The 144,179-nt window shown below is 45.5% G+C and overlaps 1 protein-coding gene across 1 annotated transcript; it reads left to right on the top strand.

Moving 5' to 3' along the window:
- The first annotated feature begins 65,320 nt into the window (after positions 1-65,320).
- On the top strand, positions 65,321-116,255 carry EIF3E (eukaryotic translation initiation factor 3 subunit E). Its single transcript, XM_077271072.1, has 13 exons — positions 65,321-65,531; positions 67,989-68,106; positions 68,787-68,904; positions 77,925-77,967; positions 78,059-78,163; positions 92,821-92,946; positions 93,147-93,271; positions 96,839-96,965; positions 98,984-99,085; positions 101,284-101,393; positions 111,897-111,999; positions 115,325-115,459; positions 116,115-116,255. Exons 1-13 carry the CDS (start codon positions 65,442-65,444, stop codon positions 116,151-116,153), a joined length of 1,341 nt encoding a protein of 446 aa, XP_077127187.1. The 5' UTR covers positions 65,321-65,441; the 3' UTR covers positions 116,154-116,255.
- The last annotated feature ends 27,924 nt before the right edge of the window (positions 116,256-144,179 follow it).

Genomic DNA, 144,179 nt, shown 5'->3' with positions numbered 1-144,179 from the left:
TCCTGTCAGTACTCTCTCTCCCAGGGAAGCTGCCAAACTGGGATCACCGTCCCGGACAATGCCTTGCTCACCAGGCCACCTGACAGTCCAGATCCTCAAATGGGCTGTAGCTCCCTCAAATGCATTGCCATCACGGACTCTGAAAACACGGCCTCTCTGTGCGCTATTCAGGACGTCCGTCCCCACCTGGGACCGTCCAATACACAGGCCTCCAGGTCAAAGGCCTCCCCATGTGCTCTTCAGGGATCCGGTCCTACTCCCAGGACCTCCCAACACAGAGACCTTCCAGGACTTGACCCACAGACCACTCAGGTCAATACATTCTCCAACATTTTACCACCATGGTCACATTATATACTTGTGACCACTCCCATAGGTGGGAGGCGTGTGTGGTTAGTGAGACCCACCCAGCTCTCTAACTAACTCTATAACCCTCCCTTTAAAGTAAACAAACACTTGTAGAACTACAGGTCCCAGAACAACATTACTTCAGGCTTATAGCGCAGACTCCCTCTGCGACACATACCGGTCATATACAATCATGCCTGCAACTGCCATGCATTCCCATGGCCTCAATACGCCTCCGTGCGTATTCTGAGGAGAACATGTAGCCCCTAGCTGTAACGGGTCACTGCATCACATAGTGTAATAATTATAGGGGATAACTCAGGAGACTCTTTGCATGGAACAAGACAACTACAGGACACAGTTTTATAAGTGGTAAAGTCTATATTATCACACGGTGATTCAAACAGGTGCAGAGAGAAACTCAAGTCCACAACACTTGGTGCAAATATCAAATGCAGCTTAGCAGTCTATAGGAAACTTCAGAGGAAAATGCAATCACTCAGAAAGTCTATGAAGCACAATTATTCTTGAGGATACTTGACACGAATAAGTCCTTGCTTAGTCCAAAACACAGATAGATATGTGTTATGACCCCAATGGCGAGGGTCTCAGAGGAACGTGGAAGTCTGCAGAATACAGAAATCCAGCTCATAGGGCAGTGGTAACTGGGTTGACCATATATCTACTCCTAACGCCAACACTAGAAGTAGCCGGGGATCATTCCTACGTTGATTCTAGATGACACGCGCCAGCCGGAGAATCTAGCTACCCCTAGTAGAGGAAAACAAAGACCTTTCTTGCCTCCAGAGAAGGGGACCCCAAAGCTGGATAGAAGCCCCCCACAAATAATGACGGTGAGGTAAGAGGAAATGACAAACACAGAAATGAACCAGGTTTAGCACAGAGAGGCCCGCTTACTGATAGCAGAATAAAGAAAGGTAACTTATATGGTCAACAAAAACCCTATCAAAATCCACACTGGAAATTCAAGAACCCCCGAACCGTCTAACGGTCCGGGGGGAGAACACCAGCCCCCTAGAGCTTCCAGCAAAGGTCAGGATATAGATTTGGAACAAGCTGGACAAAAATACAAAACCAAAACAAATAGCAAAAAGCAAAAGGCAGACTTAGCTGATATAACTGGAACCAGGATCAGTAGACAAGAGCACAGCAGACTAGCTCTGATAACTACGTTGCCAGGCATTGAACTGAAGGTCCAGGGAGCTTATATAGCAACACCCCTAACTAACGACCCAGGTGCGGATAAAAGGAATGACAGAAAAACCAGAGTCAAAAAACTAGTAACCACTAGAGGGAGCAAAAAGCAAATTCACAACAGTACCCCCCCCTTAGTGAGGGGTCACCGAACCCTCACCACGACCACCAGGGCGATCAGGATGAGCGGCATGAAAGGCACGAACTAAATCGGCCGCATGAACATCAGAGGCGACCACCCAGGAATTATCCTCCTGACCATAGCCCTTCCACTTGACCAGGTACTGAAGCCTCCGCCTGGAGAGGCGAGAATCCAAGATCTTCTCCACCACGTACTCCAACTCGCCCTCAACCAACACCGGAGCAGGAGGCTCAGCAGAAGGAACTACAGGCACAATGTACCGCCGCAACAAGGACCTATGAAATACATTGTGAATAGCAAACGACACAGGAAGATCCAGACGAAAAGATACAGGATTAAGGATTTCCAATATCTTGTAAGGCCCAATAAAACGAGGTTTAAATTTGGGAGAGGAGACCTTCATAGGAACAAAGCGGGAAGAAAGCCATACCAAATCCCCAACGCGTAGTCGGGGACCCACACCGCGGCGGCGGTTGGCAAAGCGCTGAGCCTTCTCCTGTGACAACTTCAAGTTGTCCACCACATGATTCCAGATCTGCTGCAACCTATCCACCACAGAATCCACCCCAGGACAGTCAGAAGGCTCCACATGACCCGAAGAAAAGCGAGGATGGAAACCAGAGTTGCAGAAAAAAGGCGAAACCAAGGTGGTGGAACTAGCCCGATTATTAAGGGCAAACTCAGCCAACGGCAAGAATGTCACCCAATCGTCCTGATCAGCAGAGACAAAACACCTCAAATAAGCCTCCAAAGTCTGATTGGTTCGCTCCGTCTGTCCATTAGTCTGAGGATGGAAAGCAGACGAAAACGACAAATCAATGCCCATCCTACTACAAAAGGATCGCCAGAACCTGGAAACGAACTGGGATCCTCTGTCTGACACAATATTCTCAGGGATGCCGTGCAAACGAACCACGTTCTGGAAAAACACAGGAACCAGATCGGAAGAGGAAGGCAGCTTAGGCAAAGGAACCAAATGGACCATCTTGGAGAAGCGATCACATATCACCCAAATAACGGACATGCCCTGAGATAGCGGAAGATCAGAAATGAAATCCATGGAGATATGTGTCCAAGGTCTCTTCGGGACAGGCAAGGGCAAGAGCAAACCGCTGGCACGAGAACAGCAAGGCTTAGCTCGAGCACAAGTCCCACAGGACTGCACAAATGACCGCACATCCCTTGACAAGGAAGGCCACCAAAAGGACCTGGCCACCAGATCTCTGGTGCCAAAAATTCCCGGGTGACCTGCCAACACCGAGGAATGAACCTCGGAAATGACTCTGCTGGTCCACTTATCCGGGACAAACAGTCTGTCAGGTGGACAAGACTCAGGCCTATCAGCCTGAAATCTCTGCAACACACGTCGCAGATCCGGAGAAATAGCTGACAAGATAACTCCATCTTTAAGAATACCAACAGGATCCCCGACTCCAGGAGCATCAGGCACAAAGCTCCTAGAAAGAGCATCGGCCTTCACATTCTTTGAACCTGGTAAATACGAGACAACAAAATCAAAGCGGGAGAAAAACAATGACCAGCGGGCCTGTCTCGGATTAAGGCGTTTAGCAGACTCGAGATACATCAGATTTTTGTGAAAAGTCAAGACCACCACACGATGCTTAGCACCCTCGAGCCAATGACGCCACTCCTCAAATGCCCATTTCATGGCCAACAACTCCCGATTGCCCACATCATAATTTCGCTCGGCAGGCGAAAACTTCCTAGAGAAAAAGGCACAAGGTTTCATAACAGAGCAACCAGGGCCTCTCTGCGACAAAACGGCCCCTGCCCCAATCTCCGAAGCATCCACCTCAACCTGAAAGGGAAGTGAGACGTCAGGCTGGCACAAAACAGGCGCCGAAGTAAACCGGCATTTCAACTCCTGGAAAGCCTCCACGGCAGCAGGAGCCCAGTTAGCTACATCGGAGCCCTTCTTGGTCATATCCGTCAAAGGTTTCACAATGCTAGAAAAATTAGCGATAAAACGACGGTAGAAGTTAGCGAAGCCCAAGAACTTCTGAAGACTCTTAACTGACGAGGGCTGAGTCCAATCAAGAATAGCTCGGACCTTGACTGGGTCCATCTCCACAGCAGAAGGGGAAAAAATGAACCCCAAAAAGGGAACCTTCTGAACACCAAAGAGACACTTAGAGCCCTTGACAAACAAAGAATTTTCACGCAAAATTTTAAAGACCAACCTGACCTGCTCCACATGCGAATCCCAATCATCAGAAAAAACCAAAATATCATCCAGATAAACAATCAAAAATTTATCCAGATACTTCCGGAAAATGTCATGCATAAAGGACTGAAAAACTGAAGGCGCATTGGAGAGCCCAAAAGGCATCACCAAGTACTCAAAATGACCTTCGGGCGTATTGAATGCGGTTTTCCATTCATCACCTTGCTTAATGCGCACAAGGTTGTACGCACCACGAAGGTCTATCTTGGTGAACCACTTGGCACCCTTAATCCGGGCAAACAAGTCAGACAACAGCGGTAAAGGATACTGAAATTTGACAGTGATCTTATTTAAAAGCCGATAATCAATACAAGGTCTCAAAGATCCGTCCTTTTTTGCCACAAAAAAGAATCCCGCACCAAGAGGGGAAGAAGACGGACGAATATGTCCTTTCTCCAGAGACTCCTTGATATATGAACGCATAGCGGTATGTTCAGGTACCGACAGATTAAACAGTCTTCCCTTAGGAAATTTACTGCCTGGGATCAAATCTATAGCACAGTCACAGTCCCTATGAGGAGGCAGTGCACTGGACTCAGACTCACTGAAGACATCCTGATAATCAGACAAATACTCCGGAACTTCCGAAGGCGTAGAAGAAGCAATAGACACAGGCAGGGAATCCCCATGAATACCACGACAGCCCCAACTTGAGACTGACATAGCCTTCCAGTCTAGGACTGGATTATGGGTCTGTAACCATGGCAGCCCTAAAACAACCAAATCATGCATTTTATGTAAAACCAGGAAACGTATCACCTCGCGGTGTTCAGGAGTCATGCACATGGTAACCTGTGTCCAATACTGCGGTTTATCTATCACATTGCACCGAATTAGGTGTCTGTTCAGACAACACCATGAGGGAATTTGCGGTTTTGCGCTCCCGCAACCGCCGGTCAATTTGAATAGCCAGTGCCATAGTATCATTCAGACCTGTGGGAATGGGAAAACCCACCATAACATTCTTAATGGCTTCAGAAAGGCCATTTCTAAAATTAGCGGCCAGTGCACACTCGTTCCAATGTGTCAGCACGGACCATTTCCGAAATTTTTGGCAATACACTTCAGCCTCGTCCTGCCCCTGAGACATAGCCAGCAAGGCCTTTTCTGCCTGAATCTCAAGATTGGGTTCCTCATAAAGTAAACCGAGCGCCAGAAAAAACGCATCAAGATCAGCCAATGCCGGATCTCCTGGCGCCAGCGAAAAAGCCCAATCCTGAGGGTCGCCCCGTAAGAACGAAATAACAATTTTTACTTGCTGAGCAGAATCTCCAGATGAACAGGGTCTCAGGGACAAAAACAATTAACAATTATTCACGAAATTCCTAAACTTAAACCTGTCTCCGGAAAACAGTTCAGGAATCGGTATTTTAGGTTCTGACCTAGGATTTCTGATAACATAGTCTTGTATGCCCTGCACACGAGTAGCCAGCTGGTCCACACTTGTAATCAAGGTCTGGACATTCATGTCTGCAGCAAGCATAGCCACTCTGAGGTAAAGGGGAAGAAGAAAAAAAAAACAAACTCAGAATCTTCTTTCTTATAATCCCTCTTCTGCAATGCATTAAACATTTAATATGGGCCTGGCAAACTGTTATGACCCCAATGGCGAGGGTCTCAGAGGAACGTGGAAGTCTGCAGAATACAGAAATCCAGCTCATAGGGCAGTGGTAACTGGGTTGACCATATATCTACTCCTAACGCCAACACTAGAAGTAGCCGGGGATCATTCCTACGTTGATTCTAGATGACACGCGCCAGCCGGAGAATCTAGCTACCCCTAGTAGAGGAAAACAAAGACCTTTCTTGCCTCCAGAGAAGGGGACCCCAAAGCTGGATAGAAGCCCCCCACAAATAATGACGGTGAGGTAAGAGGAAATGACAAACACAGAAATGAACCAGGTTTAGCACAGAGAGGCCCGCTTACTGATAGCAGAATAAAGAAAGGTAACTTATATGGTCAACAAAAACCCTATCAAAATCCACACTGGAAATTCAAGAACCCCCGAACCGTCTAACGGTCCGGGGGGAGAACACCAGCCCCCTAGAGCTTCCAGCAAAGGTCAGGATATAGATTTGGAACAAGCTGGACAAAAATACAAAACCAAAACAAATAGCAAAAAGCAAAAGGCAGACTTAGCTGATATAACTGGAACCAGGATCAGTAGACAAGAGCACAGCAGACTAGCTCTGATAACTACGTTGCCAGGCATTGAACTGAAGGTCCAGGGAGCTTATATAGCAACACCCCTAACTAACGACCCAGGTGCGGATAAAAGGAATGACAGAAAAACCAGAGTCAAAAAACTAGTAACCACTAGAGGGAGCAAAAAGCAAATTCACAACAGATATGCTTATAAGGCAGTTCAAATAATATCTTAGCTCAACCAGGGAGGCCTGGGTAATAGCCTCAGGTTCTTGCAGAGCAGAAACAGCTTACATGTCCAGCAAATGCAGATGGAAGCAAACACGAGCAGCAGATGAAGGAGGATTACTGGAACTGGTGTATGCAGCAGGAACTCAGAGCAGAGTAGCAGGATAACCACACAGGTTCACAGGAGCAGGTATATAGCCAGGGAGTCACCAGAGGTCAGGAGCTGGATGCAAGGCAGAATACTCTAGCACAGACTGAAGGCTGGGGTGAAGTTTTATAGCAGGAAGACACAGTGCACATGAGACCAAAGACGCCATCTTGGAAAAGGGCAGTAATGCACAAAAGGTAATAAAAAATGTTCAGAGTCCTGATACATAGCTTACATATTACCATCATATTCCGCATTGGTTTACAGACATCATCATCACTGTCTAGGGTTGAGCGACTTTTACTTTTTTAAGATCGAGTCGGGTTTTGCGAGACCCGACTTTCTCAAAAGTCGAGTTGAGTGAAATCGGCCGATTATCGCAAAGAGTCGGGGATCGACCGAAACACGAAACCCAATGCAAGTCAATGGCAAAAATTCCTCCTCCTCCTCCTCCGTCCCTGAACAGCAAAGCTGGTGTTCACATTGCAAATCGCAGCACAAGCGATAAGATGGCGATAGGCGTCCACGCCCCTGACACCTATGTCATCACGCTGCCCACACTCCTTCATTGGCTGAAAAAATGGCGCTAAATGCGTCATACGAAACGCGACTTTGGCGCGAAGATCGCCGACCACATAGCCGATCCCACACTAGGATCGGGTCGGGTTTCATGAAACCCGACTTTGCCAAAAGTCGGCGACTTTTGAATTTGTCCGATCCGTTTCGCTCAACCCTATCACTGTCCCTGTTGGGACTCTCAATCTAAATTCCCAATCATGATGCCTTTGGAGTATCGGAGGAAACCGGAGACCCCGGAGCAAACATGGGGAGAACATACAAGCTTGTTGCAGATATTGTCACCTAGGATCCCAGCACTGCAAGGCAACAGTGCTAACGATTAAGCCCAGGGATTTCTACAAGGTATTTACGGTAACTAATTTTTTTGCATAACTAACAGATCATACTTAAAAAACAAAACACTAATAATAGTGGCGGAATTGCGGGGATTTTTCATCATTTTACCCCAAATAGTTTTTTTCCCATGTTTTTCAGTACATTATATTGTCAACGGAATGGTGTCAATTAAAACTACTGCTTGTCTGGCAAGAACAAACTTCGACAAAATAACATAGAAGAGGGAAAAAAAAGAGAAGAATGTTCACAGTGGAAAAGGGTGAAGTTAAAGAGGGGGTGAAGAAATAGAGTTTTTTTAAGGTTGTTTTTTTGCAAAATGTTTTTAACTCACCTAAACTGATTGAAAAGCTGATGACAGAGCTGTCAACCACTGACCTCAATAATAAAAGAAGATGACGGAGCCTGTGGAGAAAAAAACAAAAACTGAACAGACTGGAAATAATGAAGAATGATGGAGGCTTATGCACTTGTGGTTTGAGATCCATTGATATTAATATCATCCGTCAAATCTGTCTGAGCAAACTAACATTGATAAATCCCCCGGCCCAGATGGCATTCATCCACAGATACTGAGGGAATTGAGCTCAATAATTGACAGACCGATGTATCTCATATTCTTAGACTGTCTTGTAACAGGGTCGGTGCCACAGGATTGGAGGATGGCTGATATGGGTCCGATATTTAAGAAAGGTAAGACGGTGGATCCAGGTAACTATCCTCCGATTAGTCTGACATCAGTAGTGTGCAAGGTTTTTGAGGGCATTATGCGAGATGACCTGCAGAAATATATTGCAGAGAATAATATAATAACTGACTAGCACTATGGATTCATGAAAGAAAGGTCTTTTGTAACCAACATGTTGGGTTTCTATGAGGAGTTGAGTGCAAATCTGGATGTTGGTAATGTGGCTGATATGCTTTATCTGGACTTTGCAAAGGCGTTTGATCCTGTACCAAAATATCAGCCTTATACTGAAGGTCCAGAAACAAGGACTGGCGAAACTATATGCAGATGGGTAAGGAATTGGCTAAAATACAGGAAACAAAGAGTTGTCGTAATGGTACGTTCTCTAAATGGGATATAGTCAGCAGTGGGGACTGCAGGGATCTATACTGAAAGCAGTAGGAACCACAGGAATCTGTGTACTGGGTCAGTGGGGACCGTGGGGATCTACAATGGGAGCAGTCAGGACCACAGGGATCTGTATTGGGGGCAGTAGAGACTGCAGGGATCGGTACTGGGATAAGTGGGGACCACAGGAATCTTTACTGGGAGCAGTGGGATACAGCAGGGATCTGTACTTTGAGCAGTGGAGACTGTGGGGATCTGTACTGAAAGCAGTGGGGACCACCGGGATCTGTACTGGGAGCAGTAAGGACCACAGGGATCTGTACTGGGATAAGTGGGGAGATCAGGAATCTGTACTGGGAGCAGTGTGGACAACAGGGATCTGTACTGGGAGCAGTGGGGACCACAGGGATCTGTGCTGGGAGCAGTGGGGATGCGGTGCTCTGTGGGGCTGCGGTGCTCTGTGGGATGGGGGCAGCGGTGGCAGTGGTCTGTGGGACAGCGGGGCTCTGCGGGCATTTCATGAATGCCCGGAGGCCCGCGCAGATCCATTCCTGTGATGCGGTGGCCTCCGGGAAAATGGCCGCCGGGAGCAGTGCATGCTCAGATTCAGATCTCGGCAAAAATTTTGAGTAAGACATAATTCAGAAGCTTTCTATTTTCTTGTTTGTGGTAAAAAACAAACCAAACCAAAGTTTGGTGTTTTGTGTTTGGTCCGTGTGCCAGTTTTTGACATCATACATTTTTGTATGCAAAAAGAAAAAAAATATTAATTGCAAAGCTTTCCTGCCTATTGCAATGTTAGCCATGAACAGGACACAGGCTGCACACTGATGACTTCGAACTGCTGTCTATAATTTTCCGGGACCCATAGACTTGTATTGGTGAGTGTTGATAAATCACATGTCTCCGTGATATTTTGAAACACATAAACAGCCACATAGACTTTAATGGGTTTGTGTTATAACTGTGAAAAACACGTAAATGAAACATGTGTATCCTTGACTCTGTTTCCTTCCCCTGAGTCTACTGCCCTATGCTGTGCTCCACGTCAGATTTTTCAGGGTGCCTGGAGCAGATCAATGACATTATCTCCCTAGACCTATTTAAGGCCCCTTTAGATACACACTTGCGTCTTGATATTAAGACTCCTAGTCCTATATTTGGTGTGCTCTACCATATGTGCTTTTTGTATTTTCATTCATCCCTGCTGGGTTCCACTTTATCGGTCCTGCTGCTCCTGAGATTCCTGTGTGTGCCAAGTCCTCGCTGCCCACATGCCTTCCTGTTTGCTGCATCAACCACTGGGGTCTGTGTGCCCAACTGGACCTAATGCTTAGAAGATGCCTCTCACCTGGTCAGCCTAAACAGTATAATATAGGAAGGTCTTGACTTAAATGCCCCAAGGCTGAGACCCTTGAGAAAACATTACATTGAGTCTACATTCACATATCCACATAACACATCTGAATTTTTTATTGGACAGCACTCAAAAAGAATTAATCTTTTTTCACATCCGTTAAAATCACCAATTCGACAAAAAGATCCTTGTGACTCACATCAGATCATATTCTGATCAGATTTGCAAACCAGACTCTGCCATTTAAGTCTATGAAGATATGTGAGACACAGAGGCAAATTAGAAGGCTTCCATTTTGCATCCGTGTTTCACGGATCTGTTGATCAGTGATAAACTTGAGTATATTCGTGACCTTCCAAGGAATTTTCTAATCTCATAAAAACACAAAAAGTGAAAAAATTGGAAGCAACTAGGAAGACAAAAGGGAAAAAAAATTGTCCATCTCTCTTGGATGTTCACACTTATCATATGAGCTCTATGTATTTTTCCATAACCATCCATAAAAAGAGAAAACTCTTTGACAACTCCTCACCTGTCAGGTCCTCAGTATGTTGAATTACCATATTTTGAACCAATGTTGGATTTCTACACCTTCGTGCTTCAGCTTAGAAGGAAATTCCTGTATATATTCTGTATGACTTTGCCTCGCTCGTTATCACACACAAGTGTCAGAGTTGGGAACTTTCTCCAGTAGTAATACATTTTTATTTTTCCTCTCTGGACTCATTTGGTCCTGTGCCAGTGAAGCGGGCCAATAAATGGTCGATTCCTAAGCCACTTAAGATACTGTAAACGTGTTACTTCTCCTTTTCGAAAAATAAAGTTATAGCTCTTACAAGTCTTCGTTGTGTATCGTATTTCTGGAACATGCCTCACGTTAGATATTTCCACACTCAACACTAGTTCGGGTTCCCTGGGGCGTTAATTTCCTTTTTAAAACGTATGAAATATGTCATTCTTTTGTTGAACTGCACTGTCAGCAGGGACCGATGTTGCCTTCCCATTCCCCATGTTTCTAATCTCCCAGGCATCCATAAAATGAATGACTCACTCAATTTGAGAAGTCGCAGGGAGGTGCAATTTGCAAAAGTGATAGGTTAATCTCTGCGTCCACACAGATCAGATTAAATCGTTGTAAAGTTCCATCATGTGCGGTGTTCGTGATGGCCGGGAGAGACAATCCCACTAACCAGAACAAGACTCTAATGCTTTCCAAATGTTGCCTTTGCGCTTTAAGTGACAATTTTCATTGTGATCTTGCGAATGTTTAAACATTTTTTTTCAAATTATAAGAAAAATAAAATAAAAAAAATGACTGGCATATTTTCAGGTTTCATTAGATTTTGTGTTGAAATTAATTGTGCTAACCTGCTGAGATCACACCTTTTATTCTTTATATGGGAAGGTGATTAATTCCATGTTTTCTCACACATACAAAATATGACAGCCGGTCTGGAAGCTTGGGAAACTGGAATCCGTGCTGTACAGGAATCCGAATGAAATGTTTTTATGTGTTCTCTTGTGTATTTACAGCATCATAAGGATTGCCTATTTTTAACTTGGTCTGGTAATGGTTATGTGTTTTTTAAGGGGTCATCCGATCTCTCTAGCCATTAGATGGCTCTCAGCCAGCAGCCATCTCAGCCGGCTCTCCCATACACAGGAGCGCTTGTTCTGCTGCTGACAGACATGTCTAACGGCAGCTTATCTCTGGGAGAACAAAGCGATCGTAAGTCTGAAGTCGGACATACCCAACATTCGGTTGTCCTGGGTCCCCATGCACAGTAGACTGTTGGCCAAACCTGTTGATTGTAATAGGTTCGGCCAACATGAGTCTAATATGTATGGGGCCTTTAGGCTATTAGAGAACATGGACACTGTAGGGAAGAGATCCTCAACCAGGATCAATGTGGCTCGTGGACATGTGACATGTGGATCGTGGACCTGTGATATGTGGCTCACAAGTGTCTGACTGGTGCATTATCACCAGATTTAAATGAAATGAAGATACAGTTTCCAAATTGTGATGTTTGTGAGAAGCCTCACATTGAGGAGCAAATGTGGATGAGCCACCCTTGGAGGTGGAGAGATAAATTCAGTATGGTAAGCTGGAGCTAGGCTGATACTACCTGTCAGAGAAGGTGAAACTCATATAGAAAACAAGCACCACCACGAATCAGTAGACAAAGAAATATATCAAAACTTTATTTGAACAATAATATTAAATGGAAGGATGTGACAGAGGTAAAGCCAAAAAATAGGTGGGACCACAATAAGCACCAGACACCAACAGATGTATAGCAATTAAAGGTTGAATGAACTGCTCAATGCTTTGTATATACCCAGGAGTAATAATAGTATAAGATCTAGAATAAAGAGGTATATACCACATCCAGAGGAAACAAAACAGAGGATGAGTAAATCTGATCAAACGATCATGGTAATTACCTGAAGGTGCCTGGAGCCCAGTGATGCCCACCGTCCCCAACGCGCGTTTCGGCGCTACAGCCTTCTTCCGGGGGAGTCGGAGAAGGTGCTTGAAGCTGGATGCAACAGTGTTTTTGAAGCACCTGATGGGAGAATACCAAATGGGGTAATGTGGAAACCCCTGGATGTAAGTATACTGCTTCAGGGTAATTTATGTGTGGTGGAAGCTTTGGCTGTCATTACACTGACAATGACAGCTCTAGGTGTCACCATTGTAGGGGCAGTGGGAGGCTTCAGCTAGATATAACTGCTCTAGGGGCTCTGGATATGGCTCGCGATTCTCTCTTCAAGCTGTATGTGGCTTTCAAGATAAGAAGAAGTTGGACACCACTGTTGTAGGGGGAAGGTACATTGCTTGGGATCCATCTCCGTGAACCCAAGTGGATGACTGGATCTTGCGTTGCTAAACTTGGACCGTCTGTAAATAACATTAATATGGAGTTAGTAATCTTGCAATTTTCACACTGGCCACTTAGGCATTTTTAGCCTCTTAATTCCAGTCCTTGCAGTTACAGTTTTCAGCAGTCTTATTATCTGTAGAGGCAGGATTACAATGACAGGTAACACGTTTATATGAACCTGATAGCATGGGATCCACCAATCGCAATAAGTGATGTCACAGCTGACCTCATCCCCCTCCTACATTCTCAATGAGGAGTTTTCACATGCTTCAATACAAAAGATTCTGTCGGGATCTGACCACTATGGCTAATGTACATGTGTTGTTTCCTGAAACTAATGTATGTTAGAATCTAAAATCGCCTAAGTGACCAGTGTGAAAACTGCAAGATTTCCATTTTTTACTTTTAATATAAATTGTAGTATGTGTAATAATTATAGGGGATATCCCTGCCATCTTATCAGATATTGGAGCTGATTCCTGCGAATCCTGGAATCAATAATTTCCTCTACCACGAATTGTTCTTGCCCATCAATCACCACAGGCTGCAGAGGTGGCACAACACGTCCCTGGAAGGTATTAGGAGATACAGGCTTTAGTAAAGATACATGAAAAACTGGGTGTACCTTCATTGTCCTAGGCAGCTTCAGCCGGCAGGCCACAGAGCTCACAATACCTTTGATCTTGAAAGGGCCAATGAATTTCTGTCCAAGTTTTTGTGAAGGAACATTTAACTTCAGATTCTTAGTTGCTAACCACACGAAATCTCCTACCTTGAACATGGGTGCAGGTTTACGGAATCTATCAGCCGATCTCTTATAACGTTCTTGAGCTGTAGTCAGGGATTCCTTCAGAACCTCCAGATTCTGTCTCATCACAGTCAGCCTTTCCTCTACTGCCGGAACCGGAGAATTAATTGGAGACCTAGGTAAAATACATGGATGATAACCCAGATTGGCAAAGAAAGGTGTAAATTTAGTGGAGGCGCTCTGAGAATTATTATATGAAAATTCGGCTAACGGCAACAACTCCAACCAATAATCCTGGAGATGGCTGACATAACATCTTAGATATTGTTCCAGCGTCTGGTTGGTACGCTCAGTCTGACCATTTGTCTGGGGATGGTAAGCAGAAGAGAGACAGACATTAATATTGAGTGCAGAGCAAAACCCCTTCCAGAATCTTGAAGTGAACTGTACTCCACGGTCAGAGATGATCTCATCCGGAACCCCGTGCAACCGAAAGACATTCTGTATAACCAAGTTCACTGTATCTTTAGCTGAGGGGAGGCCGGTGCATGGAACAAAATGAGCAGCTTTAGTCAGGCGATCAACTACCACCATGATTGTATTCATGCCCCCCGATGTAGGCAGCTCCACAATAAAGTCCATTGATATAGACCCCCAAGGGCGGGACGGAACAGGTAATGGTTGTAGAAGACCCGTAGGTGCCACATGAGGAGTCTTGTAACGGGCACATACCTCGCAAGAGAGAACATAGTCCTTGGTATCCTTCAGGCAAGTTGGCCACCAGAAGAATCGGCTCAGGAACTCTTGTGTCTTCTGTACCCCCCTGTGACCAGCCAACTTGGAGTCATGTACCAACTTGAGGATCTCCAGACGGACCACCTCCGGGACGTAGATACATCGATCTCTGAACCACATGCCACCCTTAAAGACAAGATTAATATCCACAGGTGGGTTGGCCAGAAATACATCACCTTCATAGGCCTCCCTGCACTCCTTCCACAAGTCCTGATCGTGGATAACTCCGACGAAATTGGCATCAGATAGAATGGTCTTGGATGGGGCTCCAGGTACGGAATCCGCAGCATGGATTCAGGATAAAGCATCAGCCTTCCCATTACGAGAACCTGGACGGTACGAGATAACAAAGTTAAATTGATTTAAAAATAAGTTCCAACGAGCCTGACGAGAAGAAAGACATCTATCGGATCTAAGGAACTCTAGATTGCGATGGTCAGTTAGCACTATGATCTGTTGTGCAGCTCCTTGCAGATGATGCCTCCATTTTTGAAAGCCGCAATAATAGCCAGCAATTCCTTGTCTCCCACATCGTAATTCTTCTCTGCTGAGGTTAGTCTAAGGGAAAAGAAAGCACAAGGATTTAGCAGACCCTTCTCTACAGTTCTTTGGGAGAGAATAGCCCCCAAAGCATTCTCAGAAGCGTCCACCTCCACAATGAAAGGAAGTGTTGGATCTGGGTGTATCAACAGCGGTGCTGATGTGAAACAGATCTTAAGCCGGTCAAAAGCTTCTTGAGCCTGTGATGACCACTTAAAGGGCTTTTCCTTCTTTGTCAAGGAAGTAATGGGATGGACAATATCAGAAAAATTTCGAATGAAGCGTCTGTAGAAATTTGCAAAACCAATAAAACGTTGGACCTCCTTAACGTTCTTGGGTACCGGCCAGTCAAGGATAGCCTGAATCTTACCAGATTCCATGTTCAGCCCCTGGGGAGAGATGATATAACCTAAGAACTGTATCTCAGAACGATGGAACTCGCATTTCTCCGGCTTAATATACAGATGGTTCTCTTTCAGATGTCTTAAAACAGTTTTGACATGTTCTTCATGTTCCTGTAGAGAGACAGAAAAGATTAGTATATCTTCCAAATAGATCACTACAAACTGGTCCAACAAATCTCTGAAAATGTCATTAGCAAGGAGTTGAAATGTTGCAGGGGCGTTACAAAGCCCGAAGGGCATCACAAGAGATTCAAAGTGTCCATACCGGCATCTGAATGCTGTCTTCCACTCATCCCCTGGACGAATACGCACCAAATTATAAGCCCCACGAAGATCCAGTTTAGAGAACACCTTAGCATGGCAGACTCTTTCCAGTAATTCGGGAATCAGAGGCAAAGGGTAACGGTTTCGTACGGTTACCTTATTGAGTTAGATAGTCAACACAGGGTCTCAGGGTCCCATCCTTCTTCTTTACAAAAAAGATAGGTGCCCCTGCTGGTGAGGAAGAAGAACGTATGAAGCCTTTGGCCAGATTTTCATCAATATACTCTTTTAAGGCTTAAAGCTCAGGTGCTGCCAAAGGGTATACGTTACCAAAAGGAATGGCTGCCCCGGGAAGCAGCTCAATGGGACAGTCATAATGGCTGTGTGGAGGAAGCTGATCTGTATTCTTCTTGTCACAGATGTCAGAGAACTCTTTATAAGCTGTGTTATGAACTGGTGGCCTAGGAGCAGCATGGACGAGCTCTGGAGTAGGTGGTCTCTATACTGACCGCAAATTATACTGGTAGAGAAGGTGCTCACTGAATATAGATGCTTATACCATATAGGTGCTCAGGAAAAAATATTGATACTATACAAAAACTCCGGCACACTACTTGACAATAGAGAAATTTCTCATTCTTCAATTATTTTATTGCAAAAAGAATATGGTGAATTTCCAAAAAATTAAGAAAAATAATTCATTATTAACACAGCAAAAGGGATCTCCCAAATTGTTATTTTCACAATCCGTATGAGGTAATAAATGCTTAGCGTCTCAATTCCTTGTGTCTCAACGTTTCGGCTATTAAGCCTTTTTCAAGAGAACTAAGGTCCCTCTGCAATACATGTAAAACATATACGTCAAAATAATAATAAAAGTGAACATAACATAGAACATACAGAATAATACAACATGCTCCCCTTGTTTTCCCTTGTTAGTTTCACAAACTTCACCTTTTTTAAATGTCGTAAGACGGCAATCTCATACTGTATACATATTTGGGAGAGGCATCGCACAATAAGTATGTTTTTAAAAGTCAATTTATCTGTGAACTAGTTGAACTAGTCATCTTTAGGAGAAAAAACTAGGTAGAAATCGCTATCCATGTGACTATATATCAAAGTGTGGCTGCATATGATAATATTATAACATCTATTTGTGTCCAATCTCATGGCAAACAGACCAATTAAGTACCCCTTTGTGTGGAGACATAAAGTGGAATAATATCCAAAATCTGAAGAAATAAATAATAAATAATAAAGATAAATAAAAAGGACACAGTCCGCATACTTGCAACTCATAAGAGGCCGGATAAGGAAACCCACTGTGGGAACAGATTACATATTAAGTCCGAATACCTTCAATGCAATATAATATAATAAGCCGCATTTGCAATCATCAGGTCCATTAATTACCTTAATCTTGTGGAGACGCCGTGTACATGCTAAAGCCCGAAGGGGGGAACCGCTAAACTGCAGGCATTGCGTGTCTAATGTGCGGCCGGCATTTTATCCTGTGCCCGTGCGCGTGCTCGTAAGAGTACTTCCGGGTGAGAGTGCAAGTGACGGCCGTGCGACGGAACTACCCGAACAGCCGAAGAAAGCCGAAGGAGTGCGTCTGCGCAGAAGAGTCCGGATCCGGACTCTAATTTCCACCCGAAGGAAAAAAGCGTATCCACAGGTCAAGGAATTTGAGTCCCAACCGATAATGTGCAGCAAACGCTGCTCCAACATTAAGGACCACTTGGTTCGAGCGGATGTTGGCCCTAGTCACAAGGGTCCAGTCCAAACGGTTTTGTCTGCACCTCGCAATGGTACGTTCCCTTGTTTAAGTTGCAATCAGTGCTCTAATGTGTTGGAGGGTGAGTCCTTTACACACCCACGTTCGGGGAAGAGATTTCCTATCAGGGGGCAGTTTACCTGCAATTCATCTTACGTTGTATATTTGATAAAGTGTCCTTGCGGCCTCGGGTATGTTGGGGAAACTACCCAACATATCCGAGACCGAATCTCTAAACATAAATCCACCATCAGGTGTGGTAGGACCCTCTTACCTGTCCCTGCCCACTTTATACAAAATAAACATAGTGTGGCCCAACTCAGGTTTCAGATCATCGACCATGTACCTGCTTCTAGGAGGGGGGGAGATAGGATCAAAAAATTAAAGGAACGGGAATCCTATTGGATTCACACGTTGCAGACTCTATCTCCATATGGTCTAAACAGAGAATACGAGGTCTCATATTAATTGGTGTCTTATAGGATATTCTTTTTTCTTTTTTCTGTTTTTCTTTTATTCCTTTTCTTATTCTTTATGGCACTTTTCCACTTATTGGATAAATTGCGTGGCATGTGAAATGGGCTAATGGATGGACTAACCATCCTTACTCACTTTTATATATTTCACCTCTCTATGGACATTCGACCTCCACCATAGTTTATATTATATATAGTCTATCTTATTGTAGTCCACTACGGTTTAATAGTTAAAGACTTTCCATGATGTAATGAAAGTACATCGTATGTAAGTGTTGGTTGATGTACCTGTATGATATTATTACTGCATTGACTTTGTAACTAATTATCCCCCTTTCCCTGTCTTGTTACAGCCTTCGGGTGGAAATTAGAGTCCGGATCCGGACTCTTCTGCGCAGACGCACTCCTTCGGCTTTCTTCGGCTGTTCGGGTAGTTCCGTCGCACGGCCGTCACTTGCACTCTCACCCGGAAGTACTCTTACGAGCACGCGCACGGGCACAGGATAAAATGCCGGCCGCACATTAGACACGCAATGCCTGCAGTTTAGCGGTTCCCCCCTTCGGGCTTTAGCATGTACACGGCGTCTCCACAAGATTAAGGTAATTAATGGACCTGATGATTGCAAATGCGGCTTATTATATTATATTGCATTGAAGGTATTCGGACTTAATATGTAATCTGTTCCCACAGTGGGTTTCCTTATCCGGCCTCTTATGAGTTGCAAGTATGCGGACTGTGTCCTTTTTATTTATCTTTATTATTTATTATTTATTTCTTCAGATTTTGGATATTATTCCACTTTATGTCTCCACACAAAGGGGTACTTAATTGGTCTGTTTGCCATGAGATTGGACACAAATAGATGTTATAATATTATCATATGCAGCCACACTTTGATATATAGTCACATGGATAGCGATTTCTACCTAGTTTTTTCTCCTAAAGATGACTAGTTCAACTAGTTCACAGATAAATTGACTTTTAAAAACATACTTATTGTGCGATGCCTCTCCCAAATATGTATACAGTATGAGATTGCCGTCTTATGACATTTAAAAAAGGTGAAGTTTGTGAAACTAACAAGGGAAAACAAGGGGAGCATGTTGTATTATTCTGTATGTTCTATGTTATGTTCACTTTTATTATTATTTTGACGTATATGTTTTACATGTATTGCAGAGGGACCTTAGTTCTCTTGAAAAAGGCTTAATAGCCGAAACGTTGAGATACAAGGAATTGAGACGCTAAGCATTTATTACCTCATACGGATTGTGAAAATAACAATTTGGGAGATCCCTTTTGCTGTGTTAATAATGAATTATTTTTCTTATTTTTTTGGAAATTCACCATATTCTTTTTGCAATAAAATAATTGAAGAATGAGAAATTTCTCTATTGTCAAGTAGTGTGCCGGAGTTTTTGTATAGTATCAATATTTTTTCCTGAGCACCTATATGGTATAAGCATCTATATTCAGTGAGCACCTTCTCTACCAGTATAATTAGTTGAATTTTTGGAAGGTGGCTCCTATTTTTTCTTAAATGTCGTTTTCAACATTGTCGTATAATCAGGAGGAAGCATTGTCGATCATATCTCAGATTACCACACCTGGGACTTTTCTGCACACTCCCACTGAGGAGTTAAGGACCAGAGACTTTGAAAGAGATTTAAAACGCCTCACGGCTTTGGATCTTCATAGTATAACCTTGGCAGAGTATCATCGGGTTCAACGTATACCTAGGGGCCTTAGGGTTCCCCTACGACCCACACTTTTTCAAGACAATAGCGAATACTGTGGTAATTTTGAGTCAATCCTTAACAAATGTTCTATGGACTTAATGATATTAACCATTGACTTTTTACAGAAAGAGATTGTTGAATTGAAAAACAGAATCTCATCTACGGAGCAACAACTAAGGAGTACAGCTTCACCGGAGGACTTTAAAGGGCTGAAAGACAAAGTGGACAAAACTATTTCGGACTTGCATGATAATCTGCAAATTAGGAAGCGTAACAAGTTTTTACGTGACACAGAAGACTATAAAAATAACCAAGTGTATAAATGGCAATTTTCCACCTATTCCAGAAATCGGAGACCTACAAGACGGGACTACAGTCCATTTTCCACCAGTTCCGAGAGCGATTTTGGCTCCACACGCCCGTCTTTTTTAGAACAACGTACAGGCCGAGGCCACAGAGGAAAACGAGGAGGAGTCAGCGGATACGGATCAGAGCAGCGCAGAATGGCAACCAGGTCCCAGGTACTGACTTTACCAATAACATTGTCTACAACATCTCGTCGCAGTGCCTCTCCCCCTCTGAATTATCTGTGTTACAGAAAGGACTGAGTTTCTGTCCGGTCCCCAGGTTTAATTCCTTTCAAATGGATCAAGAACTCAATCGCTTTTTTAGGAATATTAGATTAAAAGCACATTTTTCTAATGATAGGACTGATGTTCCAGTTGTACTGGAGTCTTCATGTTGTAAGTTTACTTTGACTTCTTTAAATCTACGAATTCCCAGTTCCTTTCAGCCCCCACACTCTTACCATCCAGTGGAAACTTACATTGAGTTGGTAAGAAATGACGTTAGGCGGGTCTTAGAATCCATGGAGAGGGGTGGTCATCATGTGAGACATAATCTTACCGTTGAGGAGAAGAGAGCTTTATTAACACTGAAGGATAATAAACAGATTATAATTAAACCGGCGGACAAGGGGGGTTCAATAGTAGTCCTAGACCGGGACTATTATATGCAGGAGATCAGAACACAACTTAGGGATCTGGACACATATCAACCTATTGCAAACAATCCGTCCTTCGAAATAAGTAGAGAAATTAAGGATTTAGTGGCCCACTATGTCACAATTGGCACCATAGATACTAAATTAGGGGAGTTCTTAATAAAACAACATCCGGTTATACCAGTATTTTATACACTCCCTAAGATTCATAAACATCCAGTGAGGCCCCCAGGTCGCCCGATAGTTGCTTCCACGGAATCCTTACTATCTCCATTAGCTATTACACTCGAGAGGATTCTATCTCCCCTGGTACCACAAATTAAATCCTATCTCAAGGACACGACTGCCTTTTTGACATCACTTAGAAATATACGGGGTTTACCGACAAATTGTCTGTTAGTGTCCATGGATGTGAATAGTCTGTACACTAGTATAGGACACCAGGATGGAATTGAGTCAGTTATGTCCTTCTTATCCCATCATACATATTTCTCCAATCAACAACAAAAATTCTGCAAAGATCTACTCACATTGGTATTGACCCGCAATTTTTTCATTTTTGAGGACCAATTTTTCATACAAATGAGGGGTACTGCCATGGGGTCCAACATGGCACCCCCTTATGCCAATATTTTTATGGACAATTTTGAGTCATCCTATGTCTATACACATTCAGACTTCATCGCACACGTCATTTATTGGCGACGATATATAGATGATGTTTTTCTAACATGGACGGGTGGCGTAGAGACACTTCTTAACTTCCATAGAGACCTCAATTCGTGTTTACCCGGTCTCACTTTTTCGTTATCCTATGATCCTGTCTCCATGAACTCTTTGGATACTAGGGTTACCATCAATGAACTTAGAGAAATCGAGACGGACCTTTTTGTGAAACCTACAGATAGGAACAGTCTCCTGAAATATGACAGTTGCCATCCCCATCACATAAAAAGAGCTCTCCCTAAATCCCAGCACGATAGGGTAGACAGGATCGTTTCCAACCCAGAAGTCGGACACATTAGACATCGGGAAATGAATGAGAAATTTCGCGTTAGGGGGTACCCAGATCGTGTTCTCACACATAGTAGAGACACTACTACATCGAACAGACTTTCCCAAACACCTAGGATGGCTTTTGTCAGTACCTTTCATCCCTTAAACTATCTTTTTAACAAATGTGTCCTCCAACATTGGGATATTTTGAAAAAAGCGTATCCACAGGTCAAGGAATTTGAGTCCCAACCGATAATGTGCAGCAAACGCTGCTCCAACATTAAGGACCACTTGGTTCGAGCGGATGTTGGCCCTAGTCACAAGGGTCCAGTCCAAACGGTTTTGTCTGCACCTCGCAATGGTACGTTCCCTTGTTTAAGTTGCAATCAGTGCTCTAATGTGTTGGAGGGTGAGTCCTTTACACATCCACGTTCGGGGAAGAGATTTCCTATCAGGGGGCAGTTTACCTGCAATTCATCTTACGTTGTATATTTGATAAAGTGTCCTTGCGGCCTCGGGTATGTTGGGGAAACTACCCAACATATCCGAGACCGAATCTCTAAACATAAATCCACCATCAGGTGTGGTAGGACCCTCTTACCTGTCCCTGCCCACTTTATACAAAATAAACATAGTGTGGCCCAACTCAGGTTTCAGATCATCGACCATGTACCTGCTTCTAGGAGGGGGGGAGATAGGATCAAAAAATTAAAGGAACGGGAATCCTATTGGATTCACACGTTGCAGACTCCATCTCCATATGGTCTAAACAGAGAATACGAGGTCTCATATTAATTGGTGTCTTATAGGATATTCTTTTTTCTTTTTTTCTTTTATTTTCTTTTATTTCTTTATGGCACTTTTCCACTTATTGGATAAATTGCGTGGCATGTGAAATGGGCTAATGGATGGACTAACCATCCTTACTCACTTTTATATATTTCACCTCTCTATGGACATTCGACCTCCACCATAGTTTATATTATATATAGTCTATCTTATTGTAGTCCACTACGGTTTAATAGTTAAAGACTTTCCATGATGTAATGAAAGTACATCGTATGTAAGTGTTGGTTGATGTACCTGTATGATATTATTACTGCATTGACTTTGTAACTAATTATCCCCCTTTCCCTGTCTTGTTACAGCCTTCGGGTGGAAATTAGAGTCCGGATCCGGACTCTTCTGCGCAAACGCACTCCTTCGGCTTTCTTCGGCTGTTCGGGTAGTTCCGTCGCACGGCCGTCACTTGCACTCTCACCCGGAAGTACTCTTACGAGCACGTGCACGGGCACAGGATAAAATGCCGGCCGCACATTAGACACGCAATGCCTGCAGTTTTGCGGTTCCCCCCTTCGGGCTTTAGCATGTACACGGCGTCTCCACAAGATTAAGGTAATTAATGGACCTGATGATTGCAAATGCGGCTTATTATATTATATTGCATTGAAGGTATTCGGACTTAATATGTAATCTGTTCCCACAGTGGGTTTCCTTATCCGGCCTCTTATGAGTTGCAAGTATGCGGACTGTGTCCTTTTTATTTATCTTTATTATTTATTATTTATTTCTTCAGATTTTGGATATTATTCCACTTTATGTCTCCACACAAAGGGGTACTTAATTGGTCTGTTTGCCATGAGATTGGACACAAATAGATGTTATAATATTATCATATGCAGCCACACTTTGATATATAGTCACATGGATAGCGATTTCTACCTAGTTTTTTCTCCTAAAGATGACTAGTTCAACTAGTTCACAGATAAATTGACTTTTAAAAACATACTTATTGTGCGATGCCTCTCCCAAATATGTATACAGTATGAGATTGCCGTCTTATGACATTTAAAAAAGGTGAAGTTTGTGAAACTAACAAGGGAAAACAAGGGGAGCATGTTGTATTATTCTGTATGTTCTATGTTATGTTCACTTTTATTATTATTTTGACGTATATGTTTTACATGTATTGCAGAGGGACCTTAGTTCTCTTGAAAAAGGCTTAATAGCCGAAACGTTGAGACACAAGGAATTGAGACGCTAAGCATTTATTACCTCATACGGATTGTGAAAATAACAATTTGGGAGATCCCTTTTGCTGTGTTAATAATGAATTATTTTTCTTAATTTTTTGGAAATTCACCATATTCTTTTTGCAATAAAATAATTGAAGAATGAGAAATTTCTCTATTGTCAAGTAGTGTGCCGGAGTTTTTGTATAATATACTGACCGCAGACCTGTTATGGTTTCCAATGGCAAGGAAACATCAGAAGCATAGAATAAACGGACAAGCTCTCGGGTGATGGAAACTAGAGCTGACCGCGATGCTAAACCTACACACCACACTAGAAGTAGCCAGGGGGCATTCCTGCGTTGTCTCTAGATGCCGCGCGCCAGCCGGAGAACTAACTACCCCTGGTAGAAGAAAACACAGTCCTGGCTTGCCTCCAGAGAATGTCCCCACAGGAGATAGCAGCCCCCCACATATAATAACGGTGAGAGCAGATGAAAAGACACACGTAGTATGAAAGCAGATTTAGCACAGAGAGGCCCGCTAACTAAATAGCAGAAAGATACAACAGAGGACTTCGCGGTCAGCTGCAAAACCCTTCAAAACACCATCCTGAAATTACCTTAACTCATGTGACAACTCATGCCACTGGAGTGGTAATTTCAGCCCAACAAGAGCTTCCAGCTGCAGAGATTCACATAAGTGCAAACTGGACAAAACATACAAAAATAGACTTAAGGACTAAAGTGTCCAACTTAGCTGAGCAGAAAACTGGGAGCAGGAACATGCAACAGAATCACTCTGGATACATTGATGGCCAGCATTAGAATGACTGAGGAGCAAGGTTAAATAGGATACTCCCACATCCTGATAGGAACAGGTGAACTGAGAAGGCAAAGCTTGCAGGACACCAGTACCACAAGAGACCACCGGGGGAGCCCATGAACCGAATCACAACAGTACCCCCCCTTAAGGAGGGGGCAACGAACCCTCACAAGAACCACCAGGGCGATCTGGATGAGCCCTATGAAAGGCACGGACCAAATCAGAAGCATGAACATCAGAAGCTGTAACCCAAGAATTATCCTCTTGACCGTAGCCCTTCCATTTCACCAGATATTGAAGTCTCCGTCTGGAAACACGGGAGTCCAAGATTTTCTCCACCACGTACTCCAATTCACCCTCAACCAGCACAGGAGCAGGAGGCTCAACAGAAGGCACAAGTGGTACCTCATACCTCCGCAATAATGACCGATGGAAGACATTATGGATAGCAAAGGATGCTGGGAGGTCCAAACGAAAAGACACAGGGTTAAGAATTTCCAAAATCTTATAAGGACCGATGAACCGAGGCTTAAACTTAGGAGAAGAGACCCTCATAGGGACAAAACGGGAGGACAACCACACCAAGTCCGAGGACCAACACGACGATGGCGATTAGCAAAACGTTGAGTCCTCTCCTGGGACAACTCCAAATTGTCCACCACCTGCCCCCAAATACGATGCAACCTATCCACCATGGTATCCACTCCAGGACAATCCGAAGACTCCACCTGACCAGATGAAAAACGAGGATGGAACCCTGAATTGCAAAAGAAAGGGGAGACCAAAGTGGCAGAACTGGCCCGATTATTAAGGGCAAACTCAGCCAACGGCAAAAAGGAGACCCAGTCATCCTGATCAGCAGACACGAAACACCTCAAATAAGTCTCCAAGGTCTGATTAGTACGTTCCGTCTGGCCATTTGTCTGGGGATGAAATGCAGATGAAAAAGACAAATCAATGCCCATCCTGGCACAAAACGCCCGCCAAAATCTGGACACAAACTGGGATCCCCTGTCGGAAACGATATTCTCCGGAATACCATGCAGCCGAACCACATTCTGAAAAAACAGGGGCACCAACTCAGATGAGGAAGGCAGCTTGGGCAAGGGCACCAAATGAACCATTTTAGAAAAGCGGTCACACACCACCCAAATGACGGACATCTTCTGAGAAACAGGGAGATCAGAAATAAAATCCATAGAGATGTGTGTCCAAGGCCTCTTAGGAACAGGCAAGGGCAACAACAACCCACTAGCCCGAGAACAACAAGGCTTGGCCCGAGCACAAACATCGCAAGACTGCACAAAAGTATGCACGTCCCGAGACAGGGAAGGCCACCAGAAGGACCTAGCCACCAAATCTCTGGTACCAAAAATTCCCGGATGACCTGCCAACGCAGAAGAATGAACCTCCGAGATGACTCTATTGGTCCACTCATCCGGCACAAACAATCTACCAGGCGGACAACGATCAGGCCGATCCGCCTGAAACTCTTGTAAAGCACGTCGCAGGTCTGGGAAGACAGCAGACAATATCACCCCATCCTTAAGTATACCCGTAGGTTTAGAATCACCAGGGGAATCAGGTTCAAAACTCCTAGAAAGGGCATCCGCCTTCACATTCTTAGTACCTGGCAGATACGAAACCACAAAATTAAACCGGGAGAAAAACAACGACCAGCGCGCCTGTCTAGGATTCAGACGTCTGGCCGACTCAAGATAAATCAAATTTTTGTGATCAGTCAAGACCACCACCTGATGTTTAGCACCCTCAAGCCAATGACGCCACTCCTCGAATGCCCACTTCATAGCCAAAAGCTCCCGATTACCAACGTCATAATTTCGCTCGGCGGGCGAAAATTTTCGAGAAAAGAACGCACAAGGTCTCATCACTGAACAATCTGAACTTTTCTGCGACAAAACCGCCCCCGCTCCGATCTCGGAAGCATCAACTTCCACCTGAAAAGGAAGAGAAACATCAGGCTGGCACAACACCGGAGCAGAAGAAAAACGGCGCTTAAGCTCCCGAAAGACCTCCACAGCAGCAGGAGACCAATCTGCAACATCAGCACCCTTTTTAGTCAAATCAGTCAAAGGCCTGACAACGCTAGAAAAACCAGTTATGAATCGACGATAAAAGTTAGCAAAGCCCAAAAATTTCTGAAGGCCCTTAAGAGAAGTCGGTTGCGTCCAGTCACAAATAGCCCGAACCTTCACAGGATCCATCTCAATAGAAGAGGGGGAAAAAATGTACCCCAAAAAAGAAATCTTCTGAACCCCAAAAACACACTTTGAACCTTTAACAAACAGAGAATTGGTCCGCAAAACCTGAAAAACCCTCCTAACTTGTTGAACATGAGATTCCCAGTCATCCGAAAAAATCAAGATATCGTCCAAATACACAATCATAAATTTATCCAGATATTCACGGAAAATATTGTGCATAAAAGACTGAAAGACCGAAGGGGCATTTGACAGACCAAAAGGCATCACCAAATACTCAAAATGGCCCTCGGGCGTATTAAATGCGGTTTTCCACTCATCCCCCTGCTTAATTCGCACCAAATTATACGCACCGCGAAGATCAATCTTAGAGAACCACTTCGCCCCCTCAATGCGAGCAAATAAATCTGTCAGCAATGGCAAAGGATACTGATACTTGACTGTGATCTTATTCAAGAGTCTATAATCAATACAAGGTCTCAAAGAACCATCGCTTTTAGCTACGAAAAAGAACCCCGCTCCAAGAGGAGACGAAGAAGGACGAATATGTCCCTTTTCCAAGGACTCCCTAATATACTCTCGCATGGCAGCATGTTCAGGTACAGACAGATTGAATAGACGACCCTTAGGAAATTTACTGCCAGGGATCAAATCTATGGCGCAATCGCAATCTCTGTGAGGAGGAAGAGAATTAAGAGTAGATTCCTCAAAAACCTCACGATAATCAGACAAAAACTCAGGAATTTCAGAGGGAATAGATGAAGCAATGGAGACCAAAGATGTGTCCCCATGATTTCCCTGACATCCCCAGCTTAGTACAGACATTGTTTTCCAGTCAAGGACTGGGTTATGAGTTTGCAACCATGGCAATCCCAGCACCAACACATCATGTAGATTATACAGTACAAGGAAGCGAATCACCTCTTGATGGTCTGGAGTCATACGCATAGTCACTTGTGTCCAGTATTGTGGTTTATTACTAGCCAATGGTGTAGAATCAATACCCTTTAAAGGTATAGGAACTTCCAGAGGCTCTAGATCAAACCCACAGCGCCTGGCAAAGGACCAATCCATAAGACTCAAAGCGGCGCCAGAATCCACATACGCATCCGCAACAATAGAAGATAACGAACAAATTAGAGTTACAGACAAAATAAACTTGGACTGCAAAGTGCCAATAGCAGAGGATTTATCAACTTTCTTTGTTCGTTTAGAGCATGCTGATATAACATGAGTGGAATTTCCACAATAGAAGCACAAATGATTTTTGCGCCTATAAATCTGTCGTTCGCTTCTGGACAGAAAGCTATCACATTGCATACTCTGTGGTGCCTCTTCAGAAGACACCGCCAACTGGTGCACAGGTTTGCGTTCCCGTAAACGCCGATCAATCTGAATTGCCATTGTCATGGACTCATTCAGACCAGTAGGTGCAGGAAACCCCACCATGACGTCTTTTACAGCATCAGAGAGACCTTCTCTGAAAATTGCCGCCAGAGCGCACTCATTCCACTGAGTAAGCACAGACCATTTTCGAAATTTTTGGCAATATATTTCGGCTTCATCTTGCCCCTGAGAGAGGGCTATTAGGGCTTTCTCAGCCTGAATCTCCAAATTTGGTTCCTCATAAAGCAACCCCAAAGCCAGAAAAAACGCATCCACATTGAGCAACGCAGGATCCCCTGGTGCCAATGAAAATGCCCAATTTTGGGGGTCACCCCGCAGTAAAGAAATAACAATTTTTACTTGCTGGGCAGGATCTCCAGCAGAATGAGATCTCAGCGAAAGAAACAATTTACAATTGTATTTAAAATTTAGAAAACAAGATCGATCTCCAGAAAAAAACTCCGGTATAGGAATTTTAGGTTCAGACCGAGGAGCATGTAACAAAAAATCTTGTATATTCTGAACTTTAGAGGCAAGATTATTCAAATTGGTAGCCAGACTCTGGGGATCCATATTTCAACAGATAAAGTCTGAGCCATTCAGGGGTTAAGAGGAGAGGAAAACAGGAGACTGCAATTAGAGCTGGAGTGCAACTTCAGAGGAAGGAAAAAAAAAAAAAAAAAAAAAAAAAGGTTTCACACAGTTCCTTTTCTCTCCTGCTTCAGCCTATAGATTAAACATTTGGGCTGGCCATACTGTTATGGTTTCCAATGGCAAGGAAACATCAGAAGCATAGAATAAACGGACAAGCTCTCGGGTGATGGAAACTAGAGCTGACCGCGATGCTAAACCTACACACCACACTAGAAGTAGCCAGGGGGCATTCCTGCGTTGTCTCTAGATGCCGCGCGCCAGCCGGAGAACTAACTACCCCTGGTAGAAGAAAACACAGTCCTGGCTTGCCTCCAGAGAATGTCCCCACAGGAGATAGCAGCCCCCCACATATAATAACGGTGAGAGCAGATGAAAAGACACACGTAGTATGAAAGCAGATTTAGCACAGAGAGGCCCGCTAACTAAATAGCAGAAAGATACAACAGAGGACTTCGCGGTCAGCTGCAAAACCCTTTAAAACACCATCCTGAAATTACCTTAACTCATGTGACAACTCATGCCACTGGAGTGGTAATTTCAGCCCAACAAGAGCTTCCAGCTGCAGAGATTCACATAAGTGCAAACTGGACAAAACATACAAAAATAGACTTAAGGACTAAAGTGTCCAACTTAGCTGAGCAGAAAACTGGGAGCAGGAACATGCAACAGAATCACTCTGGATACATTGATGGCCAGCATTAGAATGACTGAGGAGCAAGGTTAAATAGGATACTCCCACATCCTGATAGGAACAGGTGAACTGAGAAGGCAAAGCTTGCAGGACACCAGTACCACAAGAGACCACCGGGGGAGCCCATGAACCGAATCACAACACAGACCCTGAACTTAACACATCAACTAGAAGTAGCCGTGGAATGTTCCTGTCACTCCCTAGACACCTCGTCACGGCCGGAGGACTAATTACACCTAAAGAAAGAAACAGGAATACTATCTTGCCTCAGAGAAAATTCCCAAAGGAAAGGCAGCCCCCACAAATATTGACTGTGAGAGGAGAGGGAAATTACAAATGCTGACTGAAAACAGAATTTAGCAAAGGAGGCCATGCTACCTAGAAAGAAAAGACAGGACAGAGTACTGTGCAGTCAGTATAAAAAATACTACAAAATCCACCACAGAGAATACAAAAATCTCCACACCTAACTAAAGGCATGGAGGGTAACTCTGTGACTCCAGAGCTTCCAACTTGGCTGAGTAAATCTTAACACAGACAAAGCTGGACAAGAAAAAACATAGCAATTCACAGAACTATTAAGTCCACCGCATGTGGACTGCAAAAACAGAGCCAGGACTTATCTTTGATGATTTGGACAATCCAGAAGGAGAAACCAAGCAGAGATGTGGATCCCTAGAAAACAATGGACAACTGGCACTCAATAAAGGAAGGAGCCAGACTAAATAGCCCCGTCCAAAGTGGAAGCAGCTGATGACTGTTGTGAAGGACAAACAGCAGCACTACCACTTATAACCACCGGAGGGAGCCTAAGAGCAGAACCCACAACAGAATTCACAACAAAGCTGGAGGTAAAGAAAATACCTGTACATGTGGTTCCGTATAGCCATGGACTCAGGGACAGCTTCTGTTAACGCTGAGTTGCTCCTTGTTGGGAAGATAATCTCCTTGGTCTCCCAGTTGATAATTGGGTTCTGAGAACGCAACCAAGGAATGCCTAAAATCACAGGAAAATGAGGAGAAGAAATTAGCAGGAAAGAAAGTTGCTCCTGATGATTAGGCTCCAACAAAATATCAAGGGGTACGGCCTCCTGATCCACAGGCCCAGAGATTAAAGGTGACCCATCCACTGTTTCCATAGTAATTGGAGAGGCTCTTTGCTGAATTTTAATACCATGTTCCTTGGCAAATGCGATATCCATGAAATTGCCACCTGCACCAGAGTCAATCATAGCTGAACTGGAAATCCACTGTCCTTAACACAGGATCTTAATAGGGAGAGAACAGTGAGAGTTCTTTTCCTTCAGCTCCTTGGGGGGTGAAGTCATAGAAAGTGAATGGAATACAGCGTTTAAAGGCAGGCTACATTCAGAGATGTCAGATTCATCATCACAGTTGTCATACTCCCCTATTGCTGCTAGCACCTTGTTAGGCCGTTTAGGACACTTAGGACAATTGATCAAGAAGTGGTCAGACTGGTAGAAACATTGACTTTCACGCAGGCGATGCTCCCGGTGCTCATTGATCTCGCGCCTCTGAACGGAATCAATTTGCATGGGCACTTCCTCCACCTCCCGAGAGGTTTTACCTGCAGGCTCTTTGGAAGGAAGGGAAAAGTTAGAAACACAGCTATATGCAGCAAATTTCTCCTGCCTACGCTCAGTAAGGCGAATGTCTATGCGCACACAATGCTGTATAAATGTCTCTAGCTCTTGTGGTGACTCAGAGTGGGCTAGTTCATCTTTTATAATACTAGACAGACCCCTTTTAAAAATAGGCAATTGTGCATAAATGTCCCAATTGGTATCTACCGCCAATCTCCTGAATTCAGTGGCATACTCAATAACAGAACGTTTAGCCTGGCGTAAAGACAATAAAGCAGTTTCAGCGGTTGCACGGCGATTCGGGTCATCAAACATTAATGCCATAGCGGCCAAGAAATCATCCAAGTCATTTAACTGTGGGTCACGAGACTCAATCATCGGATTCGCCCAGGCGAGCGCTCGTGAGGTCAGTAGCATTATTACACACAATACTTTGGATCTATCAGTAGGAAAACGGTCAGCATGCACATCAAAATATAGCATACATTGATTCACAAAGCCACGAAACTTGTCGCGATCACCATTAAATCTGAATGGGGGCAACTTAGGTGGGCCAGCTGGTGGCGGTTGCCCAGAGGGTAAAGTCACTTGTGCAGCTATTTGCGTGCGTATGTCCTGAAAAGCCCGTCCATACTGGGACTCTATGCCAGCAAGTTTGTTTTCCTGGGCTGCCATGTGGTTGCTCAAGTCCTGCAAAGCTTGTCCAAACACTTGTTGATTGTGTTCAAAGCTTCCAAACTTCTTTTGCTGACCTTCCACATCTTTCTGCAGTGATCTAATCATGGAAAACACCTGCTCTAATTTGTTTTCTGCAGTCATTGTTCCAGCAGTCTCTTTTTTTTTTTTTTTTTTTAGGCTAGAGTATCCTGTAATAATTATAGGGGATGACTCAGGAGACTCTTTGAGTGGAACAAGACAACTACAGGACACAGTTTTATAAGTGGTAAAGTCTATATTATCACACGGTGATTCAAACAGGTGCAGAGAGAAACTCAAGTCCACAACACTTGGTGCAAATAATAAACGCAGCTTAGCAGTCTATAGGAAACTTCAGAGGAAAATGCAATGAAGCAGAAAGTCTATGAAGCACAGTTATTCTTGAGGATACTTGACACGAATAAATCCTTGTCTTAGTCCAGGCACAGATAGATATGCTTATTAGGCAGTTCAAATAATATCTTAGCTCAACCAGTGAGGCCTGGTTAATAGACTCAGGTTATTGCAAAGCAGCAACAGCTTACATGACCAGCAAATGCAGATGGAAGTAAACACGAACAGCAGATGAAGGAGGATTACTGGAAACTTGTGTAAGCAGCAGGAACTCAGAGCAGAGTAGCAGTATCACCACACAGGTTCACAGGAGCAGGTGTATAGCCAGGGAGTCACCAGAGGTCAGGAGCTGGATGCAAGGCAGAATACTCTAGCACAGACTAAAGGCTGGGGTGGAGTTTTATAGCAGGAAGACACAGTGCACATGAGACCAAAGACGCCATCTTGGAAAAGGGCAGTAATGCACAAAAGGTAATAAAAAGTCCTGATTTATAGCTTACATATTACCATCATATTCCGCATTGGTTTACCGACATCATCATCACTGTTTAGGGTTGAGCGACTTTTACTTTTTTAAGATTGAGTCGGATTTTGCGAAACCCGACTTTCTCAAAAGTCGAGTCGAGTGAAATCGGCCGATTATCGCAAAGAGTCGGGGATCGACCGAAACACGAAACCCAATGCAAGTCAATGGCAAAAATTCCTGGAAACTTGTGTAAGCAGCAGGAACTCAGAGCAGAGTAGCAGGATCACCACACAGGTTCACAGGAGCAGGTGTATAGCCAGGGAGTCACCAGAGGTCAGGAGCTGGATGCAAGGCAGAATACTCTAGCACAGACTGAAGGCTGGGGTGGAGTTTTATAGCAGGAGACACAGTGCACATGAGACCAAATACGCCATCTTGGAAAAGGGCAGTAATGCACAAAAGGTAAAAAATGTTCAGAGTCCTGCCAGTATGAAAAGAAATATATTACCAAAACTTTTGTAAAAATACTCAAAAAACATTAACACAAAAGCCTGATTATAGCTTTCTTTTAACAAGGTGCTATTAGTCAAGTGTTTCACAACATATACTTGTTTTCATGGCAGTTTTTACCTACCTACATGTGAGAATTAAGATTTTCTGTGATTTTTAAATAATTGTCCTACAGCAGGAATTGTTTTAAAATAATAAAAGAATCATAACTTATGTCACGTACACCAGCCATGTGTTCACTGTAGCCAATCAAATGCCTGTGTTAAATTTCACAGCCATACAGTAATCCGTGGTGAGGGGTACATTTATGTGATATCTAACACTTCCAAAAAGCGTTTACATTTTTTTAAACCCAATCGAGCATCTCTGGAGAGACCTAAAAATGGCTGTCCACCAACGTTCACCATCCAACCTGACGGAACTGGAGAAGATCTGCAAGGAAGAATGGCAGAGGATCCCCAAATCCAGGTGTGTAAAATTTGTTGCATCATTCCCAAGAAGACTCATGGCTGTAGTAGCTCAAAAGGTGCTTCAACTCAATACTGAGCAAAGGGTCTGAATACTTATGACCATGTGATATTGCAGTTTTTCTTTTTTTAATAAATGTGCCAAAATTTCTACATTTCAGTTTTTTTCAGTCAAGATGGGGTGCAGAGTGTACATTAATGACAGAAAAAAAATAACTTTTTTGAATTTACCAAATGGCTGCAATGAAACAAAGAGTGAAAAACTTAAAGGGGTCTGAATACTTTCCGTACCCACTGTATGTTTGCATTTGATTTTGGACTCCTACTCTATGTTTCCTGTATGTAATCTAGTAGAGGAGTGTCCTTTTGAAATGGTCCTAGGTCCAAAGTAATTTAGGCATAGGACCTTATTTGCCATGCTGTTTATATCATTATGTATTCTGTTTTGATGATATTGTGTCAAATTCTCTCATCTCTTGGCATCAAAGACTTTTCCCTATTTTGGATCTTCTCATACCTAACAGACCGGATACTCAGCATTAGTGATGAGCAAATATACTCGTTACTCGAGATTTCTCGAGCACGCTCGGGGGTCCTCCGAGTATTTTTTAGTGCTTGGAGATTTAGCTTTCATCGCCTCAGCTGAATGATTTACAGCTTTTAGACAGCATAAGTACATGTGGCGGTTGCCTGGTTGCTAGGGAATCCCCACATGTAATCAAGCAGGCTAGTAGCTGTAAATCTTCCTGCTGCAGCAAAAAAAAACTAAATCTCCGAACACTAAAAAATACTCGAAGGACACCCGAGCGTGCTCAGGAAATCTCGAGTAACGAGTATATTCGCTCATCACTACTCAGCATCTAATACACTACCTCTTCACCTCGCCCCCTATCTGTCGGTGTCCCCCATCATCATCATCATCTCTATGCTGAAGACACACATATCTACTTCCCTGGATCCGATATCACCTACTTACTAACTAGAATTCCACAATGTTTGTCCCCTATTTCATCTTTATTCTTCTGCAAGATTCTAAAACTTAACATGGACAAAACAGAATTCATCATCTTTCCACCTTCTCACTCAACTCCCCCAACAGACCTATCCATCAAAGTCAATGGCTACTCACTCTCCCCAGTCCCACAAGCTCGCTGACTCTGGGTAACGCTTGACTCTGATCTCTCTTTCAAACCATACATCCAAGCCCTTTCCAATTCCTGCCCACTGTAACTCAAAATATTTTCCCATCCGCACATTCTTCAACCAAGAATCTGCAAAAGCACTAGTTCATGCCCTCATCTCCCGCCTTGACTACTGCAACCTCCTGCTTTGTGGCCTCCCCTCTAACACTTTTGCACCCCTCCAATCTATCCTAAACTCTGCTGCCCGACTAATCAATATGTCCCCCGCTATTCCTAGGTTTCTCCTCTCTGTCATTCTCATCACTTGCTCCCCATTGCTTAGAGACTGTAGATCATAACCCTAAACTTGGCATACAAAACCATCCACAACCTATCTCCTAAAATCATTTGTGACCTAGTCTCCTGGTACTTACCTGCACGCAACCTCCGATCCTCACAAGATCTCCTTCTTTACTCCTCTCTTATCTCCTCTTCCAACAATCGCATACAAAATTTTTCCCGTGCATCCCCCCTACTCTGGAACGTTCTACCCCAGTATATCAGACCCTCACCTACCGTGGAAACCGTCAAAAGGAAACTGAAGACCCACCTCTTCTGACAATTATACATGCAGTAACCCTTGTTCCACCAAATTGTTATGTACACCCCTTTTCACATGTAAAGCACCAGTGAATAAATGGTGCTATAATAATAAAAACAGTAATAATAATCAGGCACTTCCAAATCCTTGTCCCAGTACAGCGTCCAGCTGTCCCTACCCCAACCTAAATAGAAAGTTTCCAGCCAACAGGCCCAAAGGCTAAAAAGATACATTTCCTGGCTGCTTGCCTTGGAAATGTTGTAGTTTTGGCTTGTTGACATGGAGAATTTCTGAAGACTCATGGTGGCAGCTGTCCCTCAGTACTCAGTCCCCACCATCCCCTTGTTTGTGGCTTCCCCGCCTTGTACCAGCATGTGTCTAGGAACATCGCCCGTGCCCTTACCAACACACTTACTGGTATTGTCCACTTAACGAACGACACATGGACAAGCGCTTTGGCCAGGGACGCTATATTTCACTGATGGCACACTGGGAGAACATTGTGTAGGCCAGGGATGAGTCCCAACCTGGCACGGCACAACGAGGACTACTGGCCCTCCTTCTATCAGGGTTTCGTCCACCTCATACATCAGTTCCTGCACTTTCTCCTGCTCCTCATCTTCCATCTCCGATGTATTATCTCAGAGCATGTTGTCCACATCAACCGGAAGCTCTGCAGTACTTCCTCAGCAAAGCAGCAATACTGTCTGCTGAGGCTGATTTGTCTAGGAGACAAACCGCACACCGCGGCAGAGTTACTTAAAGATTATTATGTCAATAATCTAATAAGGTCAAAAAACCAAGTGAGCTAACAAATTAATCTTAGGCCATCAGATAAAATTTAACTTTTAATAAATTCAACTAAAGTATATAACCATCAATCACCATACAAGCAACTGTGCTAGCTGTGTTCACCCTGCACCAGTTTGCCTATAGCCAATGCTGTTATGATCTGGTGGCCTAGGAGCAGCATGGACGAGCTCTGGAGTAGGTGGCCTCTATACTGACCGCAGACCCTGAACTTAACACCGCAACTATAAGTAGCCGTAGGATGTTCCTGTCACTCCCTCGACACCTCGTCACAGCCGGAGGACTAATTACCCCCCTAAAGAAAGAAACAGGAAAACTATCTTGCCTCAGAGAAAATCCCCAAAGGAAAGACAGCCCCCCACAAATATTGACTGTGAGAGGAGAGGGAAATTACAAATGCAGACTGAAAACAGAATTTAGCAAAGGAGGCCACGCTACCTAGAAAGAAAAGACAGGACAGAGTACTGTGCGGTCAGTATTAAAATACTACAAAAATCCACCACAGAGAATACAAAAATCTCCACACCTAACTAAAGGCATGGAGGGTAACTCTGCGACTCCAGAGCTTCCAGCTTGGCTGAATAAATCCTTACACAGACAAAGCTGGACAAGAAAAAACATAGCAATGCACTGAACTATAAAGTCCACAGCAGTCTTTGATGATTTGGACAATCCAGAAGGAGAAACCAAGCAGAGATGTAAATCCTCCAGAAAACAATGGACAACTGGCACTCACTAAAGGGTGAAGCCAGACTAAATAGCCCCGTCCAAAGTGAAAGCACCTGATGACTGCTGTGAAGGACAAACAGCAGCACTACCACTTATAACCACCGGAGGGAGCCCAAGAGCAGAACCCACAACAGAATTCACAACACAATGCCTACCTATCAGCGGAGGCTGGCACCCTAAAAGAAATAAACGAGTGATGGCGCCCCCGCTCCTAGGCGTTATCTAGGAGATTTAGGAATAGCCACCGAGGAGCGGGGGTGCCACCATTTGTTTATTTCTTTTAGGGTGCCATCTTTCGCTGATAGGTAGGCATTGGCTATAGGCGAACTGGTGCAGGGTGATCACAGCTAGCACGGTTGCTTGTATGGTGATTGATGGTTATACACTTTTTTATTCGAATTTATTAAAAGTTAAATTTTATCTGATGGCCATAGAGTTACTTCAAGGAATAAAACACCAGGCAGATCTGTGGCTTTTGCAGCTGAACCTCAAACTAGTCATGGTAGTGTGTGATAATGGCCGTAACTTAGTGGCAGCTGTGAAGTTTGGCAAGCTCACACACGTACCATGCTTGGCACATGTGCTCAACTTTTGCTGTTTATGAAATACTACCCAGATTTGCTAGAGCTTCTGTTCAAGGAATGCTGCATCAGCGCCCATTTCCAAAATTCGGCTACAGCTGGCACCGCAGTGCTGCAGTAGCGCATGCAAGTGCCAGCTCACTGGCTGGTGTGCAACCTGCCCTCATGCTAGAACTCCACACTGCACATAATGGCAAGGCTTTGTAAGCAGCACAGGCCAGTTGTTGGTCTTCAAATTGCCCATCGGTATTCTGGTAAGCCTCTGCACATAATATCTGAAGAGTTGGTATGGATGTCTGATATTTGTGCAGTTCTCCAAGACTTTTGAGGGCTCAACAAAGGAGGTGAGTGGCGATGACATGAATCTATGCATGCAAACCAGGTGGTGATGCAGGAAGACATGAGACAGGGAGATACTACCCAGCCCAGCCTCATATCATTTGCTTAGTGTAGATTGGGTAACAATGACCAGTTGGAGGCTGAGGAGGAAGAACAGGAGCTGGTGGCTAGCGCAATAGAGGCTAGTACCCACACAACCTTTGTCCCATCCCTCCTGCGTGGATGGGCTGGGGAAATGAGGAGATGGAAAGTCGTCATCATGGTGGAGACAGGGAAATGTTGGCTGTAGGGAGCTTGGCACATATGACCGACTTTATGTACCAATGTCTTTCAATGTGACCCTTGCGTTATCTTGGCCAAAAATAGCACTGGTTGTTCACCCTGCTAGACCCAACTAAAATGATGGTATACCAGAAGGCGATTGTTGAAAATATGTTAAATAAATTCCTAGCAGACAATGCTAGTGGCAGGGGGGAAGCTTCCATGCCTAACCAAGGAGGAGAGGCCAGGGAGACACACAGCAGAGGCAGGGGTACACTGTCAAAAGCCTGGGCCAATTTCATGACATCATCCCAGCGTCCAGGGCCTGATGACTGGGTATTTTTGACAAGAGGGAAAAGTTTTTAAAGATGGTCAAACAATACCTGGCCAACCAAACCAGCATGCTCCCTAATTCCCCTACGACCTTCAACTATTGGGTCTCAAAGCTGGATATCTGGCATGAGCTGTCCCTCTATGTCTTGGAGGTGTTGTGCTGCCCTGCCTCTAGAGTCTTGTCTGAGCAGATTTTTTGTGCCAGCGGGGGAGGCATAACAGGTCTGAATATAGACTGGCCGTGGGCCTCCTGACCCGAACTTGACAGTCTTATAGAAACTATCAGACTGTGATACACGGACATCAGAATTTGGCCAAAATTGGTATGGGGAGGGTCAATGAATAATATACTGGCACCATGTTACCAAGGGCACAATACACTGAATGCTCCTGCATGCAACTCATTACACTCCGTGGCAGTGGCACAGGGCAATTTTTGGCCATGTCGCGGCCAAAGTTGCTGTGTAGTGATACTGCGATGTTGCATTGCAATGTCACATCTCATTATTTCCTATGGTGTCAAATAATTCATTTCTCTGCCTCCTCTGCAGCTGTGCTCCGAATCTCTCTGTGTGAGAGTCTTGGAGCACAGACGCATGACACTCGGATCCCTCTCGCAGCAGAGCAGGAGCCGAGGATGATTAGCATATCGCATCGGATGCCATACGCTAGTCTGACCCCAGCCTTAGATATAATGTATAGGTGCTTCTCACAAAATTAGAATATCAAAAAGTTAATTTATTTCAGTTCTTCAATACTAAAAGTGAAATTCGTATACTATATAGAGTGTTTATTTATGTTAATGTTTATGATTATGGCTTACAGCCAGTGATACCCTAAAAGTCATTATCTCAGTAAATTAGAATACTTTATAACACCAGCTTGAAAAATGATTTTAAAACCTGAAATGTATGTTCAGTAAATGCACTCAATACTTGGTCGGGGCTCTTTTTGCATCAATTACTGCATCAATGCGGCGTGGCATGGAGGCGATCAGCTTGTGCCCCTGCTGAGGTGTTATGGAAGTCCAGGTTGCTTTGATAGCAGCCTTCAGCTCGTCTGCATTGTTGGGTCTGGTGTCTCTCATCTTCCTCTAGACAATACCCCATAGATTCTCTATGGGGTTAAGATCAGGCGAGTTTGCTGCCAATCAAGCACACTCATAATAATAATAATAATTTTTATTTATATAGCGCCAACATATTCCGCAGCACTTTACAATTAAGCGGGGACATGTACAGACAAATTCAATACAAGTTAAGACAATTTAAACAGTGACATTAGGAGTGAGGTCCCTGCTCGCAAGCTCACAATCTACAAGGAAATGGGGGGAACACAATAGGTGAAAAGTGCTCGTTATTTCAGGTCTGGCAATTATAATAAATAGGGATTTTCATATAAAGCTGCATGATCCGGTCATCAGCCCGTGTGTTTAAGTGCAATAGTCAAGTATCAAGTGCAGTTATCGTGTGCATGGAGGGTGTGGAGACAGATGAATAGTAGGGTGCAGATTAAGAGTAATATTTGGAAGGAGGGAACAGGGCAAAGTTAGTTTACTGAGTAGTTGATGTGGTAGGCTTGTTTGAAGAGATGGGTTTTTAGAGCGCGCTTGAATAGGTCGGGGCTAGGTATCAGTCTGATCGTCTGAGGAAGTGCATTCCAGACAGCTGGCGCAGCACGAGAGAAGTCTTGGAGACGGAGGTGCGAGGTTCGGATTACAGGGGATGTTAGTCTTAGGTCATTTGTAGAACGGAGGGCATGTGTAGGGCGATAGACAGAGATGAGAGAGAGTAGATATAAGGCGGTGCAGAACTGTGGAGAGCTTTGTGGGTAAGAGAGATGAGTTTATACTGGACCCTGTAGTGAATGGGTAGCCAGTGTAATGACTGGCACAAGATGGAGGCATCGGTGAAGCGGCTGGACAGAAATATGACCCTGGCTGCCGTATTCAAGATGGATTGGAGAGGAGAAAGTTTGGTAAGAGGGAGACCGATCAGAAGAGACTTGCAGTAGTCCAGACGAGAATGAATAAGAGCGACAGTAAGAGTCTTAGCAGTTTCAAAGGTGAGAAAAGGTCGGATTCTGGAGATGTTTTTAAGATGCAGGTGACAAGAGCAAGTGAGTGATCGGATATAGGGAGTAAGGGTACCGTCACACAGTGCCATTTTCATCGCTACGACGGCACGATTCGTGTCGTTGCAGCGTCGTATGATTATCGCTCCAGCGTCGTAGACTGCGGTCACACGTTGCAATACACGGCGCTGGAGCGATAATTTCATGACGTATTTGCGATGTAGAAGCCGTTGGTTACTGTGCGCACATCGTATACAACCTGTGTCACACGATGCAATCATGCCGCCACAGCGGGACACTAGACGACGAAAGTAAGTTTCAAACGATCTGCTACGACGTACGATTCTCAGTGGGGATCCGGATCGCAGTAGCGTGTCAGACACAACGATATCGTAACGATATCACTAGAACGTCACGAATCGTGCCGTCGTAGCGATGAAAATGGCACTGTGTGACGGTACCCTTAAGGAAAGATCGGTGTCGAATATGACCCCAAGACAGCGGGCATGCTGCTTGGGAGTTATGGTTGAACCCTCCAGGGTAATTTCGATGTTAGGTAGAGTGAGGTTAGTAGAAGGGAGAAACACAAGAAGTTCCGTTTTGGAGAGATTTAGTTTCAGATAGAGGGAGGACATGATGTTAGAGACAGCAGACAGACAATCCTTGGTATTTTGAATTAGGGTAGGGGTGATGACAGGGGAAGAAGTGTATAATTGGGTGTCATCAGCATAGAGATGATACTGGAACCCAAATCTGCTGATTGTTTGTCCAATAGGGGCCGTGTATAGAGAGAAGAGGAGGGAGCCTAGGAAAGAGCCCTGCGGAACCTCGATAGTAAGGGGACGAGGAGAGGAAGAGGAGCCGGCAAAGGATACAGTGAAGGAGCGGTCAGAGAGGTAGGAGGAGAACCAGGAGAGGGCTATGTCCTTGAGGCCTATGGAGTGGAGCATAGTGAGAAGGAGCTGGTGATCCACAGTGTCAAATGCGGCAGAGAGATCCAGGAGAATAAGCAGAGAGCAATGACCTTTGGATTTAGCTGTTATTAGATCATTAGAGACTTTAGTGAGGGCAGTTTCAGTGGAGTGTAAAGAGCGGAAACCAGATTGTAAGGGGTCGAGAAGAGAGTTATCCGAGAGATAGCGGATTAGACGGGAGAGGACCAAGCGTTCCAGGAGTTTAGAGATGAAGGAAAGGTTAGAGACAGGTCTGTAGTTAGCAGTGCAGTTCTGGTCCAGGGATGGCTTTTTAAGTAAAGGGGTTATGATGGCATGTTTAAATGAGGAGGGAAAGATACCTGTTGTGAAATCGGATTCTGGGCTCCCCCGGTGGCCACTTGTGGAATTTAACTTGTGTGCATCATCCCCTCTGTTCACCTGCTCCTATCAGGATGTGGGAGTCGCTATATAACCTTGCTCCTCTGTCAGTTTCATGCCGGTCAACAATGTAATCAGTAGCCTTTCTGTGCATGTTCCTGCTACTAGACAACTCCCAGCTAAGTTGGACTTTTGTCCTTGTGTGTTTTTGCATTTTGTTCCTGTTCACAGCTGCTGTTTCGTTACTGTGTCTGGAAAGCTCTTGTGAACGGAAATTGCCACTCTGGTGTTATGAGTTAATGCTAGAGTCTTAAAGTAATTTCTGGATGGTGTTTTGATAGGGTTTTCTGCTGACCATGAAAGTGCCCTTTCTGTCTTCATGCTATCTAGTAAGCGGACCTCGATTTTGCTAAACCTATTTTCATACTACGTTTGTCATTTCATCTTAAATCACCGCCAATATATGTGGGGGCCTCTGTCTGCCTTTTGGGAAAATTTCTCTAGAGGTGAGCCAGGACTGTCTTTTCCTCTGCTAGGATTAGGTAGTTCTCCGGCTGGCGCTGGGCATCTAGGGATAAAAAAACATAGGCATGCTACCCGGCCACTTCTAGTTGTGCGGCAGGTTTAGTTCATGGTCAGTATAGTTTCCATCTTCCAAGAGCTAGTTCTCATATATGCTGGGCTATGTTCTCTCGCCATTGAGAATCATGACAGTTTGACCGGCCCAAAAAAGGGTTAATTTACTGGCTGAGAAAGGAGAGAAAAAAGAAGTCTGCTACAATTTTTTTTTTTTTTTTTTTTTTTCCCTCTAGTTCTGAGTGTGCTCTTAATTGAATCACTTGCTAGTCTGCCTATACTGCAGCCTTCCTCTCTTCCTCTCCTTCTAATCCTTGAATGGCTCTGTGTTCACCTGTTTCAAATGGATCTTCAGAGTGTAGCTACAGGTTTGAATAATCTCGCCACAAAGGTACAAAATTTGCAAGATTTTGTTGTTCATGCACCTATGTCTGAGCCTAGAATTCCTTTGCCTGAGTTCTTCTCGGGGAATAGATCTCACTTTCAAAATTTTAAAAATAATTGCAAATTGTTTTTGTCCCTGAAGTCTCGCTCTGCCGGAGACCCTGCACAGCAGGTCAGGATTGTAATTTCCTTGCTCCGGGGCGACCCTCAAGACTGGGCTTTTGCATTGGCACCAGGGGATCCTGCGTTGCTCAATGTGGATGCGTTTTTTCTGGCCTTGGGGTTGCTTTATGAGGAACCTCATTTAGAGCTTCAGGCGGAAAAGGCCTTGATGTCCTTGTCTCAGGGGCAAGATGAAGCTGAAATATACTGCCAAAAATTCCGCAAATGGTCTGTGCTTACTCAGTGGAATGAGTGCGCCCTGGCGGCGATTTTCAGAGAAGGTCTCTCTGATGCCATTAAGGATGTTATGGTGGGGTTCCCTGTGCCTGCGAGTCTGAATGAGTCCATGACGATGGCTATTCAGATCGATAGGCGTCTGCGGGAGCGCAAACCTGTGCACCATTTGGCGGTGTCTACTGAGAAAACGCCAGAAAATATGCAATGTGATAGAATTCTGTCCAGAAGCGAGCGGCAGAATTTTAGACGAAAAAATGGGTTGTGCTTCTATTGTGGTGATTCAACTCATGTTATATCAGCATGCTTTAAGCGTACTAAGAAGCCTGACAAGTCTGTTTCAATTAGCACTTTACAGTCTAAGTTTATTCTATCTGTGACCCTGATTTGTTCTTTGTCATCTATTACCGCGGACGCCTATGTCGACTCTGGCGCTGCTTTGAGTCTTATGGATTGGTCCTTTGCCAAACGCTGTGGGTATGATTTGGAGCCATTGGAGGCTCCGATACCTCTGAAAGGGATTGACTCCACCCCATTGGCTAGTAATAAACCACAATACTGGACACAAGTGACTATGCGTGTTAATCCGGATCACCAGGAGGTTATTCGCTTTCTGGTGCTGTATAATCTACATGATGTTTTGGTGCTGGGATTGCCATGGCTGCAATCTCATAACCCAGTCCTCGACTGGAGAGCTATGTCTGTGTTAAGCTGGGGATGTAAAGGAACTCATGGGGACGTACCTTTGGTTTCCATTTCTTCATCTATTCCCTCTGAGATTCCTGAATTCTTGTCTGACTTTCGTGACGTTTTTGAAGAACCCAAGGTTGGTTCACTACCTCCGCACCGGGAGTGCGATTGTGCCATAGACTTGATCCCGGGTAGTAAATACCCTAAGGGTCGTTTATTTAATCTGTCTGTGCCTGAACACGCTGCTATGCGAGAATATATAAAGGAGTCCTTGGAAAAGGGACATATTCGTCCTTCGTCATCTCCCTTAGGAGCCGGTTTTTTCTTTGTGTCTAAGAAAGACGGCTCTTTGAGGCCGTGTATTGATTATCGACTTTTGAATAAAATCACGGTTAAATATCAATATCCGTTACCACTGCTTACTGATTTGTTTGCTCGTATAAAGGGGGCCAAGTGGTTCTCTAAGATTGATCTCCGTGGGGCGTATAATTTGGTGCGAATCAAGCAGGGGGATGAGTGGAAAACCGCATTTAATACGCCCGAGGGCCATTTTGAGTATTTGGTGATGCCTTTTGGTCTTTCAAATGCCCCTTCAGTCTTCCAGTCCTTTATGCATGACATTTTCCGCGATTATTTGGATAAATTTATGATTGTGTATCTGGATGATATTCTGATTTTTTCGGATGACTGGGACTCTCATGTCCAGCAGGTCAGGAGGGTTTTTCAGGTTTTGCGGTCTAATTCCTTGTGTGTGAAGGGTTCTAAGTGTGTTTTTGGGGTTCAGAAGATTTCCTTCTTGGGATACATTTTTTCCCCCTCTTCCATCGAGATGGATCCTGTCAAGGTTCAGGCTATTGGTGATTGGACGCAACCCTCTTCTCTTAAGAGTCTTCAGAAATTTTTGGGCTTTGCTAACTTTTATCGTCGATTTATTGCTGGTTTTTCTGATGTTGTAAAACCATTGACTGATTTGACTAAGAAGGGTGCTGATGTTGCTGATTGGTCCCCTGATGCTGTGGAGGCCTTTCGGGAGCTCAAGCGCCGCTTTTCTTCCGCCCCAGTGTTGCGTCAGCCTGATGTTGCTCTTCCTTTTCAGGTTGAGGTCGATGCTTCTGAAATCGGAGCTGGGGCGGTGTTGTCGCAGAGAAGTTCCGACTGCTCCGTGATGAGACCTTGTGCTTTTTTTTCCCGTAAATTTTCGCCCGCCGAGCGGAATTATGATATTGGGAATCGGGAGCTTTTGGCCATGAAGTGGGCTTTTGAGGAGTGGCGTCACTGGCTTGAGGGGGTCAGACATCAGGTGGTGGTATTGACTGACCACAAAAATTTAATTTACCTTGAGTCTGCCAGGCGCCTGAATCCTAGACAAGCGCGCTGGTCGTTGTTTTTCTCTCGGTTTAATTTTGTGGTGTCTTACCTACCGGGTTCTAAGAATGTTAAGGCGGATGCCCTTTCTAGGAGTTTTGAGCCTGACTCCCCTGGTAATTCTGAGCCCACAGGTATCCTTAAAGATGGAGTGATATTGTCTGCCGTTTCTCCAGACCTGCGGCGGGCCTTGCAGGAGTTTCAGGCGGATAGACCTGATCGTTGCCCACCTGGTAGACTGTTTGTTCCTGATGATTGGACCAGTAGAGTCATCTCTGAGGTTCATTCTTCTGCGTTGGCAGGTCATCCTGGAATCTTTGGTACCAGGGATTTGGTGGCAAGGTCCTTCTGGTGGCCTTCCCTGTCACGAGATGTGCGAGGCTTTGTGCAGTCTTGTGACGTTTGTGCTCGGGCCAAGCCTTGTTGTTCTCGGGCTAGTGGATTGTTGTTACCCTTGCCTATCCCGAAGAGGCCTTGGATGCACATCTCGATGGATTTTATTTCGGATCTGCCTGTTTCTCAGAAGATGTCTGTCATCTGGGTGGTGTGTGACCGTTTCTCTAAGATGGTCCATCTGGTTCCCTTGCCTAAGTTGCCTTCTTCTTCCGAGTTGGTTCCTCTGTTTTTTCAAAATGTTGTTCGTTTGCATGGTATTCCGGAGAATATCGTTTCTGACAGAGGGACCCAATTCGTGTCTAGATTTTGGCGGGCATTCTGTGCTAGGATGGGCATAGATTTGTCTTTTTCGTCTGCTTTCCATCCTCAGACTAATGGCCAGACCGAGCGGACTAATCAGACCTTGGAGACATATTTGAGGTGTTTTGTGTCTGCGGATCAGGATGATTGGGTTGCTTTTTTGCCTTTGGCGGAGTTCGCCCTCAATAATCGGGCCAGCTCTGCCACTTTGGTGTCCCCGTTTTTCTGTAATTCGGGGTTTCATCCTCGATTTTCCTCCGGTCAAGTGGAATCTTCGGATTGTCCTGGAGTGGATGCTGTGGTGGAGAGGTTGCATCAGATTTGGGGGCAGGTGGTGGACAATTTGAAGTTGTCCCAGGAGAAGACTCAGCTTTTTGCCAACCGCCGTCGTCGTGTTGGTCCTCGGCTTTGTGTTGGGGACTTGGTGTGGTTGTCTTCTCGTTTTGTCCCTATGAGGGTTTCTTCTCCTAAGTTTAAGCCTCGGTTCATCGGCCCGTACAAGATATTGGAGATTCTTAACCCTGTGTCCTTCCGTTTGGACCTCCCTGCATCCTTTTCGATTCATAATGTTTTTCATCGGTCATTGTTGCGCAGGTATGAGGTACCAGCTGTGCCTTCCGTTGAGCCTCCTGCTCCGGTGTTGGTTGAGGGTGAGTTGGAGTACGTTGTGGAAAAGATCTTGGACTCTCGTGTTTCCAGACGGAAACTCCAGTATCTGGTCAAATGGAAGGGATACGGTCAGGAGGATAATTCTTGGGTCACTGCCTCTGATGTTCATGCCTCCGATCTTGTCCGTGCCTTTCATAGGGCTCATCCTGATCGCCCTGGTGGTTCTGGTGAGGGTTCGGTGCCCCCTCCTTGAGGGGGGGGTACTGTTGTGAAATCGGATTCTGGGCTCCCCCGGTGGCCACTTGTGGAATTTAACTTGTGTGCATCATCCCCTCTGTTCACCTGCTCCTATCAGGATGTGGGAGTCGCTATATAACTTTGCTCCTCTGTCAGTTTCATGCCGGTCAACAATGTAATCAGTAGCCTTTCTGTGCATGTTCCTGCTACTAGACAACTCCCAGCTAAGTTGGACTTTTGTCCTTGTGTGTTTTTGCATTTTGTTCCTGTTCACAGCTGCTGTTTCGTTACTGTGTCTGGAAAGCTCTTGTGAGCGGAAATTGCCACTCTGGTGTTATGAGTTAATGCTAGAGTCTTAAAGTAATTTCTGGATGGTGTTTTGATAGGGTTTTCTGCTGACCATGAAAGTGCCCTTTCTGTCTTCATGCTATCTAGTAAGCGGACCTCGATTTTGCTAAACCTATTTTCATACTACGTTTGTCATTTCATCTTAAATCACCGCCAATATATGTGGGGGCCTCTGTCTGCCTTTTGGGAAAATTTCTCTAGAGGTGAGCCAGGACTGTCTTTTCCTCTGCTAGGATTAGGTAGTTCTCCGGCTGGCGCTGGGCATCTAGGGATAAAAAAACGTAGGCATGCTACCCGGCCACTTCTAGTTGTGCGGCAGGTTTAGTTCATGGTCAGTATAGTTTCCATCTTCCAAGAGCTAGTTCTCATATATGCTGGGCTATGTTCTCTCGCCATTGAGAATCATGACAGATACCTGAAGAAAGAGAGAGGTTAAATATTTTAGTCAGGTGAGTGGTGACCACTGGTGAGAGAGACTGCAGGAGATGTGAAGGAATGGGGTCACTGTTGCAGGTTGTAGGCCGAGCAGAAGCAAGGAGCTTGGAAACTTCTTCTTCTGAGACAGGCTCAAAGATGTCTAGTGAGCTTGAGGTGCGGCAGGGAAGGGGATCCAGGCACTGAGGAGATTGGGCAGAGATATCCTGATGGATGTGGTTGATTTTTTCTAGGAAGTGGCCAGATCCTCACCACTGAGATTGGTGATGGGGGCCTGTACTTTAGGTTTCAGGAGGGAGTTTAAGGTTTCAAAAAGTCATTTTGGGTTGTTGGATAGTGAGGTGATGAGGGTGGTGAAGTAGGATTGTTTGGCCAGATAAAGGGCAGAGTTATAGTTTTTGAGCATGAACTTATAGTGGATGAAGTCTTCTGCTAAGAGAGATTTTCTCCACTGCCGCTCTGCACACCTTGAGCAACTCTGCAGAAAGCGTGTTTGCATAGTGTGCCAGGGCTGCCGTTGTCTGTGTCGGGTCTTTCTGCGTGTAGAAGGTGCTGCTTCATCTAGGGCATTCTTCAGTGTATTATTGAAGTGTGACAATGCTAAGTCTGGACAGGAGAGGGAGGAGATGGGGGCTATAGATGTGTGGAGATTGTCCATAAGCTGCTGGGTATTAATGGAATGTGTATTCCGATAAGTGTGGTAAGTGGGGGTGTCCCGAGTGAGGAGACAATTCTTGACAGAGAAGGAAAGAAGGTTGTGGTTCGAAAGCGGGAGAGGGGAGTTAGTAAAGTCGTGCAGCGATCCGGGACGGGAGAAAACCAGGTCCAGAGTATTCCCAACCTCATGCGTAGGAGAATTAGTAAACTGTGAGAGGCCGAATGAAGAAGTTAGAGAAAGAAGATGAGAGGCAGATTGGTAGAGGGGATCATTGATGGGGATGTTAAAGTCTCCCATGATGAGGGTGGGGATGTCACATGATAGAAAGTGGCAAAGTGGTCTAGAAACAGGCGGGAGGAGCCTGGAGGGCGATAAACAACCGCCACCCGCAAGGAGAAGGGCTTAAAGAGTCTGACGGCGTGGACTTCAAAGGAAGGAAATGTAAGTGAGGGAACCGGGGGGATGACCTGGAAAGCACATTGTGATGAAAGAAGCAAACCAACACCCCCACCCTGTCTGTTTTCAGGTCTGGTGGTATGTGAAAATTTCAGCCCACCAAATGAGAGAGCGGCAGCGGCGGTGGTGTCTGAATGCTGGATCCAGGTTTCTGTAATAGCCAGAAGGTTAAGGGAATTAGAGAGGAAAAGATCGTGAATGTAAGTTAGTTTGTTACACACAGACCGAGCATTCCAGAGTGCACATTGGAAAGCAATAGGAGAAGGCATGCACTGAATGTTAATAAGATTAGCAGGGTTTCTATATGCAGCTGGAGGATAGTAATGTATGCTGGTGGAGGGTGGCCCAGGGTTTGGGGAGATGTCACCTGCAACTAGTAGGAGGAAAAACAGAAAGAGCAGGTGGTGGGATGATTGTATGAACATTTTGAGTGCTGCATGGCGGTAGTGGCTGGTTTGGAGTGGGTAAGAAATGTCAGTAGAGCCTCAGAGTTACACATGGGAGAGGGAAGAAGGGAAGGGTGGATATAGAGAGAGTGGCCAGAATGTGTTAAAGGGCGGGCGAGTTGTGAGAAAGCAGAAGTAAAAACAAATAAGAAGCAGATTGATATGATTAATGCATAATGTAGTATGACTGACCAAGAAGCATGATTGTTTGAAAAACTTATGCACCTTACCTGTCTCCTGCCCTGTCCAACTGCCATTGTCTAACTGCCAAGCACTTTATACTGTTGCACTTAATATCTGTTCACTCATAACATTGTTTGTAAACCAGGTATTGGTACTTTTGGCAGTGTGGACAAGAGCTGGAGAATGAAATTTCCATTTCCATAAAGCTTGTCGGCAGAGGGAAGCATGAAGTGCTCTAAATTTTACTGGTAGTCGGCTGCGCTGACGTTGGTCTTGATAAAACACAGTGGACCTAGACCAGCAGATGACATGGCTCCCCATGGAAACTTCACACTAGACCTCATGCAGCTTGGATTGTCTGTCTTTCCACTCTTCCTCCAGACTCTGAGACCTTGATTTCCAAATGAATTGCAAAATTTACTTTAATCTAAAACAACACCTTGGACCACTGAGCAAAAGTCCAGTTCTTTGTCTCCTTTGCCCAGGTAAGACGCTTCTGGAGTTGTCTATTGGTCATGAATGGCTTGACACAAAGAATGTGACACTTTTTGCCCATGTCATGGATATGTCTGTGTGTGGTGGCTCTTGAAGCAATGACTCCAGCAGCAGCCCACTCCTTGTGACTCTCCCCCAAATTTTTGAATGGCTTTTCTTAGCAATCCTTTCAAGGCTGCTGTTATCCCAGTTGCTTGTGCATCTTTTTCTATCACACTTTTTCCTTCCACTCAACTTCCCATTAATATGCTTGGATACAGCACTCTGTGAACAGCCAGCTTCCTTAGCAATGACCTTTTGTGGTTTACCCTCCTTGTGGAGTGTGCAAATGACTGACTTCTGGACATCTGTCAAGTCAGCAGTCTTCCCCATGATTGTGGCGCCTACTAAAATAGACTAAGGGACCTATTTAAATGCTTAGGAAGCTTTTGCAGGTGTTTTTTGTTAATTATTCTAAATTAGTGAAATAATAACTATTGTGTTTTCATTGGCTGTAAACCATAATCATCAACATTAACAGAAATAAACACTTGAAATAGATCACTGTTTGTAGTGACTATCTAATATACGAGTTTCACTTTTTGTTTTGAAGAACTAAAATAAATTAACTTTTTGATGATATTCTAATTTTGTGAAAAGCACCTGTATGTCTATGTATAATATGCTTCTGAGTTCACATACTACAATACAGCTGAAGATCACCTAATTTTCCTATCGACATCCTTGTGGGCTGTGGTTCATTGCCTCTGTTTGATGCAGAAGGAATGTACAGAAAGTATTGTGCCTGCAATCAATTGAGGAATTGCAGTAAAGTAGTTTTCTTTTTAAAATGGATTCTGGTGTCACAGTTTAGTCACGTATTTACCAGGTCCTCGTACCATCAAACCACTTGTGGCCTGAAAAGGGGTAAGCAGCAAACCTCCCAGAGCGCAGACACACTGAGGGGGACCAAAACCATGGTGGATCCCTTACAACTAGTGTTGGGCGATACCGTCCGATACTTGAAAGTATCGGTATCGGAAAGTATCGGCCGATACCGGCAAAGTATCGGATCTAATCCGATACCGATACCCGATACCAATACAAGTCAATGGGACTCAAGTATCGGACGGTATTCCTGATGGTTCCCAGGGTCTGAAGGAGAGGAAACTCTCCTTCAGGCCCTGGGATCCATATTAATGTGTAAAATAAAGAATTAAAATAAAAAATATTGCTATACTCACCTCTCCGACGCAGCCTGGACCTCACCGAGGGAACCGGCAGCGTTCTTTGCTTAAAATGCGCGCTTTTACTTCCTTCCGTGACGTCACGGCTTGTGATTGGTCGCGTGCCGCCCATGTGGCCGCGACGCGACCAATCACAGCAAGCCGTGACGTAATTTTCAGGTCCTCAATGCCTAATTCTAGGCATTCAGGAATTTAAAATTACGTTCCGGCTTGTGATTGGTCGCGTCGCGGTCACATGGGCGACACGACCAATCACAAGCCGTGACGTCACGGGAGGCAGGAGACGCGCGCATTTTTAAAATTACGTCACAGCTTGTGATTGGTTGCGTGCCGCCCATGTGACCGCGACGCGACCAATCACAGCAAGCCGTGACGTAATTTCAGGTCCTCAATGCAGAAATAGGCATCAGGACCTGAAATTACGTCACGGCTTGCTGTGATTGGTCGCGTCGCGGTCACATGGGCGGCACGCAACCAATCACAAGCCGTGACGTAATTTTAAAAATGCGCGCGTCTCCTGCCTCCCGTGACGTCACGGCTTGTGATTGGTCGCGTCGCCCATGTGACCGCGACGCGACCAATCACAAGCCGGAACGTAATTTTAAATTCCAGAATGCCTAGAATTAGGCATTGAGGACCTGAAAATTACGTCACGGCTTGCTGTGATTGGTCGCGTCGCGGCCACATGGGCGGCACGCGACCAATCACAAGCCGTGACGTCACGGAAGGAAGTAAAAGCGCGCATTTTAAGCAAAGAACGCTGCCGGTTCCCTCGGTGAGGTCCAGGCTGCGTCGGAGAGGTGAGTATAGCAATATTTTTTATTTTAATTCTTTATTTTACACATTAATATGGATCCCAGGGCCTGAAGGAGAGTTTCCTCTCCTTCAGACCCTGGGAACCATCAGGAATACCGTCCGATACTTGAGTCCCATTGACTTGTATTGGTATCGGGTATCGGTATCGGATTAGATCCGATACTTTGCCGGTATCGGCCGATACCGATACTTTCAAGTATCGGACGGTATCGCTCAACACTAGTGAGTATAGCAATATTTTTTATTTTAATTCTTAATTTTACACATTAATGTTGTTTCGATACCGATACCCGATACCACAAAAGTATCGGATCTCGGTATCGGAATTCCGATACCCGCAAGTATCGGCCGATACCCGATACTTGCGGTATCGGAATGCTCAACACTACTTACAACTTGTCAGCCTCATAGGCATATGGAGCGCCTGCCAGGGCCGTGGGACACTCGGTACCGGGCCGGTTCTTAAAGGGGACGTGTCACGACAGCAGTGACCCAGTCCGCGGCCCTGGGCGTCCAATAAAAGGGGATGTGGATGGGAATAAAGTTTATAAGAGAAAATGTTCGTGATGCCACCTGTGGTACTCGGCACTAAAGGTGTTAGCTGACGCTGCTTAAAGAGACCGCTGGGGCTGATGGTGATGCAGCAGAGTTGTTACAGCTCTCCACAGGTAGAGCTTGAGTCCCAGGGCACTTAGATGGTAAAAGATGAAGATGCTAATGGTGGATGTAGTGCAGGGTGGACGGAGCAGTAAATAAGTGTGAGGACACAGCGAGGTGCAGTTTCCAATGCTTTACTCACAGTTCCTAGTTGCACCAGCCGGGGATGCTGTGTCCTCCGAGTAGGTGATCCAGCCAGCTCCCAAGCAATTTGAGTGCACTTTCCAGAAGCCTCTTTCTTATGTCCTTTCCTGTCCGTCTCTCTACGCTGGCTTCGCCTCTCCTGCCCTGCGCCTGCCACACAGTGTCCCAAGCCAGCAGCCACGGATCTTGTCGGGCAGTGAGCTCCGAGTCCCACTGGATCCTATATGGCTGCTTTTTCAGCTAATGTGTGCAGAGGTGGCTGTGCTTCTTACAAAAGCCACAGCCTCCGGTTATCTAGCTGAGTCCTTACTGTAGTTTCTCCAATAGAATGGGGCCGACCCCTGACTACGACCTGGTCCCTCCACCTGACTCTGGTCAGCGTGGATACGAGCCCCAGGGATGGACTTCTCACTACCTGTGCCTCTAGGACCCCTTCCCTCTCTTCTTTCTTTAGCTTCACTTTCCTTCAGCTTCCTCTCTCTGGGAACTCCTTTCTGTCTGACAGGAGCTGCAGATCCTCTGGTCTACTCAGCTCCACTTCTCTCACAATCTGCTCTAGCTCCCTCTGACTGGGAGCTCCTTCTCAGTAGTCTGCTCCACTCCTTCTCCTCCCTCCACCTGTCTGACTCCTGCTTCCTATTCTCCTCCCGTACTCTACCTACCCCACCCACTCCTCCAACACCCTTTCCTATCCAGACTGGGATGATGCCTTCCTCCCTAAGGGTACGCCCAGGTGCCCTGAGTGAATTGTCTAGTGTTGGATGCAGGTGTAAGGCTACTTTCACACATCCATCTTTCGCCGTCAGGCATAATCCGGCGGCGGGATGAATTGCCGGATCCGGCAAAATTAGTGAAAAAACTGATGCGACGGATCAGTTTTTCTGCTGGATCCGACTGACTGTTCTGGCCAATCGGATCTTGTAAGTTTCTGGAGGGGGGAGGGGGGGAGAGAAAGATGGTAAAAACAAATTCTGGGCATGTGCAGATTAAAAAATGGAATCCGTCACTGCAGGGCCGGTTTTAGACAAAGTGGGGCCCTAGGCAAAAATTTAAAGTGGGGCCCCAAATGATAACATTGTAAAATCACACAAACATTTAGGCTACACTACATGAGCAGGATGCGGATACAGTTGGTGGAGGGGCCTGGAGCCAGTGCTCACACTGTGGCCCCCATATTTAGGGGCCTTATATCGGCCAACAGGTCTGCCACTATTAGCTGTATGCAGGGGCGTTGCTACGGTCAGAAAAGATTGGGGGCCCAAGCCCCAAGACAAAGAGTTGCCCCCAACCCCCTCTTAATTTTTTTTAACACCACAGATAATACAGTGATAACTCTCTGAGTACAGATAATGTATTAGATGTCACCTGCAGTCCTATGCAACACCAGAGATAGCAGTGATAACTCTCTGAGTACAGATAATTTAGTAGATGTCACCTACAGTCCTATGTAACACCACAGATAGACATAGCGTTTCAGAGTAAGACTATGTTCACATGCAGCATTTTTTTAGTAGCCAAAACCTTTTCTATTAGCAGTAAAAATGTTACGTTCAAAACACCTGTTTTTCAGCTCGTTTTGTGGTGTTCTTCACACTTTTTTTAGCTTTTTTTTTGAGTGAGGATGTTTGCTTTGTCTACAGTATGTTTTAGGCCACATTCATACGATCAGTATTTGGTCAGTATTTCACATCAGTATGTGTAAGCCAAAACCAGGAGGGTGAGAAATACAGAAGTGGTGACGTGTTTCTCAGGCTATGTGCACACATTGCGGATTTTCCGGTGCATCTGCAGCAGTTTTCCATGCGGTGTACAGTACCATGTAAATGTATGGAAAACAAAATCCGCCGTACACATGCTGCGCAAAATACCACGCAGAAACGCTGCGTGGTATTTTCTGCAGCATGTCAATTCTTTGTGCAGATTCCGCAGCGTTTTACACCTGCTCCATAATAGGAATCCGCAGGTGTAAAAACGCAGGCGAAATCCGCACAAAAAACGTGGTAATTCTGCGCTTTACCTGCAGATTTTTAGGAATCTGCTTGGAAATATCCACAGCAGATTCCACAACGTGTGCACATAGCCTCCTTGTTCCACTGCTGTTTCTGCATTACAAAAACTGATGTGAAATACTGAACATGTGAACGAGACCTAATAGTTTAATTCACCAAAACCACTTAAAAAATTGCAGTGAAAAATGCCGTTGCAATATCTGCAGCTTTTTTATTCTTCCATTGCTTTCTACGGGTGAAAACACGCTGAAAGAAGTGACACGCTACAGATTTAAAAAGCGCTACAGTTCTGGAATTCAGTCAGAAAACAAACAAGCGCCTGCAGGAGATTTCGGAAATCTCCTATGTTTTGCTGGCACTTTGAAAAGCAGCTTTTCGCCATGTTCTTGCAGCGCCCCAGAGTCCTGGTCGTTGCAGTACTGTGGCTCCGCCACTAAGGGGAGCTATGGTACGTCTGATGGCACTGAAGGAGTTCATCTGATCAGGTATCACAGACACCAATACATTTCACCGCCGGGCCTCCAGGGGGAGCTAAGGGTTCTATTTACTAGGCCACTCTCCACACACTGGTAAAACTGGGGGTCAGGCAGGAAGTTAGACAGAAAGCTGACTGGGTTGGAACCAGGCAACACCTTGTGGCAGAGGGTGTTGCGGGAGAAGATTCGGTAGGGTCCCTGTCAGGGGTGGGATCCTGACAGAGACTTGGCAACTTGAGCGAACGTAACGGGACCGTGCCTGCTCAGTATAGCGGCGGTGCCCAAGAAGGGATTGGAAGCGAGATAGATTGTGCTGAGTGAGAAACGAGATCAAAGCAACAAGGAGAATACCAGTAGGGGTCGTGCTGTAAGACCGAGGCAACATCCTACTGAGGCGCATAACCGGCGGCCGGAACGCCGAGGGAGTATTACAATATTCAGCTTCAAGCAATACTCTAAACAGCGGCAGGACAGTCAGTCTAAGGCGGGCTGTCTCACCTAAATCACCTATGCAGTCTTGGGGGGCAACTTGTGGAGAGGGGCGACTCTAGGGTCCCGGAAGAGCTCCGAGCCTACCCGTCATACGGGTGCCGTTCCAACCGTAACATCAGGGAGGGACGGAGGATTAGCAGAACATCATCTAATCGAGTTGTGAGGGAACTTAAGAAACGGACACAACAGTTGTGGGGACTTTCCGTAAGCACAGCAGGGAAGGACCGCAACACCTAGCGCTAGGGGGAAGGCACAGATTTCCACCTGTGAAGAGAACTCTGGCGGTGTCATTGGACCGGCCGGACTTGCGCAGCCTGGTTACCCGGATTCCGGACTGAGGACCCAGAGATCTTCAGTAAAGAGACTGCAACTTGGTGTCCTCGTTATTTACTGCACCGCACTACTACAGCCTCACCACCATCATCATCCATCATATCTATCACTGTACGCCCCTCAGCAGGGTCACGGACCGGGCCTAGCCACCGTGACAACCCCGGAGCAGAGACTCAGAGGCCCGGTACCGGGTACCCCTCGGCCCTGCGGCAGTGGGGGCGCTACATTCTTATGCAGAATTTTTGCAGCGTTTTCTTCTGCAAATAAGAAGTTTACAGCATTTTACAGCACAAGCAAAAACTGAGCTTTTCAGAAATCTCCTGCACACCCTTTTATTTTCCCCTGACTGATTTTCACAACTGCAGCCTTTTTTAAATCTGCAGAGTGTCGCTTTCAGCAATTTTTTTTCACCCGTAGAAAGCAATGAAAAAGTTTAAAAAATGCTGCAACGTTGTTTTTCACTGCGTTTTTGGTGAATAAACCTAACTTTATTAAACATGTACTGTAGACAAAATGCATACTGTAAAAAACAAACAGCAAAAGTTCTAAGGGTGTGTCCACAATCAGTAAACGCTGGGGGTCGGATGCTGTGTACTTGTGCAGCGTCCAACCCGCAGCAGCCACATGTTACAGTATAGTGGATGGGATTTCGAGAAATTCCATCTCTACTATGCGTGCTCTGACACCCGCACATCACCTGCGGAGACGGACATGCGGCGCGTCTCTCCAGACCCCAGCATGCCAATTTATATGGCGTAGACGCGAGTCTCCACAAGAGAAATCTCACCCCTGCAATGTATAGGACGCAGGGATTCCGCACAGATCAATGAACACACGCGGAATCACCTGTTTTCAAAACATGGCAGCACATGTCCTCTGCATCCAAAGGGCTGCCATTTCCGGATCCTCTGCACATACCCTAAAAAATGGGTGTTTTGAACGCAGTGTGTTGTGATTTTGCTTTTTGCTCCCTCTAGTGGTCATTAGTGATTTGACTTTGGAGCTTCTGTCTTTTCCTATATCCTCACCTGGGCCGTTAGTTCAGGGGCGTTGCTATATAAGCTCCCTGGACCTTCAGTTCAATGCCTGGCATCGTTGAAATCAGAGCTAATCTGTTGTGCTCTTGTCCTATGATCCGGGTTCCTGTATTTCAAGCTAAGTCTGCTTCCTTGCTTTTTGCTTTTGTTTTGTTTGGTATTTTTGTCCAGCTTGTTCCAATCTGTATCCTGACCTTTGCTGGAAGCTCTAGGGGGCTGGTGTTCTCCCCCCGGACCGTTAGACGGTTCGGGGGTTCTTGAATCTCCAGCATGGATTTTTATAGGGTTTTTGTTGACCAGATAAGTTATCTTGCTATATTCTGCTATTAGTAAGCTGGCCTCTCTTTGCTGAACCTGGTTCATTTCTGTGTTTGTCATTTCCTCTTACCTCACCGTTATTATTTGTGGGGGGCTTGTATCTTGCTTTGGGGTCCCTTTCTCTGGAGGCAAGAGAGGTCTTTGTTTTCTTCTCCTAGGGGTAGTTAGATTCTCCGGCTGGCGCGAGTCATCTAGCGATCACCGTAGGCATGATCCCCGGCTACTTCTAGTGTTGGCGTTAGGAGTAGCTATTTGGTCTACCCAGTTACCACAGCCCTATGAGCTGGATTTTTGAATCTCGCAGACTTACACGTTCCTCTGAGACCCTGTCCACTGGGGTCATAACAGCAGTGTTCTTCCTGCCAAGTGAGCAGGCTTTGGCTGCAAAAAAAATTGACCAAAAACGCTGATTCCTATGCACAGCTGTACTAAATATGTGTATGGTTTACCCTTATTGTTTCACGTAGGAATTCATTTATTTCTTTATAATAAATACCCTGATTCAGCAGACAATATTCCTGTCTTGTGTCATCCACACAGTAGTGACAGCAGGTCGCCCTGTCAGATTACAAGCAGTGATTAGTGACTGTGGTCAGCGCCTATGCTGATCCCTGCTGTATGTGACTGTGAAACCTGATCCTACAGCAAACAGCACAGAGCTCTGGGACCACAGTGAGTAAATCACAGCACTGAGGGGGTCTCAAGGGGGGTTTGAGAGAGACGCTCTGAGACTACAAAGCAATGCACAGCATTATTCACTGCTGAAAACTCTCTGGGCACTTCATACAGGGGTTGCAGATGCAGGGGCTCCCTTGTAGGTGGGGGCCCCAGGCGTCTGCCTGCGCCAAACGCCGGCCCTGCATCACTGACGGAATCAGGCGCTGTCCGTTTTTTTGCCGGATACAAAAAAAATTTCCTCTGTCTGTTTTGTCCGGCTTCCGGATCCGCAATCTATGGGAAAAATATGGATCCGGCGGCATCAATCGATGTGTGAAAGTAGCCTTAGGGTTCTGTGCAGTGCCCCCTCCTTACCTGAGAGCGGAATACCACACTTCTGGGTGAGGTGCAATACTCTGTGGCGACTGGACCCTCGGGCACCACACATACGAGGCTGTCAGATTCGGGTAGAGATCTGCGACTGATCTGTGAATCACTGTCTGTGCTCAGTGACACACGCATGTGTGAATGAGGCCTAACAAGCAACATTTTAAAAGAGTGTGAAACGTTTAAAGGGGTTTTCCAGTCTCAGAAAACCCTTGTCCCCGGATGGAATTAAAAACAAAACAAACAAAAAAATTGCTTCACTCACCCTTCCTGGGTCCAGCACTAAGCCTCTGCTGCTCATGGTGTCTATTATTGTCTGCAGTGCTGATATCAAGTTGACAACACTGCAGCCAATCAGTGACATCAGCCACTCCGTGCTGACAGAACAAGCTGTTGAAATCACTGATTGGCTGCAGCGCTTTCAGCGTGAAGTCAATGCTGCGGGCAATAACAGCACTGATTCGGCACTGGACCTGGGGAGGGTGAGTTTATTTTTAATTAAACTGCCGCTGCGGGACGGGGGTTTTCTGAAACAAGAAGACCCCCTTACCTCTAAAAAAGGTGCAAAACAAGGGGAGAAAAATCTATATATATGAGGCATCGTGATTACTTACTAATCCCGCCCCCTGCACAGTAGCTCCGCCCCACCACACATAATCCCGCCCCCCACCACATTACCACATACAATCCCGCCCCCCACCACACATAATCCCGCCCCCCCCCCACATCACCACAGATAATCCCGCCCCCCAGCACATCATCACACATAATCCCGCCCCCCACCACATTACCACACATAATCCCGCCCTCCACCACATTACCACACACAATCCGCACCACATCACCACACACAATCCCGCCCCCCACCACATTACCACATAATCCCGCCCCCCACCATATTACCACACACAATCCGCACCACATCACCACACACAATCCCGCCCCCCACCACATTACCACATAATCCCGCCCCCACCACATTACCACAGATAATCCCGCCCCCCACCACATTGCCACACACAATCCGCACATCACCACACACAATCCCGCCCCCCACATTACCACACATAATTCCGCCCCCCACATTACCACAGATAATCCCAACCCCCACCACATTACCAGACATAATGCCGCCCCCCCCACACATAATCCCGCCCCCCACATTACCACAGATAATCCCACCCCCACCACATTACCACTGATAATCCCATCCCACTACATTACCACACATAATCCCGCCCCCCACCACATTACCACACATAATCCCTCCCCCCACATCACCACACATAATCCCCCCACATTACCACACGAGGCTCCGTCCCCTCACATTATTATTATTATTATTTATTTATATAGCACCATTAGTTCCATGGTGCTGTACATGAGAAGGGGTTACATACAGAGTTACAGATGTAGTTTACAGTAAACACGTTTACAGTGACGGACTGGTACAGAGGGGAGAGGACCCTGTCCTTGCGGACTTACATTCTATGGGATAGTGGGGAAGAGACAGAAGGTAGGGGGCGAGGCGATGGCGATGCTGTGGCTCTGGCGATGGTGAGGCGGCAGAATGGTTATTGCTAGTGTTGAGCATTCCGATACCGCAAGTATCGGGTATCGGCCGATATTTGCTGTATCGGAATTCCGATACCGAGATCCGATACTTTTGTGATATCGGGAATCGGTATCGGGATCGATATTAATGTGTAAAATAAAGAATAAAAAAAAAAAATATTGATATACTCACCTCTTCGACGCAGCCTGGACCTTACCGATGTAACCGCCAGCCTCCGTTCATAAGAATGAGCGCTTGAAAGTCCTTAGATGACGTCGCGGCCTGCGATTGGTCGCGGAGCGGTCATGTGACCGCTCCGCGACCAATCACAGGCCGCGACGTCATCTAAGGACTTTCAAGCGCTCATTCTTATGAACGGAGGCTGGCGGTTACAACCAGGGCGCGTCAGAGGGTGAGTATATCAATATTTTTTATTTTTATTCTTTATTTTACACATTAATATGGATCCCAGGGCCTGAAGGGGAGTTTCCTCTCCTTCAGACCCTGGGAACCATCAGGATACCTTCCGATACTTGGTGTCCCATTGACTTGTATTGGTATCGGGTATCGGTATCGGCGATATCCGATACTTTTCGGGTATCGGCCGATACTATCCGATACCGATACTTTCAAGTATCGGACGGTATCGCTCAACACTAGTTATTGCAGGCTGTAGGCTTTCTTGAAGAGATGGGTTTTCAGGTTCCGTCTGAAGGATCCGAGGGTGGTGGATAGTCGGACATGTTGAGGCATGGAATTCCAGAGGATGGGGGATATTCGGGAGAAATCTTGGAGGCGGTTGTGTGAGGTACGAATAAGTGTGGAGGAGAGTAGGAGGTCTTGGGAGGATCGGAGATTACGTGAGGGAAGATATTGGGAGATTAGTTCAGAGATATAGGGAGGGGACAGGTTGTGGATGGCTTTGTAGATCAGTGTTAGTAGTTTGAACTGGATTCGTTGGGGAATTGGGGGCCAGTGGAGAAATTTGCAGAGGGGAGAAGCAGGGGAGTAGCGAGGAGAGAGGTGGATTAGCTGGGCAGCAGAGTTGAGAACAGACTGGAGTGGTGCAAGAGAGTTAGCGGGGAGGCCACAGAGGAGGGTGTTGCAGTAGTCGAGGCGGGAGATGATGAGGGCATGCACAAGAGTTTTGGTAGATTGTGGGCTGAGGAAGGGACGGATTCTGGCAATATTTTTGAGTTGGAAGCGACAGGAGGTAGCAAGAGTTTGGACGTGCGGTTTGAAGGACAGGGCAGAGTCGAGAGTTACCCTGAGGCAGCGGATTTCAGATGCGGGAGAGTGTGATGCCATTTACCATAATAGATAGGTCATGTAGGGGGGATACGTGAGATGGGGGAAAGATGATGAGTTCGGTTTTGTCTACACTGAGTTTTAGGAAGCGAGAGGTGAAGAAGGAGGCTATGGCTGACAGACACTTCGGGATTCTGGACAGAAGAGAGGCGACATCTGGGCCAGAGAGGTAGATCTGAGTGTCGTCCACATACAGGTGGTACTGGAAGCCATGGGACTTTATGAGTTGTCCTAGGCCAAGGGTATAGATGGAAAAAAGTAGGGGCCCTAGGACAGAGCCTTGAGGGACTCCAACAGAGAGAGGGCGGGATGAGGAGGTGGTGTGGGAGTGGGAAACACTAAATGTGCGGTCGGAAAGGTATGAGGCAATACAGGACAGGGCAAGGTCTTTGATGCCAAGGGAAGAAAGAATCTGTAGCAGTAGGCAGTGATCGACTGTGTCGAAAGCAGAGGACAGGCCAAAAAGGAGGAGGATGGAGAACTGTCTGTTAGCTTTGGCTGTGACAAAGTAATTAGTAATTTTGGTCAGAGCAGTTTCGGTGGAGTGGTGGGGGCGGAAGCCAGATTGGAGGTTGTCAAGGAGAGAGTTAGATGAGAGGTGGGAGGAAATTTGAGCATGGACATGCTGCTCAAGGAGTTTTGAAGCAAACGGGAGCAGTTACCACACGAGGCTCCGTCCCCCCCATCACCACGAGGCTCCGTCCCCACACATTACCACACGAGGCTCCGTCCTCACACATTATCACACGAGGCTCCATCCCCACACATTACCACACAAGGCTCTGTCCCCACACATTACCATACGAGGCTCCATCCTCACACATTAAAACACGAGGCTCCATCCCCCCCATCACCACGAGGCTCCGTCCCCACACATTACCACACGAGGCTCCGTCCTCACACATTATGACACGAGGCTCCATCCCCACACATTACCACACGAGGCTCTGTCCCCACACATTACCATACGAGGCTCCATCCTCACACATTAAAACACGAGGCTCCGTCCCCATACATTACCATACGAGGCTCCATCCTCACACATCAACGCACGAGGCTCCGTCCCTCCGCATTACCATACGAGGCTCCGTCCTCACACATTACCACACGAGGCTCCATCCCCACACATTACCACACGAGGCTCTGTCCCCACACATTACCATACGAGGCTCCATCCTCACACATTAACACACGAGGCTCCATCCCCACACATTACCACACGAGGCTCTGTCCCCATACATTACCATACGAGGCTCCATCCTCACACATCAACGCACGAGGCTCCGTCCCTCCGCATTACCACACGAGGCTTCGTCCCCACACATTACCACACGAGGCTCCGTCCTCACACATTACCACACGAGGCTCTGTTCCCCCACACATTACTACACGAGGCTCCGTCCTCACACATTACCACACGAGGCTCCATCCTCACACATTACCACACGAGGCTGCGTCCCCACACATTACCACACGAGGCTCCGTCCCCACACCTTACCACATGAGGCTCCGTCCCCACATTACCACACGAGGCTCCGTCCCCACACATTACCACACGAGGCTCTATCCTCACACATTACCATACAAGGCTCCGTCCCTCCACATTACCACACGAGGCTCCGTCCCCCCACATTACCACACGAGGCTCCGTCCCCACACATTACCATACAAGACTCCGTCCCTCCACATTACCACACGAGGCTCCGTCCCCACACATTACCACACGAGGCTCCGTCCCTCCACATTACCACACGAGGCTCCGTCCCCACACATTACCACACGAGGCTCCGTCCCCCCACATTACCACACGAGGCTCCGTCCCCACACATTACCACACGAGGCTCCGTCCCCACACATTACCACACGAGGCTCCGTCCCTCCACATTACCACACGAGGCTCCGTCCCTCCACATTACCACACGAGGCTCCGTCCCCCCACATTACCACACGAGGCTCCGTCCCTCCACATTACCATACGAGGCTCCGTCCCCACACATTACCACACGAGGCTCCGTCCCCCCACATTACCACACGAGGCTCCGTCCCTCCACATTACCACACGAGGCTCCGTCCCTCCACATTACCACACGAGGCTCCGTCCCCCCACATTACCACACGAGGCTCCGTCCCTCCACATTACCATACGAGGCTCCATCCCCACACATTACCACACGAGGCTCCGTCCCCCCACATTACCACACGAGGCTCCGTCCCTCCACATTACCACACGAGGCTCCGTCCCCACACATTACCACACGAGGCTCCGTCCCCACACATTACCACACGAGGCTCCGTCCCTCCACATTACCACACGAGGCTCCGTCCCCACACATTACCACACGAGGCTCCGTCCTCACACATTACCACACGAGGCTCCGTCCCCCCACATTACCACACGAGGCTCCGTCCCCACACATTACCACACGAGGCTTCGTCCCCACACATTACCACACGAGGCTCCGTCCCCACACATTACCACACGAGGCTCCGTCCCCCCACATTACCACACGAGGCTCCGTCCCCCCACATTACCACACGAGGCTCCGTCCCCACACATTACCACACGAGGCTTCGTCCCCACACATTACCACACGAGGCTCCGTCCCCACACATTACCACACGAGGCTTCGTCCCCACACATTACCACACGAGGCTCCGTCCCTCCACATTACCACACGAGGCTCCGTCCCCCCACATTACCACACGAGGCTCCGTCCCTCCACATTACCATACGAGGCTCCGTCCCCACACATTACCACACGAGGCTCCGTCCCCCCACATTACCACACGAGGCTCCGTCCCTCCACATTACCACACGAGGCTCCGTCCCCACACATTACCACACGAGGCTCCGTCCTCACACATTACCACACGAGGCTCCGTCCTCACACATTACCACACGAGGCTCCGTCCTCACACATTACCACACGAGGCTCCGTCCTCACACATTACCACACGAGGCTCCGTCCTCACACATTACCACACGAGGCTCCGTCCCCCCACATTACCACACGAGGCTCCGTCCCCCCACATTACCACACGAGGCTCCGTCCCCACACATTACCATACGAGGCTCCGTCCTCACACATTACCACACGAGGCTCCGTCCTCACACATTACCACACGAGGCTCCATCTCCACACATTACCACACGAGGCTCCGCCCCCCACATTACCACATGAGGCTGCGTCCTCACACATTACCACACGAGGCTCCGTCCTCACACATTACCACACGAGGCTCCGTCCTCACACATTACCACACGAGGCTCCGTCCCCCCACATTACCACACGAGGCTCCGTCCCCACACATTACCACACGAGGCTCCGTCCCCACACATTACCACACGAGGCTCCGTCCCCCCACATTACCACACGAGGCTCCGTCCCTCCACATTACCATACGAGGCTCCGTCCCCACACATTACCACACGAGGCTCCGTCCCCCCACATTACCACACGAGGCTCCGTCCCTCCACATTACCACACGAGGCTCCGTCCCCACACATTACCACACGAGGCTCCGTCCTCACACATTACCACACGAGGCTCCGTCCTCACACATTACCACACGAGGCTCCGTCCTCACACATTACCACACGAGGCTCCGTCCTCACACATTACCACACGAGGCTCCGTCCCCCCACATTACCACACGAGGCTCCGTCCCCCCACATTACCACACGAGGCTCCGTCCCCACACATTACCATACGAGGCTCCGTCCTCACACATTACCACACGAGGCTCCGTCCTCACACATTACCACACGAGGCTCCATCTCCACACATTACCACACGAGGCTCCGCCCCCCACATTACCACATGAGGCTGCGTCCTCACACATTACCACACGAGGCTCCGTCCTCACACATTACCACACGAGGCTCCGTCCTCACACATTACCACACGAGGCTCCGTCCCCCCACATTACCACACGAGGCTCCGTCCCCACACATTACCACACGAGGCTCTGTCCTCACACATTACCACACGAGGCTCCGTCCCCACACATTACCACACGAGGCTTCGTCCCCACACATTACCACACGAGGCTCCGTCCCCACACATTACCACACGCAGCACTTCCTTTCTATGTAATTCAACCACTTCAGCCAAGGTAAATGTACATTTAATTGCATCCGCATTCTCCAAAACAAAATGAGCCAAGAAGAGTCGCCAGGTCCATCTCACAGACCGCAGGAAAATCCGGACAACGATGCAGTAGGGGCGCAGAAAACCCACACACATATATACATATCTGACCCGTAACTGCAGCTCAGGGGTCAATAAAGAGGATTTTATATTTTTGCCGCCAATAGTCAGGCGACAGAGCTAAAAATAACTAGTTGGACTCCAAGAAAATGGCGGCGCCATCAGGGACACTGATCTCTACGAGACTAGAGACTTCTCTCGCCTGTCGCACGTCACCGCGCACGCCACGCCCTTCTGGCAGCCACGCCTCTCAGTGATTCCTGCACACTGTGTGTCTTGTCCTCCGCTGTATGTGTAAAGTTTGGTCGGTTTTGAAGCCTTCCTCTACACGCCGGCAGCCATCATGGCGGACTACGATCTGACCACCAGGATCGCTCACTTTCTGGACCGGCATCTGGTGTTTCCGCTGCTCGAGTTCTTGTCCGTTAAAGAGGTAACCGCTGTGTGTGACCAGGGGGCTGCATGCGGAAGGGGCTGCGGCTGTGGAGGGGCTGCGGCCTGGGCCATGTGAGGGGCTGCGGCCTGGGCTATAGCGGCGCCGGGCGGGGAGCAGTGCACACATGGTACAGTGCCAGTCCTGCTGTTGTCATGGTAATTAAAGGGCAGCTCCACGGTGTGTAGTGGATCCTCAGCCATTACATATGGGGTTTCCCGGGGGCCGGTGCTGTATACTCTGGATTTCCAGTCTCTGACCCCCAATAACCGGCGGTGACCCCTCAGAAGGCCGCTCTGTCCTGGCGCCTGGTCCCCCGGCTCGTATCATTGGCTGCTGCTCACTTACAGGTACAGAATAGTGCGAGATGCCGGAGCTTTCCATAGGGGATGTACGGAGCAGCGGCCGCACCATATGGGAGTGCACAGGACCGGCCAGACCCAGCGGCATCCCCACAGAGGATGGATGGAGGGGAGCTGCACGTGATCGGCCTCTGCTCCGTGCCAACAGGAGAGCCCCCATTCTCTGGATCTGTTGGGGTCCGTTTGCACCGATCCCAAAGACTTCCGCTTTCTATCACAAATCAAACTGTCCTCAGGATGAAGTGACATTTAGCGGGAACTTGTCACATGAAAAAATGCCATTAACCTGGAGATATGGGGTTAAAGGGAACCTGTCACCCCAAAAATCGTATATGAGCTGTGGCCGCCGACATCAGGGGCTTATCTACAGCATTCTGTAATGTATTCTGTAATGTAGATAAGCCCCCGATGTAACCTGAAAGATGAGAAATAAAGGATATATTATACTCACCCAGGGGCGGTCCGGTCCAATGGGCGTCGCGGTCCGGGGCCTCCCATCTTCTCACGATGACGTCCTCTTGTATTCACGCTGCGGCTCCGGTGTACTTCATGTCCTGTTGAGGGCAGAGCAAAGTACTGCAGTGCGCAGGTGCTGGGCCTCTTTGACCTTTCCCGACGCCTGCGCACTGCAGTACTTCGCTCTGCCCTCAACAGGACATAAAGTACGCCGGAGCCGCAGCGTGAATACAAGAGGACGTCATCGTGAGAAGATGGGAGGCCCCGGACCGGACCGCGACGCCCATTGGATGGGACCGCCCATGGGTGAGTATAATCTAACCTTTATTTCTCATCTTTCAGGATACATCGGGGGCTTATCTACAGCAATACAGAATGCATTACAGAATGCTGTAGATAAGCTCCTGATGCCGGTGGGCTTAGCTCATATACGATTTTTGGGGTGACAGGTTCCCTTTAATCTGCAGGTGAATAACGTTCTGAACCTACCCGGCGCTCTGCACTGAGAGTCTGGCATGTTCAGAACGCCAATATCCTGCAGATTAACCCCATATCTGCAGGTTTATTTGCCTCACTTATATAGCGTCATTAATTCCACAGTACTTCACATACATTATCATCGCTGTCCCCGATGGGGCTCACAATCTAAATTCCCTATCAGTATGTTTTTGGAGTGTGGGAGGAAACTGGAGAACTCGGAGGAAACTCGCGCAAACACGAGGAGAACATACAAACTCCTTACAGATGTTGTCCTTGGTGGAATTTTAACCCAGGACTCCAGCGCTGAAAAGCAACAGTGCTAACCACTGAGCCACCGAGTGGTTTTTACGTGACATGTTCCCTTTAAATGATTGGTCCCACCATGATGAACCGAGCGCTTGTACTTGGTTTGAACAGTCATCCTGTGCTGACAGTCCCTGTAAGATGGGGTAAATCTTCCCCATCTTAGTTTCCCTGGATCAGTGCCCATGTGATGCCACGGCCGGCCCCTCTGATAGATGCCCTTACCTGCTGCACTGTGGATGGCAGACCCTGGAGCCACGTCCAGGCTGTATGTTACTCTTCCTGTCCTCGTGTCGCTGATCATGGCCCGTCCTGGTAACGGTCATCTTCTCGGGCATTTCCCTCTCACCCCCGGTCTATTCTAACATCACCATCAGGGAGGCCGTAGATCTGATCGTTGCCTATCCGGGTACATTTTTTCCGTTTCAGCCCTCTGAGTTAGGCATTGTTGGTGATCACACTGATAATGTAAATGTTACAGTAACCTGCCTTCCTCCTGGTCAGCAGAAATTGACTGTTCAGACTAAGGACGGGCGCTGGGTGCACCTCGTCATGGCCAAAAGGGTCTGTGCATCGTCTTACCGTCTATATCTATTTCCACCCTGATTGACATCTGACATTTCAGGAGCCAAAGGAAGGAGGGGATAGATGGACGACCAGTAGGTGTGAGTGTGGACTGATCTGCTCCGCCACGCCAAAGGTGCACAGACTCTGTGCTTGGTTTGAACAGTCGTTTTGTGCTGATGTGCCCCTGTAGTAGTTCTGCACTGGTGGGCTACTGGGTTGTGGGAGCGATGTCGCCACAAGATCCTTTTCATCTAAGATATGATTGTTAATGTGCCGTTTATCTCTCCAGATTTACAATGAGAAGGAGCTGCTGCAGGGGAAGCTGGACCTCCTCAGTGACACCAACATGGTGGACTTTGCCATGGATGTTTATAAAAACCTCTATGCTGACAAAGAGATCCCACACTGTAAGTCATTACACAGCCATAGTAGATGTACTGGTGTATGATCAGACAGGTCTAATGACGCGGGATGTCCGCCCATTGCATTGTGTGGTCCTGTAAAGTCAGACTTAAAGCGCTAATTCAGTGTCATAAATCCTCTGAAAGATCAAAGTGGATTCCTTTGCAGGTACCCACACCAATCGCAGGACAGCGGACTTTAGTCCCTCTTTTCCCTGGTTCTCCATTGATCATGGTCCTATGGCCAGGTATGAATCAGGTGAGGGGAGGAGGAGATGAGTGGAGCATTTGGTCGTATGTGCCAGTCCATAGACCTAAATATGGAGCAGCAGGGCAGACGTGAGGCCGGCTGCTTCATACAACTCTACCCCGCTGCAGTCATGTGGCCATAGGACAATGGGTTCCCCAGGGCTCACTACTCTGCCGGGTGTAATGATAGGACAGGTGAAGGCAGATAGCTGTATTACACAGCCGGCATCTACTAGGTATAGTGTGGGTTTGGCTCCTGAGCCTGCCCGTTACACATGCCTTTGACATGTGCTGCACATGTTGGAAGGGCTCAGTATTTCTCAGGGCTGTGAACAGGCCTTGATCTCAGTCTTCATGGAGCTAAAGATGATCCCGTGTTATGCTCCCGGCCGGTCTGTTACTTGTATAACACGGCTAACATGGCTGTTTCTTTGTAGCCTTAAGGGAAAAAAGGACCACAGTTGTAGCACAACTAAAGCAGCTTCAAGCGGAGACGGAACCGATCGTGAAGATGTTTGAAGATCCTGAAACAACCCGGCAGATGCAGTCGACAAGGTAATTACCTGATGTAATGTGCTTTAATAAAATGAAATTATTGATGTCTTTAGCCATTAAAATAAAACAAAGCGACCAATTCTTCTTAAGTGTTGAATGGGGGTAGTTACTGGTATATAGTTGTTTATTAATTCCCTCATGGCCTTTAACGTACCCAATTGTCGTATAGGGGCTCCTGACATTTGAAGTGTGAGTACGTCATTGTGATTGTGTGGGGCACAGGAGCTGTACCCCCCTTCCCCCCATCGCTTCCAGGATCTGAGCTTAAATGGAAGCCAAGACCGACCGGGCTGTCACTGCCAAGAGCGGTTCCCGCACCGCCTTGGGCAATTTAACCCCTTAAGTGCTGTGATATCGATTGCAGCATCTGGAAGGCTGGGGGAGGGATTGAGCTCCCTCTCCCTTTCAATCGGTGCCCCCGCAACATCATTGCGAGGGCTACTGCCAACAATCAGAGCTATGAAAGGTCCATAGAGAGACACTAAGTAAAAAAAAAAAAAAAAAAATTCTAAAAATATTTGAAGAAAAACATACCAATAACATAACATTTTTTTTATGTAGTTCACCCGTTCAGTAAACACTAAAAAAAAAAATCAATAAACGTGGTAAAAAATATGCTTTTTCATACCGCCAAGCAAAAAGTGGATTAAACAATATCAAAAAGTCAAAATGGAAATAAATATGGTATAGCTGAAAACGTCATCTTGGGGGAAAAAAAGAAGTCACACAGCTCCATATGTGGATAAATTAAAAAAAAAAAGCTATAGTTTTTTTCACAATAGAGATGTAAAAATATTTTTTTTCTATTTGTGTAAAAGTGCCAAAACAGGAAAAAAATATATAAATATGGCATCTCTGTAATTGTACTGACCTAAAGAATAAGGCTGCCTGATCAATTTTACCATGTGCGGAACGGCATAAAAAAAGAATTCCCCCCCCCCCCCCCCCCCCTTCCCCAAAGAAAAAATAAGACAATTCCTGAATTGCTGAATTTTGTTCATTCCGCCTCCAAAAAATTGGAATAGAAAGCGATCAAAAACTATCATGTGTCCGAAAACAGTACCAATAAAACCGCTAACTCATCCCGAAAAAAACCAAGCCATCCCATGACTGTCAGCAGAAATATGGAAAAATTATAGCTCTCAAATTATGGTAATGCAAAATCCGTCTTTTAGTGTACGACAACAGCCAAACATCAAAAACCTGATATAAATCTGTAATCGCACCTACCCGAAGAATAAAGTCACCTAATCACACGAATAACTCTGTAAAACAATATATATATATATATAAATCCAATTCTTTACCTGCTGTTGATTTGTTCATTCTGCCTCCCAAAGATCGCAGTAAGGGTATGTTTCCACGGTCAGGAAACGCTGCTTGTTTGACGCTGCGCAGAGCTGCAGCGTCAAACAAGCAGCGTCCAGATGTTCCAGCATAGTGGAGGGGATTTTATGAAATCCCGTCTCCACTATGCGTGGAAACCCGCACGCGGCGGCCCTGCGACTACGGACATGCTGCGCGTCTTTTCAGATCGCAGCATGTCCGTGTACCTTGCGGGGACGCAGCGTCCCCGCAAGGCATATCACAGGGCGCTATGGGAGAGAGCGATCATCCCGGATGTGAAGAGTTAACACATCCGGCATGATCGCGTCCCAGAAAGGGGGCGGGGCTTAGCGCCGAGCGGCTTAGCCGCTGCGGCGATACCGCCGGCCATCCTGACAGTGGAAACATACCCTAAGGCTCGGGTCACATTTATCCTGTGCAACTACGCTGAGCGCTTACTTTAGGGTTTCTGTATAAATCTGTGAAATACATGATTCAGACGGAGCTCCCGGCGGAACATTCCCTATAATGTGGCAGATGCACTGTGGACGCCGTCTGGCTGTCTTTTTAGGCATGCATAAAAGTGGGGTTGACCACAGTTTTGTGCACCTCTGAAAAAGGCAACACTGAACAGAGGCAAGACTGATTCCAGAGTAACTCTGCTGCCTCATGATAGTGAATGGATCCCTCTGGGGTTTCATCTGAATCATGTCACTCAGAGTTAGATGGAAACTCAGAAATAAGTGCTCAGCCTAGAGCACAGGATAAATGTGATCCCAAACGTTATGTAAAATGTTCCCAACAAAAAAAGCAAGTTTCCATTCGGATCTGTTAACGGAAATATGAGGCTTCTGCGTTACTGTTAGTGCAAAGGTACTGGAAAAGCGAAATGGCTCCTTGTTCTTCATAAACAAATCCAGCGAATTCTCAAATCAAAATGCACCCCTCCCTTCTGAGCCCCAGTGTGCCTAAACCTCATTTAGCGTCCACATATTTGGCATTTCTGAAACGATTAGAGCCTGCATAATTTACAGGTGCGTGTCTCCATAAGCATGAGCTGGTAACTACAACGTACTGGTCACTACAACGGCAATTTTCACTCAGCAACATCCACTGCTGCTTGTTTCTGGAAAACATCCATGGAGTCAAAATCGTCACTACACCTAGAGATAAATTCTCAAAGGGGTATAATTTCCAAAATGGGGTCAATTGAGGGAGAGTTCTGCTCTTCTAAGAATTAGGGGCTCTGTATATGGAGTTCACAGACTGTTCTAGGAAAATCTGCGCTCCAGGAGGAAAATAGCGCTCCGTTCCTGCGGAGTCTCTCCGTATGGCTAAGTAGTAGTTTAAAAAATGATGCTGATGTAAAGTAGAATTGTGGGAAATGTTGTTTATTTTGTGTGGTATAACGGTCTGATATTTAAGGGCACACAAATTTAAAGTTTGAAAACTACAAAATCTTCAAAATTTTGTCAAATTTTAGATTTTTTTCAGAAAACGCAAAAAATATTGACTAAACTTTACCATTAGCATGCAGTACAATATCTCATGGATAAAAAAAAACATTCTCCGAATCAGTGGGATCCATTCCAGAGTTCCTCATAAAGTGACACTGGTCAGAATTGAAAAAATTGTCCTGGTCAGATGGGAGATGAAGGGATTAAATGTCCTTAAAGGGACTCTGTCAGCACAGGATGACTGTTCAGAGCAAGCACAGGCGCTCGGTGCTTCATTACCTCCATGCATTTATGTACACCTACTCACCTGCTTGGTTTCCATCTATCTCCACCCTTCTCTGACTCTATGAAGCCAGAGATGTCCATCAAAGAAGAGATCGGGTAGGTACAGAGGGAACACGAGCAGGGGGAAGGTGTATGTAAATGATCGGACCTGCCGTGAAGCACCGACTTGGTTGAGCAGTCATTCAGTGCTGACAGTCCCTTTAAAACAATGGTGACCTTACTTTACCTTATCTTGGTGCAATTTACCATCTTCCCAATCACTGGGGGTCCTCGCGTATTTAGTACTCCCCTTATATTGCCGTCAGTCTCCGTCAGTTTGTGACCTGCTGGATCGCTCCGGTGTTTCATGGTGTAAATCGGAGGTCACAACTCAATACAAGTCTATGAGCGCCTTGTTCTGGCTTGAGATGAGTGGCGTAACTTCTGACTTCCTTTTCATTCATTGTGTCTACAAGATACATTTTAGGGGGGACTACGCTACTCGAAATCAGCGTGGGCTCCAGAGAAGGCACCCCATGTCTGTTAGATGTTTGTAGGAATCCTGTGGGGTTGAATACATTTAAGATGTCTTGGTTTTCGTGTCCAAACTGTATACAGGGGTTCTCCAGCACCTCTCGCTTCCACATCATGGTGATGACATTGTGAGGACAGGTGCCCCCCAGGATACTTGGCAAGCACCTGTCAAAACCATGTCTTCAGCCTGATGTGGAAGCGAGAGGTGCCAGAGGAACCCTTTACCTGGCCATGTTGGCTGCCCTAGCAGATTGTGTGGTTGGGTACAACGTCCATCTGTCATCTCTGCTGCTGGGCTTACGACATATAAATATTATTCAAGCACACCGAAGTCACTCAGTTATCACCCGAGCATGGATAACACGTTATCTGAGCACGTTCCCTTATCAATAGTGGTGGAGGCCAGTATCGGTGGGTTTGATGTCACCTTGTGGAGGTGAGAGGAGCCGGATTATACCTTTATGAAGCTGTGGTACGTGACGGCAGCTTTGTATGCGCCGCTCCCTGGGCAGCACCATATCTGGTCCCTACCTGGTCAGCGCTTCTGTAGGAAAAATCCTGAGTGTTTCCCTGCATATTGTAGTCCAGGCCCGAGGCTTTAGGAGGCAGGAGCAGCTAGGACATGGAATCCCGGGTTCCCAGCCGCGCTGCCATCCAGTCTACTCCACCTGCAGGGCCGACACTTGCCCGAGTATCGCAGTAATCCTCTCCCAAGTAGTTAGTAGCTTCTGGTTCATCCTCTTTAACGAGGATGAGGAAATTTGTTCTTTCTGTGTAATTATCTCCAAATGTTGGTATTTCTGTAGTTGCCGTTATTAAAGGTTATGGGGGATTGTCTGCCTTTCATGGTTCAGTGCCTGCAGCGTTCAGCAGTTAATAACACGGGGTGTCGTAGACATTGTGCAATGTGCAGACCACTTACACAGATGGCAGAGAGAGGTTCTCTCTTCTCCCAGCGTTTGATATAGTTGTATAATGGCGGAGGACGAGCTGCTGGAAGCGTCCCCTACTAATCGGCCCTATTCCTGTGGCTGGGGGCCTCCCCGCTCTGCTGGTTTGGGAAGGGGTGTGCAATTGCTTTGTAGTCTTCAAGGATTAGTCCATAGATTATAGAACGGGATAGGGATGTATTATTTTTTCTGTTGGATCTTTACAAAAATTGCAATAATAAAACTGCAAATGTACTAATGTAATACCACCATGTACCCAGATGTAAAAATCATCAAACCCAAGCCCCTTAGTTAGCTTTATATTGATTTGCAAACCCCTCTTCCTCTCTAGGGTTTCCCAGGATCGGAGTATTGATGCCCTATCCTCCGGGTACAGCATCAATATCAGATCGGTGGTGATCCTTCTCTCGGCACCTCCGTCATTCATCGTATATGTCCTAGTGCAGCCATTAGAGCCCCTATACACATTAGATGCCGTCAGCTGAACGACCATTTGGCTGATGGCTCTCTAGTCCCAAACACCGGAGCGTTCCTATGTTCTCTATGAGAGAGCGGCTGCCAGAATCCTTTGGCGGTGACTTATGTCTAGTCTCAAATCGGACATGCTGGCTCCTTATCAGATGATGGCAAAGTGCTCAATACATGTTAGACTGTCGGCCAAACCCGTCGTTATCGTCAGATTCGGCCAACGGTGAGAAAAGGGGCCTTAACAGCTTGTCTGGTGAACTTGTGCAGATGTGGAGTTGGTCGAAGTTTTTATTCTTCTTTTTCCTTCATTTGTCCAATGTGATTTCAGATATGAGGATATGCCATAGCTTTATGATTGGTGGGAAGCCACCTTCTGGAAGGAAACGGCTCTGGTTTTCGCACTGCATCCTCTTACATTTTCTTCCCTGCACAGAGCGCTCCCGGCCACTCGTCTCAGCGGGGAGCTCCACCGGCACCGCTCGGCCGCCTCCATTGCTGAGCACGGTGCTCTGTGAAAGGGATGTAATGTTACACCACCGATGCAACCTTTGTCCTCCGTATCAGTGGGATGTTAAAGGACGGACCCCACTGATCAAGAAGTGACCGCATATCGCCGGTTGTGCAGAATGAGCGTTATCTGTCACTGTTCTCCAGCTGCTTCCTAAGATTTTTCTCATTTTGTTGCCAAACGTGTAGACGAGTGGTTACTGGTGACCTGAATTTAGCAGAACCTCAGGTGCCGCTACCTGTGGTCGCATTTAGGCGTTACCTAACATTTGTCCTAATCGTGGCGATTCTTATTTCTTCTACGTTAGCGGCATTATAACAACTGTAAGACGCGATGTTTTATAAAATGCTCTTCATCGCTTTCTGCTCTGAGGCATCTGCAGTCATGGCCAAAAGTATTCACACCCCTGCAATTCTGTCAGATAATACTCAGTTTCTTCCTGAAAATGATTGCAAACACAAATTCTTTGGTATTATTATCTTCATTTAATTTGTCTTAAATGAAAAACCACAAAAGAGAATGAAGCAAAAAGCAAAACATTGATCATTTCACACACAACTCCAAAAATGGGCCAGACAAAAGTATTGACACCCTCAGCCTAATACTTGGTTGCACAACCTTTAGCCAAAATAACTGCGACCAACCGCTCCCGGTAACCATCAATGAGTTTCTTACAATGCTCTGCTGAAATTTTAGACCATTCTTCTTTGGCAAACTGCTCCAGGTCCCTGATATTTGAAGGGTGCCTTCTCCAAACTGCCATTTTTAGATCTCTCCACAGGTGTTCTATGAGATTCAGGTCTGGACTCATTGCTGGCCACCTTAGTAGTCTCCAGTGCTTTCTCTCAAACCGTTTTCTAGTGCTTTTTGAAGTGTGTTTTGGGTCATTGTCCTGCTGGAAGACCCATGACCTCTGAGGGAGACCCAGCTTTCTCACACTGGGCCCTACATTATGCTGCAAAATGTGTTGGTAGTCTTCAGACTTCATAATGCCATGCACACGGTCAAGCAGTCCAGTGCCAGAGGCAGCAAAGCAACCCCAAAACATCAGGGAACCTCTGCCATGTTTGACTGTAGGGACCGTGTTCTTTTCTTTGAATGCCTCTTTTTGTCTCCTGTAAACTCTATGTTGATGCCTTTGCCCAAAAAGCTCTACTTTTGTCTCATCTGACCAGAGAACATTCTTGCAAAACGTTTTAGGCTTTTTCAAGTAAGCTTTGGCAAACTCCAGGATGGCTTTTTTATGTCTCGGGGTAAGAAGTGGGGTCTTCCTGGGTCTCCTACCATACAGTCCCTTTTCATTCAGACACCGACGGATAGTAGGGGTTGACACTGTCGTACCCTCAAACTGCAGGGCAGCTTGAACTTGTGTGGATGTTAGTCGAGGTTCTTTATCCAACATCCGCACAATCTTGCGTTGAAATCTCTTGTCAATTTTTCTTTTCCGTCCACATCTAGGGAGGTTAGCCACAGTGCCATGGGCTTTAAACTGCTTGATGACACTGCGCACGGTAGACACAGGAACATTCAGGTCTTTGGAGATGGACTTGTAGCCTTGAGATTGCTCATGCTTCCTCACAATTTGGTTTCTCAAGTCCTCAGACAGTTCTTTGGTCTTCTTTCTTTTCTCCATGCTCAATGTGGTACACACAAGGACACAGGACAGAGGTTGAGTCAACTTTAATCCATGTCAACTGGCTGCAAGTGTGATTTAGTTATTGCCAACACCTGTTAGGTGCCACAGATAAGTTACAGGTGCTGTTAATTACACAAATTAGAGAAGCATCACATGATTTTTCGAACAGCGCCAATACTTTTGTCCACCCCCTTTTTTATGTTTGGTGTGGAATTATATCCAATTTGGCTTTAGAACAATTATTTTTGTGTTTTTTTTCATTTAAGACAAATTAAATGAAGATAATAACAAAGAATTTGTGTTTGCAATCATTTTCAGGAAGAAACTGAGTATTATCTGACAGAATTGCAGGGGTGTCAATACTTTTGGCCATGGCTGTATGTCTTGGGAACCGCAAGAGCTGCAGGACGTCACCTTGTAAAGTTCGCTAATGAGATTGCAGGCTTTTAATGCGCACTAAAGATAATTAGTGATGGCGGGAAATCCCAGGTGAACAGACCGAAAGGAATTCACAAGCTAGCTGTGGTCTTCAGGATCTTAGATGGCCACCATGTGACCAGATGAGCGCCGTCCGGCTGTCTTGGGGGCATTTATGGCCAATAAAGTCTTGTTATTAGGACTTGGCTGATAACGCTTAGCATAGGGTTAATGCCGTAGATATAAGAATGATAGAAGGATCTATGAGACTTCTTATTTCACGTTTTCTGCCACTGGCAGCTTGGACATGGTTTCTTGCAGTGATCAGTAGCAGCAAACACGTTAGGTTGTGGACTGTCCGTCCAAACACTGGTCTCGCAGCGGACCTTAATGGAGTTGTCCAGTGAAAATAAGTTATCACCCATCTATAGGCTAGGTGATAATTTACTGATCGGTGGCGGTCTGACCTCTGAGACCCTCACCAATTGACAGAATGGGGTACTTTTACTTCATTACAAAATATTGCAGTTTGGACGACCTATCACTAATCCATTTGTTCTTGATGGGGTTGAGCTTGATGGGCTCAACAGCCCCGTAGGGAATCGATGAATCAGCGGTTGAGCATCTGCGCTGCTGCTCCTTTCTTCCCCGGTACTGCCAATTTTACCATGGATGGATGATGACTTCACTGAACAACCCCTTTAAAAGGATATTTAAACAGTTTTAGGATGTTTAACCTGGCCACCTCATGGAATAGTAGATGCTGAGCTGGATAAAATGTATTTTATTTTTTTAATAGTATTACTTTTCCCCTTTGCTGAAATATTATCTTGTAATGATTACATATGAATTATGATTAGCCCAATTGGCTTCTCTTGGACATGTACTTTTTCCCCTGCATGACAATAACCCATCACAACCAGGATGGGATAAAAGAACACACCCTCAGAAGGTTAGAAGAACAGGCTTAATCCTGTGAGACATGTAATGGCAGACAGCCCTGATATGTGTAGAGTAGAGCAGACCTGAGTCCATTACAAACACTTCCAGCTTTGATGTCATGGCAGTAAGTGTGGGAGATGAGTAGTACAGCAGAGCTGACGCCTCTGTGAGAGGAGAGCTGCATCTGTTTGTAATGACACACTGCCGTGAGATGAAAGCTAGGGGTGTTTAATACAGGGCTGTCTATCATCACGTCTCACACAGTAGAGTGCCTGTTCTTCTGACATTCTGGGGGACAAGTCCTCTTTACAGTTTTTCCCTCCATAGCAGCACATGCTATACTGTGAGGCTTTATGCACTGTAAATTGGGCCATGTCGCCCACTTTCTCAGGATCAGTGCGGGTCTCGAATTTCAGACCCTACTGATTATAAAATGGGGATGCATTCCAGCTACAGATGGGAATACCCCTTCAGTTGGTGCTGAACCTGACTGAATTGCCATGTCTTTTTCCTTTCAGGGATGGACGGATGCTTTTTGACCACCTTGCTGATAAACATGGGGTAAGGAATATACCTTTCACAGACCTAGTAGTTCGTCCATGTTGCCTATGTGTATCTTGTGTTCAGTATATGACTAGTGTGTTATTTTCAGTTCAGACAGGAGTACCTGGACACCCTGTACAGATACGCCAAGTTCCAGTACGAGTGCGGGAACTACTCCGGGGCTGCCGAGTACTTGTACTTCTTCCGGGTGCTGGTAAGTCTGCATGTATTTAATTCATGGTTCCCTGTGTGTGCAGAATATGAATGTAGGAATCTCTGTATTATAAGCTTTTTTGACATACAATAATATTCACAGAACATTCCCTAAGGCAGTCATCTCCTGGCCTTTTCCCTCTTAGAGAGGGGGTCAGTGAGCGTCTGTAGTGTCACAGTCCGGCACCATGGCTGAGCCACTGGTCAATACTGCCATCAACCCTTAAAAACCTCTTCATTCTTAACAGTGGAGATGATTTTTATTAACACGTTAATTGCAAAGTTGCTTGGTTTTTATAAGCACTCTGCAATTTTACCCATTTAATTAGATGAAACGCCCTCTTTAAATATTTGGTGGGTGACCAATGGCTGGACGTTCCGCGACCACTAGATCTTTGTTCTCAACCGTGATGCTGATGCTCGTTACATGATATTATATAGAAGACACTGCTGAGCGCACAGTTGGAGGCACCCATAGCACCTTAGGATGTAATGTAGGGGGCTCCTTAGGATGTAACATGGGGCACCCATGGCTCCTTAAGAAGTAATGTAGGGGGCACCCACATATCCTTAGGATGTAATGTAGGGGGCACCCACGGCTCCTTAGGATGTAGCATGGGGGGCACCCACGGCTCCTTAGGATGTAGCATGGGGGGGCACCCACGGCTCTTTAAGATGTAATGTAGGGGGCACCCATATATCCTTAGGATGTAATGTAGGGGGCACCCACATATCCTTAGGATGTAATGTAGGGGGCACCCACATATCCTTAGGATGTAATGTAGGGGGCACCCACGGCTCCATAGGATGTAATGTAGGGGGGCACCCACGGCTCCATAGGATGTAGCGTAGGGGGCACTCACGGCTCCATAGGATGTAATTTAGGGGGCACCCACGGCTCCGTAGGATGTAGCAAAGGGGGCACCCATGGCGCCGTAGGATGTAATGGAGGGGGCACCCACGGCTCCGTAGGATGTAATGGAGGGGGCACCCACGGCTCCGTAGGATGTAATGGAGGGGGCACCCATGCCCAGCTGCATATTTCTCCACTCTGCCCTGATTATCTACGGGGTACAGAGGACCCATGATCTGATCACCAGTCGTTCCCCTGTGGATGTGCGGTCACAGTGGGATGTTTGTGGTTTTTGGCTGCTGCTCATTTTCTGTATTTTGCCGTATTGGACGATTTGGACCAATTGGTCTTGTGGTTTTTATTTAGTTGCTTTTTTTATTATTTGATACCAATTAATCTAGTAATTATTTATTCTGAAAATCGTATATACAGCCCGCTATTGCATTTTCTGGTGGTAGGTCGGCAATGGTTTGCACCTTGATCCATCCATGCAGGTGTGTGTCGGATGTATACACTTTAGGCAATGGCCATGTGGGGTCTTGCAGATGGGAGCGATCATTCGTGCCTGGTATTGAAGCCTTTGGTTTATTTAGGGGTTCACACGGCCATGATTGTAAGTGGGCCAGACAAATGCAGACCGGTCCGCAAACTGGGGAGATGAGGGGCTCATGTGCTAAATATGCTATATTATATACTATTCTAGTATGTAAAATGGACCAGACCGATGCAGGCGCCAGGGAATTGGCACATAGGTTAATATTGGACAATGTGCCGTCCATGGCGCACTGCCCGAGAGTATGGCTGTCAGAACGAGCCCTTAGAGAGGACCCGGTGTCATTACTACGTAAGTATTGTGGGGGTAAATGCATCTATCCATTGAGATTGACTAAGGAAAGAGAGAGGGCATCAATGAGGACCGGATGGAGCTTTACTTTCTCCTATAAAGGTGGCCAGCGTGGTCCTAAAGACCATACAGGCCTGTGATCACAACAAAAGCCTTAAAGAAAACCTTGTATATCTTCAAACACTCTTCACCTGCAGATAATGGGTTAATCTGAAGGTTAGTAGAGTTATAACGCTGTCCAGCCGTCTTATTGAAAGTGCGGCTACCTGGAGAAAATTAACTTTATTCCTCCCACAAGCTGCCGGGTTTTTTTCATACAGGCCCGCACAACGCTGGTAAAGTCACCAGTCGCAGCGCTGTGATCGGCGGCTCTGTACACGCCCTGCCACTGTGATTGACAGCTCGCTCACGCTGTGTACTGAGCACGGACTGTCGCCCCTCGGGAACACCCCTGCGGCTGGCCGAAGCCGATGGCTCCAGGGGGGAAATAATCTACTTTCTCCCAATAGTCAGGATATATATAATATTAAGCCAAATTCTCACTTTTTTTTTTTACAGTTTATGCCAGCATGTAAGCCCCTATGAAGGTATTGTCCCGTGGTGCACAACCCCTTTTAAAGCTGTATCTTATTTTTTTTTTTTATGTTTTTCATTATTACAGTCCTATATTTTGCTGTAATTTTAAAAACAAACCACAAAATGCAGCCGAAGCGTCCCGTGTGCACACCGGCCCACCCTGGGCTGCCGGCTCGGTGGGGCGGGGGGTCGGCTCGGTGCAGACCAGGTGGGGACGAAAGCAGCGATTGTTATCTAAATCTCCAGCAGAAAATTCAAATGCTGAAAAGCAGACTGGCAAATTGTAGGTAATCGTCAGTAATGTCCCGCGGCGGCCCGGCCTCCTCTTATCGGCCACTTCCATCTGCCTCTGCTGGAATATTACTACGGATTTAGGAGAGTAAGAGTCATTTACTGGGGAAATGTAAACAGCTTAAATGAGGTTAATAAAAGCCGAGCCGTGGTTTCATTACAAGCCCCTGAAAAGAGCTGCTTATTCATATCATTTGTTAATGCTGGGAGTGAATTTTGAGAATGAAGATTTAATGTCTTGTTCGAGGCTCCGCACAGTAAATTTATTGTTGCTGGCCAGTGACTGAATGTGCCGTTCCCCCAGCAAATGGAAACTTTAGGTAACCCCTGTAAAAACCCAGATATTGAAACTGTTCTAGCATATCCTCTCCTGAAAGGTTAGTATGCGGAGCCAACTGTAATGACATGGAGCCGGGCCAAAGAGCTCACATGAGCCTTCGACTTAAGGGAAACCAGCGCACCGCGATATACAGAAAAGCCCCCACAACCTGCTAGACCGGGGGTAATCTGATTACCTGGTATAATCTGACACTTGGTAATAAATATGGCCTGACGGTCATTTTAATCAGTTTTTTTTTTTTTGGCCCCCAATACCATGGATTGCTGGATCTACCAGTGTACATCCTGATCTTCCTGGTTGGTGATTCCCACCATTGTAAAAAGGGTTGACCTATCTGGATCTACCGGTGTACATCCTGACCTTCCTGGTTGGTGATTCCCACCATTGAAAAATGTTGACCTATCTGGATCTACCGGTGTACATCTTGACCTTCATCAGTATCTTCATCACCAAAATCAGTATTTTGTTGGTAACTTTGTGATCAGTACCTTTCTTCAGCCAATCTGAAGAGCAGGGTTCTGGAACAACCCTTTGAAGTTGGAGCTGCAAATGTGCAAGAGAAGACGAAGCGCTCTAGTGTTGAGTACACCATCGAAAAAGAATGGAGTGGAGGCTCACATGCATGTCTGCCACTCCTTACTGATCTCTGTTCTCTGGATTGGTGGAGTTCCAGCAGCCGAACACACACTTCACAGAATATTTGAGCACTTTCTGGTGATAGGTGACATCTTGCAATGTTTAGGATACCCCTTTATTTCGGAAATAAGCTTGCGAAATGTAGACATTTTATGGTAGATCCACAGGAATGAATGTCTAATAGATGCGGGTCCCACAACTTGTTTGTCAATTTTCGGAGCTCCCATAAAAGCAAAATGAGAGCCCATCTGAGCACCCATCTCGCCATTCTTTTGATAGTTGCCTAAACCTGCATCCATCATTTAGACCCTTATTCGACATTTACAGTTTTTGTCGCTTTTCTTTTTTTTTTGTGTGCCAAATTTAATGTCACATGTGGCTAATGAATCTGTGCGCTATAAAAGATATTTTTTTTTGTGATCTTTTTGTAAATTAGAGCACTAAAATTTAGCAAAATTTTCACAAAATAAACACTCCTGGGGGACAGGATTACATTTGTGCAAAAATTTTGCAACTTTTTAAAATACATCTGGGAGCTCCATGTCCTGCCCACAATGATAAAAGTATATAGAATAAAAGACAAAAACAGGTGGCAAACCCATGTAAAATACAGTATAAATTTAAAGAATAAAGCACAAGTAAAAACTCGATCAGAAAAGTTACGATAGAAGATTTTTAGTCGTTTACATGGCTGCAGACTGAAAAGAAGCCTTGTGTTATCTGATCCTGCAGGTCCCTTCCATCTTGCTAAAATGGACTATTACACAACACCAATAATGTATCCTAATGTGGTTAACCAACCATAATGAATAAATACCTACAAAGAAGGGCACCACAAACATAATATTAGAAAGTTTAACTTTATTAATAACACATAAACCACAAAGTGGTCATAAAATTGCCAAATCCGGCAAAGGTGAGACAGAACAAACACACGACAATGGTGGACAGAACAAGCCTGGAAATAACATTAAAACATATGTATACACTTAATATGATATTATGCTAAACAGATGGGAACAAGGTGATTTAAACACATGGCATGGCAGCATAATCTAATATAATGGCAAACATGATAACTATAATATTGCACATAAGACCGATAAAGAAAGTGCAAGTCACAAGGCTTAAGTAAACCATACAAATCGGTCCAAAAGCAGCATGAAAGCTGCCATTGCTAAACATATAAGCCGCCAAAAGCTACCTAAGAAGCAAGTGTTTACCCAAATGTAAAGGGATCCAGGAGTCCACCACACCCGACGCGCGTTTCGCATAGAAATGCTTCGTCCGGAGTGCATTTCATTCTGCTTTTGGACCGATTTGTATGGTTTACTTAAGCCTTGTGACTTGCACTTTCTTTATCGGTCTTATGTGCAATATTATAGTTATCATGTTTGCCATTATATTAGATTATGCTGCCATGCCATGTGTTTAAATCACCTTGTTCCCATCTGTTTAGCATAATATCATATTAAGTGTATACATATGTTTTAATGTTATTTCCAGGCTTGTTCTGTCCACCATTGTCATGTGTTTGTTCTGTCTCACCTTTGCCGGATTTGGCAATTTTATGACCACTTTGTGGTTTATGTGTTATTAATAAAGTTAAACTTTCTAATATTATGTTTGTGGTGCCCTTCTTTGTAGGTATTTATTTAAAATGGACTATTACTGCAGGATCAGACTACACAAGGTTTGTAGTCTGTTACCGTGGATACATATTGATCTGTTTTAGTAGCTGTATGCAAAAACAGAAGCAAATGTGAAATAACTGCAGTTTTAGTTAAATACCCGGATGGTGAAGCTAACAGATGGCACTTATAAAGGGATAGTCGAGCTTTGTGGAACTTTTTACAACTCTCTTGTCGATCAACTGCTCTGTTTCTGGGTCCTCCTGCGATTGGCTGTAATCAGTGGGCAAACCTTGCAATAAGTGTTCATTTTCCCTTCAGCGCCTCCACAGGAGTATTTGTTACAGTGCCCGTCGCAGTCATTGGACTGTCTGTAATCTAAAACCGGACCGGTCCTCCGGAGCGAAAGTCTCGAGCATTTGACATGGGGTCAGCATTCTTGTTGCCTCGTTCTGCGGGTGCTATGGACACCTTGTGACACCTGCTGCGAGCTCTGTATTGTCCCACCCGGGCAGGGAGACAATCAATGCCAGGCGGTGAGTGCGGTCTCTCTTACCGTACGTGAATATACACAATGGTGCAGACATTTAAGCCCGTCCTTTGGCTGAGCTGGGACTGGCACGGGTCGGGAGCTGTCAGCCACCTGGAGAGACGGCTTTTGTGCTGCGCAGAATACGGATCTTCTGCAGCAGGAAAGCAAATCCATCAGTCTGGGATGGAGAGGAGTAATGACATCCGAGGCCTGAAGCCATTCCATCGGTTTAATCTGTTTTTAATGATCCCTGTATGGGAGTTTGTCACTGTGATGTGCGGGGCTGTATACTTTGCTGCCAGACGTGTCACACAACTGTCCGGGGAGCCCTGAACTCATTCATTGCCCCATTATCAAAAATTGGATATCAACAGATGGTGTGCATTACATATGGACCATACGTGACATATGGGCAAACGTACAGCAAAGGGTGCAGCACCAGACCTTGCATGGATCTGCTCGACTGAACTTGGCTCATAAATATCTCATCATTGGGGCCCAACACACAGCACCCCCGACCGATCAGTTGATTTAAGTTCTGGCGCAGGATGGATGTAAACAGCAAATAAAGTATAAATCTGATCTTTGCCACCTTCAAAAATTTTCGGATGACTCCGTGGTTGTGGGATGTATTAGGGGAGATCGGGGGGATGAGGAATATAGAAGGGTGGTGTCGAATTTCGTGGATTGGTGCAATGGTAACTATCTACAACTAAATGTTAAGAAAACCAAGGAGTTGGTGGCGAACTATAGCAGGATTAAGTTGGAATGCTTACCGATCACTATTGCTGGTCAGGAGGTAGAGCAGGTGGAGAGTTATAAATATTTGGGGGTCCATTTGGATAGCAAACTGGACTGGAGATGCCACTCAGAGACTGTCTACAAGAAGGGGATGAGCAGATTGTATTTCCTAAGGAAACTGAGGTCTTTTAATGTGTGCAGCAAAATGTTAGAAATGTTCTACCAATCTGTAGTGGCAAGTGCCATCTTTTTTGCAATCATATGCTGGGGTAATAGTGTGCGGGCCTCTGATGCTAATAAGCTGAATAAGATTATCAAGAAGGCAAGTTCTGCTGTGGGCTGCAATCTGGACTCTCTTGAGGAGGTAGTGGAGAGAAGAACTCTGAAAAAGTGTATGGCAATCATGAACAATAATGCACATCCACTATATGAGCTATTCATGAGACAGAAGAGCACCTTCAGTAACCGGCTAATACTTCTGAGGTGTAAGAAGGAAAAATTTAGGAAATCGTTTGTGCCAACTGCTATGGGGATGTACAACAATAACATTAGGGTTAAATCATAAAGGGGATTGTCTACTTTATTCCTTCTACTTTTCAGTTCACCCGCTGTGTTTGTCCTATTCTAATGTATAATGTCCTCTGTCAACAAACTGTCATGTCAATTATGTAATTCATTTTATGATTCTTATGATGTAAGTTGTGCTGCTGTGATACCATAATTTCCCACGGGATCAATAAAGTGTATCGTATCGTATCGTAAATAATGGAGCTGGGAACAGGCGATTTTATTTTTTTATTACGTTCGTCTTAACCCGACATTTAATAATTTAATTCAGCTGCAATGTGGCATCTGTAGGAGCGGTTAGTATGCATGATAGGACATCGCAGCACTCAGGTGACTTGCTGTATCTTCTGCTAGCCAGGCAAGTTTCACACTGCCAACATTTACGATGCCGGTAATGACTGCATTGTCCTCACCGATCGCGGGACTCCTTACCTAAAGTCAACAGCCGCATCTATGTCCATCTCTACTTATGGAGCAGGTCCAACCTACTACTACAACTTCTGAAATAAAAAGTTTAGGCATTACAACTCTGCAGATCCAGGTTTGGAGTTCTAAAGCTTCTATGCAAGTGAGTCGTCATACATTCGACAGTTGCCCAAAATACCAGCCCATATTTCAGATGGTAGAGGTGACGCGCATCATTTAGGGCTCTGCATTATTGATGCAAGACTCAAGCATTTTTTGGTAATCGCTGGATTTACAGGGGTCAGACATGGAAGAATTGCTGGCCTATCTACTACAGCCCCATCATTATTTATTCTCTGCCCAATATTACAACTCGGACACATCAGCAAAATAAGGGGTAAAAGATAGTCTTGGGACGGGCCATCACTTGTAAAAGTGTCCATGGCGAGATCTTATTTCTAATGACATCGCTTTCCATTGAGACAATATAATTTGATAGCTACAGATTCTCCTCATGGCAACAGATTTGTAGATGAGGATGTCGGGCACCATGTCACTTGCTCCCAGGTTCTAGTATTACATAAAGGACATTTCACTGAGTTTATACAGAGTACTTCCTCCAGTTGCCGCTGCTCCACTGATTTTAGATTAGTTTTTCTTTCTTTTTTACGACCCTCTGTTCCAAAGTTATGCCATTTGGTAATAGTGATTTTAAATTTTTCCTTCATCCTACTGGGCGTGTGCCATGCAGCTTCTGTGGGCGTGGCTTTGTTTTGATTGGCTAGTGTCAGAGGAAGAAAAAGCACACACCCACAGAAAAGTTCTTTTGTACACTCCCAGTTAGTAGAAGGGAAAAAGTTGCACCTTTATTACTGGGGAGGGCATAACTTTAAAACAGAGGGGCACAGAAAAAAAATAAACACTGTTCCGGAATCAGTGGAGGAGTTGAAAGGAAATGCAGTCCTTACTAGGTCCCTACAATGGAAACTGCACTTTTTTTTATATTTTGCAGCCATCTTAAAGGGAACCTATCACCCCGTTTTTTAAAAATTAGATAAAAATAGTGTGAAATAGGGGCAGAGCTGGGCTTTACATTACTGCCTTTTTGGGCCTTTACACCCCCGTTAGGCTGCCGAAATACCTTTGTGAAGTGTCCGTTTTCTGCTGTCACTCAAGTTGGTCAGGTCGGATGGGCGTGGTCACAGCGCTGTTTCTCCCCCAGATCAGGCTCATCATTACGTTGGTGGCGTAGTGGTGTGCGCATGTCCAAAGAGAAGATCCACTGCCCAGGAGATTCAAAACAGCGCGGTCTTCGCTATTCGCCGTTTACCGGTGGGCGCGGCCATCTTTCCTGTGGCCGCGCGTGCGCAGATGGAGCGCTCTGCTGCCCGGGGCTTCAGGAAAATGGCCGCGGGATTCCGCGCGTGCGCAGATGGAGATCGCGGCGGCCATTTTCCTGAAGCCCCGGGCAGCAGAGCGCTCCATCTGCGCACGCGCGGCCACAGGAAAGATGGCCGCGTCCACCGGTAAACGGCGAATAGCGAAGACCGCGCTGTTTTGAATCTCCTGGGCAGTGGATCTTCTCTTTGGACATGCGCACACCACTACGCCACCAACGTAATGATGAGCCTGATCTGGGGGAGAAACAGCGCTGTGACCACGCCCATCCGACCTGACCAACTTGAGTGACAGCAGAAAACGGCCACTTCACAAAGGTATTTGGGCAGCCTAACGGGGGTGTAAAGGCCCAAAAAGGCAGTAATGTAAAGCCCAGCTCTGCCCCTATGTCACACTATTTTTATCTAATCTTTAAAAAACGGGGTGATAGGTTCCCTTTAACTACCTTTTTAAATAAAATGGGGCAGAAGGACCCTGAGATCTGGGATTAGCTCAGAAAGGATATTTAGGAATGATCTGTCGTTGGTAGGAATCTGATGGACGGCAGATATGTATAATATTCGCGGTGCGTTGGAAAGTCTACACACTCGCGTTCCCTTGGGAATCGGAGGCTAGCCCGGCTTCAGTGTCTGCTCTGACTTTCTCTGCGCTGGGACCCGTTTGCCGGGTGAAGATTCATTTAAAGTGATGGCTGGAGAAACCGAAGCCATGAAAGGCCCATTGTGCGGCCGCTCTGAGATTAGAATTTGACACTCTCAATGACCTAGTGTAGTTCAGAGTTGTATAAATTACAGCTCTATGACCCCGCCGTTACCCTCCGCTTTCTGAAGACTTGAACTCCACCAGATAAAATAACTAGACCTGTTCTCAAGATCTAGCGAAGTGGGTGGTGGGAGGGGAGCGCCCGCTGATTGGGGGAGGGGGGATACAGGTGTCTGTTTCATAACACATTGTTTGCAATGAGACGTCTATAAAAATAAAAAAAAAATTCCATATTGTAACTTGACAGAATTCCCATAATTTTTTTTTTTCTCCAGTTTTGCTTAGTAAGTTTTTCTAGCGATGGGCAAGTCACAATTGGATGATTCCAGGCGGCTGCTATAAGATTGCATTTTAGGCCTCTTTCACACTAGCGTCGTACGACGCACGTCGCAATGCGTCGTTTTGGAAAAAAAACCGCATCCTGCAAAATTGCTTGCAGGATGCGTTTTTTCTCCATAGACTTGCATTAGCGACGCATTGCGACGTATGGCCCCCCGTGCAACGGATGCGTCGGACTGTCGGCACAAAAAACGTTACATGTAACGTTTTTTGGTGCGTCGTGTCCGCCTTTTCCGACCGCGCATGCGCGGCCGGAACTCCACCCCCTCCTCCCCGGACATCACAATGGGGCAGCGGATGCATTGAAAAACTGCATCCGCTGCCCCCGTTGTGTGTTTTTGGCACAGTATGCGTCGGTACGTCATCACGTCGCATTGCAGGTTTTAGTTTTTATATATTGGCTTTTTATTACATTGCACGCAAAATAAAAATGTAATGTCTACTGCAAATGTGTGTATTAAGGCTATATTCACACTTTGCATTTTTTCTGCGTTTTTTAAGCTGCGTTTTACAGAAACGGATTTCAGAAATCTTAGTTTTGTTTTTTTTTTCTGACTGATTTGGAAAACTGCGTTTTTGCAACCTGAAGCATGTCACTTCTATCAGCGTTTTTTCAGCGTATTTGCATCGTTTTTTTTCACCCATAGGAAACAATGGTATCGTTTTTTTTTGCTGCATTATTGGGGCAAAACCCCCCAAAATTCTCCAATTTTCATCCTGAAAACTCAGACAATTGTGACCTGTAATTTACACCTATGCGGCATCCATAATTATACATCAGCAGTTAAAAATGTACAATGTGAAATACAGTTCTTAGGTTAATAATTGCCATGGATCTGTAAAGAATCGGGTGCTTTATCTGTATAGGATCCAATTGTACTTTTTTATTTATTTATTTATTTATTTTTTTTATGCTCGCCCATGGACTGAAATGCGTGAATTTCATCTGATAGATGGATGCTGCATTTTTTCTTTTTTTTTTTACGGGACTGGACCCATGTGAAAAATATCCCTATTGAATTACATCGGTCATGTCATATGCTCGGCAAAACATTTGTGATACTAATCATTTAATGCTTATTTTAGTGAAGATGGATATGGGATGGAGAGCAAGCAAGAAACATATAAGATGGACAGAGAGACGGAGATGGGTTAGATATCTATATATACAGTGGCATGTAAAAGTTCGGGCACCCCTGGTCAAAACTACTGTTATTGTGAACAGCTAAGCAGATTGAAGATGAAATGATCTCTAAAAGGGATGAAGTTAAAGATGACACATTTCCTTAGTATTTTAGGCAAAATACCACCTATTTTTATCTTTCACATTTTAAAAATTATGAAAAGGAAAATGGGCTGATGCAAACGTTTGGCACACTGTGTGGTTAGTACCTAGTTACATCCACAGGCAAGTATTACAAAAGTATCCAGACAAGAGTCTTTCAGTTCTCGTTTGAGGCATTTACATCCATTCTTCCTTGGAAGATTCTTTCAGCTCTGTGAGATTCCTGGGTCGTATTGCATTCGTTGCTTTCTTGAGGTCTAGCCACAGATTTTCAATGATGTTCAGATCAGGGGACTGTGAGGCCATTGTAAAACCTTCAGCTTGCGCCTTTTGAGGTAATCAATTGTGGATTTTGACGTGATTTTGATCATTGTCCATTTGTAGAAGTCATCCTCTTTCTGTGCCCCCTTTTTTTCCTCATACCTGTCATCACAGTGGCCGAAGAGTTCTAATTTAACTTCATCTGTCTATAGAACTTGTTTCCAAAATGCATCAGGCTTGTCCAGGTGTTCTTTTGCATACTTCTGACTTTTATGGTGAGGACACAGGAGAGGTTTTCTTCTGATGACTCTTCCATGAAGGTCTGTTTTGGGCAGGTGTCTCTGAACAGTAGAACAATGTATCACAACTCCAGAGTCTGCTAAATCTTTCTGAAGGTCTTTTGCAGTCAAGTGGGGGTTCTGATTTGCCTCTCTAGCAATCCTTTTTTCCTTGGTCTTCCGGACCTTATCTTATCCTCCAATTATATTATTATTTTTTGCGTAAAATACAAAGGAAATGGGTCATCTTTAACTTAAGAAGTTGTAGAGATCATTTCATCTTCAACTTGCTTAAGGGTGTGTGCCCACGATCAACGTCAAAACCACAGTGGCAAGATGTTGCCGCATAGTGGATGTGATTTCTAGAAATGCCATGTCCACTATGTGTGCCCGCGGACCACCCACTGAAACTGACATGCGGCACATTTTTCAGGATGCAGCATGTGAGGCTCTCTTGCGGACACTGGTCTTCGCAACAGAAATGTAATCAATAGAAATGTATTGAATGAGGTAAATCCGCACGGTTCGGTGAACACATGCGGTGTTCAATAGAAGGCAGCGAAAATACGCTGCGTCCAAAGCCCTGCTGCTTATGGATCGTGGGCCATGTATATACTTATCTCTATATGAAGATAAGTTATAGAACATATATATATATATATATGTATATATTCAAACAGTCCCTCACTACTTTCAAGACCGCACTCGCCACAGCTAAACAAACCTACTTCTCATCTCTCATATCCTCCCTGTCTCACAACCCTAAACAGTCATTCAACACCTTCAATTCTCTCCTCCGTCCCCCAGCACCTCCTCCCTCCTCACTTATCTCTGCTGAAGACTTTGCCTCATTCTTCAAGCAGAAGATTGATAACATCAGAGACAGTTTTGGTCAACAAGCCCCAGAGCCCTTCCTCCCAACTTCCCTACCCTCCACCTCCAAAACCAACTACTCCACCATTACAGAAGATCAACTCGCCACTCTACTCTCAAGATCGCATCTCACCACCTGTACACTTGACCCGCTCCCATCCCACCTCATCCCAAACCTCACCACAATCTTCATCCCAACCCTAACCCATCTCTTCAACCTATCACTAACAACTGGTGTTTTCCCCTCAAGCTTTAAACATGCCTCCATCACACCTATCCTCAAAATGCCCTCTCTTGACCCATCCTCTGTATCTAGCTATCGCCCTATATCACTTCTCCCCTATGCCTCAAAACTACTGGAACAACACGTCTACCTTGAACTGTCCTCCCATCTCTCTTCTTGCTCCCTCTTTGACCGCTTACAATCTGGCTTCCGGTCACACCATTCCACTGAAACTGCGCTAACTAAGGTCACCAATGACCTCTTAACCGCCAAGAGCAAGCGACACTACTCTGTTCTCCTCCTCGACCTGTCGGCTGCCTTTGACACAGTGGACCATTCCCTATTATTACAGACCCTCTCATCCCTTGGCATCACAGACTTGGCCCTATCCTGGATCTCATCATACCTAACAGACCGGACATTCAGCGTCTCCCACTCACACACCACCTCCTCACCTCGCCCCCTCTCTGTCGGAGTCCCACAAGGTTCAGTCCTTGGGCCCCTGCTCTTCTCCATTTACACCTTTGGCCTGGGACAGCTCATAGAATCTCATGGCTTTCAGTATCACCTCTATGCTGATGACACACAGATCTACATCTCTGGACCAGATATCACCTCCCTACTAACCAGAATCCCTCAATGTCTGTCCACTATTTCATCCTTCTTCGCTAAATTTCTGAAACTTAACATGGACAAAACAGAATTCATCATCTTTCCCCCATCTCACGTGACCCCCCCAACGAACCTATCCATTACAGTAAATGGCTGCCCACTGTCCCCAGTCCCACAAGCTCGCTGCCTCGGGGTTATCCTTGACGCTGATCTCTCCTTCAAACCACATATCCAAGCCCTTTCCACTTCCTGCCGACTTCAACTCAAAAATATTGCACGAATCCGTTCATTCCTCAACCAAGAATCTGCAAAAACCCTAGTCCATGCCCTCATCATCTCTCGCCTTGACTACTGCAACCTCCTGCTCTGTGGCCTCCCCTCATACACTCTCGCACCCCTCCAATCTATTCTAAACTCTGCTGCCCGACTAATCCACCTGTCCCCCCGCTATTCTCCGGCCTCTCCCCTCTGTCAATCCATTCACTGGCTCCCCATTGCCCAGAGACTCCAGTACAAAACCCTAACCATGACATACAAAGCCATCCACAACCTGTCTCCTCCTTACATCTGTGACCTCATCTCCCGGTACTTTCCTACACGCAACCTCCGATCCTCACAAGATCTCCTTCTCTACTCCCCTCTTATCTCCTCTTCCCACAATCGTATACAAGATTTCTCTCGCGTATCACCCCTACTCTGGAACCCTCTACCACAACACATCAGACTCTCGCCCACCATCGAAACCTTCAAAAAGAATCTGAAGACCCACCTCTTCCGACAAGCCTACAACCTGCAGTAACCACCGATCGACCAAACCGCTGCATGACCAGCTCTACCCTCACCTACTGTATCCTCACCCATCCCTTGTAGATTGTGAGCCTTCGCGGGCAGGGTCCTCTCTCCTACTGTACCAGTTATGACTTGTATTGTTCAAGATTATTGTACTTGTTTTTATTATGTATACCCCTCCTCACTTGTAAAGTGCCATGGAATAAATGGCGCTATAACAATAAATAATAATATATATATATATATATATATATATATATATATATATATATTATTATTATTATAGTGTTCACAGCTGTTGTGTGGACGTCTCACGGAATCCAACATCGGACGCTCTGCAAGCCCGCATCGGGAACATGTCTGTCGGGTATGGATGATGTCTCGGGGTCACACTTATGTTTTTGCTCTTCCTCTGCTGGCAGGTGCCCTCCACAGACAGGAATGCCCTCAGCTCCCTCTGGGGAAAGCTGGCTTCAGAGATCTTGATGCAGAACTGGGATGCCGCTATGGAAGACCTGACCAGGCTGAAGGAGACCATCGATAACAATGTACGTGGCTTCATTTCTCCTGGGGGCCTCATATGGTAGAAATGTCTCACCTCCAGGACAACCAAAATATGTTTTATGTTGTGATCTTAGCAGCGTTGAGTCATACAGAGGCAAACCCTGAATTTAGTCCGCGCGCCACGCAGGTCCTGTCCAACAGTGGATGTCATTAATGTTTTGCTCTTGTATTTTTGCACTTCCAGTCCGTCAGTTCTCCACTCCAGTCTCTCCAGCACAGGACCTGGCTCATCCACTGGTCTCTCTTCGTCTTCTTCAACCACCCTAAGGGACGAGACAATATAATTGACCTGTTCCTCTACCAACCTCAGTAAGTGCCTCGTACACCAATGTTATGTCTTCTTGTTATTTTGTAAAAAAAAAAAAAAAATTAAATTTTTTTTAATTTTTTTTGTTATAGTGAAAATGGTTCTCTTTCAGCAGTAGCCACATAGTGACTTGTTTTTACCCAACCACCCTGTGAAAGCGTATAGACCGGTGGGGGTCCGACAGCTGTGACCTGCACTGATCGCTGGCATGTGGAGCACTCTGAGAATGGAGGGCAGTGCACATGCCTGACCTCTGTTCCATTCCCTTCCTATAGGGCAGTCGCCCGCACGACTGCTCCGATCTAATGGGGGTAGAAGTTCTCCGTTGTGCCGATCGGTGCAGGTTCCAGCGGTCGGACCACCGCTGATTAGAAATGTATCCCTATGCTGTGTATCTACCCTATTTGTCAGTGGTCCCAGAGAGGAGGGGGCTCGTTTCGGCTGTTGATCAATTTGCCCGCTGATATTGGCAGATGGGAGCGTGCGCGGTATAAAGCGTGACTGTAGACCTTTGATGCCCCAGATGATGCCTCTTTGGCTCGTCGCATGTGTGGCGCTCACCCTCGATTCTTTAATTAGTCTCTCCCGAGGATGGTGAGGACTCTGAACAAATCTGACAGGTTAGGAAATGAGTCCAGCATCTGTCTCACCCATATCTGTGTGAGAATATCCTGTGTATATGCCTCCATTACTCAGCTCCAGGAGTGCGGCTGTAAATCAGCTGTCTGACGGCCCGAAATGAGGCGCATCTGCTGTTTCACAAGCCGGCTCTGCCCTATAACTACTACCAAATGTGCGGCGTATCCTCCCGCCCGCAGCCACGGGTAATTAACAGCAACCGATTATAAAGGATGCTAAGCGCTGATATGTGGGACGTCCGCGCTTTCATCCAAGCGCACCCACATCTTGTCTGTCTGATCGGCCACATGCATGGCCGTCGGGTTTAATTCGAGCCACTGTCCTGCCATGCAATGCACTAGGAAAGCATTACTCATTCTCCTGGTTAGCAGCGTTTATGCTATAGGTTTTCAGACCCCGTAATTTGAATCTCTCTTCCCGCAGCGCAGGTGCGCCACCTTTGACCCCAGGCTGTTTTTGGTATTGCAGCAGCAGATGGGGTTAATGTAAAACCAGGGCTGTGGAGTCGGTAAGCCAAACCTCCGAATCCGACTCCTCAATTTCCATGACTCCGACCCCTCAACCCTGTGTAACACGCCAGTACTAGAAGTGAATTTACACTACCAATACCACCTTGGTCTTAGAAACATGGCAGAAATGTTGATCAGTGGGGGTCCAGGTTCTCTGTGGGGGGGTGCGACCATAACTTCCTAGCGGCTGTATGTGACCACAATATTATGTGTAAAATCTGTCCCTCCAGGGGATGTGGATTTATTTAAAAAATGTAAAGGGGCCGACCACTTTGATTAAATTGGCATGTACCCGCATATAAAACGCTACGCCCTTCCCAGCTGTGCCCTACATCCGAAACGCAGGCTTTTTCCCATTTTCCTATTTAGTCTGAATATACTTTCATATACGACCAATGGAGTGTACTTTATATGTCAGAACGAGCTCACTGACAGATTCCCAGTGTCCTCATTTGTGCAGGGAAATGAATGTCCGCCACTGATTGGCTGCTTCCTGTATGCACTGTGCATAGGCAGAAATCTGTCACAGTGGTAGGGGCGTGGTTACACAGGGCGGTAGACAAGAGAGCACGAGACACCTATCCCTGTAGTGATCTGCACTAGTTTTAGTGAAACAGTAATGCACAGTGCAGGAATCAGGGTCTCTGTTCCTACATCATGCTACTCTTGTATTACATAACAAAAACCTACTGACAGATTCTTACATCTTTTTGTACAGTGGCTTGCGAAAATATTCACCCCCTGCCCTCCTGGCTTTTTACCTATGTTAATAAATTACAACATGTTTAAATATTCCTAAGTGTCACACTGTGTGTCAGTATCTACATGGTACCACCACAAACCTGCCAAGAGAGGGCCGCCCACCAAAACCCTCAGCCCGGGCAAGGAGGGCATTAATCAGAAGCTAACCATGAAGGAACTGCAGAGTTCCCAAGCAGAGGCTGGAGTACCTGTCCATACGACCACAATAAACCGTACACTCCTTTATGGAAGAATGGGCAGAAAAAAAGCCTTTACTTACACGGAAACATTGTAAGGCTTGTTTTGAGTTTGCCAAAATACATGTGGGAGACTCCTGAAATGTATGGAGGAAGGTGCTACATAGATGAGACCAAAACTGAACTTTTTGGCCACCAAGGTAAACGCCATATCTGGCACAAATCCAATACAGCTCATCACCCCAAGAACACCATTCCCACTGTGAAACGTGGTGGCAGCATCAGGCTGTGGGGATGTTTTTTGGCACCAGGGACAGGGAAAATGGTCTGAATCGAGGGGAAGATGTAATTTGTGAAATAAATGGATATTCTTGAGCAAAATCTGTTTGTCAGTGATTTGATCCTGGGACAGAGATTCACCTTCCAATAAGACAATTACCCAAAGCATACAGCTAAAGCATCACTCGAGTGGTTTAAGGGGAAATGTGTAAATGTTCTGGAGTGGCCTAGTCAAAGCCCAGACTTTAATCCAGTTGAGAATCTGTGGTCAGACTTGCAGATTGCTGTTCAGCAGAGGAAAACATCTAACTTGAAGGAGCTGGAGCAGTTTTGCCTTGAGGAATGGGCAAAAATCCCAGTGGAAATCTCAGAGACTTATCCAAAGTGACTTTCAGCTGTAATTGCCGCAAAAAGAGGCTCTACAAAGTACTGACTTTAGGGGGATGAGCAGTTATGCACACTGAAGTTTTCAGTTATTTTGGCCTTTTTGTTGCTTTTTTTGTTGCTTTTTGGCCTATATTGTTTCACAATAAAAAGAAAACTAAATGTACATACGGTAGTTGTAGGCGTGTACTTTGCATGAACTGATGTGAACCCTCAAAAAATTAACCTGAGAAATTTCAGGCTGTGAGGTAGCAAAACACAGAAACTGCCATGGGGGGTGAATACTTTTGCAAGCCACTGTATATGACCGTCCTGTTGTAGCTTTCTCTGTGCTGTAGCTGCGTCTGTGACACCACAGCTCTATAGTTGGCGTCCTACCTGACCAGGAGTGATATTTGTACGGAGCCGAGGTTCCAGCTGCAGATCAGCCTGCGCCGCGCTCCCAGGCTCCGCTTCTCCACATCTGTTCGCCATCAGGTTTTTTTTTTTTCCTTTTCTTGTTAGAGCGAGAAAAGAAAAACCTTCTCTTACAGATGTCCACGTGCTACCGAAATGCATCGGGTCACATTTGGCTTTTATTTTTAGGATAAATGTTACACTTGGTGTTGTAGCACGTGAAATTATCCTATCCACGTTCTTAAAGGGGACATGTCCGTTTATAGACAAGACGTCATCATTTCGAGGGTTTGTTCTCCACTTCCGCCTGTAAATGGCAGATAGCTTTACAGTAATATTCAGCCAGGTAGATGAAACGTCGCCGTACATTCTGTATCCGGTATTTCATGGCAGACGTCTTATTTGTGTGTTTTATCTCCCTTAGATACCTGAATGCCATCCAGACCATGTGCCCACACATTCTCCGATACTTGACCACAGCCGTCATCACCAACAAAGACGTAAGGAAGAGGCGGCAGGTCCTGAAAGATTTGGTGAAGGTGATCCAGCAGGTAAGAGCCACTACCTCTCGCAGTGCGGCCGTCATGTTTCCAGAGCCGTTTAATGGGAAGGGGACAGAAGATCCATGATGGCTCAACCACGGGGGGCACGGAGCAGACCCCGGCTGTGTTATTGGGGAGCACGGGTCAGACCCCGGCTGTGTTATTGGGGAGTGCGGATCAGACCCCAGGTGCATTATTGGGGAGCACGGGTCAGACCCCGGCTGCGTTATTGGGGAGCACGGAGCAGACCCTTGCTGCATTATTGGGGAGCACGGAGCAGACCCCGGCAGCGTTATTGGGGGGCACGGAGCAGACCCCGGCTGCATTATTAAGGAGCACGGATCGGACCCCGGCTGTGTTATTGGGGAACACGGATCAGACCCCGGCTGTGTTATTGGGGAGCACAGATCAGACCCCGGCTGTGTTATTGGGGAGCGCGGAACAGACCCCAGCTGCGTTATTGGGGAGCGCGGATCAGACCCCGGCTGCGTTATTGGGGAGCGCGGATCAGACCCCGGCTGCGTTATTAGGGAGCACGGGTCAGACCCCGGCTGCATTATTGGGGAGCATGGAGCAGACCCCAGCTGCATTATTAGGGAGCGCGGATTAGACCCCAGCTCCGTTATTGCAGCCATGAAGGTCTTATTCGGAGATATCGCACCATTTCAGAGAAAGTTTACTTTGAAAAATCAGCCGAGGACTATGCTTCTCAGATGACTAGTCCAAGGACGGCACTTGCATTTTTACCATAAACTGACCGTCTCTCCCTATGGGTTTGTCTAGGGTAGACACCTGTCAGTCTACAGGAGCAGGGAGAAGTCACCTCGGACTAATTGTCTGAGATACATCCGGCTTTTCAAAGTATGTTTTATCAGAAACACTCTAGAAAACCTAGATGGCTGCAATAACGTGGTGCCGGCAGCATGAATCTCATTGTCAAGTTCTCTTGAAGAACTGAAATCTGAGTTCTGGTTCCTGTAAGTAACCACTAGTGATGAGCGAACGTGCTTGGATAAGGTGTTATCTGAGCATGCTCTTGTGCTGTTCTGTTAGACAATCACTGCATCTGCTGCAGCTGTCGAACAGCCGCGAGACATGCAGCAGCATTGACGCAATCATATTTATTGAGCACGTCCAAGACACTCGGTTAGCACCGGAGCATGTTCACTCATCACTAGTAACCACGTAAAAGTATCTATAGTATTGGATTTGTTGTGCACAGTCACTTGGGACCCCCGCCAGGTGAGAAAATAAAGGGGCTGCAGATTTTGGGCTGGCGTTCATTTTAAATTGCAGCATGAAATCCCCTATTTGCGCTATACAGGCCACTGAAGGGGAAACACAAGCCTTGACGCTGCTTACCTCTGTGATCACAGCTGATCTCGGGGATGGGGAACTTGTCCGGTTTCTTACTTTGACAGTTCATCTGTTCTCCCCTTTGCCAAATACAACCTAAAAGCAAAGGATAGCAGTGGGCAATTAGGTTTCCAGACGGCCGCACTCTTCTCTGCTAATCTGAATGCTCCCTGCTTATCGGAGTGACCATTATGCCAGTAGTAGATGAAGGCTGAAGATGGCGGATGACCTGTCTAGTGGGAATACATAGTCATTACAGGCGCTGCTGGTAAGATGTCATCAGGCTGATGTGGCAGATCCGGGGCGACCATTGCCGCAGTGAGCCGGGGCCGACCATTGCCGCAGTGAGCCGGGGCGACCATTGCCGCAGTGAGCCGGGGCGACCATTGCCGCAGTGAGCCGGGGCCGACCATTGCCGCAGTGAGCCGGGGCCGACCATTGCCGCAGTGAGCCGGGGCCGACCATTGCCGCAGTGAGCCGGGGCCGACCATTGCCGCAGTGAGCCGGGGCCGACCATTGCCGCAGTGAGCCGGGGCCGACCATTGCCGCAGTGAGCCGGGGCCGACCATTGCCGCAGTGAGCCGGGGCCGACCATTGCCGCAGTGAGTTTGTGCCGCGTCTTGTCTGAGGCTTGTGCTCTTAGTTGTCGTCTCTTTTTTTTACCCTTACAGGAATCTTATACCTACAAGGACCCGATCACTGAATTTGTGGAGTGTTTATATGTTAATTTTGACTTTGATGGGGCTCAGAAGAAGTTAAGAGAGTGTGAATCGGTAAGTGGCGTCAGAAATGATTGTGGGTGGATACTCTGTCACTGACTGGATATTAACCCATAAACTCACTGGACGTGCTATAGTTTAGTTATTGGAGTGAGCTGATAATCCGTTTCTGGGAACGCTGGGTGACCGCCAATATCACACTCGTATATTACTTCCCTCATTTAAGGGGCTGCCTAGTACTTTTATATTGATGGCCAATCCTTAGGATAGGTAATCAATATCCTGTCGGTGGAGCTGTGACACCCGGCACTCCCGATGATCTGCTGTTCCCAGTGCCAGCGGCAGCTGATGTAACCTGTTGCTGATCTGCATAGTGGCCGCTGCTGCACGTCTGTTCCTATTTTAATAAATTGGATGGATCTGCAGTACCCCACTTCAGCCACTATACAGTTGGCGGCGCTGGGCTGTTCGGACATGGAGATTTTCAGCATTTAGTGCACACGTTATTGTACAAAATGAAACCTCCTTGCCACCAGATCTTACTGCAGGTCGTTTGCACCATTATGTTTGCAGCAGGTTATAACAGCCAGAAGTGCTCTACTAAGTTCTAAAGACGCCTGTCATGGAGGGGTGATTTTAGGAGAAAACACTTGTTATATTAGATTTTGAGCTATTTATATTGTTCTTGTTTCCTGGGTTTATTGCAAACAGCAGAAAGTTTGTACATTTTCCTAATAATCCTGATTTGTATTGGGGGTGAGGGTGAGAAATGTTAAAATATGCAAGTCATTGGCGTCGGCCGTGGTGCCTGCATGTAAGCGTCGTGGCCAGCGATCCACACTGCCAGTAGGGTTGGTCCCATGTTCTGCAGGTAGCCGGGCTCTTACAAGCCGTTTCTGAGCATTATTGGCCCTTACACCCCATGACGGGCGGATGCTGTCGGCCTCAGCATGTGTAGGAGGCCATACACACAAATCCAGGGCTGTAATTAGAAACATACGTCCCTAGTTTATAGGCCGGGCGGCCATGTGCAGGATCCGCACTTGTACATAGGTGTCCTGCTCAGCTCTGCCCCGCGGCTTTGATGTCAGCCGGCGAAGCGTTCAGCTCCTGTACGTGTAACGAGGCAATATAACTCCGAAACACGAAGGACACAGCTACTAGTAATTAGCCGGGGAGTTATTGAAGTGGAGAACTTGTAACAATCTCATTAATGGCAGCGACTCGTGAGTCATCGGGGTAGAAACACGGAGCTCTGCGGGGACTTAGTCACAAACGTGGAGGTTGTTTGTATAACCCTTCACATAAGCCCACGCATGGGAGCAGCTCGGCCCCGGGGGGCTTCACGTCACAGCCGTTCTCTGCTCATTTGTACGTTCGGCTCTTGTAACTCATGTCCGACCCCTAATCCCCATAGACAAGCTGACATGCTACAGTTTCTGGAGCTGCAGCTGATCGTGTTTTTCGATGTCATCCTTGTACCCCACCAGCATGGGGAAGACATTCTCCACTTGGAAAATAATGATGGATGATTCTTCTGGCCGCTTCCACTGAGAATAATTAATCATGAAACTATTGCATGTGTGCACGGTGGAAGGAGGGTGGGTGGCAGGGACGACCTGACCTGCCGAGCCCCGGATGGATAAGGTTTCACTCTTTATAGGAATGTTGCAATTCCACAACATGGAATCATGTGGCTGGCCTGTCGCCGGGGCGGCTAATTGTAGCATCACCATCCTGACGTTATTGCATGTGTGCAAGGTGGAAGAGGGTGGGTGGCTGAAACGACCTGCTGTCAAACCCCGGACGGATAAGGCTTCACTCTTAATGGGAATGTTGCAATTCAACAACGTGAAATCTTGTGGCAGGCCTGTTGCCGGTTTTGGCTGGCCTGTTGCCGGTTTTGGCTGGCCTGTTGCCGGTTTTGGCTGACCTGTCGCCGGGATGGCTAATTGTAGCATCACTTTCCTGAAGTTATTGCATGTGTGCAAGGTGGAAGACGGTGGGTCACTGATACGACCTGCCGAACCCCGGACGGATAAGGCTTCACTCTTAATGGGAATGTTACAATTCAATAACATGGAATCTTGTGGCTCGCCTGCCGCAGTTGTGGCTAATTGTAGCATCGCTTTCCTGCCATCTCTCTCCATGTGACACTTGCACTGGATGGAGTCGCCATCTGGCCCCAGCCTACGCCACGGGCAGATTTCTCCATTTGCTTTTTTGCTAACCCTTAGCTACCTCTTTCCTAGGTGCTGGTGAACGACTTCTTCCTTGTGGCATGTCTGGAAGATTTCATCGAAAACGCCCGCCTTTTTATATTCGAGACCTTCTGCCGCATTCATCAGTGTATAAGCATCAGGTAAGATCACGCAGTCTCACCGCTCCGTCCCCGTCTGACAGTTCTGAGAACTGAGGACCATAAAGTGCAGTCAGTTACATAACATAAGGGGAGATGAAACAATTGGTGGTTTAGTGCCCATTTCTAGGATTTGCTGCCACAAAGCTTTCTGGAAAGTTGATATAAACCACAAATAATGGTGATAATAATGTAATTGATCCACTTGCACGGTTACCTCTGCAGATTGAGCACTGGCGCCACTTTTAGTTAGTGTCCCAGCAGTTGGACTCCCACTGATTGTGTAAACAGGCTTATTGGCAATTTACTTGGTAAAAATCCCCTCTGTTCTCAAGAATGGAGGGTTTTTCAATGTTTTATAGTTTATAGATCATTGCCTTGGCTTCCTGCCAACGCCGCAGTCTGTGCTTGGTAGTCTCGTAGGCATGGAGGGCCCTTACAAGCTAATCTCTATACAGCTTGTAAGCTCTGCTCTGAATCTGGTGAGACCTAATGATCTGCCAAGCTTCAGTGTCTCAACGCAGCTCCGATGCCACAGAGGTAAACCTGACCGGGGAAAGCGCAGCTTTTGGGACAGTTGTGCAATTGCTCCGAATTGTAGATTGGGATTTCAGCTTTTTCCTTTGAAAAGCTGTGAGGCTGAGAAGAGCTGCACTCCAGGAAAAAGAAAACACCGGACAACCCCTTTAAGTCCGAATCCTGCCATTGTAGCAACCGATTGTGCATCCACTACTTCCATAATCCTTTCAGACTGAGGACAAGAGGAGGGACACCCGGTGATGGAAAGTTTTCATGGAAGAATCAGGCTACTTTCACACTAGCGTCGTGCACTGCACGTCGCAATGCGTCGTTGTGGATAAAAAAACGCATCCTGCAAAGTTGCCCGCAGGATGCATTTTTTCTCCATAGACTTTTATTAGCAACGCAGTGCCATACATCGCAACCGTCGTGCGACGGTTGCGCCGTGTTTTGGCGCACCGCCGCCACAAAAAAAGGTTACATGTAACATTTTTGTGCGTCGAGTCCGCTATTTTCGACCGCGCATGCGCGGCCGAAACTCCGCCCCCCTCCTCCCCGGACCTTGCAATGGGGCAGCGGAAGCGTCCTAAGACTGCTTCCGCTGCCCACGTCGGGCATTTTTTGCACAGTATGCGTCGGTACGCCGGGCCGACGCAGCGCAACGGCCCCGTACCGACGCTAGTGTGAAAGCAGCCTCAGTCGGTGGTTGGATTTTTGATGTCGCTGGCCATCAGCTGTATATCTAATGCTCACGTGCACCCAGCGTCCAGATGTGAGCGTCCTGGGCATCGCGGAGGTGTCCACCACATCTGGCTACTGGATGTTCTGCCCTTTAATTACACCATCGCGATTAGTCAGATTTGCTGCAGCCTTTTTGAGGTTTCCCGGTGATATACAGCCGTAGTAGAGAAGCAGCAGATCCAGTTTATTAAATCCTCAATCCTTCATCTGTTTCTCATATTTTCCCCCTGACCTAATGTGGTAATGGTGGCCTTATCTTGTTCCCTCCCGTGACAAGGAGCACTGGGCTGTTCTCTGTTATTTTAATTATAGAGCTGCTTGTCATACACTTGTTACTTCATCTTTCCGGGAATCGCTGTGCCTATAAAGGGGCCGAGGATCTATTCTTCTAGGGGTAGCGTGTATGCACTTGTTCCCTAGAACGGCCTCCTGGTGGGCAATGTAATAGCAGAACCATGACACCTGTACATTGCTGCAGTGATTCTGCTAGTTGTCAGGTCTGAAACCTCAGCAGAGGAAAAGGATCAACGGTTTTCCTTAGAAGGTTCGGCATCTTTCCTTAAAACGTTTGGCGGCTCTCCCTAGAAGGTTTGGCGGCTCTCCCAAGAAGGTTTGGCGGCTCTCCTTAGAAGGATTGGCGGCTCTCCTTTAGAATGTTTGGGCGGCTCTCCTTTAGAAGGTTTGTGCGGCTCGCCTTTAGAAGGTTTGTGCGGCTCGCCTTTAGAAGGTTTGGGCGGCTCTCCTTTAGAAGGTTTGGGCGGCTCTCCTTTAGAAGGTTTGGGCGGCTCTCCTTTAGAAGGTTTGGGCGGCTCTCCTTTAGAAGGTTTGGGCGGCTCTCCTTTAGAAGGTTTGGGCGGCTCTCCTTTAGAAGGTTTGGGTGGCTCGCCTTTAGAAGGTTTGGGCGGCTCTCCTTTAGAAGGTTTGGGCGGCTCGCCTTTAGAAGGTTTGGGCGGCTCTCCTTTAGAAGGTTTGGGCGGCTCTCCTTTAGAAGGTTCGGGCGGCTCTCCTTTAGAAGGTTCGGGCGGCTCTCCTTTAGAAGGTTCGGGCGGCTCTCCTTTAGAAGGTTCGGGCGGCTCTCCTTTAGAAGGTTCGGGCGGCTCTCCTTTAGAAGGTTTGGGCGGCTCTCCTTTAGAAGGTTCGGGCGGCTCTCCTTTAGAAGGTTCGGGCGGCTCTCCTTGTGTGTTTAACATGAAATAACTTATGGATAGGATTTTTTATTCTATTAGACCTAGTTTCGTGCAGTCGTCCCTACGTTCTTTCTCCTGGAAGCGTACAACTAAATTGACAAATAGCGGTGAATAGATATCCGGCAGTCCGTGAGTGGATGAATCGTGAACCCTGATTAAGACCACCTGGGCGAAACGCATTAGTTTTGCAGAATGAGCGGTTCGTCTATACTTATGTTCTTAGAATGAATGTGAAGAATTTAGTCCACTCTCGGAGTGCCGGATAACTTTTCATCGTCTGAGAAGCTTGTGTGCCTGTGCACCTGTAGGAGGCTTATACTGCAAGACTGAGGAGCTGGAATCCACATTCTCGGCATAAGTTGACAAATAGGCGGTACTATCCTTGAAGGGGTGCGTCCAGAACAGTCAGTGTCTGTTTGTTTTTTACCATACCAGATTGTGTAAGGGCACAGCATTAACTGGTAACGCCCAGTGTCAATTAGGAGTAAGGGGGGAACAGGATGACCTCCATACATGAGAATATATATGGGAAATGCAATTATCTGTGTCCAGAGAGGTGACTGTTGCTCATAATTAACTTTTAAAGGGAAGCTGTTTTAAAAAAGCTTCTAGCTTCAACTGCACGCTTTTTATAAAAAAACGAAAACACAACTCTACTCGCCCTCTCCTGAGGCGGCACGAAGTCTCTGCCACTGCTCCCAGCATCTGGAGCGCCGATGTCACATGCACAGCGCTGCAGCCAGTTGCTGGGCCGCACAAGCCGCCCAGAACCACGGAGCTCACTGATTGGCTGTCGACGTGATGTCAGCGCAACAGACGCTAAAAGCAGCACAAGAGACTCTGGGACCCGGGGAGGGTGAGTAAAGAAAGTTTTTTTTGTTTGTTTTTTTTTACTACATCTTGGTGAACTGAAGTTTTCCAAATTGTGAGCACCCCTTTAATGTTATATTTAATTTTAAAAAGTTGCTTTTTTATCTTTGCAGTTTGTCCTTTTTTTTTTTTTTTTAATGATTATAAAAAAATATCATAGATAATATTACATAGTTACATAGTTATTAAGGTTGAAGGAAGACTAAGTCCATCTAGTTCAACCCATAGCCTAACCTAACATGCCCTAACATGTTGATCCAGGGGAAGGCAAAAAAACCCCATGTGGCAAAGAGTAACTCCACCATGGGGAAAAAAATTCCTTCCCGACTCCACATACGGCAATCAGACTAGTTCCCTGGATCAACGCCTTATCAAGGAATCTAGTGTATATACCCTGTAACATTATACTTTTCCAGAAAGGTATCCAGTCCCCTCTTAAATTTAATTAATGAATCACTCATTACAACATCATACGGCAGAGAGTTCCATAGTCTCACTGCTCTTACAGTAAAGAATCCGCGTCTGTTATTATGCTTAAACCTTCTTTCCTCCAGACGTAGAGGATGCCCCCTTGTCCCTGTCTCAGGTCTATGATTAAAAAGATCATCAGAAAGGTCTTTGTACTGTCCCCTCATATATTTATACATTAAAATAAGATCACCCCTTAGTCTTCGTTTTTCCAAACTAAATAGCCCCAAGTGTAATAACCTATCTTGGTATTGCAGACTCCCCAGTCCTCTAATAACCTTGGTCGCTCTTCTCTGCACCCGCTCCAGTTCAGCTATGTCTTTCTTATACACCGGAGACCAGAACTGTGCACAGTATTCTAAGTGTGGTCGAACTAGTGACTTGTATAGAGGTAAAATTATGTTCTCCTCATGAGCATCTATGCCTCTTTTAATACATCCCATTATTTTATTTGCCTTTGTAGCAGCTGCCTGACACTGGCCACTGAATATAAGTTTGTCATCCACCCATACACCCAGGTCTTTTTCATTGACGGTTTTGCCCAGAGTTTTAGAATTAAGCACATAGTTATACATCTTATTACTTCTACCCAAGTGCATGACCTTACATTTATCCCCATTAAAGCTCATTTGCCATTTATCAGCCCAAGCTTCTAGTTTACATAAATCATCCTGTAATATAAAATTGTCCTCCCCTGTATTGATTACCCTGCAGAGTTTAGTGTCATCTGCAAATATTGAAATTCTACTCTGAATGCCCCCTACAAGGTCATTAATAAATATGTTAAAAAGAAGAGGGCCCAATACTGACCCCTGTGGTACCCCACTGCTAACCGTGACCCAGTCCGAGTGTGCTCCATTAATAACCACCCTTTGTTTCCTATCCCTGAGCCAGCTCTCAACCCACTTACACATATTTTCCCCTATCCCCATTACTCTCATTTTATGTAACAACCTTTTATGTGGCACCGTATCAAAAGCTTTGGAAAAGTCCATATATACTACGTCCACTGGGTTCCCTTGGTCCAGACCGGAACTTACCTCTTCATAGAAGCTGATCAAATTAGTCTGACATGAACGGTCCCTAGTAAACCCGTGCTGATACTGGGTCATGAGGTTATTTCTCTTCAGATACTCCAGCATAGCATCCCTTAGAATGCCCTCCAGGATTTTACCCACAGTAGAGGTTAAGCTTACTGGCCTATAATTACCGAGTTCAGTTTTTGCCCCTTTTTTGAATATTGGCACCACATTTGCTATACGCCAGTCCTGTGGTACAGACCCTGTTATTATGGACTCTTTAAAGATTAAAAATAATGGTCTATCAATGACTGTACTTAGTTCCTGCAGTACTCGGGGGTGTATCCCATCCGGGCCCGGAGATTTGTCAATTTTAGTTATTTTTAGACGCCGCTGTACTTCCTGCTGGGTTAAGCAGGTGACATTTAATGGGGAATTTTTATCACTAGTCATTTTGTCTGCCATGGGATTTTCTTTTGTAAATACTGATGGAAAAAAAGTCATTTAGCATATTGGCTTTTTCCTCATCCTCATCCACCATTTCACCCAGACTATTTTTAAGGGGGCCAACACTGTCATTTTTTAGTTTCTTACTATTTATATAGTTAAAGAATATTTTGGGATTATTTTTACTCTCTCTGGCAATGAGTCTCTCTGTCTCAATCTTTGCTGCCTTGATTTGCTTTTTACAGAATTTATTTAATTTTCTGTATTTATTTAATGCCTCCTCACTACCTACTTCCTTTAATTCTCTAAATGCTTTCTTTTTGTCCCTTATTGCGCCCCTTACAGCTCTATTTAGCCATATTGGTTTCCTCCTATTTCTAGTATGTTTATTCCCATACGGTATATACTGTGCACAGGTCCTATCCAGGATGCTAATAAATGTCTCCCATTTTCTTTGTGTATTTTTGTGTCTCAGGATATCGTCCCAGTTAATTGCACCAAGATCATCTCTCATCCGTTGGAAATTTGCCCTCCTGAAGTTTAGTGTCCTTGTCACCCCCCTACTACCCATCTTATTAAAGGTTACATGAAAACTTATTATTTTGTGATCACTATTCCCCAAGTGACCCCCAACCCTTATATTTGATATGCGGTCTGGCCTGTTGGTTAATATTAGGTCTAGCAGTGTCCCCCTCCTTGTTGGGTCCTGAACCAGTTGTGAAAGGTAATTGTCTCTCATAGTTGTCAAAAACCGATTACCTTTGCTGGAACTGCAGGTTTCTGTTCCCCAATCTATTTCAGGGTAGTTGAAGTCCCCCATAATAATGACTTCTCCTTGAGTCGCAGCTTCATCTATTTGCTTTACGAGGATATTCTCCATTGCTTCCATTAGTTTTGGAGATTTATAACAAACCCCTATCAGTAATTTATTATTTTTTCCCCCTCCCCTTATCTCCACCCACAGGGACTCTACATTTTCATTAAATTCACCTATATTATCACGCAGGATGGGTTTTAAGGAAGATTTTACATATAGACACACCCCACCCCCTCGCTTATCTGTACGGTCATTTCTGAAAAGGCTATAGCCCTGCAAGTTAACAGCCCAGTCATGGCTCTCATCCAGCCACGTCTCAGATATCCCCACCATGTCATAATTATGCTCCAACAACATTAGTTCTAATTCGTCCATTTTGTTGGCGAGGCTTCTGGCATTAGTATACATGCACTTGTTACTCTCTGTACCTCTATTCTTTCTTAAATTACTAACTGTTCTAACCCCACCCCCCATGCCACCGCCACCCCCAACTTCCTTATTTGTGCCCAGGTCTCTATCTGCACTATCTTCCCCACCTATAAAATGAATACCCTCCCCCCCAATCCCTAGTTTAAACACTCCTCCAACCTTCTAACCATTTTCTCCCCCAGCACAGCTGCACCTTCCCCATTGAGGTGCAGCCCGTCCCTAGCGTAGAGCCTGTAGCCAACTGAGAAGTCGGCCCAGTTCTGCAGGAACCCAAACCCCTCCTTCCTACACCAATTCTTGAGCCACTTATTAACCTCCCTAATCTCCCGTTGCCTCTCTGGCGTGGCACGTGGTACAGGCAGTATTTCGGAAAATACCACGTTGGAGGTCCTTGCTTTCAGCTTGCAGCCTAATTCCCTGAAATCATCTTTAAGGACCTTCCACCTACCTCTAACTTTGTCATTTGTGCCAATGTGCACCATGACCGCTGGGTCCTCACCAGCCCCTCCCAGTAATCTGTCCACCCGATCAGCGATGTGTCGGACTCGAGCGCCAGGTAGGCAGCACACCGTCCGACGATCCCTGTCTTTGTGACAGATTGCCCTATCTGTTCCCCTAATAATTGAGTCCCCCACTACCAGCACCTGTCTGGCCTGCCCTGCTCTCCTTTTTCCCTCCTTACTGGAGCAGTCACTCCTCTGGCTTTCAGAGGACATGCCTGGCTGCAGCAATGCTACCCCTGTACTGGCACCCCCCTCATCTGCCAACTTAGCAAACTTATTGGGGTGTGCCAGATCAGGACTAGCCTCCCTGGCACTCTTCCCTCTACCCCGCCTTCTATCTGTCACCCAGCTAACTGCCACACTGTCCTGCAGCTCCATCCTACCATCCCCCTCCTCATCTATCCCATTGAGCGTCTGCTCTGTGAGCAGAAGACTCCTCTCCATATTGTCTATGGATCTCAGTGTTGCCAGCTGCACATTTAGATCCAGTATCTGGGTTTCCAAATGCACAATGTGCTCACATCTCGCACAGCAGTATGCACCCTCGACCAGCTGGTCAAGGACTGCATACATGTGGCAAGATGTACACTGGATGGCATTAACAATTGTGGAGCACATTTCCTAATGGGGATTGCACCACACAGAAACGTTAATTAAAAATAAATACAAAGTATTAATTAAACAAAAAAAAAAAAACAGAAGCAATTCCTCCCTTGGAAACTCCCTGATTCCAAAGTCACTGAATCACAAGTCACACACTTACCGCCGTTCACACTTACGCTCAGGTCACACTCAGCTCGCTCACACTCGCTGTGCTGAAGATTTATAGATTTTTTTTTTTTCTCTCTATCTCCCCTCAACAGCAATCCACCTTGCTGTTCAGATGCACTTCCAAAAAGTTGTTATTAGTTATTATTATTATTATTATTATTATTATTGTTATTAGTTGTTTGAGCAACCAACATCCCAGCCTGTGTAAATACTAGGCACTTTCCTATCACTACAGTCCAGCGATTCTTCTCCAGACTCTCTACTTTCCCTTTAAGTAGTTTCTACCACCCCCCCGCCCTCCGTCCCGTTAATTAACCCTTGCACCACAGAGCCTTTGCTCCAGTGTTTTCTGTCTGCCGGTCATGAGATCATATTCATTCGAGTGAAACAAGGAAAAGAAAAAAAATTAAAAAAAAAGAGGAGAATTTAGGAAACCCGATCCGAGGCTGAAGCCCCTGAGTCAGGGCCGCTTTATGGTTTATGTACTCACATGTCTGGCGTGAGAGTGCATTGTCTGCTCCGGCCGGGACTTACTCACTGTTTGTGCAGGAAGCAGTGACTGGTCGCTCGCTCCCTCATTTGCATATTCGTGTCCACGGCTAATTAAACAGTTGCACAAGGCCGGGACTTGCCCTTGTATTAGCTGTCAGGAAATGCTTGTGTGTGTAACCCGGGTGTATTTTTAGGTCTTGTGACGCTTCTGTAATTATTAAGGAACGGGACCCCCACTGGTATGGGATGGATGTTGGTTTAGTGAGGAGGGGGAACGGCCTGTGATGTTTTGGGAACAAGTGTCGTGACAAAGAACATCAAAGCCGACATCCAGCTGCCACTACCATTTTACTAATTGACTTAATAAGAAACACTTCTCTAGACCTATTATCTCACAAGTCTGGACAGAATTTGGAGATTCGGGAGCTGAATGCAACATTCGATGGCAATAAACGGTAAAAAAAAGGCCGGTGGTAGCGCTGAGTGAGGGGGTTAACCCTGAGATGCCTGGCCGGTCACAACACAGCCAGAGAAAACTTCTCTTCTAGTTTTTCCCTGAAATCAATAACTTCCTGATTTAGTTGTCCTTTTATGAACCTATAAATAAAGGGGTACTTGTATTTTCTAAAGCAGTGGTCCCCAACTCCGGTCCTCAAGAGCCACCAACAGGTCATGTTTTCAGGATTTCCTTAGTATTGCACAGGTGACGGAATTATTGCCTGTGCAGGTGATGCAATTATCACCTGTGCAATACTAAGGAAATCCTGAAAACATGACCTGTTGGTGGCTCTTGATGACTGGAGTTGGGGAACACTGTTCTAAAGTGACAGCGTATTGCTCGGATTTGCTGCTACTTTGATTGACGGGGGTCCGGTCTTTGGATTTCCCGCCAATCCTGATATTGCCGGTAATGCAATTCGGTTGGCGCTCGTTGAGGGCTCAGCTTCTTTATGTCCCACCCCTCTAACGGGATTGACAGCTCTGACTTTACAGGTGATATTTGATGAAAATAGTAGATGGGAAGGGGCACATGTCATCTTATTACGATGGGAGGACCTCCAGCCTAGACTTTCAGTAAGGTACAACCAAGTGGCAAAATCTCCCGTATAGCAAGTTTCCTTTCATTCAGCATCCAGTAATCCCATCCTTCTGACCATACAGTCTTTGGGCACAGAACTGCTTAATAATAGAGTGGGTGCAAATTGATTTATTGGACCCTGTCCATCAGCTACGTCTGTGTCCTATGGTCACTAACTGGAGCCATGACAATGCATCAAGCCAGCTAATCAAAAGAAGAGCCACAGTGCCGGCAAGTAGGGATTCTCCTGACTCCCGTCCATCAGCTGCATATCATGGACGTGGCCGCATGACCGGGTCACGTGAATAGATTTGCACCAACTGTACTTGATATAGAATATTCCATCTCTGTGAATCATATTTTAGGACTGGTCAGTGACCGGTTCATGACCAGGTTATTACATTGATGACAGTACCAGCAATTGTTACCATCCATCATTCGTGTTGCCCTATTTCCTCCATAGATTGTAAGCTTGAGTGTAGCAGAGTCCTCACTACTCATAGTGTCTGAGTTATGTGTTATTCTGCAATGTCTTTATTGTCTGTACAAAGTGAAAGAAATAACGGCACTCCTAGAGAAAGGTGCACATGTAGGGTCCCAAACCTTATAGTATTAAAGATGAACTTGACACTCAGATTGTAGATGTGAAAAGTAGACTTTAATCCAAGGAAAACAGTACAGATGTGACATCTCGGTCCACAAGATCCTTCATCAGAGTACACACTGCAGTAATTTTGGATGTGATGTGATGAAGTCTCCTGTCAGTCTTCTCTTTTGCAAGCTAAACATTCCCAAATCCTCCAAAGCTGGTGTGCGCGGCATCATGGTCCTCTTGCATGATCCAGTTTTGGGTAGATGACCTCACATATGACTCTATAATGCTTTCTTATACAAAGGAGTCCTGTAGCTGCAAACACAGCCCCAATCATCTCCCCTCCAGGTCCTGGCCTCGTCCTTCTGCTGTGGGATCTTGGGTGGTTGCACTTTAGATGTTTGACTGTAATAAATGTGATGCAAGATCTTCTGAGATCTCAGAGCTGCTCGTACTGGCTGTTGTGACTGCTTTTTACAATCAAGTGGTTCACAGTGTGCAAGACTTGAACGTTAGGCTGTGACCGGAGCACCTTTACCTCCTGTAATGATCTCTTCCATTTCCCATTTGCAGCATGTTGGCCGATAAGCTGAATATGAGCCCAGAAGAGGCGGAGCGGTGGATTGTCAATTTAATTCGAAATGCCAGACTGGATGCCAAGATAGACTCCAAATTGGTAAGATTTTACCTGGATGTTCTGAGGACTTCAGTGTTCCTCCAATGATGGAGATCCAGCTGTAAAAGCATGCAGTCCGCTTCAGGCACTGTGTCCTCTCATATATCCGCCATAGGACCTACTTCAGGCACCATCATTGCCATCATTACCGGCATTATTACCGTCGTAAGTTTTCTATTGTACGCTCCTGTCTTCTGAACAGTGCACTTCTGAGAGGTCTTTTGAGTGATTGGTAGGGGTCTCAGGACCTGGACCCCATCGATCTGCTCTGAATCAAAGGGCCGAAAACATAGAACACAAAATCTCCCCAAACCGTAGCTACTTTTCAACCCTAACTGGGTGGTACAGTGCCTGCTCTACAGCCACCGCAATCTTATGTTTTGCTTTGCTGAGTAACAGTGAATGGCTCCTGTTTGCTAATATTGGTAAAATGGTTTCACCACTTACAGATAATCACTGGCTGGGGTCTGATCTTCTGTACTCCACTGATCCTCAGAGCAAAGTCCCCTTTATGAATGGGCAGAGTGTTTTCATATGTCCTGGTTGCTCCATTCACTTGTATGATGTTGACCAAGGGTGCACAACATTTTTGTGGTCCAAGGGCCACATTATCATACTGAACCAATTCGAGGGGCAGCAAAAAAATTAAGAAGGGATACTTGCATTAATACATGAGCAGAACAAGCGACAGTACATTAAAACATAATCAGAACCACGTTTTGAGTATTTGAGAAGAATTTGGAAAGTTTCTGCTAAAGAAACATCAGTGTGAACACACCCAAGTATACACTAAGTCTTTGGAGCAGAACCTCAAACAAATTCTTCTCATAATCTCAAAACTAAGTTTTTGATTTTTTTTAACATGAAGATGCTTATGGATTGCTACATGATCAGAACCACCATCAGTACATGAATGCATCGCCAGAACCACCATCAGTACAGGAATACATCACCAAGCTTCGTACATCGACCAATTGTAGTTTCAGGTCCGCACCATATACACTTGTATCGTGTGAACCTCCAATTCCCAGTATGTCCTTAACAACGGAGATATTAGTGTTTACTAGCCATTGTCAGACTGCAGACCATACAAGAACCACACTACTGGTTAGACTTGGTATCCCAAATAAACATTAACATCCAGGCAGCTTATAGGTGATTTCTTCTTGAATTGATGTTCCCTCCCCTTTGGTCTCCAACCCTTTTGCCATCGTACAGACACCATGATGAGATTTCATGCCAAGATCTCATCGCTCCAGACTTTCTTCTTCTCCATCCCACTTCTTCTGACATGGTGCCCTTTAAAACAAAAGTATCTCCTATGGTGAGCCCATGAATAAATAATTGCCCCTCACTGTGCTAGCAGTACAAAATATCCCCCCCACATTGCCCCTCAACTTAACGTCCTTCCACACAATGCCACTTTGAATAGTATTCCTTCCCACACTGCCCCACCACAATGTCCCCCCACAATGTCCCCCCATCGCCCTTCTCCATAATATTCCCCTATACTCCCTTTCTCTATAAATGTACCCCACACAACCTGCGCCGCCTCAGTTGCCCTATAAGATGCTATACCAGTAACCTCAGCCTCCTCCTAAAATAGGACGTTTAATCTTCGGCTTCTCCATGGAGCGCTTGCTGATTACGGCTGCGTCCTTGCCACCTGTGCGGCGACAGCAGCAGTGTGATGAGGTCAAAGTGTGATGACCACCACTACGCGTCTGGGCAAGGGCTGACGGGCATTCCTCTGCTCTGTCCCTGTCCTGGCACCAAAGTACTCGCCTGTATTTGCGTCTTGAAGGCACAAATACAGTTGTATATATTGGAAGGTAAGAACCATGGTCTCTAGGTTCTCCGCGAGCCGTTGTGCAGGCCTAGTCTTCACAGAGATGGCCGTTCAGTCCGTCCTGTAGAAGTGAATGAAGCTTAGGTCAAGCCGGGGCACCACCACTCCATTCACATAGAGGGTCTCAGCAGTTTTCCCTCATCGACTATACATTTACCCTCGCTCCTTTTGGATTACAGTAGGACAACCGGTTTAACACTAGAACTACCGAATGGAGTCAGTTTGACTCCTCGCGATTTTTATTTCTGTGACTACATTTTTCAGAATTCCGGCTTGAGACTCGGTGACTTTTACTCATTTTAGAATGCGAAAAAAGAATTTGTGACAATAAATAGTTTTGGGGGAAAAAAAGTATCTTTTTTTCAAAATTTACCTTTACTTACCAAAAGGAGTCATTTTGACTCCCTACTATATTATGCAAGTCTTTGTCGCTGAATGTTATTATTTCTTTTAGTTTTCATTTACTTGTATGTTCAGAATAAATGTTGGCTTAGACTTAGAATAATTAGCATTTTTGCAAATCTACTTGACATACACAGGACATATACAGGACGTCCGTCAGTGAACTCTCGAGTGGACTACATAGTGTCTGTAGAATATGGCCTGCAGTTTTGCTAATTGCTAATATGGCTAGAAGAACTGCGCTAAAGCCTGACGATATTCTTGCTATTTTGCATTCTATAAATTAAAGTTAAAACAATACCAGGAGCAAGAAACTCTAAAAATAAACGAAAACAAGCCAGGAGTCAAAATGACTCCATTCGGTAGTTCTAGGAGGGGTGACCAGTCCGGTAGTCCTAGTGTTAATGTATTTGTGCTTAATACACAACATGTCCGCTCACTATTGGAGCTTAGATGTGAGCCGGGGGCTGCAGACCTGCTGTATACACACACGTCTTTATATAGCCCCTGTATACATGTTATATACAGGGATCTCTATTGTGCACTATGTCTGCATTGCTCCCTGGACATCCGCCATTATCAGGACAACACTAAGTTCTGCTGTCCTTGTACTAATCGTGATGAGACGTGCACGGTGCGAACCTCTCATTGGGGGATCATTGGTGTCTTTCTCACCTCTATAGAGGGAGTACGCTTTTGACATTGATTTTGAGGAAGCATGTCTGCTGATTTACACTTGCCGTTACGTCACAGGACAGCCTGACAATGCCAAATCCTGCCTTGACGCAGGTGGGGAGGGGGATATTATCCTTTTAACTTTCAGCTTTTCCTCTCCTCAGTCATGCAATTCATTATTTTAGACATAGTGGTAGTTCAGATCTTCTATTTTAAACCCATAACGTCATGTCTCCCACTCTTATGCAGCCATATACTACTTCTTGTGAAGCTTCGTACCTTGCATCGCCCCTCTCCGCACACCGTCCTTTGATTTACAATTGGCCCGAACAGCCTGTTCTTAGACGGCTCATAAATACGGCTGGTCGCTGCATAATGTGTTTCTTGCTTTAATTGTAGGGTCATGTTGTGATGGGAAACAATGCCGTATCGCCCTACCAGCAAGTCATCGAGAAGACGAAGAGTCTGGCCTTCCGCAGTCAAATGCTAGCCATGAATATAGAGAAGAAGATGAACCAGAACACCAGAACCGAGGTAAGAAGAATGAGCGTAGCATTAAGGACCCTGTCCGGCACTGCAGCTCTGTGGCACAGTATGAGGGACAGCTATATATATGACTTAAACTGGACCGATTTCTATATTATCAAAATGGTGCTGTTAAACGGTTATTGCAGCCACAGAGAGGCATTACGCCCAGGCTGTCGGTCGGTCAGGGCATTACGCCCAGGCTGTCGGTCGGTCAGGGCATTACGCCTAGGCTGTCGGTCGGTCAGGGCATTACGCCCAGGCTGTCGGTCGGTCAGGGCATTACGCCTAGGCTGTCGGTCGGTCAGGGCATTATGCCCAGGCTGTCGGTCAGTCAGGGCAATACGCCCAGGCTGTCGGTCGGTCAGGTCATTAGGCCCAGGCTGTCGGTCGGTCAGGGCATTACGCCCAGGCAGTCGGTCAGGGCAATACTCCCAGGCTGTCGGTCGGTCAGTGCATTACGCCCAGGCTGTCGGTGGGTCAGGGCATTACGCCAAGGCGGTCGGTCAGGGCAATACTCCCAGGCTGTCGGACGGTCAGGGCAATATGCCCAGGCTGTTGGGTGGTCAGGTGATTACGCCTAGGCTGACGTCAAAGATAGATTGGGGATGTTCTACCAGCAAAGGTTTCATCTTTTTTTTTTTTTTTTTTTTTTCTATTTCAGGCACCAAACTGGGCGGCTCAGGACTCCGGCTTCTACTGACCACAATCCTATAATATATATTATATTGCGTCTTACACTTTCTTGACTCTGTGTAAGGTGGTTACATTATGTTTAGAATAAAATTGGCTACTTTTCCTTTTACCATCGTCTTAGAGAGTATGTTTATTACTTGGGATGAACGAATGGCTTCGCATAACTCCTTATCTGAATAGCTATAGCGCTTACCGAATAGCTGCATCGGGAACCCGGATACCCGGAGCGCTCCTGATAACCAGATGTTCGGCACCTCAGCTGCATGTGTGACCATCACAAAACATGCATGGTGAGCCCAACAAACAGGCTGTCCATGCATGTGTAGTGACTGTCACACGCCGCAACACATGCAGCTGAGGCGCCGAACATCTGATTATTGGGAGCGCTCCGGGTTCCCAATGCAGCTTATTCGGTAAGCTCTATAGTTATTCGGATAAAGAGTTATCCGAAGCTATTCGATCATCCCCATTTATTACGTCAGTCTACATCTCCTATTTTGATTGATATGAAAACATGTATTTTTTTTAATATTCCTTTTGTTGTTACTGACAAACACCATAAATTCTGCCCTCTCTGGTATAAAAGGCACGACCCTCCAACAAAGACGTGAAGTGGCAGTGTTGTAATGTAGGCCTCCTGCCAAATTACCCATGGGTGGTACATGCGCACTCTCCTTTCCTATGGAAGTGTTCCCACAATGGTTCAGCTAGACTCCCACTGCCTGCACGCCCTTCTGCATGTTGGCACGTCACCGCCAATCTAGGGCTACTGTCACACTAGCGTCGTGCACTGCACGTCGCTATGCGTCGTTTTGAAGAAAAAACGCATCCTGCAAAAGTGCTTGCAGGATGCGTTTTTTCTCCATAGACTAGCATTAGCGACGCAGTGCGACACATTGCCACACGTCGCAACCGTCGTGCGACGGTTGCGTCGTGCTGCGTCGGACCATCGCCACCAAAAAAAGTTGCATGTAATGTTTTTTGGTGCGTCGTCTGCAGCATTTCCGACCACGCATGCGCGGCCGGAACTCCGCCCCCGCCTCCCCGCACCTCACAATGGGGCAGCGGATGCGTTGAAAAACAGCATCCGCTGCCCCCGTTGTGCGGCGCTTCCACAGTATGCGTCGGTACGCTGCAACGTCGCATAGCAACGTGCAGTGCACAACGCTAGTGTGAAAGTAGCCTAGGACGTATCTTACAAAGCAGATAGATTAGTGACAATCCTGAGTGGAGACACACCGCGTGGTTCATGTCCCTACCCTCCTGCTTAGTAGCCTCATCTGTTAGCCACAGCACAAAGGGTTGTCGTTCTGGAAGAACCAATACATCCGTTCAGTCACTACTTGGCCAACCTACTGATGTTCCTGTGAACCGTGTAATGCTCTGTATCTCCTGTGGGGATGCTGCAGGATTCCTCCACATATAATGGCTGATCTCTGGGGATCTTCTCAATGGGTCAACCAGGGAGATTGTATAAAGTGCTGAGCCACTGCCACCCAGCTGCCTCTGGAGCTATAAAAAATGCTCAGTTGTCTGTGATTGACTTTGTTTTTAATTGTTTCATTCATTTCACAAACGTATTAAGCGTAATATTTCACTGCAAAATCTGCGGGACCTTTCTGCCTAAGGCAATCGGCCTAATTATGGAGGCCGTTCTCCAATGTGATGATGTAAACGTTGATACAAACTTTCTCTTATTTGCATGCCCTTCAGACGGCAATTCGTTTTGTGTGTCATCCATAACGAGTATATACTGGTTGTATTAGGTATTCCAGTACTTACTGTCACAAGTGAATTAGCTGCAGTCTGACGCGGTCTCATTAGAAGCCTCTCCAGCTACCCGGAGCACCGAACATCTGAAATTCATGGCACCGTCGCTCTATGGACCCGGTAACCGCCCCAATCTTATCTTCCTGATGCATTTATGCATCATCATAAAGCGCTATCTTCCATCTGCTTAACTCAAAGGTTCCAATGTAAATTTCTCCAGGAGCTGATGTGCCTGTATATGAAGAATAGCTCATTTCTGGCCGTTCCATCAGTCGTATCCTGCAGTTTTGCACTTGAAATGTCAGTAGTTTCACCTTTATGCCTTTCTGCTCCTTCTTCTCCCCTCCACAGAGGCAGAAGGTGTGATTTGATCCCTCATTACAGACGGAGCTGTAGACAGATTTGATCAGTTTTTGAGTAAATAATTAGTGGAAGAGTCAAAATGATTATAGAGGGAAAAAGACATTTTTCTCTAATAAGATGTGATAGTTTCTTCTCTGTTTTTCTTAATAATAATAATTTTATTTATATAGCGCCAACATATTCCGCAGCGCTTTACAAATTATTTATGATTAAAAGAAAAACAACGTAGTTACTATCTAAGAATATAATAAGAACGTGCTGAGATAAGGTGTTATCGGACCATGTTCGAGTCCCTGCTACTGCATGTCTCGCAGCAGTGATTGCCTAAAAGCCGTGAGACATGCAGCCGCAGGGACTCAAGCATATGTGTCAAGCAAGCCTACAGTAAGTCACTTGGTTAGCACACGAGCATGCACGGATAACACCTTATCTGAGCACATGCGCTCATCACTAGCTACAACAGCAACTTTTTTCAGTTTGGGACATCACAATGATTATCATTGCACACACCATACCATGACACGAGAGAGACACATTTCCGATTGTAAGCTGTGTTCGTTTTTTTCCGGAATAGACGTTAAAGAGCCATTACCAAGTTAATAATTATCCCCAATCAATTTTGATTTCTGAGGGTCTGACTGTGTAGATCGCCAGTGTTCCCAAGAACTCTGAAATGTAGTGAATGTATAGCATCTGCTCCTCTGCTGCATTCATTCTCCACGGGGCGGCTGGAGAATACAGCTGGGACTGTCTCAACGTGCGCATGCTCAACCTCAACTCCTTTAATTGAGGCTCCTCAGATTCCCGTTCTTGGGATCGCTGGGAGTTCTAGCGGTCAGACTCCTAGGTCGAGACGTTATCCTCTATCCCATTGATGTTAGCAGTAGCTTAATATGAGCCCGGTCCTCTTTCATCAGTCTGACCTCACAAGCACTCTTCTGGATGAATAGGCAAAAATTCCCACAGACCCTTCCAAAATCCTTGTAGAAAGGATTCCCAAAACAGCAGATGTTATAGCTGCAAAGGGGGCCCACCTTTGGTCATACGATGGGGGGGTGGAGAAAAAAAGATACTCATGCACACAATATATACAGTAATAAAACACTTCTCAGGAATTTACACTTCAGCTTGGTGTGATAATCTTGATCTGAGCCAATAGTACATACCAGCCAGGTTATGCATTCTTGGGCAACAGGCGCTACAAAGGTGTGTGACGGTCCAGTCCCTGCCTTGCCCAGCTTCCGTCACCATGTAAGACAAATGTGACGACTGATGTACCGGAATATTGCCAAGATTTCTTAATAAATAACTTGAGCAACTCTCCTTAATAGATAGATGATGGTCAATCTATTAAATCTGTGAATCCGTAAACAGCAGCTTGCTTGTCATGGAGATAATCTAATCCTAAAATGGACAAAACTTACTACATGACGACAATGGTGAATCAGTGTCTGGGGCATCTCCGCAAGGAGAAACCATACTTCTTGGATCCCGGTCAGACACCTCTCAATCAGCCAAACCAGATCTCCACTTTGCACTGACGAGGGACAGTACCCCGAAACACAGTGTCTGCAAATTGAGATTCTGGTTTGGCTTTTATCCTAAGTCATGTGACAAGGCTCGTTAAAGGGTCGACATGTTAGGATTGCTACTTCCAATAGGTGGAACTAGTTATTCCTCTTCCTCTCTGAAGAGATAATTTGGGGCATCATGTCACAGCAATTCAGGACCTTTTATAAATCTACCCAGTATCTATATGGACTATACAGAAGTAGGTTAATAATTTATGCCCTTGCTGTATCTATATCTTGCAGAAATGTATGTGATTGTGATTCCGTCAGTGCCATAGACTTGAAACTTCTTAGTCACTTTCTTGGTCCTGGTGAGTCAAATTCCAAAGATCTAGAAACCAGCGTAGGTCTCGGCAGTTGCACTCTCAGTGGTCTATCCGTATTATTCAGTAGGTTAATGTTGGACACACAGACTAAGTTCGGTTTGGGAGTTCTGCAGTCAGGCCGAGAATTGCCGTCCATATACACACACTGACAACGGATCGGCACCGCTAGAGATGTGAGGACTCAATTCCGTGTTCCCTGCTCTCTGATTACTTTGATTTGTCACTCTGACCGATGTGAAGTGCTGAGATATTGGCATTTTCCCACACATGATCTCCGCCGGCAGCTCGGCGCAGCTGACTGCCGAGCTCCTCCGGTAACAGCCGGGACCACCCCTGGCTCATTAACCCTCCAGATGCCACAATCGATAGCAATCACGGCATATAGAAGGTTGTGAGCGGTAGTGGGCTCCCTTTCTTACCCCCATTGGCACCCCCACAACGAAATCACGTGGAGCCAATGGTTCTTCTGGCACCCAGGATGTCAAACAATGACCTGGTATGCCAAGTATTCTGGCCTGTGAGACCCAGTCATAGGCATGGTCTAACAGGCATTCTGCCTATCTAATATCACAGGTCTCATGCATTGCGGTGCTGGGGCATTGCAAGGCATGTGACCAGAGTAATAAGTTAAAGTCCCATCGAGGGACTAAGTAAAAAGCAAAAAGATAAGATTGAAAAAAATTATTTCAAAAACAAAATGAACAAAAAATACACAAATACACATTTTTGTAAAAAAAAAAAAAAAGTACATATTTGGTATCACCACGTCGGGATCGATCCAATCTATGAAACTGTCAAACTAATTAACCCCTCCGGTGAGCGCCATGAAAAAAATAGCAGAAACTGGTTTTTCATTGAAACGCTTGAAAAAAAAAGAATAAAACACTAAAAAAATATAAATGTGGTATCGCTGTAACTGTACTGACCCAAACAATAAAGCTGCTTTATAAATTCTACCACATGGTGAACAGCATAAAAAAAACAATTCAAGTTCCTGTTTTTTTTTGTTCATTCTGCTTCCTAAAAATTGGAATAGCAAGTGATCAATAAATTTGTGCCCCAAAAAAGTGTGTCTTAGTGTGTGACAGCCGCCAAACAAGAAAACCCGATGTGAATCTGGTATCTCTGTAATCGCACCAACCCGAAGAATAAAGTCGTCTAATGACTTAAACCGCATGAGGAACGGCGTAGAACAATAAAACCAATTCATCTGCTGTTGATTTGTTTATTCTGCTTCCCAAAGATCGCAGTAATGCTTGGCTCGCTTTAACCCTGCGCTATACAATGAGGGCTTACTCCGGGGTTTCCGGATCAATCTCTGAAATACGTGGTTGAGATGGAACCCCCAGGAGAAGATTCCCTATACTGAGGCAGATGGGCGCCATAGGACCTGTGAGCTGGCAGTTTCTGTCTTTTTAGGTGTGCATAAAAGTGCGGTGCTCCACAGTTTTGTGCACCTCTTAAGAGCCGAATAGCACCGAACAGAGGGCAGACAGAGTCCAGAGTAACTCTGCTGTGCCATAGTGAATGGATCTCTCTGAGGTTTAATCCGAATCACGTCGCACGGAGATTTAGATGGAAACCACACTATAAGTGCTCAGTGTAGAGCGCAGGATAAATGTGAGATGATCCAAAATGTTTTGTACCCTTAAATGCTACCAATAAAAGCTTCGACTTAACCCACAAAAAACAATTCCCCACTCATTTCTGTCATCTGTTAACAGAAATATAGGGTGCTGCCACTTTACTACTAGGAAAACGGTACTGGAAAAGTGACATAGCTTACATCCAAAGAAATCCAACAAAATCTGCTTCCAAATCCAAATTCCCCCTCCCTTCTGAGCCCCGTAGTGTGCCTAAACTGTGGTTAGCATCTACATATTGGCATTACTGTAAGGATGAGCCCACATAATTTACAGGGTACTTGTTTCCAGGAGCTCGAGCTGGGCATAATGTACTGGGCACTACAATGGCATATTTGCGTTTTCACTCTCCAATGTCCATTGCTGATTGTTTTTGGAAAACGCCCATATAGTCTATATTATCACTATGCCTGTAGATGAATTCCCAGGGGTGTAATTATCTAATTGGGGTCAATTAAGGGGGAATTCTACTCTTCTGGCACATTGAGGCTTTGTATATGGAGTCCTCAAAACTATTCTTCAAAAATGTGTTCACCAAAAGTCAAGTAGTGCAACTTCCCTCGTGAGCCTCGTCGTGTGGCCAAACTACTGTACAGCCACATATAGGGTATTGCTACATTCACGAGAAAGTGTAACAAATTATGCAGGAAATTTGACCCATTTTCCCTTGAGAAAATATAAAATTTGGGGCTAAAACACTATAGTGGTAAAAATGTAATTTTCTTCACCACTCAATGGTATAACATTTTGTGACATACTTGTGGTGTCAATATGATTGCTGCACCGCTAGATGATTTTATTAAGAGGTGTAATTTGTAAAATGGGGTCACAAATAGGGGTCCTCCTGTCCTGACACCTCAGAGGCTTTGCCAATGCGACATTGCACCAGCAAGCCATTTCAGGCAAATCTGAACTTCGATATGGTGCTCCTTCCCTTCTGAGCTTTGCACTGTGCCTCAAAAGTAGTGTCCAACCACATATGGGGCATTGCTTTACTCGAGACATTGCTTAAAAAATGTTGTGGTCCATTTTCTCCTATTAGCCTTTTGGAAAATTAATAACTTGGGGTTAAAACAACATTTTAGTGGGAAAGAATGTAACGTTTCAATTTCACAGCCCAATGTTTTACAAATCTGGAATACCTGTGGGTTTAAAGGGAACCTGTCACCAGGTTAGGCCGATATGAGATGCGGCCACCACCTTTTGGGGCTGATACACAGCATTCTGTAATGCTGTATATCGGCCCCGAACCCGACCTGTAAGAGAAGAAAAATAACTTTTATTATACTCACCTGTGGTTTGGTCTGGCCTGAATGGTGTCGCTCTTTGTCCAGCGACTTCAATCTTCTTACGATCGCCGTCCTCCTGGGATCATGTGGATGACCCTTCTCTACGTCACCCACACAGTCTGCTCAGCATCGCGCTCCCGCGCAGGCGTACTTCTTTGTCCTGTTGAGAGCAGAGCAAAGTACTGTAGTGCACAGGCGCTGGGAAAGGTCAGAGAGGCCCAGCGTCTGCGCACCGTGCATCTGATTTAAGGGCATAAATATTAAAAGTTTACAAATTGCTAAATGTTTTGATATCAAATTTTCAATATTTTCATAAATAAACGCAGGTCATATCGACCAAATTTTACCACTAACATGAAGTACAACATGTGACGATAAAACATTCTTGGAATCAGTTGGATACGTTGAAGCATTCCAAAGATTATTACAACATAAATTGATGCATGACAGATTTTAAAAATGAGTCTCGATCATTAGCATACAAGTGGCTTGGTTCTTACTGGGTTAAAAAGAGCCAATATATAAACAAAAAAAACAAAACAAAAGGACCACTTAATCATAATATAACCCCAAGTCAACAACATTTCAGGGCATCAATCTGTCCGTTTAGGAAGCATAGGTGATTAAGAATCAATTTCACCTGCTCTGATATAGCTAAAAATGACCACAGGAGCACTAGAGAGATGACAACCCACCAAATAGGAAATGGTTTTACAGTTGGTGGTCTAAGACAATTACTCTCTCCGTGCTGACTTCTCTAGTTTTGCATTTTACTAGTGTCCTCATACTGAGGGCATGAGGTGGTATCTGCAGCCCATTCATGTTGTACCTGTAGATGGCACATACACACGTACCATTGCAAGAGGGTTTGCTGTGTCTCCCAGCACAGTCTAGAACATGGCGCAGTTTTTATAATACTGGTCATTACACAAGGAGAGCTGGACAAGCCTGTAGAAGGGCATCCTACAGGCAGCAGGACTAGTACCTACTCTTTTTTAAGATGTGGAATACAAAATTACCTCCATTGAGCTACAAGTGTGCAGATTTTTGACCAAACTGGCATGACTCATGAGGGTAAAATGAGGGCTTAACGTCCTGTAGCCTGGGCTCAGAGCCAAGCATCAAGTAGCTCGATTGCCTTTTGCCAAATAAGACCAGAATTGGCAAGTCTGTCATTACTGCCCTGTTCTCTTTACCGACGAGAGTACATTTACACTGGGAATGTGACAGATGTGAAATAGTCTGGAGACACCAAGGAGAACATAATCCCTGCAAGTGTTCAGCAAATCTCCAATGGTATCCTGATGGGCTCTAGCTTCTTCTGATTGCAGGACAATGCTTGGCCTCCTGTGGTCAGATTATGTAGACCATTGAAGGCATTGATGTTATTGACTGGCCCTCGTGTTCCTCAGACTTGTATCAAATAGAGAAACTTTGGAATCTTATATATCTGACAGTGCCAAGTAGCAGCACAGTTTGTTTATGAGCTCAATGATGCAAGGATACAGGTCTGAAATGAGACCCACAGGACATCATCCACCGTCTCATCAGGAGCATGCCCAAATGATGTCAGACGTCCATACAGGCACGGGCAGGCCACACACACATTTCAGTCACTCAAAAGAACTGAAATGTCCAGTAAAAAAATTCATCTTTATTTAAAAATCAGTTAAAACATCTCCATGGCAGGGCGGTAAAACTTTGTTGACGTGTCTGGACCAACTGTCTTTATCGTACGGTTAAGACCAGACGGTCGAAATGCATCCTTAATGTTTTACCGCCCTGCCATGGAGATATTTTAACTAATTTTGAAATAGAGGAATTATTTTACTGTAGATTTCAGCTCTTTTGTTTGGATGGGATCGTGGTATAAGCCCTAGCTGATGGGCAACTTTGCAAGTCCTGGAACCATATGTGGTGGTGGATGTGCGAACACTGGTGAGCTGAAAATGTTCTCTTATTACAGTCATGTTCCGAATTGCCTTGATGAAATTCATGTAAATTGGATTTGCCTTTACTTTACATTTTTTACTTAGATTTTCAGGGTGATTTAGAATCAATCCCTCAATTGTTTGAGGATTTTGGTTTCTACTGATGGTTAATACAACATTTTTGTTTTCTCAATGAATTATACAATTTATATCAGTCAACTTGAATCTTTCGTCCATCGAGATCCGATGTATCATTGCTGTGTTCCCTTAATTGTTTTGAGAAGTGCTTATTTGGGAATTTTTATTTTAACTGAATACATCCCTCAAAAATTAGTGCAGTTGACCAGACCGGTCACTCTGCCCCTGAAGGGAAGACCCCAGATTAAGTATGTGACACGGAAAAAAATAATTGTTTTCAGATTGTCTTCGGTAGGATCTTGTACGTTGTAGATGAGCAGTCAGGTTGGTCACTTTCTCTATGGGCGATGCTGGTGAACTGTGAACTATGTAGGGGGGGACCTATCCGTGAACATCTGTCAAATTATTGTTGCCGTGTATTGCAGACTTCAGACTTCCTGGATTCTTGACTGGGCCTTAGAGAGCACAAGTGTAGATGATTTATTTCAGGAAATGGGAAGACATATGTGGAGAGACTGAATACGATCAGAATGATTTATGGTTTAAAGGGTATTGGTTTAAATATGAATGACATTAACAGCAAATAAATGTTATATTCTCCCTTTGGTAGAAAACAACTATAAAAAAAATACATTTTATAACGATCATCATTTATTACGGTTTGAGTGCTTTAAAAGTCTGCACAAGCAGTGCTCACAGTTTTGTCAGGCTGTGTCATCAAATCCATGTGGTTTTTGGTACGTTCTACTCTTTGCACACCTAAAACTTCAAAACCACCTGCAAGGACTGCACACCTAAGTGTTGCACAACTGCACCGATTTATTTTCGGACCACACACTGTTGGGGTCTTCGGATACATCTTTATTTTGTGGGCCGCCTTTGCTGTTCTTCAAGCAAATTCTGGGTGGAATCCACTCGACAAAGACGCAAAGTGCACGTAACTTTAGGCCTCCTTCATAGTATTTTTTCAGGATTTTTAAATTAATGAATTTCACTTTTGGTGGTTTTTTTGTTTTTATTTTATTACATTTTATTCATGCTTTTTTATTGTCCTTCTGAAGTCCTATAGAAAAACCTAAGAAAAATACAATACCCAAAGCAAGCAGCATTTCAAAACGAAAAAAAAGAAAGAAATGCAGCTGTGTTTTATTTCACCCGGTGGATGCTCGAAACCCTTGGTTCAGATCAACAGTTGTTATGCAGCACAGATAGATGATGATGGTGCAGCAGAAAGATCCAGATGGAACAACAGAGGCTCTTGTGGCAGATAAAATGAGGAGCAAACTGGAACCACAGGATCCAATGAGGCCGCAGTAACTGGTGTAGCAGAGTTGCAATCCAAAAGGCAGGGAGGGCATTCAGAGGCAGAACTGGCCAAGCAAAGCAGCAGAGTAACTTGGCAATAAAGCAGAACTGGGTTTGTTGCAGAGTCCAATGCAGCATTGACACAGGAGTATGGCAGACTTAACTCAGTAACATAGCAGAGCTAACTTTGTAACCTACTCCAGTGCAGAGCTGGAATTGTGGTTTGGCAGAGTTGAGCTGATAAAGCCGAGATTCTATGGCAAAAAAAAGCAGTCCATGGTGCCAAAATACTCAGGCGGCATTCAGCCACCCGAGCCAGGATTTTATTTTTGATATTTTATCTTTCAATGTTAAAATTAACCTACCCTTAATATTATAGACTGTTCATGTCTTTGTCAGTGGGCAAACTTACAAAATCAGCAAGGGATCAAATACTTATTTCCCCCACTGTAGGTAAACTTATTTCATGAAATTGAAAGAAATTAGACTGTTATACTATTGGCTACCATTACTTAAAAGGGATTGTCCAAGGTTAGAAAAACATGGCTGCCTTCTTCCAAAACCTTGTCTACAAGTCATGTGTGGCATTGCCGATCTGCACCATTCACATCAATGGAGCTGAGCTGTAATACCATGCACAAACTATAAACAGGTGGCACTATAATTAGAATAAGACAGTTTTTATAATCATGGACAACCCCTTTAACCCTTCACGACCTTGAACCTACTCAGTTCCTGGTTGAAAATTACTTTCTGACCTTGGACATACTGCGTACATCCTGGCGATTTTGAGCGCACGGGAGCTGTGATCGCCGCCGGGTCTTCAGCTAACTTCAAAGCGGACACCCGGCTCTCACTGCCAGGAGAGGTGCCCTCTCTGCTCCAAGAAGTTTAACCCCCTAAATGCGTACAATATTGATCGAAACATTTAGAAGTCATGTAGAGGGAGGGGGCTCCCTCTCCCATCTGATTTGAGCCCCCGCAATGTCATCTCTGGGGTCTGATCATCGCCTGAATATTACTGAGGTCGTCATGATGACATCCGAGTCACCAGGTTACGACCAGCCCCTTAGAACATGCACATAGCATGGTGTAAAGGGCTTGAATATATATATATATATATATATATATATATATATATATATATATATATATATATATATATATATTACCCAAAAAATGGAACAGCACAACTCCTTATACTTAGCTTCGGGTGCAATGCCCATAGACCACCTGTCCACCGGTCGTCTCCAGTCAATATTCAAAAAAAGCAGGCAGCACTCCGTTTTCAGAAAAATATGCAGGACTTTAATGAACCCACATGTCTCAGCGACGTTTCGGCTCAACTGAGCCTTTCTCAAGCCTTGAGAAAGGCTCAGTTGAGCCGAAACGTCGCTGAGACATGTGGGTTCATTAAAGTCCTGCATATTTTTCTAAAAACGGAGTGCTGCCTGCTTTTTTTGAATATATATATATATATATATATATATATATATATATATATATATATATATATATATATATATATATATATATATATATATATATATATATATATATATACACTCACCGGCCACTTTATTAGGTACACCATGCTAGTAACGGGTTGGACCCCCTTTTGCCTTCAGAACTGCCTCAATTCTTCGTGGCATAGATTCAACAAGGTGCTGGAAGCATTCCTCAGAGATTTTGGTCCATATTGACATGATGGCATCACACAGTTGCCGCAGATTTGTCGGCTGCACATCCCAAAGATGCTCCATACAAGGCAGGATGGATCCATGCTTTCATGTTGTTTACGCCAAATTCTGACCCTACCATCCGAATGTCGCAGCAGAAATCGAGACTCATCAGACCAAGCAACGTTTTTCCAATCTTCTACTGTCCAATTTCGATGAGCTTGTACAAATTGTAGCCTCAGTTTCCTGTTCTTAGCTGAAAGGAGTGGTACCCGGTGTGGTCTTCTGCTGCTGTAGCCCATCTGCCTCAAAGTTCGACGCACTGTGCGTTCAGAGATGCTCTTAGGCCTACCTTGGTTGTAACGGGTGGCGATTTGAGTCACTGTTGCCTTTCTATCAGCTCGAACCAGTCTGCCCATTCTCCTCTGACCTCTGGCATCAACAAGGCATTTCCGCCCACAGAACTGCCGCTCACTGGATTTTTTTTCTTTTTCGGACCATTCTCTGTAAACCCTAGAGATGGTTGTGCGTGAAAATCCCAGTAGATCAGCAGTTTCTGAAATACTCAGACCAGCCCTTCTGGCACCAACAACCATGCCACGTTCAAAGGCACTCAAATCACCTTTCTTCCCCATACTGATGCTCGGTTTGAACTGCAGGAGATTGTCTTGACCATGTCTACATGCCTAAATGCACTGAGTTGCCGCCATGTGATTGGCTGATTAGAAATTAAGTTTTAACAAGAAGTTGGACATGTGTACCTAATAAAGTGGCCGGTGAGTGTATATATATATATATATATATATATAGTGGGGCAAAAAAGTATTTAGTCAGTCAGCAATAGTGCAAGTTCCACCACTTAAAAAGATGACAGGCGTCTGTAATTTACATCATAAGTAGACCTCAACTATTGGAGACAAACAGACAAAAAAATCCAGAAAATTACGTTGTCTGTTTTTTTATCATTTTATTTGCATATTATGGTGGAAAATAAGTATTTGGTCAGAAACAAACAATCAAGATTTCTGGCTCTCACAGACCTGTAACTTCTTCTTTAAGAGTCTCCTCTTTCCTCCACTCATTACCTGTAGTAATGGCACCTGTTTAAACTTGTTATCAGTATAAAAAGACACCTGTGCACACCCTCAAACAGTCTGACTCCAAACTCCACTATGGTGAAGACCAAAGAGCTGTCAAAGGACACCAGAAACAAAATTGTAGCCCTGCACCAGGCTGGGAAGACTGAATCTGCAATAGCCAACCAGCTCGGAGTGAAGAAATCAACAGTGGGAGCAATAATTAGAAAATGGAAGACATTCAAGACCACTGATAATATCCCTCGATCTGGGGCTCCACGCAAAATCCCACCCCGTGGGGTCAGAATGATCACAAGAACGGTGAGCAAAAATCCCAGAACCACGCGGGGGGACCTAGTGAATGAACTGCAGAGAGCTGGGACCAATGTAACAAGGCCTACCATAAGTAACACACTACACCACCATGGACTCAGATCCTGCAGTGCCAGACATGTCCCACTGCTTAAGCCACTACATGTCCGGGCCCGTCTGAAGTTTGCTAGAGAGCATTTGGATGATCCAGAGGAGTTTTGGGAGAATGTCCTATGGTCTGATGAAACCAAACTGGAACTGTTTGGTAGAAACACAACTTGTTGTGTTTGGAGGAAAAAGAATACTGAGTTGCATCCATCAAACACCATACCTACTGTAAAGCATGGTGGTGGAAACATCATGCTTTGGGGCTGTTTATCTGCAAAGGGGCCAGGACGACTGATCCGGGTACATGAAAGAATGAATGGGGCCATGTATCGTGAGATTTTGAGTGCAAACCTCCTTCCATCAGCAAGGGCATTGAAGATGAAACGTGGCTGGGTCTTTCAACATGACAATGATCCAAAGCACACCGCCAGGGCAACGAAGGAGTGGCTTCGTAAGAAGCATTTCAAGGTCCTGGAGTGGCCTAGCCAGTCTCCAGATCTCAACCCTATAGAAAACCTTTGGAGGGAGTTGAAAGTCCGTGTTGCCAAGCGAAAAGCCAAAAACATCACTGCTCTAGAGGAGATCTGCATGGAGGAATGGGCCAACATACCAACAACAGTGTGTGGAAACCTTGTGAAGACTTACAGAAAACGTTTGACCTCTGTCATTGCCAACAAAGGATATATTACAAAGTATTGAGATGAAATTTTGTTTCTGACCAAATACTTATCTTCCACCATAATATGCAAATAAAATGATAAAAAAACAGACAATGTGATTTTCTGGATTTTTTTTGTCTCAGTTTGTCTCCCATAGTTGAGGTCTACCTATGATGTAAATTACAGACGCCTCTCATCTTTTTAAGTGGTGGAACTTGCACTATTGCTGACTGACTAAATACTTTTTTGCCCCACTGTATATATATATATATATATATATATATATATATAGTATCCATGAATTTGTATTTTTATGTAAAATCTCCCCCCCCCCCAAAAAAAAAAAGTACACATTTGGTATCGCCGCATCCGGAATGTCCCGCCCAAAAAAGGTGTCACGCTATTTAACCCCTTTAGCTCAAAACGTCATCTTGTCCCACAAAAAATAAACTAGCCATACAGATATATCAGCAAAAAAATATATCTTATAGCTCTTAGAATAAAGCGATGCAATAATTGTTTTCATTGTGTAAGAGCGCAAAAACATAAAAAAAATCTAAATGTGGTATCGCTGTAATCATACTGACCCAAAGAATAAGGGTATGTGCACACGCTGCGGATTTTGCTGCGGATCCGAAGCAGTTTCCCATGCATTTACAATACCATGTAATGCTATGGGAAATGAAATCCGCAGTGCACATGCTGTGGAAAAAACCACGCGGAAACGCAGCGGTTTATTTTCCGCAGCATGTCAATTCTTTGTGCGGAATAGGAAACTGCAGGTGAAAACCCGCAGCGGAAACCGCAATAAAAACCGCGATAAATCCACATTAAAAACCGCAGTGGTTTTGCACTGCGGATTTATCAAAACTGCTGCGGAAAATTCTGCAATGGAATCCGCAGCGTGTGCACATGGCCTAAAGCTGCCTTATCAAATTTACCACACGTGGAATGGTATTAAAGGAAAAAAAATCCTGAATTGCTGTTTTTTTTTTCATTCTGCCTCCCAAAAATTGGAATAGATCAAGCAATCGAAAAATGAACGTGCCTGAAAATGATACCAATAAAAACATGAACTCGTCAAGCAAAAAGCAATCCTTTACATAACTCTGTCTGCTGAAATATGGAAAAATTATAGCTCTCAAAATATAGTGATGTACAATAAAAATTGTTTTTTAGTGTGTGACAACAGCCAAACATAAAAACCCGAAACCCAATATAAATCTGGTATCGCTATAATCGCACCATCCCAAAGAATAAAGTTGTCTAATCGCTTATACTGCACTAGCAACAGTGTAAAAAATAAATAAAACCAATTCTTCACCTGCTGTTGATATTTCATTCTGCCTCCCAAAGATCGCAGTAAGGCTCAGCTCACATTTATCCTGCACTCTGCGCTGAGCGCTAACATCGAGGTTTCCATGTAAATCTCTGAAATATGTGATTCAGACAGAACCTCTGGTGGAAGATTCCCTATAATGAAGCAGATGGAGGCACTGTGGACGCCGTCTGACCTGTGATCTGGCTTTGTCTGTCTTTTTAGGCTTGCATAAAAGTGCAGTCCTCTGCAGTATTGTGCACTTCTGAAAAGAAGGAGGACAGAGGCTAGACAGAGTCCAGAGTAACTCTGTGGCATCGTTATAGTGGATGGCTCTGGAAAAGCAAAATGGCTCCTTGCTCCCCCAAAAGAAATTCAGCAATGTCATTTTTGTAGTGATCAGAGCCCACCTAATTTACGGGTGTGTGTCTACAGAAGTGTGAGCTGATAACTACAATGTACTGGGCACTAAAATGGCAGTTTGCCATTTTCACTCGGCAACATCCACTACTTCTTGTTTCTGGAAAACATCCATGAAGCCAAAATCATCACTACACCTGTAGGTAATTTCCCAGAGGGGTTAATTTTCCAAAATGGGGTCATTTGAGGGGGTATTCTGCTCTTCTTGGATATAGGGGCTCTGTATATGGAGTCTACAAATTATTTTTGGAAAATCTGTGCTCTAGGTGACAAATAATGCCACATGGCTAAGCAGTAGTGGACAGCCACATATGGAGTATTTCTACATTCAGCAGAAATTGTGTGCCAAATTTTGGTGCCATTTTTACTCATTTCCCCCATGTGAAAATGTAAAATTTTTGCACTCCAAAAGTCAAATGTTGCTCCTTCCATTCTGTACTCTCCCATGTGCCCATACAGTATCTTCCCCCCAACATATGGTGTATCTATGTACTCAGGAGAAATTTCACAACATATTTTGGTGTCCATTTTCTTCTGTTACCATTGTGAAAATAAAAATTTGGGGCTAAAATACAATTTTTGCAGAAAAAAATTTGATTTTTTATTTTCATAGCTCAACGTTATAAATTTCTGTGACGCACCTAGGGGTTCAAGCTGCTCACCACCATCTGTATAAGTTCATTGAGGGGTCTAGCTTCCAAAATGGTGTTCCTTGTGGAGGGTTTCCACTGTTTAGGTACATCAATGGCTCTCCAAACACGACATGGCGTCCGCTCTCGATTCTAGCCAATTTTGCATTAAAAATGTCACACAGTAATCCTTCCCTTCTGAGCCGTGCTCTGCATGCAAACAGTAGTTTTCCCCCACATATGGAATTTCGGCATACTCAGAAAAAATTGCACAACAGATTTTGTGCTCCATTTTCTCCTGTTAACCTTGTGAAATTAAAAAAAATGGGTCTGAAATAAAATGTGAATAAAAGTTAAATGTTCATTTTTTTCCCGCCGCATTTCTTCAGTTCCTGTGAAGCACCTGAATGGTTAATAAACTTCTTGAATGTGGTCTTGAGGAGTTCAGTTTTTAGAATGGTGTCACTTTTGAGTATTTTCTTTCATATAGGCCCCTCAAAGACACTTCAAATGTGATGTGGTCCCTAAAAAAATTGTTTTCTGAATTGTATTGGAAAAATGAGAAATTGCTGGTTAACTTTTAGCCCCTCTAGCTTCCTAATTTTTTTGGTATGTTTCAAAATTTGTGCCTTTGTAAAGTAGACATATGAGAAATGTTATTTATTAACTATTTTGTGCGATGTAACTCTCTGGTTTACTCAAAATTCCAATTTTTTTACGAATTAAACGCAAGTCATATTGAACACATTTTACCACTATGATGAAGTACAAAATGTCAGGAAAAACAATCATAGCCTCACTGGGATTCATTGAAGTGTTCCAGATTTAGTACTACATAAAGTGACACTGGTCAGAATTGTAAAATTTGGCCTGGTCATGAAGGTGAACACAGGCTTGGTGGTGAAGGGGTTAATAAAACTAACATCTGTAAAGCTCTACAGAATATGTAGAGAATGGGTTGTCAATGTAGTCAATGGGTAGTTTAACATACTGTATATGTCCTCAAGTCTGACTTCTAGGTCATGAAAGTGATAAATACCATATTGCGCACTCAATAAAAATTAGTGTTTGCCGGGTGACTCATCCTCCGTCATTCTGATATACGGTCTGTGTCGAAAGACTGATTTGTCTTATAGAGGAGACTTGAGACATGCAGACGTACAATGACCCTCGTGCATGCAGATCTCACATGCCGCTCACTGGTAAATAATACAGTCTTGAACCTTTCTTATAAAACCGCAGAAAGTAAGATTTTATACTCAACGAACATCAGAAACACCCAGATAATATAAAAAGTTTTATATCTGAAGAGGTTCCATTTGTGACGCATTTATCCGAAAGGATTATGTCGATTTATACCAAGTGTCATCCATACATTACGGTGTTTATGTAAGTGGGAACATGACGTCCAGTACATGGCGTGCCGTCTAGCCTGGCGGTTATCTGCCTTAGCTTGACCTGACCGCTGACGGTTGGATCTCATTTCTCATTTCATGAACAATGTAAATATATTTCATTTAAGCCACTATAAAAATGTTAACACTGCTTTCTTTAAAAGGAAAGTATTAACCGAAAATATCATTGTCAGGTTTTATATTACATTTTTTATCTTTAAACTTTTCTTAGTCTATGATAGGATGAGCGAAGACGTTTCATCATCATTAGATTGTGGGTGTTTTACAAGAGGATTACCACCCCAGAATCAGTAAAATGTATATGTGAATGCAAAGTGAATGGATAAAAGAGATTTCAGTCACATCAATATTTGGTGTGACTGACCGCACTTTTGCCTTCAAACCAGTAACAATTCGTCTAGGTGCTTGTCATTGTACACAGTTTATGAAGGAACTTTGCAGTGAGATTGGTCCAAACATCTTGGAGAAATGACCACACATCTCCCGTGGATGTCGCTTGTGCAAATCCTTCTGTCTCTTTGTGTATTCACACAGAGACTTGATGATGTTGGGATCAGGGATCTGTGGGGACTAGGGTTGAGCGAAACGGGTCGGCCATTTTCAGAAGTCGCCGACTTTTGGCAAAGTCGGGTTTCATGAAACCCGACCCGACCCCTGTGTGGGGTCGGCCATGAGGTCGGCGATCTTCTGAATCTGGTATCGGAATTCCGATACCGAGTTCCGATATGTTTGCGATATCGGGAATCGGTATCGGAATCCATATTTAAGTGTTAAATAAAGAATCAAAATAAAAAATATTGATATACTCACCCTCGGACGCGCCCTGGTACTAACCGGCAGGCTTCCTTCCTAAGAATGAGCGCGTGAATGACCTGCGGTGACGTCGCGGCTTGTGATTGGTCGCGAGCGGTCACATGGACAAGCCGCGACGTCATCTAAGGTCCTTCACGCGCTCATTCTTAGGAAGGAAGGCTGCCGGAAAGAAGCAGGGCACGTCCGAGGGTGAGTATATACCTAAGGGCTCATTTCCACTGGCGAGAGACAAATCGGTCCGTAATCTGGACCGAAAAAACGGATGTAACGTATGCGATTGTCATGCGAGTGTCATGTGAGTGCAATGCGAGTGCAATGCGATTTTTAATCGCATCATCCGTATGACATCCGTATTACTGTCCGATTTGTACGCACCGGTGTCCTTTGAAAAGCCGGAAAATCAGTGCTGTGTACAGTAAAATCACACTGACAGGTTAGAATAGAGTAGATATATACACATAGAATAGGTATATATACATATATATATGTCAGTGAGACACCTATATATGTATATTTATTTTTAATGCAGCGCAAGATAGCATTAAAGCTGCTAATTCAATTGCCGGCTTTTCATTTCTCCTTCCTATACCCGACAGGATATGAGACATGGTTTACATACAGTAAACCATCTCATATCCCCCTTTTTTTTTGCATATTCCATACTACTAATGTTAGTAGTGTGTATGTGCAAAATTTCGGCGCTGTAGCTATTAAATTTAAGGGTTAAATCGCGGAAAAAATTGGCGTGGGCTCCCGCGCAATTTTCTCCGCCAGACTAGTAAAGCCAGTGACTGAGGGCAGATATTAATAGCCAGGAGAGGGTCCATGGTTATTGGCCCCCCCCTGGCTAAAAACATCTGCCCCCAGCCACCCCATAATAAACCAACAATATACATACCTTCAGATGACCTGTCACGTCCCACGAGGTAATCCATCTGAAGGGGTTAAAATATTTTACAAGCAGGAGCCCTGCTATAATGCAGCTGTGCTCGTGCTTGTAAGCCCTGGGGAATGAAGAAATGTAGGTCAATGACCTATAGTTACCTTCAGTCGCGGTGATGTGCCCCCTGCTGGTTGTCCTCATATGACCTCGAGCGTGGGAAAAAGTTCCCAGGCTGCTGTTCATGAGGACATCCACCAGGGGGCGCATCACCGCGACTGAAGGTAACTATAGGTCATTGACCTACATTTCCTTCATTCCCCGGGGCTTACAAGCACGAGCACAGCTGCATTAGCACGGCTCCTGCTTGTAAAATATTTTAACCCCTTCAGATGGATTACCTCGTGGGACGTGACAGGTCATCTGAAGGTATGTATACTGTTGGTTTATTATTTTTCCAAGCGAGGGTCTTCACATGGATTGAGAGAGCAATAAAATATTAAAACAACCTGTGTGTTTATTTCATTAAAATACTTTTTAATCATGTGTGTGTGTTTTTTTTAACCCTTTCATACAATTGGATTAATAATGGATAGGTGTCATAATTGACGCCTGTCCATTATTAATCTGGCTTAATGTCACCTTACAATAGCAAGGTGGCATTAACCCTTCATTACCCCATATCCCACCGCTACACGGGAGTGGGAAGAGAGTGGCCAAGTGCCAGAATAGGCGCATCTTCCAGATGTGCCTTTTCTGGGGTGGCTGGTGGCAGATGTTTGTAGCCAGGGGGGGGGCCAATAACCATGGACCCTCTCCTGGCTATTAATATCTGCCCTCAGTCACTGGCTTTACTACTCTGGCGGAGAAAATTGTGCGGGAGCCCACGCCAATTTTTTCCGCGATTTAACCCTTAAATTTAATAGCTACAGCGCCGAAATTTTGCACATACACACTACTAACATTAGTAGTGTGGAATATGCAAAAAAAAGGGGGATATGTCATGGTTTACTGTATGTAAACCATGTCTCATATCCTGTCGGGTTTGGGAAGGAGAAATGAAAAGCCGGTAATTGAATTAGCAGCTTTAATGCTATCTTGCGCTGCATTAAATATAAATATACATATATAGGTGTCTCACTGACATATATATATGTATATATACCTATTCTATGTGTATATATCTACTCTATTCTAACCTGTCAGTGTGATTTTACTGTACACCGCGCTGAATTACCTGCTTTTCAAAGGACACCGGTGCATAAAAATCGGACAGAACTCGCATGGTGCGAGTGCTGTGCGATTTTTTTCTCGCACCCATTGACTTGCATTGGCGAGTCTCGTCCGAGACTCGCAGCAAATCGCAGCATGCTGCGATTTTTTTCTCAGTCCGATTTCGGCTGAGAAGAAAATCGCAAATGAAAAGACACCTATTGAATAACATTGGTCCGAGTGCAATCCGATTTTTTATCGGATTGCACTCGTCCGTTTTCCTCGCCAGTGGAAATGAGCCCTAATAGGAATATACTCACCCTCGGACGCGCCCTGCTTCTTTCCGGCAGCCTTCCTTCCTAAGAATGAGCGCGTGAAGGGCCTTAGATGACGTCGCGGCTTGTGATTGGTCGCGTGACCGCCCATGTGACCGCTCACGCGACCAATCACAAGCCCCGACGTCACCGCAGGTCATTCACGCGCTCATTCTTAGGAAGGAAGGCTGCCGGTTAGTACCAGGGCGCGTCCGAGGGTGAGTATATCAATATTTTTTATTTTGATTCTTTATTTTACACATTAATATGGATCCCAGGGCCTGAAGGAGAGTTTCCTCTCCTTCAGACCCTGGGAACCATAGTATCCCATTGCACTGCATTGGGTTTCGTCTTTCGGCCGACCCCGACCCCGACTTTTTTATAGGATCGGCCGATTTCACTCGACCCGACTTTTGAGAAAGTCGGGTTTCGTGAAACCCGACCCGATCCTATAAAAATAAAAGTCGCTCAACCCTAGTGGGGACCATATCATCACTTCCAGGACTCCATGTTCTTTTTTATGCTGGACATAGTTCTTAACCCTTTTCTGACCTCGGACGGGATAGTACGTCCGAGGTCAGAAGCCCCGCTTTGATGCGGGCTCCGGCGGTGAGCCCGCATCAAAGCCGGGACATGTCAGCTGTTTTGAACAGCTGACATGTGCCCGTAATAGGCGCGGGCAGAATCGCGATCTGCCCGCGCCTATTAACTAGTTAAATGCCACTGTCAAACGCAGACAGCGGCATATAACCGGCGCTTCCGGCCGGGCAGCCGGAAATGACCGCATCGCTGACCCCCGTCACATGATTGGGGGTCAGCGATGCTTCTAAATTGTAACCATAGAGGTCCTTGAGACCTCTATGGTTACTGATCCCGGATAGCTGTGAGCGCCACCCTGTGGTCGGCGCTCACAGCACACCTGCATTTCTGCTAAATAGCAGCGAACATCAGATCGCTGCTATGTAGCAGAGCCGATCGCGTTGTGCCTGCTTCTAGCCTCCCATGGAGGCTATAGAAGCATGGCAAAAGTAAAAAAAATGTGAAAAAAAAAAATATATAAAAGTTTAAATCACCCCCCCTTTCGCCCCGATCAAAATAAATCAATAAAAAAAAAAATCAAACCTACACATATTTGGTATCGCCGCTTTCAGAATTGCCTGATCTATCAATAAAAAAATGCATTAACCTGATTGCTAAACAGCATAGCGAGAAAAAAAATCGAAAAGCCAGAATTACGTTTTTTTTGTTGCAATAACGGGTGATCAAAAGAACGTATCTGCACCAAAATGGTATCATTAAAAACGCCAGCTCGGCACGCAAAAAATAAGCCCTTTTTTTTTTTTTTTTTTTTTTTTTTTTAGCAAAGTTTGGAATTTTTTTTTCACCACCTAAATAAAAAAATAACCTAGTCATGTTTGGTGTCTATGAACTCGTACTGACCTGGAAAATCATAATGGCAGGTCAGTTTTAGCATTTAGTGAACCTAGCAAAAAAGCCAAGCAAAAAACAAGTGTGAGACTGCACTTTTTTTGCAATTTCACCGCACTTGGAATTTTTTCCCCATTTTCTAGTACACGACATGGTAGAACCAATGATGTCGTTCAAACTACAACTCGTCCCGCAAAAAATAAGCCCTCACATGGCCAAATTGACGTTAAAATAAAAAAGTTATGACTCTGGGAAGGAGGGGAGCAAAAAACGAACACGGAAAAACGGAAAATCCCAAGGTCATGAAGGGGTTAATGAAATCAGCTGTATGTTCGAGGTCTTTGTCTTCTGCAGAATAAATTTGAAGCCAATCAGATGCCTCCCTGATGATATTACATGATGGATAAGTATCTACCTGTATTTCTCAGTAATGAGAATACTATTAATCCTGACCAACTCCATTTGCTGAAATGCTGCCAGAAACTTGCAGGAACCTCCACCATGCTTCACTGTTGCCTGCTGACCCTCATTATTGTTCTGCTCTCCACCCCTTTGGTGAACAAACGGTCTTTTGTTTTCGCCAAATATTTCACATTTTGACTTATCAGTCCACTTGCTGCTATTTTTTTGCACCCTTGTTCTATGTTTTTGTGCATTGTTTAGTCACAAAGTCTTGTTTCTATGCCAAAAGTATTTTATTTTGTTGCAATTCTTACATGAAAGCCACTTCTGGCCAGTCGTCTCTAAACAGTTGCTGGGTATAGCTGGGTACCATTGGCTGCTGCCACTTCTAAGCTGATGGCGCTGCTGGACGTCTTCCAAATTCGAAGAGAAATAAACATTATGTGTCTTTGATCTGCTGCACAAAGTTTCTTTAATTGCTCACTGCATTTACAGTCCTGAAAGTTGCCCATTTCTTGGTGTTTCTTCATGAGATTTTGCACAGCACATCTTGAAATCTCCATTTGTTTTGAAATCCTTGCTTGCTAGAGACTTTTCTGATGCCGTATAACTACCTTGTGTGTTGCTGCTGTACTCTGTCTTGCCATGGTGTATTACCTGTGACATGAAACTGTTTTCCACAACCTCACCTTTGTAGCAGAGTTTTTTTTGTTCCTCACCCAGTTTAAGCCTACTACAAAACTGTTTCTGTTTTAGTTAATGATTGTGTTTCAACCTGCATCTGAAAACAATGATCATTATTACCAGTTTGGCGGAATTGATTACACCTCACTATAAGCCTAGAAAAACAATTCCTGACTATGTACAAGTGCACCTAGAAGAATTGATGCTGTTCCAAAGGCAAAGGGCGGTCATAGCAAATATTGATTTTATTTTGTTTTACTGTTTGTTTATTCACTTTGAACTTTGTTAATTCATAAAAATAACTATTAGCATTTCTATTTTACATAGCATTGTTGCTCTGCAATATTTTGCCAGGACCAGTGATTCCTCTCACCTCAGTATACATATCAGAGCCATGCTCGTGTCTCGGATCTCATAGTAGAAGAGAAAAAAGACGTGCACTCTCGCTAGTGGTGGTGCAGACTGAACGTGGAGGGTTCTCCAAGATATAGTCTCAAGCAAAAACAGTCGCACTCAAAAAGTATCTTCAGAGTTTTAGCCAAACAAGTGTTTTTTTATTTTGAAAAACACCAACAAAGTATATAGAATAATTCACCGCAGTGAATTATTCTATATACTTTGTTGGTGTTTTTCAAAATAAAAAAAAACACTTGTTTGGCTAAAACGCTGAAGATACTTTTTGAGTGCGACTGTTTTTGCTTGAGATCGGATCTCATAGTTACACCAAGAGTGCACGCCAGATCATTGTGGCTAGGTCTAAGTGTACGTTAAATTTGTGTCTACTGTTGGGCATATAGGCTCATGGGGTATACATTCGATAGTGGCCACAGTGACTAAACACACCCCTTTAATAAATAACATCTTTTTCAATATTAACCTGTAAACCAGCTGTATACCAGTCAAATATTATGTACAAAACTATTATGCACTTTGAACAAAAATGTACATCTGCAATTAAAAACATTCAAACCTCATTATTCTAATCTGGTTTATTAGCGAACTGTACAAGCTTTCTGCTGTTTTGTAATAAACAACTAATACAAGAAGCATATCCAGTCCAGCCCAAAATGCCACTTTTATTATTATTATTATTATTATTATTATTATTTATTGTTATAGCGCCATTTATTCCATGGCGCTTTACATGGGAGGAGGGGTATACAATATACATAATAAAAACAAGTACAATATTCTTAAACAATACAAGTCATAATAACTGGTACAGGAGGAGAGAGGACCCCGCCCGCGAAGGCTCACAATCTACAAGGGATGGGTGAGAATACAGTAGGTGAGGATAGAGCTGGTCATGCAGTGGTTTGGTTGATCGGTGGTTACTGCAGGTTGTATACTTGCCGGAAGAGGTGGGTCTTCAGGCTCTTTTTGAAGGTTTTGATGGTAGGCGAGAGTCTGATGTGTTGTGGTAGAGGGTTCCAGAGTAGGGGTGATGCGTGAGAGAAATCTTGTATACGATTGTGGGAAGAGGAGATAAGAGGGGAGTAGAGAAGGAGATCTTGTGAGGATCGGAGGTTCCGTGTAGGTAAGTACCGGGAGACGAGGTCACAGATGTATAGAGGAGACAAGTTGTGGATGGCTTTGTACGTCATGGTTAGGGTTTTGTACTGGAGTCTCTGGGCAATGGGGAGCCAGTGAAGGAATTGACAGAGGGGAGAGGCCGGGGAATAGCGGGGGGACAGGTGGATTAGTCGGGCAGCAGAGTTTAGAATAGATTGGAGGGGTGCGAGAGTGTTAGAGGGGAGGCCACAGAGCAGGAGGTTGCAGTAGTCAAGGCGAGAGATGATGAGGGCATGGACTAGGGTTTTTCGCAGATTCTTGGATGAGGAATGTACGGATTCGTGAAATATTTTTGAGTTGAAGTCGGCAGGAAGTGGAAAGGGCTTGGATATGTGGTTTGAAGGAGAGATCAGCATCAAGAATTACCCCGAGGCAGCGAGCTTGTGGGACTGGGGAGAGTGGGCAGCCATGCACTGTAATGGATAGGTTCGTTGGGGGGGTCGCGTGAGATGGGGGAAAGATGATGAATTCTGTTTTGTCCATGTTAAGTTTCAGAAATCTAGCGGGGAAGAAGGATGAAATAGTGGACAGACATTGAGGGATTCTGGTTAGTAGGGAGGTGATATCTGGTCCAGAGATGTAGATATGTGTGTCATCAGCATAGAGGTGATACTGGAAGCCATGAGATTCTATGAGCTGTCCCAGGCCAAAGGTGTAAATGGAGAAGAGCAGGGGCCCAAGGACTGAACCTTGTGGGACTCCGACAGATAGGCGGCGAGGTGAGGAGGTGGTGTGTGAGTGGGAGATGCTGAATGTCCGGTCTGTTAGGTATGATGAGATCCAGGATAGGGCCAAGTCTGTGATGCCAAGGGATGAGAGGGTCTGTAATAATAGGGAATGGTCCACTGTGTCAAAGGCAGCCGACAGGTCGAGGAGGAGGATAGAGTAGTGTCGCTTGCTCTTGGTGGTTAAGAGGTCATTGCTGACCTTAGGGCAGTTTCAGTGGAGTGTTGTGACCGGAAGCCAGATTGTAAGCGGTCAAAGAGGGAGCAAGAAGAGAGATGGGAGGACAGTTCAAGGTAGACGTGTTGTTCCAGTAGTTTGGAGGCATAAGGGAGAAGTGATATAGGGCGATAGCTAGATACAGAGGATGGGTCAAGAGAAGGCTTTTTGAGGATAAGTGTGATTGAGGCATGTTTAAAGCTTGAGGGGAAAACACCAGTTGTTAGTGATAGGTTGAAGAGATGGGTTAGGGTTGGGATGAAGACTTTGGTGAGGTTTGGGATGAAGTGGGATGGGAGTGGGTCAAGTGCACAAGTGGTGAGATGCGATCTTGAGAGTAGAGTGGAGAGTTGATCTTCTGTAATGGTGGAGAAGTTGGATTTGAAGGTGGAGGGCTGGGAAGTCGGGAGGAAGGGCTCTGGGGGTTGTTGACCAAAACTGTCTCTGATGTTATCAATCTTCTGCTTGAGAAATGAGGCAAAGTCTTCAGCTGAGATAAGTGGGGAGGGAGGAGGTGCTGGGGGACGGAGGAGAGAATTGAAGGTGTTGAATAACTGTTTAGGGTTGTGAGAGAGGGAGGATATGAGAGATGAAAAGTAGGTTTGTTTAGCTGTGGCGAGTGTGGTCTTGAAAGTAGTGAGGGACTGTTTGAATGCGATGAAGTGCTCGTTGGAGTGGGAACTTTTCCATCTGCGCTCAGCAGCCCTGGAAGCTCGCCTCAGTTCTTTGGTCAGGCTGGTGTGCCAGGGCTGTCTGTTGATTTTGCGAGCTTTGGTATGTGTAAGTGGGGCAGCAGATTCCAGAGCTACAGCTATTGTGGTGTTATATAGAGCAGCAGCGTCATCCGCATTGTGTAAAGAACTTATGTCTGTGAGAGGGAGGAGGGATTCAGAGAATGAATGTAAGTCAAGATGTTTAAGATTTCTGCGAGGGTGTGAAAGTTTGTGGGGTGGGGATTGTAGACATGGAGTGGAGAGGGAAGAGAATGTGAGAAGGTTGTGGTCAGAGAGAGGAAGAGGTGAGTTAGAGAGGTTAGATAGGGAGCAGAGGCAGGTGAAGATGAGGTCCAGTGTGTGACCATCTTTGTGAGTGGCTGCAGAAGACCATTGAGTGAGGCTGAAGGAGGAAGTGAGAGATAGAAGTTTAGTGGCAGCTGAGAGGGAGGTGTCAATGGGGATGTTGAAGTCGCCCATGAGGATAGTGGGGATGTCCGCGGAAAGGAAATGAAGTAGCCAGGTGGTGAAGTGGTCAAAGAAGGTGGTGGCTGGCCCTGGGGGGCAGTAAATGACAGCCAGTTGGAGGGAAAGTAGATGCGCACAGAGTGCACCTTAAAGGAAGGTAACAGAGGGTGGAAGTGGGATTGGGGTGAAGGAGCAGTTATCTGACAGGAGAAAACCTTTACTGACTTCTACAATTTCAGATTTACGGTATTCACCTCTTCATGACAAGCAACTTAGTAGAGCCCCTTTGGTTGTTATATGCAGACATGAGGCATACTCAGACACCAATTTCTGGCAGTTTTCTAAGGAATCTTATCCATTCCTCATGGGCAATGGCCTCCAGTTCACTAATATGCTTGGGTTGTCAAGAGAGAGGTGCAAAAGGTTAAGAAAAGAAATAATTGCCTTTGTACAATGAAAAAGGATAAAAAGGAATTGAATGTTCCTAGCTATTCAGTTGCAAGCTTGGAAGTGGCATAAAAAGGAAGCTGTCACCATATTCCTGAAGATACAGATAGTCAAAAATCCTTGGGTAACTGTAAAAGACCTGCATTAAGATTTGGTGGTAGTGAGCGCTGAAATTCAGCAAGGTGCATGTTTAACAATGAAGGTCT

Source organism: Ranitomeya variabilis, chromosome 6 (assembly GCF_051348905.1).
Source record: "Ranitomeya variabilis isolate aRanVar5 chromosome 6, aRanVar5.hap1, whole genome shotgun sequence".
NCBI lineage: Eukaryota > Metazoa > Chordata > Amphibia > Anura > Dendrobatidae > Ranitomeya > Ranitomeya variabilis.
The sequence above is the reverse complement of the archived record's forward strand: the minus strand, read 5'-3'. Positions and strand labels throughout refer to the sequence as shown.

What these genes read in the sequence shown, in the direction of transcription:
- EIF3E (XM_077271072.1), top strand. Translation starts at nt 65,442, where the DNA reads ATGGCGGACTACGATCTGACCACCAGGATCGCTCACTTTCTGGACCGG. An exon ending in TGGTGAAGGTGATCCAGCAG is followed by an intron (nt 96,966 to 98,983) that starts GTAAGAGCCACT and finishes TTACCCTTACAG; the next exon opens with GAATCTTATACCTACAAGGA. An exon ending in AGTTAAGAGAGTGTGAATCG is followed by an intron (nt 99,086 to 101,283) that starts GTAAGTGGCGTC and finishes CCTCTTTCCTAG; the next exon opens with GTGCTGGTGAACGACTTCTT.